The sequence below is a fragment of the Maniola hyperantus genome, chromosome 19, assembly GCF_902806685.2.
Source record: "Maniola hyperantus chromosome 19, iAphHyp1.2, whole genome shotgun sequence".
NCBI classification, from domain to species: Eukaryota; Metazoa; Arthropoda; class Insecta; order Lepidoptera; family Nymphalidae; genus Maniola; species Maniola hyperantus.
The window spans coordinates 597170-737218 of NC_048554.1; the positions used below are offsets into that span (position 1 = coordinate 597170).

Below are 140049 nucleotides of genomic sequence, written 5' to 3' on the forward strand. Positions count from 1 at the left end.
ATGAATTTTTAAAAATCCTTTCTTAGCGGATGCCTACGCCATAAAATAGCTATCTGCATGCCAAATTAAAGTGTATCTGTTTGTAACGGTGGGCCGTGAAAAGCTGGTAGAAAACCAGCTTTACACGGCCCACCGTTCAACTGATTTTAACGAAATTTGGTACAGATATAGTTTGCATCCCGGGGAAGGACATAGGCTACTTTTTATCCCAGAAAATCAAAGAATTCCCACGGGATTTTTAAAAACCTAAATCCACGCGGACAAAGTGGTGGGCATCATTTCTAGTTGTTAATAAAAAAAAATACGCAATTCAAAATCAAGTTTAGGCTAGCTAGCAGGTGTAATACCAGGATCGATATATAAAGGTGTACAAATGACACATGCTTTTCAAGGGAAAAAATTGGAAAACAAGTTGATTTTCAATTTATTTGATGGTGATACGTAGGCGGCGCTGGTGTTTTTCAAGGCTTTTAGGGTTCCGTTGCCAAAAAATATATAAGAAAATCATAGTTAAAATGTATTTATTTCACGTATGACAACCTAGTGTCTCTTATGCTACGTCTGTGACTCTACCACCGGTGCAGAATGCAAATTCAAGTGAGAAGAGCCGGCAAGAAACTCAACAGTTGCTCTTTTCAAAGCATAAAAAGTTACAATAATATGTAACAATCCACTACAGCCTCTTGTGCGCAACTTTGTCACGAAGGAAACGTCTTTTAGGGTCACTTTGTTGTCTGTCTGTCGTGTCAGTCAAGAAACCTGTAGGGTACTTCCCGTTGACCTAGAATCATGAAATTTGGCAGGTAGGTAGGTCTTATAGCAGGCATGAGGGGGAAAATCTGAAAACCATGAATTTAGGGTTAGATCACACAAAAAAAATTAAATTGTGGTCATGAACTAATAATTAGTATTTTCAACTTTCGAAGTGAGTGACTATATCAAGTGGGGTATCATATGAAAGGTCTTCACCTGTACATTCTAAAACAGATTTTTATTTATTTTTATGCATCATAGTTTTTGAATTATCGTGCAAAATGTCGAAAAAATACGACTGTAGTACGGAACCCTCATTGCGCGAGCCTGACTCGCACTTGGCCGGTTTTTTTATAGTTGGACTAATTACGGAAACGTTTTTTGTTTTCCATTTCCAATCATCTTTATTGGAAGCTAAGCACTGACGTCAATTAGCGAACGTTAAACGGGTTTGCGTATCAAATGTGAAAACCATTAAGCAGTAATTAAATGGGCCAAAACAAAGCTGTTATAAAGTCCCACAAATTGCTATTACGCTGGAACCATGTCTCATTAACATCGAAATGACGTCATTTTGACGTCATTTGACTATATTTAAGTAAAAATATACCATCAGCTCCAAACTTCAGTCTAGTGCTATTAGTATTTTCAATTTTCAAAGTTTGATAACTAAGTATACCATGTGGGGTATGATATGAAAGGGCTTTACCTGTATATTCTAAAACAGATTTTTATTTATTTTTATACATAACAGTTTTTGATTTATCGCGCAAAATGTCGGAAAAACAAAAAAAGTATCTTAAATATATATTTTTAAATATACATTATTATAATATTATATACTTCCAGGTAGTAAATTGTACACATTTAGAACTCAGAATGGGCACAGAAAGATATAAATTCAAAATATCATGATAATAAAAAAATGTTTATGTCGTCATTCTCTATTTTTGTGGCTCGTTAAAATATACAAGTTTGAAGAACTGGTCACTACAGACCAGTTACATTACAAATGTGTATCTTTAAAATAAATAACGGATTTATACTCAAAATACCTGTTTTTGAGGACCTAAAGCTCAGAAAAGGATGTTTTTAAAATGCCAACCTGTACATCATGGGGTTTTATATGCATTTTAAATACGTACCACCTATAAGTGGTACCACTTTAGAACGACAAACACGATCTGACGCAATAATAAGCATTTTTTAGTTCAACTAGTCTAGAAGTCTCACTGCCGTACTTAGAGTCGCTTAATCGTTACTTAAGTTTAGTTAAAACGAGACAGAGCTATATCTCTCACATAAATCTGTCACGCTTTAACTCAATCCTAAGTAACGATTAGCGACTCTGACTGCGGCTGTCAGATTTGTCATGTCAATATCACTACCCCTATTATAAATGCGAAAGTGTGTTTGTTTGTTGGTTTGTCCTTCAATCACGTCGCAACGGAGCAACGGATCGACATGATTTTTTGCATGGGTATAGTTAAAGACCTGGAGAGTGACATAGGCTACTTTTTATCCCGGGAAATCAAAGAGTTCCCACGGGATTTTAAAAAACCTAAATCCACGCGTTAGGACTAAAACCTAAGTCCTTACAATGAAACCCATTATACTAACATAGTTATTTAAGAATAAGAAACATAGTTTACTAACCTACTAATAATTCTTTTATTTTTATTTTTTGTTAATTATGCACTGTATTAGTAATAAGGAAAATATTGTAAGGAGAAAATAAAGCTATTTTTATTTATTTATTTAAATCCACGCGTACGAAGTCGCGGGCATCAGCTAGTTGGTTTATAATATTGACATCAGAGGCCCATATCTACATATACTATATATACTATATCTAATATCTATCATCATCAATAGCCTAACCAGTCCACTGCTGGACAAAAGGCCTCTCACCATGCTGGGCAGACGGGTTGGTGATCGCAGCAGATGGTAGTAGTGGCACAGAGGGCGCTGCTGCTCGTTCTCCATTCGATACAGTACCACTACCCCTGTGCGTGTCCGGTATTGAACCCACGACCACCCGATTTAGAGGCGGACGTCTTTAACCACTAGGCTACCACGGCTTTCTATAAACTCTCTCTATTTTCCAATGAAATGCTATTGAAATAAGTTTTAATGAATTCCCGGGAACTCATGAAATGGACTCATTTAGCGGAAGGGCTCGCCGTCGCAGTCCCGGCCCAAATAGATTAACTTGCCAAGTTCTAAGGGCGCGCGCCCTCCAAACTCAATTAGTCCCGATATTCCATTAACGTTTATTTTTATTGGGGTTACAGAAAAACCTCTCGAATAAATGTGGCAGACTTCACACACCTTTTTTTTTGCATGGGCAACATTTGAGCAGTAATGATATTTAATAGCTTTAAACGTTAGAGGTGCTTGCCTGGGATTGAAACCTTCGACCTCCTGATTAGAAAGCAGAGATCTCCACTAGGCTATCACGGCTTTCTATAAAGTCCAAATATTTTCCAATATAATATAGCACTGGAATACGTTTTAATGAATTCCCGGGAACTCATGTCGCAGTCCCGGCGCAAATCGATTAACTTGCCAAGTCTTAAGGGCGCGCGCCCTCCAAACTTAAATAGTCCCGATATTCTATTAACGTTCATTTTTATTGAGTTACAGAAAACCTCTCGAATTAATGTTGAAAAAATATGACCTTTCTAGCACATTTTGAGTACCCAATCACAAACTAACATCTGTTTCCCTACTACCAGAGAGAACTAGAGTGATGGAACTCTCTGTTTGATCCTGAATAGTAGTACTTTTAACTTCTTTGGGTACTACTCTATTAGAGAACCTTTGTTTTCAAAAAACACTCGAAATTCAATTTGAAATAGATTCGTTTGTGATTGGTTGATCACTCAAAATTGTTAACGCCCACTGAATTCTTCGTGTTTGTCATTTGTATGGGATTTCGTAACGTAACATTGGGGTCCCAAGGTACTGGAATGGCGACCTCGCACCAGAAGACGCAGCGTTGGAAGACCCCCTACTAAGTGGACGGACTACATCAGACGAGTCGCAAGCAGCAGCTGAATTCAGGCGGCGCATGACCGTGGCGTGTAGAAGTCCCTACAAGAGATCTATGTCCAGCAGTGGGCTTCTATCTGTTGATGATGATGACGTAACAGAGATCCCTATAGTAACTTGTTTCTGTGGATAGAGTATAATTGTAAGCATAGTTTAGTCATAGTCATCATCATCATCATGATCGACCCATCGCCGGCTCACTACAGAGCACGGGTCTCCTCTCAGAGTGAGAAGGGTTTTGGCCATAGTCTACCACGCTGGCCAAGTACGGATTGGCAGACTTCACACACCTTTGAGAACATTATGGAGAACTCTCAGGCATGCAGGTTTCCTCACGATGTTTTCCTTCACCGGATATTTTAATTACTTAAAAACGCACACAACTTTGAAAAGTTAGAGGTGCGTGCCCGGGATCGCACCCCCGACCTCCGATTGGAAGGCGGACGTCCTAACCACTAGGCTACCACAGCTTTTTGTAGTAAACAGACGTAATGGAGTCCATGGCGCCGGACTGCGCAGTCAATTATACAAATGGCCCATCCCACTTTACGAGCGTGCTCCGTCGCTTCATAAGCGACTCAGTAAGCGATAGGCGATATAAACACTACCATTCAGCATTATATAGTCAGTATGTATATCATAGTTTACTGTATAATCCACTTTTTTTATAGAGATAGCGAGCAAACGAGCAGGCGGGTCACCTGATGTTAAGTAGTTACCGCCGCCCATGAACATTTGCCGCACCAGAGGAACCGCCGATGCGCTGCCGGCCTTTTAGGAATTTGTTGGTCCGCCCCTTGAATAACCCCATGCTGTAATCTAGTGGGAACACCGCCGATGGGAGTTGGTTCCACAGTTGGCACGTGCGTGGAAAGAAGGATCTGGCACAGCGGACGGTCGAAGTGCACCAGACACCCAGGTGGACTTTTCCTTAACTTGTCGGGTCGTGACATTAGGGCTCTGCCTGAAAATCAGCGCTGCAGCAGTCAAATACTGCAGCATCATGCTGAGGCAGTAGCCTTTTCAGCTCAAACAAGACATCATTTTTCTTTTTAGTACTGTCGAGCTCGTAGTTTTAAGCTTACCTAGTTTTAATTTTTTTAATTTGTAACATTTGGTTTGTATGTTTTGCTTTTTTTTTTGTCTTTTCTTGTTTTGTGAGCTGAATAAACTTTTATTTATTTATTTATTTAACTGATTTATACAAGTAGTAACATCTCGCTAAGATAAGGTGAGAGGCGCATAGAGCTATAGTTACCGCGAGTCAACTGACTGAATGAAAATCATGATGAGTGAAAATCTAAGTCCAAAAAGTCTTACGCGCCCGACCACGTGTCGCTTACGCGTTTCTCCGAGAAGCTTTCTGCGATTTGTTTATCTTTTAAATCAGCTGAAGAAAACTAAAGTACGCATATTACGAGTACAAGAGGCTAAATAGGGATTTACTCGAGCGACGTGGGGACCTAGTGGATTGTGAAGATTAGGTGCTAAAAAGAAAAATGATGTAACCTCTTTCACTGGGGGGGAGAGCGCGCACAGGTTTTCAAAAATGTAAAAAAAAAATATTTACAAAGAAATATTCGAGTGCTAGGCTGCATTGGCACTTGCCACCAGGTCTAATTGCCAAACACAAGTCTATAAACTAAAAAAAAAATAGACCCAAAAATATTTATCGAGCTATTTACTGTTGTTTTAAAGATACCCGGATTACAATTATTGGTAGGAAATACTGATCTCGGAAGAGTATTCCAAACCATAGCCATGCGTATAAGGAATGATGACGCAAAGCGTTTCGTGCGCGTAGATGAAGATTTGACGACATAAGGAAGCGCATTATAAACTTTAGCTATTTGTTATGTTGCAAGGCTGCAAAATTGTTAATTTGTCGCGACAGTTTGTATTGAATTCCGAGCCAGCGAAGGATTCTAAGGTAAGGAGGAAACTCTCGCGACAAAATAACAACTTTACAGTCTTGCATAATAAACTATTTTTTTTTGTGGAAATAATAAAAATAAAATAATAAGGTATTTTAAAATTCTATCTGAATGCAACTCTACACCGTGAGCCCGTATCATACAAGTTAAAGATCGTTTAAGCTCATTTATATGATAATGGTTTTTTGGCGCCATTCGAACATGACTTTATAGCCAAGCGTCGATATAATAAACTAAGATACGTCATGTAGTAGGTAGTAAACTACTAAAAGTTTTCCATTTTCTTGAACAAACATTACCGACGGTAGTAAAAACCCCCATGTTATCCATATCCATACTTCTATACTAATATTATAAATGCGAAAGTGTGTCTGTCTGCTAGCTTTTCACGGCCCAACAGTTCAACCGATTTTAATGAAGTTTGGTACAGAGTTAGGTAACATCCCGGGGAAGGACATAGGCTACTTTTCATCCCGGAAAATTAAAGAGTACCCACGGGAATTTTAAAAAACCTAAATCCACGAGGACGAAGTCGCGGGCATCATCTAGTAAACTATACATTGTGTGGGTACTAGGTATATCAAAGAAAAAGCTGACTGACTGATCTTATAGCAACGCCTAGTTTAAACTACTGGACGGAAGGGGCTTTTGGCATGCAGATAGTTATTATAACGTAGACATACGCTAAGAAAGGATTTTATTGAAAATACAACCCCTAACAGGGTAAAATCGTGATGATGTTTTCCTGTACATCGACCTTTAGAAAGAGATAGCGGTTTTGTAGAGCGTTGTCTCTGTCGTTGAATGTCACATAGGTATGAGTAAGCCGAAAGGTCGATGTACATTATTTTCTGTTGCATACTATATCTTTGTAGTTTTTTGGTAGGTATATCAATGGTATGCAAGGTTTTGTTTCTATGGTCACACTCGATTTATATTCAGCCGTAAATGGTCTGTGGTTGTCGTTTGGTGGCTGATTGACGATGCTTTGGTGGCACAATAGATTCTTTAGTGCCGCGATGCGTGAAAACCAATTTATGACTAAATGAATACCTACCTTCATTTTATTAAAAATATGCATTAAATCTATTAAAAATATGCTCCTGAAAAAAGCATATTACACAATTGAAGATTATCTAAATGATAAAAGAGCGTGGATTTGACCTGCAGCTCGTTCCAGCAACGCACAACACTGCAAATACTATTTTATACATGGCATAATCTTGTACCTATATCAAATATTTGAAAAGAGCAACCGTCGAGTTTCTTGCTGGTTCTTCTCGGTAGGAAAGGCATTCCGAACCAGTGGTAGATGCATCCGACTATTCGTAAGTACTTGTAAAAGTTTATACGAATAAAAAAAGATTTTTATTTTATTTTATTTATTTATTTATTTATTGTTGTTGTGGTCCGATAGCTAAGTGGTTAGAGTGAGGATATTGGCCAAAGAGTCGTGGGTTAGAATCCTACGACCACTGGACATATGCAGAGTGAACTAGAGTGATGGAACCACGGAACTCTCGGTTTGATTCTGAATCGAGGATATCTCAAATATTATGTCAATTAGGCTATGGGGAAAATCAAAGAAAAAAATGGTGATTAAATGCTTGGTGAAATTGGGTCTTAGTCCTAAGTTTACGTAATTAATAATTATCACCACTAGGTACATCATTGTATTGTAAATTCAGCAACTGACCATCAGAAAGTGTATACAATAATACCCAATCTGAATAAATGATTTGAGTTTAATAGAGGGTTCCATTTGTACCCTTTGATTGCGGAACCCTAAAAAGTAGCTAATCACTAAGCAGCTCATTATAAAAGCTCCCATCTGGCGCCAAAGTAAAACTGCCTTCAAGTCAAGCGGCAACTTCTCAGAGCTTCCCTCTCGTACGAGTGGCGCGGAACTTATGATGATCTTGCTAAAGTTTCGTCTGTTATGACGTGCCGTAACTTACGGCAACTTTGCGTGTTTCAGGAAACTTTAAGTAAGTAAGCGATGTGTTTTAGTTCTGGTGTTATTCCTTTATTCGATGTGTTATTCTACTGCAGTTGGTTTTGGGTTGCTTCACGGAACCACTAAAAATACCCTCCTAACAGAAACTACGACGCCCTAATTAAAACTTCATCACTTCTAAGAGGAGTATAAAAGTGGTATAAACAAGCCGGCTGACAGCCGGTGGTCTTCCGGGCCGGAGCCGGCTCGTCTAGTGTGGAAATAGCAGAACATTTGTCGCGGTTACTTTATCGCCTATAAAACCCTGCCGACTGGTGTGGGCCAACATCTGTGACAAATATTAAATATAATGTTTTTGATTAGGTATGTGGATTTAGATTTGCAAAGAGCCTAGTGGTTAAGACGTCTGTCTCCTATTTAGAGGGTCGGGTGTTCGATCCTAGGCACACACCTCTAGGTTTTCGAAGTTACGTAAAGTTTAAGCCATTGAATATTACTTGCTTTAACTGTGAAGGAAAACATGCCTACGTCATATTAGCTATCTGCATGCCAAATTTCAGCCCGATCTGTCCAGTGGTTTGAGCTGTGTGTTGATAGATCAGTCAGTCAGTCACCTTTTCCTTTTATATATATTTTATATTTTATAGAGCACACGTCACTTGCAAAGTTGTAATATTATATCAAGACTCTACCAGTTCGGAAAATTATAATATTCAGTACCTATTATCCATTGTAAACTCTAATTTAATGTAATGATCATAGATTTATCATAATATTAAAATATCGGCTGATTTATCAAAATAATATAAAGCGTTGTGCGGAAATGAGGTAATAATTATTTATTATCTTCGGAAAAATATTTCAGCAGGTGTACAGAACACATTTTATCCTTGATGGCTGAACTGATAGATACCTGTTGATATGAAACATTATGGGCCGATAAGTGTTATTAATGAAAAAAAAACTTTGATTACAACATTCCGATATTATTAGTTAAAGGTGTTTAATTTTTGCGCAATCAAAAATATGTAGAAGCAGATGTATGTGCTTTTTAATTTTTATGTTTTTTAAATAAGTAGGTATTATGTTAATGATCAATAGGTAAAAAATAAGTGTAAGGATTTAGGTGCGTAAGTTTTGATGTCATACGAGTATTATGAAGTTAGAACCTGTGTCAGATTATTATTAACCTAGCGACCAACCCTGGCTTCGCACAGTTGTTTAGAGATGTAGTTTTATCATGAAAGAAATCAAATAAATATATATCTTTTACATCTGCACAAACTAGAGAAATTTCCCTAAAACCCGGGTAATTTTCCAAACACAGGAACACAGAAGCGTAGGCAAATATGCCCCGATAATCGAATTTCATAAAAATACATGTTCTTTATCGGTTCTTAATTAGAGCCTCAATAGCTCAACGGGTAAAGGAGTGGACTGAAAACCGAAAGGTCGACGGTTCAAACCCCGCCCGTTGCACTATTGTCGTACCTACTCCTAGCACAAGCCTGACGCTTAGTTGGAGAGGAAAGGGGAATATTAGTCATTTAACACGGCTAATATTCTTTAAAAAAACAAAAAAATTGTCTTTTTGGTTAAGTTTAAGCCTCTACGGCTTTAAGAGGAGTACTCACAATAGAATTTTAAAGCCCATAAAATGCAGAATAAAGAAGGGAGCAGACATTAGTATGCGATAGAACCTGATAGAACCGTCGTCGCAGCCCGCGTCGTTTTAAAAGTAATAAAATCACAAGAGATATACGCGACAGGCTGAGATGGCGATAGGGTTGGAAACGCCCCGTACACCCGCACAGCACCCGCGCTAACCCAGTGCGGGCGAGCGCGGGTGACATGCGGGTGTGCGGGGCGTCCTCCCGCCTCATACCCCGAGTGCCATCTCGACCTGTCGCGATCTATAGAACTTTAACGAGCCATAACGTTTCAGTGGAAAGCTCGCTCCTAAGAAATAAGAATACATTCCGAAAGTAGATATCGAAAAATTTGCATAAGTGTTACCTAATGAGTTAATTTTACTTATTTTTAAGCTTCCGTATCTCCAGATAAAAAAACCGGCCAAGTGCGAGTTAGACTCGCGCAACGATGGTTCTGTATTTCGAAATTTTTCGACATTTTACACGATGAATAAAAAACTGTTATGCATAAAAAATATTTTTTTAATGTATATGTAAAAGGCCTTTCATATTATAATACCCCGCTTGGTATAGTTATCTATCTAACTTTGAAAATTGAAAATACTAATATTTGTTCATGAACACATTTAAATTTTTTCTCTGTGATGTAACCACAAATTCATGGTTTTCGGATTTATTCCTTTACTAAACTTGTGCTATAAGACCTACCTACGCGTACCTACCAAATTTCATGATTCTAGGTCAACGGGAAGTACCCTATAGGTTTTCTTGACAGACACAACGGACAAACGTACAGACAGACAACAAAGTGATCCTATAAGGGTTCCTTTTTTCCTTTTGAGGTACAGAACCCTAAAAACAGGAGGATAGGAAGCTGTTCCTCATATGATAATGGCCTTGTAGTAACAAAGGCCAGAGGTTGGTACAACAACAAACATCGTAATATTTTCACACGCAGCATGTGAACCGTGCTTAGTACGAGATTTTATGTCTCACCAACCATCGATATAAATGACAAGATATGTCAAACGAACAAAATTTTTCACGGTTTTACCAAATAAATCAGCGCCACCTCAACGACCCGTTTGAAATCCAGACGTCACTGAGGTTGCATTGGTACATAAGCACCAATGAGGTGGTGCCATTATGTTAGTTCAACAACCCTGTCCATACGAAGTAATATACAAGTCAATGCTCACCAACATTGAAAGTATTCGAGTGTCGAAAACCTTCAGCATTATACTAAACTAGATCTTAACTGCCAATCCGCATCCAGCATCCAGGTCTGCCAATCCGCACTTGGCCAGCGTGGTAGACTATGACCAAAACCCTTCTCACTCTGAGAGGAGACCTGTGCTCTGTAGTGAGCCGGTGATGGGTTGATCATGACGATGATGGATCTTAACCGCCTTGTTTTTAAGCTCAAGTTTGTCTACACATCTACAGCCAGCGTTCCAAGCGGGGACGTTGCGAAATTAAAATCAGTGGCATTGAATTTTTTACTTCAATTCAAGGCTCTTTAGGTCCATTTTACTTTGACATTGTTGTGTTTCGATTCTCGAATTCTAGCAACGTCTGGTGAGACGTAAAATCTTATACTAAGCGTACAGGGCGCGAAGTTTGTTGATCGGATTGTGTTTACGTCTCACATCAACTTGTGAAGGATTTATAATGTGAAACATCGCCTTTATCCTGCCAGGGGAGGATATTAACACTCGCAGGCCACAGCTGCTTGCCGTTATTAAAAAGATTCCGACGAATTGAGAACCTCCTCCTTTTTTTGAAGTCGGTTAAAAAGAGTGAAGTCGGTAGGTATAAATCCCGCAAATTGCTATTGCGCTAGAACCATGTCTCATTAGCATGAAAATGACATCATTTTGAGGTCAACCGAAACAAAAATATACCATTAACTCGAAACTTCAGTCCAGTGCTGACGTCACTAAAATGGCGGCCACGCGTATTAGCAATTTATTTATTTACTAGCTGATGCCCGCGACTTTGTCTGCGTGGAATTAGGTTTTTAAAAATCCCGTGGGAACTTTTTGATTATCCGGGATAAAAGTAGTCTATGTCACTCTCCAGGTCTTTATCTATACTCATGCAAAAAATCAAATCAATCCGTTGCACCTTTGCGACGTGATTGAAGGACAAACCAACAAACCAACAAACAATCACACTTTCGCATTTATAATAAGGGTACTGATTTTTTTAAAAGAATATTAGCCAAGTTGCTACCTAATATTCCCCCTTTCCCCTCCAATTAAGCGTTAAGCTTGTGCTTGGAGTAGGTACGACAATAGTGCAACGGGTGGAATTGAACCGGCGACCTTTCGGTTTTTAGTCCGCTCCTTTAACCGTTGAGCTATCGAGGCTCAATTTGCGGGACTTATAATAACCAACTGGTTAATTAAGGCCCCAAGTTTGTCTTGTGGAACTAACTGACTGTCCACTGGAGGGGCGTGTCTGTATTAATTAATTCAAAGACTCGCGCAAAGTGGAAAGTTTAATAAACAAACTTATAATAAGGCAGCTTGCTGGTTACAAAAGATATAAAGCCACTCGAAGCGATGCTATCGGTTTGAAGTCTTCTGGATAGATATTTGAATTAGTAATAACTTTTACATGATGACGTAATAATATTTTAAGAAGGTGAAATGAGATGCTGGATTCAATTAATTTTGCACGCCATGTTTGGCAGGATATGTGATTACCATTGACTTATATATTACTTCGTAAGGACAGGGACATTGAACAAGCAAAATGGCACCGACTCATTGGTCCTAAAATGTTTATTTAGCACCAATGCAACCTCAGTGACGTCGTCTGGATTTTAAACGTGTCGTTCATTAGTGCTGTGGACAAAGTTTACCAAGCGCAGTTATAATGCACTTAGGGTACAATATAACAACGCCTTCCGCATCTTAATGAAGCACCCGCGTTTCTGCAGTGTTAATGCTATGTTTGCTGCTGCAAGAGTCCCTGACTTCTTCGCCATACTCCGAGCAAGGACGGCATCCTTCTGGAAAAGACTGACACACAGTACAAACGCTATCTTGCGTGCTGTTGTAGAGGATCTTAGTAATCCTTTTACAAAACATTGCTCCAACCGGCATCGGTGCGACAATAACACCTTTACTTAGGTTAGTTTTTTAAATTGTTAGCTAAATTTTTTTTTACATTTATATTCTTATTCTATTCAATTTTAATATTAATTTAATCCGCTTCATATTGTGTGTACTTATATTGTTATGGGTTGTATTTTCATTGCCTGAAATAAAAATAAATTATTTTATTTATTTATTAGTATCTAAGAGGTGGCGCTGATTTATTTGGTTGCTAAACCGTGAAAAATTTTGTTCGCTAGACCATATCTTGTCATTTATATCGATGGCTAGAATAATGAAAATATTATAGTTTTAAGTTTACCTAGTTTTAATTTTTTGTTGTTTAATATGTTTTGTTATTGTTTCTTGTTTTGTGAGCCGAATAAACTCTTATTTATTTATTTATAGCTACGCTGAAGCAGTGAACTGGTACCCTTTATCCTTGAAGAAGCAACGAGTTTAGAGGAAGCGACAGCGGTTAGAAAGGCTTTCCTTCATACAATCTTAAAATTTATTGTTCCATCCAAATAGTCTCGGCACCCCCCTTTAAAGGGGAGACGCTTTATGCAAAGTTTTCTCTGCCAATGTATCGTACCAAATGGTCAAACTTCTACCAATTTATATGGATGGACAAATGTCATGATTCAATAGATTAATAACAACTGTATTGACTTGTTTAGAAAATTTATATTTGACATTCTGTGTATGAATTGAATTTTAGTGAAAGATCTTTTTAAATAAGTAAGTAAAGAACAGTTCTCATTCCTGTAATGTAGACTAGGAATAAGGCCGGATTTTTATAATTTTAAATAGGAAATCAAGAGGAATCTACCCTGTCTTTAACCACACACGCCTTCCTAACTTGTTCTCCTTGAACAAGGTTTTTGAACAGCAAGCATCATCACCATCAAGCCATTGCCGACTTACTACTAAGCAAGGAGATCCCCTCTCAGACTGAGAAGAATTTAGCTATAGTCCACCACGCTCGTCAAGTGCGAATTGTCTGAAAAACAATCAGTATGTAATAATAATAATAAGAAAACTGCACCCATTCCAATTTCCGTATGCCCTCTCAAGCGTTGAGCTCTTGAGGTTCTTGTCTCGTATAAGTGCGAAGACTTCTTCTAGACGTGACGCTTGATGCCACATCGCCAAATTGCTTAACTTTCTTGAAAGCAGGATGGCTATAATTAAAAAGTTTGCGAAGCGCATAATTAAACATGAATTATAAATAAATTATGTTTCCAAACAATGTCAAAGTTTGTATTAAAATAGATCTATCATATTATTATTATTTTTCGTGGATAAATCTTAAATATATAAAAGGAAAAGGTGACTGACTGACTGATCTATCAACGCACAGCTCAAACTACTGGACGGCCCGGGCTGAAATTTGACATGCAGATAGCTATTATGACGTAGGCATCCGCTAAGAAAAGATTTTTGAAAATTTAACCCCTTAGGGGTGAAATAGGGGTTTGAAATTTGTGTAGTCCACGCGGACGAAGTCGCGAGCATAAGCTAGTACTAGCATAAGGTAGTACTTTTTATCCCGGAAAATCAAAGAGTTCCCACGGAATTTTTAAAAACCTAAATCCGCGCGGACGAAATCGCGGGCATCAGCTAGTCTATTATAATAATAATAAAATCCACAATTTAAATACAAAGTTAAGACAAATCTTAAAATACCACCACGTTCAAACACAAGACAAGAACAAATATAAAATAGTTATAATATCATACTGTCACAAAGTGGATCATCAGTTATTTACCACAGACAAACTTACATTCATACAATGTTTCATGTACCTAAATAATATAAATATACAATATCAGCTCGTGTCGGTCTGATCGCGGGTTGCGCAACTATACACGTGCGGCCTTGTAGGGACCGCGGTCTGTATATACAACTTTATGTGTATAATGTATAATGGCATCTACACGCGCGCCGACTTCCAAGTTCCAACCAAGAGGTCCAACTTAAACAGCATTAAGTACCTTTTTACGGGGTTTTTTTTTTGTACGGGGGGGGGGTGATCTATTTTAGGACTAATCAGGGTCATGGTCGACAGCATCGCCTACCGATTTCGGTCGGTTATCCCCAGGTATAAGTCCCGCAAATTGCTAATGCGCTGGAGCCATGTCTCATTAACATCGAAATAACGTCATTTTTACGTCAGCCGAAATAAAAATATACCATACGGATCAGATTCTTCTATGCGTTTCGCCCATTGTCACTTCAGCTTCACTACACGTTGAGCTATCTTTGGCTGCTCTACCGGATCTCCTGATTACTGGTTTGATCACGTAGAGGTACTCCAAGCATATCTCTCTCCATCCCCCGCTGAGTGACTCTGAGCTTTTATTATCAGGCACCTTGGTATTGATTCTGAGCACAACTAAATTTTAGAGCATTCGCATCCTCTTCTTACTAATATAATATGAAAAGGACAGACATAGTTTGACAGTTTTAAGTTTGATAATTAGAGCCGTCAAACCTCGTGACGCGAGTCGCGAGCGTATCGTTTAAATTTGTAGCGTGCACTAAAATTTAGCGTCTTTAAATGTAAAAATCATGTTCCGTCCTTTATTAGCTATATTAAAAAGAAGAGGATGCAGATACTCAGTTTTTCGATAAACTAAATTTATTTAGTTTAGCGAAAAACAACAGAATCAGTGCCATTTTCAGCCAACCCGCAGAAGGACTGTGCTTTCTTATTACATAGTTAACATATTATTATTATCTCAGAGATGTATGTCATCACTGGACTATTAGAATAGCAATTTTCAGTTGGAGTGTGCATGTCGACCCAACTTGTCATTATTTTTTTTATTAATTTATTTAACACCGACAACTTCCATACATAAAAGACCGCACATTTAAATATATACAATAAACAGTATGGTCGTCAATTACAGGTGAGACTTTACTTGTAAACTAACATGCACTAACTTAACAGATTAAGAGTATAGATTAACTTAATAACAGACAGACTTAATAACGTACAGAGTAACTTGACAGATTAACAGTAGGTAAAAAATAAAATAGTTAAATATGTACAGGAGTTTAAATTTAAAGAAAAATATAGATATACTTAACAAAATATAACTAACAAAAATATCCACGATTAATGGTCTCCAATTTGATCACAAATAATTTTTTTTTTAATTTGTGTTTTTTTTTAAAGTCATTCAACTAAGCTGACTAGTTGGTACGTTTATAAATGCTTTAATAAAGCGGTGCATCGTATTATGTATACAGTTTATCCATCACCGATAAATCCATGTACAATCAAGTTCGCAGCGAACTTTCGAGAAGGACATGGAAACATAATAATGCTATGAAGATGTCGGGATCCTATTGATGGGTTCACTCCACTGACCTGTACCACAGTTCACGTCGGTTAGGGTACTTCACAAAACGTTGACGCTTCGACGTCACTGGCAGGCGTCTAATGTTATAGTTAGTACATTTGACGCAAAGCTGTCATAGCCTTGTGGAAGCTGTGATAGCCTAGTGGTTAGGACGTCCGCCTTCTAATCGGAGGTCGGGGGTTCGATCCCGGGCACGCACCTCTAACTTTTCGGAGTTATGTGCGTTTTAATTAATTAAATATCACTTGCTTTAACGGGGAAGGAAAACATCGTGAGGAAACCTGCATGCCTGACAGTTCTCCATAATGTTCTCAAAGTATACAATATACATAATACCTACCATATCTGAGCAAAATAAATAAATGATTATGATTATGATTATGAAAGGTGTGTGAAGTCTACCAATCCGCACATGGCCAGCGTGGTAGACTATGGCCAAAACCCTTCTCACTCTGAGAGGAGACCCGTGCTCTATAGTGAGTCAGCGATGGGTTGCTCATGATGACATTTGACGCAGGTAGCCCTATTTTCTTTGATTTTACATCACCATCATGGCCGTAGCCATGGTGGAGCTTTGAAGGGGGGTTTTAAAAATCCCGTGGGAACTCTTTAATTTTTGGAAATAAAATGTCGTTTCCAAGTGCAAACTATCTCTGAATAGTACCAAATTTTGATTAGAATATGGAATGTGAAAAGATAACAGATCTGATCAAAACTTTTGCATTTATAGTACCACATACATAGATAAAGATTTCATCTCACTCTACTTTTTTCATTAAAAACATACAAAGTTATGGCCGAGCTCGTTTCCTTATATCGCTTTGAATTTTTTGTGTTAAAACAAAGATTGCACTTGCAGTCGTGGGCATCAGCTAGTCAGGTAGTAATAAAGTATCTAAATATATAAAAGGAAAAGGTGACTGACTGACTGACTGATCTATCAACGCACAGCTCAAATTACTGGACGGTTCGGGCTGAAATTCGGCATGCAGATAGCTATTATGACGCAGGCATCCGCTAAGAAAGTATTTTTAAAAATTTAACCCCTAAGGGAGTGAAATAGGGGTTTGAAATTTGTGTAGTCCACGCGGACGAAGTCGGGAGCATAAGCTAGTAATTTTATAATTAACAGCGCGTAAAATGAGCATCTACAGTTTCTACACGCTGTAATCGAATGAAACAAACAATCGCACCCATATAGCCCACAAAACAATAAAGCACACGTGTGACCTTCGCGGGGATGCCTGTATGTGTAATTACGTATCAACGATAAACTGTACATAACACCTCTGTATTTATTTATTTTTATTTTTATTTTATTTAACAGGAAAACTTACAGCTAATATGAAAAAATGAATAGGTAAAAACAAAAGAAGATTAAAGCTAATGACAAGTTTTCACAGATAGAATAAACATAAGAATAACAAAAAAGAAACTCGACTGGGGGAGAGAAAATTCAGGGAAAAGTAATAAAAAACGAGATCTGGCCAACGAATTATTTAACTGAAGTAGGTAGTATAAAACAGGAATATGATGGTAAGGTCAAACTAAACTGGCGCGCTTTCAACTTGCGTTAAAACCTAAAACGGCAACGCATCGGCGCGTCCTCTGGTGCTGCAAATGTTCATGGGCGGCGGTAATCACTTAACATCAGAAAGAAAGAAAGAAGAAAGAAAACTAGTTTATTCATCTTATGCCTAAGGTAGGTACAAACAAACTTAAAATTAATGGTTAGTAGGTAGTAGTTAGTAGATAATAAGAAGTATTTAATAATTAATTTAATCTAAAATTAGTTCTTGCACACTTGGCACAAGATGAAACACATCAGCACATCAGGTGACCCGCTTGCTCGTTTGCTCGCTATCTCTATTTAAAAAAAAACCATCGATGGTTTTAACAGACGAGTGTACTGAATAACGCCGGCATAAAACCCTGTGACGCATGCAATAACGCACTCTCTTGCAGCCTCTCCATCATATTTTGTGATGCGCTTAAGTACAACCTGCACATCTGTAAAGGAACTGGCGAACAAAACACGCCATAGTCTATATGTTACTCCTCGGTTAATCCTCTACTTGTCTGTGAAAGTCCCATCATAATAGGTTCAGCCATTCCGAAGATTAGCCCGTTGAAACAGATAGACAGACAGATGGGCAAAAATTTTAAAAACGGATACGGTACAGTGCAAATAACCACAATATGAGCTTCATATGAGGTAGTTCTTTCGAAATTACAGACAGACACGTAAGTTTTATTTATTAGTACGTATCTAAATATATAAAAGGAAAAGGTGACTGACCGATTTATCAACGCACAGCTCAAACTACTGGACGGATCGGGCTGAAATTTGGCATGAAGATAGCTATTATGGCGTAGGCATCCGCTAAGAAAGGATTTTTGAAAATTCAACCCCTAAGGTGGTAAAATAGGGGTTTGAAATTTGCGTAGTCCGCGCGGACGAAGTCGGTAGTCTATTACAGATTGGCAGATTCTGTTGTGTACCTACAACTACTGAACTAAACTAAATTTAATTTTACCAGTCCAAATGTAGAAAAATGCTTTTTCGCAACAAGCAATAATAATAATAATATTTATTTATTTAAACAACTCAGTACAGTACTCAACTCTCTGGAATCCTGTGTGCCAAACATAAGATATGAATAGTTATTCATTTACTAGGTGTAACTATTTAAAAACAATTTTACAATGAAAGATATAGCAATAATAAAGGTATAGACATGTCATTTTAGTTTAGTCTAGAGATTGTGCACAATAGAATTAGCCACAATGTCTAGGAGTTAGTGTATTTACTAGTCATTTAGCAGCTTCTGACACGTGGAACTGTTATTAGCATACTTGTTAGGTATTTGTTCACAGCTACTTGTAAACAATACCAACGATTACTTTGTATGCCATAAATAGTGTGTACAGGCAGCGATAATATATTATATTTGTTAATATATTATCTCTGGTATAGGTAAATACATACTAGTATGTGATCTATTCTATTGGCTGACAGTTGACACATCATACCTATTGTTTGATCGATGGTGTGATCGCGATCACATCGCACTTGATGGCAAGTGATTTGGATTCTAATCCATACTTCTATACTTACTTACCAATATTATAAATAATAATAATAATTGTAATAACCCCCCACCCCACCCACCCCACCACCTCCCATGGCCCCACCAACCTCGCGGTTATATGGGCCGAAACGCGGGAGGGCGCCCGTTCGGTACTTGCTCGGTGGCTCTTTCCCAGGGCGCCTTCTTGACTCCCTACAAATTCTACAAATTCCTACAAATTCCTGGAGGTCAGACGGACTTCATCATCATGATCAACCCATCGCCGGCCGGCTCACTACAGAGCGCGGGACTCCTCTCAGAGTGAGACGGGTTTTGGCCGTGGCCATAGTCTACCACGCTGGCCATGTGCGGATTGGCAGACTTCACACACCTTTGAGAACATTATGGAGAACTCTCAGGCATGCAGGTTTCCTCACGATGTTTTCCTTCACCGTTAAAGTAAGTGATATTTTATTACATAAAACGCACATAACTCGGGAAAGTTAGAGGTGCGTGCCCGGGATCGAACCCCCGACCTCCGATTAGAAGGCGGACGTCCTAACCACTAGGCTATCACAGCTTTTCCATACTTACTTACCGATATTATAAAGGCGAAACTATGTCTGTCTGTCTGTCTGTCTGCTCATCCGTTTAACAGCGCTTATACCTTTTTGCATCGTAAACTGTGAGCAGATAATTTCAAGGATATTACGGTTTTAAGTAGGTGAATTGTTAATTATGTCTGTCTGTCTGTCTGCTAGCTTTTTAGCACAGAAATAGATTGCAACCGCGGGAAATACATACGCTACTTTTATCCCGAAAATCAAAGAGTTTCCGCGAGGTTTTTGAAAACCTAAATCCACGCGGACGAAGTCGCGGAAATCAGCTAGCTAATAATATTAGCACAGAATTAGGATGTTACTAGCTGATGCACGCGACTTCGTACGCATTCATTTAGGTTTTTTAGAACCCCGTGGGAACTCATTGATTCCCGGGATAAAAAAGTAGCCTATGTCACACTCCAGATCTTTAACTATTCCCATGCAAAAAATCACGTCAATCTGTTGCCCCGTTGCGACGTGATTGAAGGGCAAACCAACAAACCAACAAACCAACAAACAAACACACTTTCGCATTTATAATATGGATAGTGATTAACTACTTATTAGTATGGATAACATAATAATTATTCTCGTGTTGATGAATCAGGATTTTTTTCTGTATCTATATTTAGATAATTATATAGGTCGTATACCTACTTGATTAGGTAATAACAATAATATGTTTATTTTGGCTAATAATAATATTATAGTGGTATTAAATTATATTTCCTTATCGCAATTCTGAATGACTAAACAACGCCACATCGAGTGTGATGAATTGTGCAGTTTATCGAGCACACACATTTACACGTGACTCCCTGTCTATTTATATTGACTAAACTAGGACCTAGGATCTAGGTACATCATTTGATGAGTTCGCAAAGTCAACCAACGGGTAAGCGCGGGGGCTGTGCGGGTGTGCGGGACGATCTCGACCTGTCGCGTACTAGGTATATCACTTTTATCTTGTAGCAGCTAAATGCTAAGCCGCTTGCTTCCATATAACTTTGTCATAATAATAAAATTAGTCCGAAAATAAAACATTTTGGATGTTTAGCTACAAACATGCAGCATGCATGCATCCTCGGCATGCATGCATGCGCGTGTGTAATTGTAGCCGTGGGCGGGCGCGGCGCGCGGCGTGTAGAATTATAGCGACACGTGGCGCGCCTACACGCGGTACTGTCAGCACATAAGGTGATAATATTATTCTCAAAAAACCGGTCGAATGCAAGTTAGACTCACATACGAAGCAGTTCCGTACCATCATACAAGAAATAACACTTTTATTTTTTTATTTTTTCCTTGCGATTATTTTGAAAGTTTTAGTATTTGTTGTTATAGTGGCAATAGAAATACACATTCTGTTCAATTTTCAACTCTCTACCTATTACGGTTCACGAGATACAGCCTGCTGACAGACAGACGGACAGACGGACGGACGGGGCCACAGCGGAGGCTTAATAATAGGGTCCTGTTGGCTCCCTTCGGGTACCGTTTCTGTTGCCGTTATAATAACAAATAATTAAAAAAATTAAAATGGCCGCCATGAAAATCAAAAAGTTTTATTTCTTGTACAATGGTACGGAACCCTTTGTGAGTTTGACAAATTTAAACGGAACGTGTTTATTTATGTATATTTGTGTATTTTATGTGTATTTTTGTTGCCGCTCGGCAATAGTTTGTGAAAATTTGAACTGTCTACCTAATACGGTTCATGAGATACAGCCCGCTGACAGACGGACGGACGGACAACGGAGGTTTAGTAATAGGGTCCCGATGGCACTCTTCGGGTACGGAAAAATAATATTTTATTTTATTTAACAGGAAAACTTACAGCTAATATGAAAAAATTAATAGGTAAAAACAAAAGAAGATTAAAGCTAATGACAAGTTTTCACAGATAGAATAAACATAAGAATAACAAAAAAAAACTCGACTGGGGGAGAGACAATTCAGGGAAAAGTAATAAAAAACGAGATACCCAACGAATTATTTAACTGAAGTATGAGCGTTAAAGAATTCATTGGCCAGAACTTTCCGAATAGTGGTACCAGTGATGCAGAATAGGTCCAAATTATTGTCATTTTTACAAATTTTATTAAACGATGAGGCAGATCTAAGCATAAACGAGTTTCTACGAAAATTGGTATGCGTATGCGGTGTGTGAAACATTGAACTACTAAAACAGTTTTTTGTAATTAATGTTTTTTGTAAGTAATGTACTACTAAAACAGTTTTTTATCTCTAAGCGCTTTCTTGCGCGACGCCACTCCGAGTTGGTCGGACGACGCGCCTATGAAAATCTTTTTATGGCGCACAAAATAAATAAAGCTTCATACGTGATTTGGAAGCGGCTCCGGTCACGGCGCGTTAACGGGCCGACTCCGGATCTACGCCGATTATCATCTTCCTTCTTCCACTAAATCTAAATTTACATAGCGAAAAACTAACTGACTGTCTGATCTGTCAACACACAGTTCAAACCACTGAACGGATCGGGCTATTTCACATGTTGGCTGCATGCCTAGCTCTTATGACCCATCCGCTAAGATAGGATTTTTGAAAATTCCATCCCTAGGTAAAAGGGTAAAACAGGGGGTTGAAATTTGTGTATTTGGTCGCGACTTCGACTGATACTTTGTTCTCATGACCGAATTTCGGCCCCGGCAGCCAAACATAACGGATACTAGCCAACTACACAGGAAATCAGCACTTCAGCCGTGATAGCCTAGTGGTTACGACGTGCGCATCCTATTCGGAAGATCGGGGTTCAATTCCGGGCACGTAAACGTACCTCTAATTTTAGTTATGTAAAATATATCACTTGCTTTAATTGTGAAGAAAAACGTCGTGTGGAAATCGGCTTGCCTGAGAATTCTCCATAATGTTCTCAAATGTGTGTAAAGTCTGCAAAACCGCACTTGGCCATCGTAGTGGTAGGCAAGTAGACTATGGCCAAACCCTTCTCATTCTAAGAGGAAATTTCTGCTCTGTAGGTATAGTAAGAATTACAACATGGGGTTCTTCAAGGGGCGGACCAACAAATTCCTGAAAGGCCGGCAACGCATTGGTGGTTCCTCTGGTACTGCAAATGTTTATGGGCGGCGGTAATCAATTAACATCAGGAGGCCTGCTCGTTTGCTCGCTATTTTTATAAAAAAAAGTAGGCCATGGGTTGATGGTGACGATTAGGCTCTAAGATCATGGGCTACACGAGCAAAACCGTGGGCTGAAGCAAACCCATGGGCTGAAGCAAACCCGTGGGCTGTAGCAAACAATAAAATAACCGCTGCTTTCGAATTCAATAAACACATCCGCTATAATCGTAAAAAATAACATCTTGATTATGACATCAAGAATTTATGTTCGGGTTCCAACAAGGCTCCAACCTCCATGTAGTAGAGTAGGTATAGGAACATATCGCTCATAATTTTCTGTTGTTTGTTACAAAAAACCGGCCAAGTGCGAGTCAGGCTCGCGCAACGAGAGTTCCGTACTACAGTCGTATTTTTTCGACACGTTGCACGATAATTAAAGAACTATGATGCATAAAAATCTGTTTTAGAATGCACAGGTGAAGGAAGCCCTTTCATATTATATCCCACTTGATATAGCTATCTTACTTAGAAAATTGAAAATACTAAGTAATTATTAGTTCATGAACACGATTTAATTTTTTGTGTGTGATGTAACCACAAATTCACGGTTTTCCGATTTTTCCCCTAATGTCTGCTATAAGACCTACCTACCTGCCAAATTTCATGATTCTAGGTCAACGGGAAGTAGGTACCCTGTAGATTTCTTGACAGACAGACATACAGACAGACCGACGTCAGACAGACAACAAAGTGATCATATAAGGATTCCGTTTTTCCTTTTGAGGTACGGAACCCTAAAAACGACACTCTATGATAATATACCATTATTTATGGTGTATTTACGCCCACTGCACCGGCGAGAATAAATACCTACTTAATGACAAACGAATGACATTCGACCCAATAACATATTTACGATCTAGTTATTTTGTCCATTTGATTTATAATCTAGACTAGCGGATACCCGGCCGGCGTCGTGTGCTAGCCTACGCTAAAAAACTACGCTAGACATCATCATCATCATCAGCATCAACCAATAGACGTCCACAGCTGGACATAGGTCTCTTGTAGGGACTTCCACACGCCACGGTCTTGCGCCGCCTGCGACTCGTCTGTCGGTGCGAGGTCGCCATTCTAGCACCTACCAACCATTCCAGCACGCTAGACCAGATTACGCTAAAAAAGTGTGCCTAATGCATTGTTCTAGTTCTCTAAAATCATCTTCGCATTATTGCCTTTCTAATGAAACCGTTTTGGGACACATCGGTTGCATTGTTTCTTATTGTCATTTCCCAGGTCTTTCACTATACCTACCCATGCAAAAATGCATGGTTTGTTGGTTTGTCCTTCAATTTTGCCTGGGTATAGTTAAAGACATAGGAGTAACATAGGCTACTTTTTATGCCGGAAAATCCCAAGAGTTCCCACGGGATTTTTATACAACTTAGATCGACGCGGACGTCGCGTGCGGATATCAGCTATTATGAAATAAGTAAATAAAATCAATTCATTTCATTTATTGCGAGAACGCCATCTTGAAAGAATGTGTTTGAAAATTCGAGTGGCGTTTGAAATTCAGCCTCAAACCCACTGACTTATATATTACTTCGTATGGACAGGGCCATATTATGACGACCGAAGAATGGCGGTATATCCACACCAAACAGTTAGGGTTTAAATAGCACAGATCGGGGACGGGCAGCAGCGTCTTTGATGCGAAAAGCCTAGCCCTGCGCTGACCAACCCGTGTGCCCAGCGTGGTCAGTATATGGGCAATACTCCCAATGAACAACGCCAACACACAAAGGCCCCCAGTTCCCAGTCGCCCTGCTATTCCCGATAGCGGGAAGTGGGTGGATGAGGAAGGCGGAGGATCGTGTGTGGTGGCGTGCTCTTGGGAAGGCCTATGTCCAGCAGTGGACGCAAACAGGCTGATTGATTGATTGATGCTGATTTATTTGGTTCCAAAACCGTGAAAAATATTATTCGCTTGACCATATCTTGTCATTTATATCGATGCTCAAACCGCAAATAATACGTAACCCATATAACAAACTGGGTTTTCCTTCACCTTCTTTTCTGTTACCATAATTTAAACAACGGATATGTTAGTTTATCTGTGCCCGTGTTCCCCGCGTCTCATAAACACTACACAAGATCAAAGAACGCATTTGCGTTAACTCATTCATAGTAACGGGTAACGTGTTATTTAGAACCCTTTCATGTTCCCACCTTGACATTAATGGGGCCCGAATGACGAATCTATTGTTAGGGTTCCGCGTGCCCGAAGGATAAAAACGGAGCTCTATTAATGTCACTCTTTTGTCTATCTGTCTGTCTGAGTGCCCGCGTGTCACAAGTCTCTAACTTGTAGACGAAATGTTGACTCAAAAGTTAAAACCGAATATTGAGTTAGAAATTCATTTTTCAGCGAGGCTTCCATACGCTACGATAAGAAAAATATATTTTTTCCATAAAAATACATTTTTCTTATCGTGGCGTAGGATCCATACCCGATCGATATCCAAGATATCTAATCCTGGTAAGGTATTATTTGTCTAGAGCCCATTGAGTAGAGTAGGTACAAATACTTATATTTTTATCTTAAAAATAAAGAAATGGGGGGCCGTCAATGTTTTCAGTTCTAGACTATTTTTGTGACGGGGTCTATCTCAAAAACTAAACTAGTTAGAAATATGAAATTTCGGTATATTATGTACCATATAGGAGTGTAAACAAGAATTCATAAAGTAGTTTGTAAGCTGTGACCAAAATAAATGATCATTTTTTGGGTTTTTATTTTAGTTTGTTGCGATGTCTAGTTCAGAAATGAAATATTTCACACCCAAAACTATGTACGGAACCCTAAAAGAGCGAGGCCGACTCGCACTTGGCTGGTTTTTTTTATTCACTACTAGCTAGCTAATACTCGATTCTTATTAAGTCCTGGATGTTCTATTTTTCAGGGAAAAGCAGTTCTGATGAAGATGAACATGTAATAACTTTAGGTATAAGTCCCGCAAATTGCTATTGCGCTGGAACCATGTCATTAACATTCAAATGACGTCATTTTGACGTCAGTCGAAATAAAAATATACCATCAGCTCGAAACTATAGTCTAGTGCTGACGTCACTAAAATGGCGGCCACGCGCATTAGCAATTTGCGGGGATCTGCGAATGGTGCAGACAGTGTAGGCACCACTGCAATTATTAAAGACAATGAAAATGAAACTCCATACTCCATACTAATATTATAAATGCGAAAGTGTGTTTGTCTGTCTGCTAGCCTTTCACGGCCCAACCGTTCAACCGATTTTGACGAAATTTGGTACAGAGATAGCTTGCATCCCGGGGAAGGACATAGGCTACTTTTTATCCCGAAAAATTAAAGAATTCCCATGGAATTTTTAAAATCCTAAATCCACGCGGACGAGATCGCGGGCATCATCTAGTCAAAAACAATTTTGTTAATTTTAACATTATCTAAGTAACAAGAGCTAGTACAGTACGCGGTAGAAAGTAATGTAGGTACATCGACATTTAGAAGGGGATAGCAGGTTTGTAGAGCGTTGTCCCTGTCATTGAGACCGACAAAATGTGATATAGGTATGAGTGACAAAGACACCGCTCTACAAAGCCGAAATGTCATTCTAAAGGCCGATTTACATTACTTTCTGCTGCGTACTGTACATTCGGATTAAATCATTTTCAGAGATTAGTAATTATTTTGTAAACATATTATTATTATAGGTAATTTTTGCTATTGACATACAGCGATGATTGACAGGTATAATGTATTTTAAAGCAAAAATGGCGAGTATTCTCTCACTATAGTCTATCTCTATATGGCTACACATACATGTGTATATCCAAGTACTAAAAATCCCTAAAATCATAACCCATCCTTTTGGTTGGCTTTACCGCAGTCGGGTAAAAACAATTCGATTACAAAACCTAATTTCATTGACTATAGTCGCGTGTCATTAATTTTAAAAAAAAAACAGAGGTTACAATATTCTAATCACTATACCAATCAAAAACTCACTAGAATTTTTGATCACAAAGGGCAGCCTCAGGGCGCGCGGAAACCTCAACTCAAAACTAAACTTTACAAAAGATCATACCCCGAATTTATGATTTTCAAGAGTGAAATCTATTAAGTATTAACTAGGGTTTGAAATCAAGTGCAGAGTAGTGGTGTTTACGGGTCTATTATGTGTGTAGTGCCTAACTGTAGCGTAAGAACCGGAGCCTAGAAAGGTCAGAGAAATAGAAGGTAACTTACTTAGTGTCAGTTTTATGTAAGACTAGCTGTTGCCCGCGGCTTCGTCCGCGTCTCACAATAACTGTCTTTTCTCGTAGATTTTCCAAAAAAAAAATTTTGTTTTCATACAAACCTTGTCTTGACAATTATTATAAATAGATTTAGGTGTATAAAAATCCCGTGGGAACTCTTTGATTTTCCGGGATAAAAAGTAGCCTATGTAACTCTTTAGGTCTTTAATTATACCTACTTTTTATCCCGGAAAATCAAGGTGTTCCCACGGGATTTTTAAAGACCTAAATCCACGCAGATGAAGTCATCTGCATGTCTGTGTGGGTCTGTCTGTGAGCATCAGCTAGTCTGGAAATAAAAATAAAATTACGTTTAGATCTAACGTCTACGCCCATGCAAAAAATCACGTCGATCTGTTGCTCCGTAGCGACGTGATTGAAGAACAAACTAACAAACCAATAAACCTACAAACAAACACACTTTCGCATTTATAATATGGGTACTAGGTAGTGACTAGTGATATAAACCACATTACGTTCTATGCCAGTCGCACTTTCTTCACGGCGCCACAGAATCATTAGAAAGGTTGTAGCGAGGCTGAGTTACGAGCACTGGCGCCGCCCCGCGGCGTTGCCTCCACTAAGTCAAAGTCAAAGTCAAATGATTTATTCAAAATAGGTAATTAATAACTCTTTTTGAAAGTCAGATGTTGGATTTCTAAGATATAGTGGTGATAATTATTTCGCAAACTTAAAACTAAAGCTACGAGGGTTCCAAACGCGCCCAGGTCTGAGAAGAGCCCACAACAAACTCAGCCAACTACCAGTACCTACCATACCAAGTTACAACTCCGTAATCAGTGACGTGAACAGCTTACCTTGACTTGAGATAGACGATAGTATGAGAAACATATTAGTTTTAAGTACGTATTAATTAACACCACTATATTATCATCTTACAAATAAAAAATTTGACAATCAGGAAACGTAAATTTTTACCTATTCTGAATAAATAATTAGAGTTTGTTGAGTTTGAGTTTGACATTCAAAACTCGATAGAGCGCGTTCAGAAATATCAATGCAGAATCGTATCACAAGGTACTTTGAAAAGAGCAACCGCCGAGTTTCTTGTTGGTTATTCTCGGTAGAAAAGGCACTCCTACCCAGTGGTAGATGCATTTGACAATTCAATAGTATCAACTTAGGTAACTACTTCTGAAGTTTATTTGAATTACCTAAAGATCTTTCTATTTCTCGTTGATAAAGAGCAGTCTAAGATAGAAGCGGGCTAACCTGGAAGGGGTATGGCATTTTTTATTAAAAACACACCCCTTTGGTTTCTACACGGCATCGTACCGGATTACATCGCTTGGCGGCGAAGTTTTGCCGATAGGGTGGTAACTAGCCACGGCCGAAGCGTCCCAACAGACCAGACCAGAAATTTAGAAATTATAAAATTCCGAACCCCTGTCGGAAATCGAACCCGGGACCTCCAACTAATCGTCGACCGTCGTAACGAAGTCATCGGCTTTCAAAACACCTGTCTCTTTTAATATCATCATCATCATGATCAACCCATCGCCGGCTCACTACAGAGCACGGGTCTCCTCTCAGCGGGAGAAGGGTTTTGGCCATAGTCTACCACGCTGGCCATGTGCTGATTGGTAGACTTCACACACCTTTGAGAACATTATGGAGAACTCTCAGACATGCAGGTTTCCTCACGATGTTTTCCTTCACCGTTAAAGCAAGTGTTGGCCTAATTAATTAAAACGCACATAACTCCGAAAAGTTAGAGGTGCGTGCCCAGGATCGAACCCCCGACCTCTGATTAGAAGGCGGACGTCCTAACCTCTAGGCTATCACAGCTTTTAATTAATTCTACAAAGACAAAATACCTATTAAAATAATATCCAAAATAATACAGGGCAAAATGACTTTCAATTCGCTAGCAAGTCTATAAATCATTCTGAACAAGCGCAGTGGCGTTATCGCTTGCATCGGCTAAATAGAAATCGGTCGCAAATCGGATCGCCACCTGTCTTACGCGCACACCTGCGTGGGGATTTGCATTTTATCGGCTCTGGGTGAACAACTGAACTAAACTAGCCTAGCTAAATAAAAGTGGAGCTTTTTAGTAGCAGTACTTATAGGTATAGTCCATACAAAATGACTCCTCACACGCCATTTTAAACTTTATGGGTCAACTGTCATATCAAAAGTACGGTTAATTAAAAAAAACTTCTGACATCCAATTTGACACGTAATGGCGCGTGAGGAGTTAAATTTTACGCGTAGTAATTAAATCAGTTCGCTTGTATGGTAATAAAATGGGTCTATCAATGCTACGTTTTCCGATGTAGTTTGGTAACATCAGAGTCTAGGGACCTCAAAATCCATAGCTATCCCGCCTATACCGAGCAGGTTGATCGGCTAGATAGAAATCGGTCGCAAATCAGACCGCCACCTGTCTTACGCGCACACCTGCGTGGGGATTTACATTTTATCGGCTCTGGGTGAACAACTGAACTAAATTAGCCTAGCTAAATGAAAATAGAGCTTTTCTAAATAAATATAAAGCTGCGTACGCACCTGAGCTGCACTGCGCGTCACTGCAGTCCGACTGCAGAAAGCGTCACTTGGCCGCTCACGGTACCCTACCGCACTACAACTGCAGTACGCGGCAGCTCGCGTCACTTGCGCGTCACTTCTATACCCGTTCGCGTACGAGCAACAACGTCGCAAGATGAGCGACAGTGAAGAGGGAAAGGGTGGAAGCCGACATCCTAGGGGTTGGGAATTTAGAGGATATACTTCTAAGAGCCCGTCATGTGCCAAAAATTAAAACTACGTTATTTATTTTAAGGTCTATCACGGCTGTACATTAAATACTTAACTCAATGCGCGTGAATCTTATCCGAGCGCTGTACGCTGAAACGACGCGACGCGCCGCTGGGTAGTCGCACTAGCGTCGCTGCACAGAGTGTTACTGCGCTGCGCTTAACAATATTCTCCCAGCCGCGACGCGCGGCAACGCGTGATGAAGCGCAGTGGCCCTACCGCGGTTGTTTGACAGCTAAAATGTCACGATCGCAATCATCTCTGATTGGTTAATGCTCGCTCACTATTGGCCACAATGCATTGTTGCAACAAGAATCGCACAAATTCAGGCAATCAGAACAATTGAGATTGTAATAATGATTGATGCAGGTTTTAGACAATCGCCCTGCTGTTCAGCGCCGCTCGAGTGCGATATGCGCCATACAAAATGATAGAAATAATATTTTGACACTCTGTGCCGCGCCCTGCAGTGACGCGCCGCGCAGCTCAGGTGCGTACAGACAGATGATGAGTTTAGGGACCTCAAAAACAAACAAAGTCCACTTTCGCATTTATAATAGTTAATGACTACAATCAATAATTGTTTCTGATTTGTATTTCGGTGCAACAGGCGTCCGATATAACATAGTTTATTATAATTTGTAGCAAAGTGTATGGAAATGAGCTAACCTCATTTGTTACCCACGCCTCTGGCTGATAGCTTTATCTGTGGCGCCTATCAGCTGTTACCCGACTTGTACAAATGACAGTGCTGTTTATGTGACGCAGCCTTCACAAAACATCCATTCATTATGTCAAGTAGGTCAATATTAATAGAAAAGTGGTTATTCAAAATAAGCTTCTAGCGTTGTAATATAATATCTTTTGAACCTTTGATAGAATACCATTGTCAAAAGTTTAAGAAGGTAGGGTCAACCGACCCTTTCACGACCAGTTGGTCGACTTGGCGTCTTTAAAGTTACCTACGTAGCTCTTCAAAATTACAAATTTTTAGATGCAAATTAATTGGATAAGACAAACATTAAAGAAATCAATTACTGGTACTGTCAGAGTGATAAGGGTTTTGGCCATAGTCTAACACGCTGGCCAAGTCCGGATCCGGAGTCCTAGACTTCACACGTCTTTTGAGAACATTATGGAGAACTCTCAGGCATGCAAGTTTTCTCACGATGTTTTCCTTTACCGTTAAAGCAAGTGATATTTTAATTACTTAAAACGCACATAATTCCGAAAAAATAGAGGTGCGTGCCCGGAATCGAACCGCCGACCTCCGATTAGGAGGTGGACGTCCTAACCACTAGGCTATCACAGTATCGATATAATATATTATATAGCATTCGATATTATTATTTAGCTAAGCCATCAGATTCAACTGAGAAAAGCTGTCAAAAGCCAAGAGATTGAAAAAGTAAGGACTTCATATATCTTAAACACAACGTGTTCACATTTTTCAGAAGTGGCTATTCACTAAGATTACTATTTAAAAAAAAAACACTATAACAAGGCACATTCATTAATGCAAATGAATTTAATTTCAAGATTGCTATTAGAATCATGTTAGGCCGTATTTGATTTACCATAATAATAATATTATGGTAGCCTAGCTGATCCGCGTCGGCTTCCCAAAAATCCTGGAATACAGTATCTTCATTTTTAACCGAAAACCCAAATAACAATTTTAGGTACCTACTTATTATCATGTAAAAAAAATGAAAAATGTCGGACTTGTATAAAAAGACTAGCTGACCCGCCCCGGCGTGGCTCGGGTGAAATTTAGAAAATCGAGTTTCCAAAAATCCTGGAACACGTATTTCTTTATTTGTGACCGAAAACCCAAATACCAATTTTTTTTTTTTTTTTTTTTTTTTTTTTTTTTTTTTTTTTTTTTTTTTTTTTTTTTTTTTTTTTTTTTTTTTTTTTTTTTTTTTTTTTTTTTTTTTTTTTTTTTTTTTTTTTGCAAATTTTGATGCAAATAACTTGAAAAATGACGGAATTTCATACACACTTTCATCACCTATTTAACCCACTTGGGGGTTGAATTTCGAAAAATCTATACCTGCCAAATTTCGTCAAAATTTGCAATGATAAGTAATTACAAGTAGGAATGTGGTCATTATATTTTAGGAACAATTGTTTTGATAACAGCGCTAGTGGGCGCGCCTCAGGATCTTTGGGAAGATTTGGATATGAATTATTTATGAAATTTTGTTTTGCTCCAAGCGGTACATTAAATATTTATGGGTAAATAATTAAAAAATACTACATAGCCTGGTTATTTAGATACTTCCCCAATTGTTACCTAACTATATAAAAGGAAAAGGTGACTGACTGACTGACTGATTGACTGATCTATCAACGCACAGCTCAAACTACTGGACGGATCAGGCTGAAATTTGACATGCAGGTAGCTATTATGACGTTGGCGTCCGCTAAGTAAGGATTTTTGAAAATTCAACCCCTAAGGCGGCGAAATAGGGGTTTGAACTTTGTGTAGTCCACGCGGACGAAGTCGCGAGTATAAGCTAGTAATAAATAAACCTTTTCAGGGTTTCTTACCCCAAGGGTGCCAACGGGACCCTAATCTACTCCGCTGTCCGTCCGTCCGTCTGTCTGTCAGCGGGCTGTATCTCGTGACCCGTAGTAGGTAGAGAGTTGAAATTTTCACGGGATGTGTATTTCTATATCTATATATATATATAATAACAGCAAATAATGAAAATTTCAAGAACAAATAACAAGAACTATATTTGAAAGAAAGAAAAGACGTTTATATTCCAAACTGTGCCATACATCACATCTTATTTAAAACTAAGATCTGGTTATTCTGGCGCTTCTTCCACCTGAGCATAAGCCCAACGCGCTTCAAGCTAATGAAGCGCCGGAACAAACTGTCATGTGAGGCACAACCCGAAAATGGGTCCCAGCTCAGCATTATGCTGTATGCCTTGACGCACAAAAACATAGTGCGGCAATCTCGAAATTCGTAAAAATGAATATGCACAATTTCACAGCCATGCGGGACACAAAGCAACTGCGTTCAATGAGAAATCCAGATAAACTAGTTTTTACAACACTACCAAAAACAACACTCTTCAACAAAAACTGTCACGCCATGGCAATAATTTTTTTTAATAAATTACCATCTGACATAAAAACACTCACAGCTAGACATTTTTCATTTAGCCTTAAAAAATGAAGCCTTAGAAGAATTCTTCCAACATGATATAAAGCGTTTTTGACATTCTATTGTTGGACATTATTTAAAAAAAAAAAGCTTATTACAGTGCCTATATTCGCTTGGTTTTGACATTTTAGTTTAAGTTTAATTTTATGATTTGCCTGTATTTTATAAACAAATATTTAGTCACACTCAATAATCACAACTGTTAACTATATTTGTACGCCGCCATGGCTAATGTGCTGGACTGTTTCTTAGATTTAACATCTTATGTACCACATTATGCAAATAAAGAATTATTCTATTCTATTCTAAGGCTCTCTTGGTACTTGAATGACAATGACAGGGGGGCGCTGTTGGAGAACAAAGGCTTAGAATATTCAAACAAGAACAAAGGGTACACTTGACGGCAACGTTAGTTCTGATTTTCGCCACGGGCCAAGGTAGCCTTGTCCGCGCAGATTTTCAGCTAGTACCCTGAACCGGGCGACGCCACGAAGTCATAGACTATCAACTACTAACAATAATACTACCAACATAATAACTTATCGCCAAGTTAGTTTTAAATAGTTTGCCATTTCCAATCGTTGGAGGCACATAGCCGGCAGCAAGGCGCGGCCCGTGAAATTGTCTTGACGTTTTCCTATAATAACATTTTTCTTACATTTTTATATTTTTTCATCCCTCAAAAGCATAATAAAGTGTGTGATGGGATGGGACGGGTAAAGGCTGAAGGGATGCTTGTGTCTTAATGCATAAAAGATTAAACATGGTGTGAGTCGAGGGGAATGGGGTGTTTGCGTCATCAAATATACCAGAAAATATCCTGTAACGTTTCATCACCATCATCATCATCATGATCAACCCATCGCCGGCTCACTACAGAGCACGGGTCTCCTCTCAGAGTGAGAACAGTTTTGGCCATAGTCTACCACGCTGGCCATGTGCGGATTGATGATGATTTTATTTTTTATTTTATTTTATTTGTTAAATTAACTAACGGCTACTTACACTAATACATTTTAAAAAAAACTTAATTCTGAAAATATTACTTACTAAGTGCAGTCGCCAATTATAAGTTAATACAACATTTACAAACATATGTGACAAAATAAAAAACAAACATCAATAAAATTAAAGATAATACTTCCTACTCAAGACGTCCAATATGCAAAGATCTTTTCCCGAAACTTATATAAAGAGTCAGAATTAATGTCAATGACAGAGCTGTGGTGGTTAAGAGTTTTACATAATCTAGAGACAGGAGAATTGGCGCCAAGGACAGTTCTACACAACGGTGGACAAAGTGGTGTAATGGGTTTACGTGGATAATGGACAGGAACCTTAAATTTGAACCTGCTCAATAGTTGAGGACAGTCGATCTTAGCATTAAAAATTTTATACAAGAATTGCAGATCTAAAAGTTCCCTACGTTTTTCTAACGAATACATTTGGAAATAAGACAATCTTTCTTTATATGCAAAATTTCTACTACCTTTTCCAACACTAGTAGCTAGGTGCCAAAGGAATCTTTTTTGGATGCGTTCAAGTCTCAAAATATGTGTTGCATAGTGAGGTCTCCAGACCACTGAACCATATTCCACGATACTCCTGACTAAGTTATTGTAGAGAAGCTTTTTTGTGCGAATATTTTTAAATACTTTAGCATTTCTAATAACAAAACCAAGCATCCTCGACGCTCGTTTAGTAATATATTCAATATGTGGGACAAATGTCAACTTTTGGTCATATACTACTCCCAAATCTCTTATAGTCTCCAATTCGTCTAATTTATGCCCGTCTATGTGGTAGTCAAAGTTAACAGATTTTAATTTCCTTGTATATTTGATATAAAAGCATTTCTTTTTATTTAACATCATTTTATTGTCACAGCACCACATAATCAACGCATCAAGGTCTTTTTGTAAAAGCATGCAGTCATCAGCAGCATTAATCTTTCTGGTAAATTTCAAATCATCAGCATACAGAAATGGAGATGAATATTGAAAGCAATTAGAGATGTCATTGATAAACACATTGAATAATATAGGACCAATGTGTGAACCCTGGGGTACACCGGAAGAAATCTTACAAACTTTGGATTGGTATCCATTAACGACTACGAAGAATGTGCGATCTTGTAAATAAGATTTTAGCCAATCAAGGAAATTTCCAGTAAAACCATATGCCTTTAATTTTGAAACAAGAATCTCATGTGGGACACTGTCAAACGCCTTACTGAAATCCGTGTATATAACGTCAATTTGACTATTGTTGTCAATTGCATTGACGAGAGTTTCAGTAAAAGTTACTAGGTTTGTGCTAGTGGATCTGGAACTAATAAATCCATGCTGGTTGATAGTAAGAAAATGTTTGAGGTGGTTTTGTATGAGAGGGCAAACCATGCATTCAAATATTTTAGCAAAAGTGGAAAGAATTGAAATAGGCCTATAATTTTGGACTAGGGTATCTTTTTCTGATTTATAAATGGGGACGACCTTTGCTGACTTCCATGCTTTTGGAAATATACCAGTGGTTAACGATTTGTTAAAAATAGTACACAGTGGCGTAGCCAAAGCTGAAGCACACGATGCTATGAACATAGGCGGTATGCCATCAGGACCAGCACCTTTTCCACGATCTACGCTTTTTAGGGATTTTAACACGTTTTCGAATGATATTGTAGGTATTGTTATTGAAAGGCCATAATTGTGTATATGTTGTAAGCCTATGGTGGATTCATTTCCTATTGAGTTTATACAGTTAGCGTTAAACGATTGCAAAAATTGTTCGGCAAATAAGTTGCATATAGTAGTGCCATCAGCTGTTTCAGTTTCCCCATTACTCATATTAGCCGGATATTTTCCTTTGCCACCCTTCTTACCTTTTATAAATGTCCAGAATAGTTTAGGATTATTAATGATACCATGTTCAATGTCTTTAACATATTGATTATACTTAATTGTCGCAAGACGAGAAGCCCTATCACTAACTAATTTAAGAGAAATTTCGTCCATAGGATTTTTGTAAAGTTTATAACGCCATCTCAAAGCATTCTTCTCATTTAGAGTTCTTCTTAGATTACGGTCAAACCAAGGAGGAATTTTTTTTTGTTTACCCTTAGTAGTAAGTGGGACAAGCTTTTGAATAGCTTCATGTAAAATATCATAAAACACGTCTAGCATAGAATCAACGTCATTAGATCCATGAAATATATTTTCCCAATCCTGACCTTGCAAGTATTTACAAATAGCATCATAATCAGCTTTATAAAAATTTGGCATAAGGATATTTATATTATAGGGGAGTTTAATATTTTCTGTAATAAACAAGACAACTTCCAAAGGTGGATGCAAAAGGTCAATGACACTAAGAGGATTACATGGTGTGAGAACTTCACAGGCAATGTTTGTAAGCACTAAATCCAATATTCGGTTCGATTTATTAGGAATATTGTTAGCTTGGCGAAGTTTATATAGGTTTAAAAAGTCAACTAAATGTGTTCCTATTCCAGATATTACATAGCTATCATTATTATCATTAAGTAAAGCCCAATTTATATAACTCATATTAAAATCTCCGATTATACAAGTACGAAAGTTTTGCTCGAACACAGAGTTGCATTTATCTAAGTATTGATCAAGCATGCTCTGACTTACTGGAGGAGGTAGGTAGATGGCGCATAGAGCTATTTGCTTTGGATATTTATGATTTTTACTAGCACAATCATCGACAATTACCCACACATCTTCGCAATCACTTTCCCAGTTATACATACGTTTAGACACATATTTATTTTTAATAGCTATCAAAACTCCTCCACCATCTTTCTTGTTGTGATAATTTGTAATCTTACGGTCTCTTCTATACACTACATACCTGTTATCAAATAATTCATGTGTAGAGATGTTATCGTTCAGCCAAGTTTCTACAAGTATTACAATATCATAGTTATTACAACAAATTTGAGTATAAAAATTGTGAGTTTTAGTACGCAAGCCACGGACATTTTGGTAGTAAACTTTTAACTTCGCGTATTTTATAAAATTAACAACCATTACATGCAATGTTATAGATATTAAATTCTTTACAATTAAATAATTTTGTCTAAAGAGCAAGTATCCTTAATCCAAATATATGCTGATTCCTCATCCTTGCGTACAAATATGCGGCCGCCTCTAACCCAAGCGAATTTGTATTTCATCTGTTTAGCCTTAATTCTCACAGCAGCGTGTAGAGCTTTATTAGCAGGGGAGAGGTGCTCAGTGACATATATTTGCGATTTAAATCCATGAATTCCAATCAGGTTGCTGTTTAATTTGTCATTCGGGTTGGCCTTATTGTATTTTATAACGGCAGCTAACATTTCATCACGCAACCTTGGAGTGACCAATTCCACTATAATCGAACGTGGGCGATTTGTATCACGTTGTAATTTGGCAACTCTGGTGCAGGTCAGTATTTGCTCCTTACTGACGTTACAATTTATGACCTTTCCGATCTCGGTGACGACATTAACTAAATTCTCGTGCTTCTTTTCTGGTACACATTGTATTTCTATGTTTTTGGCTCGAGAATGTTGTTCTAATTGGATAAGTCTAATATTAAGCTCAGAAACTGTTGATTTTAAATTGTCATTTTCAATTTTGAGTGCGTGCATAGTTTCTTGGGTAGTTTTATGTTCCATGAGTACTTCCTCGAATTGTTCATTCATGTGTTCCATTGACTTTATTATCTCTACCATTTCGTTCTGCATTGGTTTAAATTTGTCATTCAATGCATTAACGAGAGTGTTATTCAGCTTTGACAACATATCATCAAACTTAGCTTGCATAGTGCTCCGGACGATGTCACTAATATCTTCCCTTGTAAGAGGCACGCTGCGCTGAATCTCCGCGGGTGACTTTGTCGCTTGTCTCTTATTGCCTCTGGGCGTGGATACGTTGCAAATAGGTGTATTATCATCTATGCCTTTCCATGGTAAAGATGATGATGATGATGATGATGAAATCTAATCTAATCTAACCTAACTAAGAGACTGCGTTGAGGTTTGACGAGTGACGACAGAATGCACCTCTTCACATCTGTTACTTGGTTTAAATTCCTTAATATTAAAATGTAGCTAAATCCTAAAAGCTAAAATAATTGTGATAGTTCTAATAAGTTTCAATAATTTTGTAAAGTGGTGATAATAAAAAGAATACCCGGCTGAGTTTGTTGTGGGCTCTTCTTAGACCTGGGCGCGTTTGGAACCCTCGTAGCTTTAGTTTTAAGTTTGCGTTATAATTATCACCACTATATCTTACAAATCTAACGCCATACCAGACCATCAATAAGCGTAATTTATTACCTATTTTGAATAAATCATTTGACTTTGACTTTGACTTTGACTTCCCAATTAGTTGGAGTCACGTATGGCAACGAGGTAATATCTTGCTGACAGTGCGCTGGACTCATGACCTAGTGCGTGAGGTAGTAGAAGGGATTTGACCTAGGTTATCTGGACACATAACAAGGTAGGAAACACTTACAGTTGACGCGTTATGAAAATTGAGACAAGATTGAGACAGATTTGGAGTGACGGATTACAGAAAGCAGATAACAAAACAAAGAACCAAACTTGGGATTTTTAAGTTTCGAGGCTGAAATTCACGCCGTTGCGCCATAGAGCTCTTTGAATTTTCCTGAAAATAAGATACATTCACGTAAAGGGTGAATTTAGGAGATACGTCACGTAGAATATTGCTTAGAAACGTGTGTGAATAAATACATGAAGGATTGGCGTTACAACAAGATGCGATAACGGCCGTAGATACCTACCAAAAATAGTCGTCTTTAGAGTTTAGCCAGAGTAAACTAGAGTGAGGGAAATCTGTGGAACTCTGGGTTTGCTCCCCTATCGACACAATGTCAAATATTAGGCTATGGATGACGTGAAATCGAAGAAAAATAGGCTTAAATAGACGATTCATAGGCTACGTAGTAGTATATGGAAGTTCTTTGAGCATAAATGTAGGTAAAATTTGACATCTGCCAGTGACGTCGCAGTCTCGACGTTTTGTTACAAGTTCCCTGTTTAGCTTATTAGGTTTTTAAAAATCCCGTGGGATCTCTTTGATTTTCCGAGATAAAAAGTAGCCTATGTCCCTCTCCAGTTCTCAAACTATACCCATGCCAAAAAATCACGTCGATCCGTTGCTCCGTTGCGACGTGATTGAAGGACAAACCAACAAACAAACACACTTTCACAATTTATTATAGGGGTAGTGATTTTTTGAAACGCACCCTAATCACAGTTCACGAACTTAGGGAACTTCTAACAAAACGCGACGTCAGTCAGGCGTCAAAATTTCAGTACATTTAACACTAGGTTGCCCTATTTTTCCTTGATTTCACGTCACCATATATTTTGATATATCGTCGATTCAGGATCAAACCGAGAGTTCCCTGACTCTAGCTCACTCTGCTAATGCTATGGCTACTTCGCGTCCATGATAACATAATAGACGTAGTACCTAACACTAGCGTTACCATAAATATGACAAAATACACCTCTCTCGTAGTTAAAAAGGTGAAAAGGTATAATAAAAGAGTATTAAAACATTTGCATGGTTACTTTACCGGGCCAGGACGGGGTGGCGTCGCGTGATGGGGCACAGTTTCCCAGTTTTACTGTTCCGAGTAAATTAACTCCACACAATGGGTTAATGCACGCAAGTTCAAATGTTAACGGCCTTATATTTAACTTAACTTTGACTACGATTATATAAAAGTCTTCGCACATTACATAGACTCAATGCCGACTCCACCTTTTTAAATTCCATTACTAGTTTAGCCCTTGAGTGCGATCTTATCTGGTGATATGATGCCGCCTAAGGTAGAAGCGGGCTAACTTGGAAGGGCTTCTTATTCTTCTTCTCAATCGTTCACTCTTGACAGGGTGGTCGTGGCTATGAACTCTTCACTGCTGCTCGTGCGATCTCCCTCCAGCGACTTCTGTTGATGGCATTATGTGCACACACGGAGACGGCGTGTTTGTTACGTCCGTCCACCTAGTTGGGGAACGCCCACGTGGACGTGTGCCCTCCACTCGAGCTTGTACCACGAGGTGTTCGATGGTACCACTCCACCAGGGATATGGAAGACTCACTGTAAACCATGAAAATGTGAGCTTTATAAGTTCTGAGCCGTCTCCAGGGTGTAAGCTACATATCTGTATCAAATTGCCTGCAACTTCCATGTGGATTTAGATTTTTGGGTTTTTAAGAACGAATGTCCTTCCCCAAGATTCAGGCTATCTCTGTACCGTCCGTTAAAATCGTAAAAATCGTTGTATAAACGGCTGGGGTGTAAAAAGCTAGCAGACAGACAGACACACTTTCGCATAGGTAGTATGGATAAAGAATACTGCCTATCATTTTCTAAATGTCCCTTTGGAATAAAAAAGTTGCCCTAAGCTTCTCTATGATCGTAAAAATATCTAAAAAAAAATCTAAAAAAGAATATGATCCAGAACTCCAGAAGCCATTTTGGATATCGCTGAAGCCACACGCTATTACTTCCTATGACGTCGTTTTACAGCGAACCCCTTTTACGCTCAAAAATAACCATAAAACTATATCACGTCTAACAGAGAATGCGCAATTACTGCCGGCCCACTAGCGAACTGAAATATAGGAATAATATTAGGATTTTATCGTCCCCCATATTGCGGGGCTACGTAGCTGTGCTGCCAGCTAGCATGTTTCTACTTCCCCACAAAAGACAACCGCAAAAATGTTCTGAAGAATAAAGCAGACTACGCAATAGTACCAACATGACAAGTAAAGGCAGGGGATAACAGTTGACACCTGACACTGACGTGATAACATTGCATAGAGATATAATAAAGAGTTGCCCTAATGTCCTATAGAAAATAGCGGATCGGAAACTAGCTTAAGCTTATCGAAGTTTTCATAAGTGTGTAAGAGACAACACTACATTTCAACTATAAAAACAGGGTTTCGGCACAATCCGCCATTTGCTGTGCCAGAGTAAGTACTTGTTTTTCTTGTAAAAAAATAAGCTAATCTTTTGTTATGACAGCTGATTAGCTGATACTATGAACAAGCGCCGCCATTTTCTGTGTTAAAAAATACACGGTAAACGGATATTTTCTCTCTATTAGTAGTAGTAAATACCTAAGCAGTTGTCACATGAAGACTAAACAGTGACAATTCAACTCGAACAGAATAAATATGGTCGTCGAAAGTCAAAAATATACAATTTTCATGGTTATTTAAAAATTAATATCTCGAGAACCCCATATTTTTTGGAATCAAAATTATACTAAAAATTAAAGAAAAAAATATGTTCCAATAGGCCATATTTCGTTGCTTGACGTTCTAATTTATTTCAGGTACCAACCCTCTCTAGAAAGCTGCGGTTGTCTTTTATTTTTACACGACTGCCCAAAAAAGGAGTATATATTTTTTCAGATACAAGGAAGCCCTTGACTGCGATCTCCACCGTGGGGTGATTCGCTAACGTAGTGTCTAACACTGAACGATAGCCACCGAGCTCATTTGACATGTTTGGTCCTACATTGCTGCTTCGCTGAGTGATAATAAAATATTTTTTCGTAGAAAACCTTCAATGTATTAATAGTAAAAGTCGAATGAGCTTGATGGGTATCATTCAGCGTTAGACATTGAATTAGCGAATCATTAGCATGGTGGTAAGTGATGACGCAGTCTAAAAGGGAAGCGGGCTAATTTGCGCTCGGGCGGCCCAGACTTTCCATATATTTCGCATTTGTGATCCCATTTCGCATTAAATATTTATCTTTTTCATCTGCACAAACTAGGGTAATTTTGCCTAAAAACCGGGTAATTTACCAAACACGGGAACACAGAAGCGTAGGCAAATATGCCCCGAAAACGTTAACTATGAAAGGAATATGCTCCCTCTGTGAGGCGGTGTTGTTTTACGATGTATAAATGTACATTGTAAGTATTGTCGCTTCTGTGTTTACGGCGAATATTGTTGATTTACGGCATACTTTGCTGAGGTGTTAAGGAACGATATCTAATGCTTCAATGTAGGGTACCTACCACAGATAACGTACCTTCCTATTACCACAGAATACTTAATAGTACTTACAGGTACAGATGGGTCACTCCGCAACGACATTTAAATAAATAGTGACTCGTGTTACAATGTGAAAGAGCAATAATTGAGCTCGTACACCGTCCCCTCTTTCCCTATAACTGCAGGAAAAACAAGCAATACACACACACACACAATACCACACTAATCTTCGTCAACCACAAATTCACGGTTTTCAAATTATCCCTTTAGGTACTTGTGCTATAAGACATTGCTACCTGCCAAATTTCATGATTTAACTAAGGATTTTAAGCTTATTTCGTGGTTTAACGACATAGTATTGTATAAAACGGGTATATTCATACCACGATTAATTAGGCGATTTTTAAATGCCGATTCATGATTTAAGGTCAACGGGATCCTAAAGGTATTGATTCCCTTGATGGGTCTTGACAGACATGACAGACAATGAAGAGGTCCTATAAGGGTTCCCCTTTTTCTCTGGATAGATACGAAACCCTAAAAACATGTTTTTGTACAAGAAATTTCTTCATTTCCATAGCTTAGAGCCCTTTTCAATCAGATTCCCCACGCCCTAGCTCCGTTCTGCTTGTGCACGATCTTCAATCATCATCAAGATCATGAAGAATGATAGAATCGCTGCAACTTTAGATTGGGTGTGACTAGAGACGGCCAATTATTGCTACTTTGGAATCATTTCATTTGGTGAGTTTTTTTTCACAGTGATTTTTCACTTATCACGCTTACATGATTTTCTACTAGGAATTATGATCAAGATCAATAACACTACTAATTCACATGAGTATTTCACGGAAAGTGATTTTTCAATTTTCTCACTTACAATCTACATATCGATTTTACTATACATATATTGTAGATAACGGGTACCTACATACCACGACTAATTTGGTATTTTTTAGGGTTCCGTAGCCAAATAGCAAAAGACGGAGCCCTTATAGATTCGTCATATCTGTCTGTCTGTCCGTCCGTATGTCACAACTCACAGCCACTTTTTTCTGAAACTATAAGAGCTGTACTGTTGAAATTTGGTAAGTAGATGTAAGTAGGTATTTTGTGAACCGCATTAAGATTTTCACACAAAAATAGAAAAACCAGTAAATTTTGGGTAACCCCATACTGAAACTCAAAAAATTTTTTTTCATTAAACCCATACGTATGGATATCCATATTTATGGATCGGTCTTCAAAAATAATATTGCGATTTCTAATATCACTTTTTTCTAAACTGAATAGTTTGCGCGAGAGACACTTCCAAAGTGGTAAAATATGTGTCTGATAGACATGTGAATGATAAAACTAAAACTAAAAAAAATATAATATGATGTACATTACCATTTAAACTTTCACCGAAAATTAGTTTGAACGAGATCTAGTAAGTAGTTTTTGATTAATCGTGCAAAATGTCGATAAAATACGATAACCCTCAGTGCGCGAGTCCGACTCGCACTTGGCCGGTTTTATTTATATCTGCCGAATGCCGATATTTCGACTCACTTGTAAGAGACTAATGTCCATAGCAAGAGTAACATACATAATGTGATAAAAGTTATTTTCACATGATTTTACCCATGCTACTTGTGAAATGGTTCGTCTCTAGGTGTTGCCGTGTCCTAATTGAAGCGTGACTAAAAACCGTACTAGGTACCTAACGCAAACAAGGGATTATCAGCGCGTTTGGTATCGCATCGCTTTATTTGTTTTTCAGCCTTGAACGAAGAACGCCGAAGGAATTTCATTAGAATATCTTTATTAGGCTATCCAATTCGAGACGTCGGAGACGATTTTATCACTTGGGTAACTAGAGAGCTTACATACAATCTACCTATATATCTACCCAAAGGTAAACCGATTTGACTATAAAAAACCGGCCAAGTGCGAGTCAGGCTCGCGCAACGAGGATTCCATACTACAGTCGTATTTTTTCGACATTTTCAAGATAGTTCAAAAACTATGATGCATAAAAATTAAAAATAGATTTTAGAATCCACAGGTGAAGACCTTTCATATTATGATACCCCCACTTGATATAGTTATCTTACTTCGAAAATTTAAATTTTTTTGTGTGATGTACCTACTTAAGCACAAATTCACGGTTTTGAGATTTTACCGCGAATGTCTGCTATAAGACCTACCTACCTGCCAAATTTCATGATTCTAGGTCAACGGGAAGTACCCTATAGGTTTCATGACAGAAAGTCGTGGGGCTCAGCTAGTCAGTTCAAAGCTAAAACCCGACTATTCCTCTTCGTAAACGCTGAAATATATTATACCACTTAGTAAAATTGTTTTTCTGCCTCTTGATATATTTTAATAATGTACTTATCTAGTTATATTTATGGAATCCTAAAAAATGGAATCAGAATGTCTTTCATTAGACATCCCATTCGGATGACACGTCTAGAAGATGTCTGTTCACTCCATAATATTGATATACCTAAAGCCGTAGGAGTCCGTGGAATTTCGAATATGTAGGGGTGCAGACCAATGTGACATAGATATAGTTAACCAAAAGTCGATTCCCATGGCATCGCATCACACAGTACCCCCATTCCGACATCAATTATTCAATAAAGCTGAAAGGGTTTGAGTCCACCGCGCAAATTAATCGACGACCCGAGCCCGCACCCGCCCTCCCGCCCGCCCGCCCGGACATCTATCATGGGCACTTTTGTTGAGGAATGTTTCTCTTTACATTTAAGTACTTAGTTAATTCGTTCTGAATGCTTGTAATGTCATTAGTGCTGTAATGGTTGTAATAAATACTTGTAATTGTATCCTTTTTAGGGTTCCGTACCTCGAAAGGAAAAACGGAACCCCTATAGGATCAAAAAAAATTAAATTGTGGTCACGAACTAATAATATTAATATTTTCAACAAGTTTTTTTCAATTATCAAGTGGGGTGTCATATGAAAGGGCTTCACCTGTACATTCTAAAACAGATTTTTATTTATTTTTATGCATCATAGTTTTTGAATTATCGTGCAAAATGTCGAAAAAATACGACTGTAGTACGGAACCCTCAGTGCGCGAGCCTGACTCGCACTTGGCTGGTTTTTAAATGTCCTGACTCCTGATAGATTATCAAGATAAATGAAATAGGACAGGCATAACTTTGTAGATGTCTATCGCCCGCTGCCTACGAAAACAAAAAAGCGGTGTTAGCCTAGTGATTGATAAATAGAATAGAATAGAATAGAATAGATTGTTATTCAAATAAACTTTTAAAAGTGCTTTTGAATCGTCAACTAGTTTAATTTACCACTGTTTCGGAATGCCGTTCCTACCGAGAAGAACCAGCAAGAAACTCGGCGGTTGCTCTTTATTATTATACTCTTTATTAGAGGGCCTCTAATTTTTCGGAGCTATATGCGTTTTAAGCAATAAAGCATCACTTCACTTGCTTTAACGATGAAGGAACACATCGTAAGTAAACCTGCATGCCTGAGAATTCTCCATAATGTTGACAAAGGTGTGTGAAGTTTGCCGATCTGCACTTGACCAGCGTGGTAGACTACACCCAAACCCTTCTTATTCTTAGAGGAGATTGCAAAATTTCAGTTTTCTAGGTCCAAGGGCTTAGCTACGACGTTGATGAGTCAGGAATTTCTTTTTGTATACCTAGGTACTTATCTAGAACTAGCAGATAGCAGGATAAGCAGATATGAGATGGATCATGTTGAAATTAAATAAGCAACGGTCGCTCACACAAGTGGAAGCAATCTCGCGTGATATGTAATTTATTTGGGGGCCGAAACGCAATTCTGCTTAATGCTAGGGCCCCCCGAGGCCCCTCTGCCCGCTTCATCTCTCGCGTAATGTGACCTTTCAAACTGCAAACTAATTACCATTGTGCTGAGCTGCGTACGTTAAAGCTCGGATATGATTATGTAAAAGTTTAAATTGACCAAATATTTTGAGTAGGTATTTTCCATAACTCTGAACACCTTTAGGTACCTATCTACCTAAATTTCTACAAAGAAAAGAAACTATAAAATTGCGAAATTCAAAATGTCTTTAGTTCAGCTGTGATACTGATAGCATAGTGGTTAGGAGCTCTGCCTCCTTTTTTTTTTTTTAATTCAGATACAAGTTAGCCCTTGACTGCAATCTCACCTGATGGTAAGTGATGATGCAGTCTAAGATGATAGCGGGCTAACCTGGAAGGGATATGGCAGTTTTTATTAAACCCGTACCCCTTTGGTTTCTACACGGCATCGTACCGGAACGCTAAATCGCTTGGCGGCACGGCTTTGCCGGTAGGGTGGTAACTAGCCACGGCCGAACCGTCCCACCAGACCAGACCAGAAATTTAGAAATTATAAAATTCCAAACCCCTGCCAGGAATCGAACCCGGGACCTCCCACTAATAAGACCACAGCGCTCACGACTGCGCCAGGGAGGTCGTCAAGTCAATATACCATTGTCCTAATCGGAGTTCGGGGGTTCGATCCCGGGCACGCACCTCTAACTTTTCGGAGTTATGTGCGTTTTAAGTAATTAATTAAATATCACTTGCTTTAACGGTGAAGGAAAACATCGACAGGACATGCCTGAGAGTTCTCCATAATGTTCTTCGTGAAGAACGAGTGAAGTCTGCCAATCCGCACTCGACCAGCGTGGTAGACTATGGCCAAAACCCTTCGCACTCTGAGAGGAGAGCCGTGGTCTGTAGTGAACTGGCGATGAGTTGATGATGTTGATCTTTAGTTTGTTAAAAACGTTAATTATTTAAAAAAAAAATAGTTTTTCACACATCACACATCGCGTGCTCTCTTGAGTATGTCCCGATCGTAAATTTTGATTGCAATAGCATGCTTCCAGGCTCGACTTGAAGTGACCATGAAGAGGACTCTTAACAGAGGCTTGCATTCACTTCTATTTTTTAATAAAGCTGATTCCGTGTTCATTATAAACAACATCATGTTTACCTTGAGTTCAAAACAATTCTCATTTATAATCTCAAAATATTCGACAACTCGACATAACTCAATGAGGAAGTGAATTTATCGAAAGAATCTTCTTATCAAATAGATTCCTTTTCCCGGGCAGGTTGCCCCGGGCTATTTCCGAGCTGGCCCTTTTCCCCGGCCTTTTTGAAGCCCTTTATCAATCTCCAAAACGGTCCCTTTTTCCCTTAACGAGGAACACTCGTCGCGTTCTTGCGATTTTTCGTTAAAATTATCGCCATTTTTTACGGACGCTTGCGTTTATTTGTAAATGATAAATAAATGCTATCTATAAAAATATGAGAACGTTTTTCATTTAGGCAGCTGTCCGACCTTCAACCAAGTTTTGCGCCGCTGCCATCCAGCGGCTCCCTGGACTCGTTTGATGTCGGCTAATACAATAGTATGATCCACCCAATCCAAAACAAAGTCTGGACTAAAAGCTGTTTTACCCTGGAATTCATAGTCAAGAGAGAGGCTTCTTTATGGGACCATTCAGATGTACAACCTTAATACATTGTATGATAAAGGTTGAATACAGTTGAATATGACACATGGCGTCATCTGAATGGTCCCCTAAAGAAGCCCCTATCTTGGCTATGAATTGCAGTGTTATTATGACATCAAATTCTAAGGCATACAGCATAATGCTGAGGTGGGACCCTTTTTCGGGTTGTGCCAGTTGCCACACATGACAGTTTGTTCCGGCGCTTCTTTTGCTTGAAGCGCGTTGGGCTTATGCTCAGGTAGTAGCGCCGGAATAACCAGCTCTTAGTTATAAGATGTGATCTGTGGCACAGTTTGTAAAATAAACGTCTTTTCTTTCTTTCTTTCTTTCTAAGCAAAAACGAGTTACAGTCCGCAATTTTTTCGTTTAAAATGTCGCTTCCTGTTCTGTGCTAGAATAGAACTATATAATAGGTCGTTGGTAACCATAGAATGTGCTTTCTACATAAAATTTTACGAAATAAAGTTAAATGTAGTAACCTTCTCAATCGAATATCCTTATCTGTTCCACATAGACACTCCCGCAGTTTTATCTCCCCAAAAATCTTCCATATACCTTTCACCAAATCTCATCTAGGAAATCAAGCTCCAATTATGCGTATATGTGCAAAATTTAACGAAATATCAAAAAAGATACCTGGCATCGACACATTTCATGATTCAGCTACTACATTCGAAAAAAAGCTCTTATCATTTTACGGTGGGTTCATCTCCTAAGTAACTTAATTATTAATTGTTTAGTTAAGTAGTTAGTTAAGTTCTTTTTATTTGTCTAGATATTTTGCAAATGCTGTGTACACATTTTATAGATACATTTATCAGCCTGTGTTTGTCTATAAGTGTCGTAGTTTGTGTTAAATTAATGTATTGTGTGTGTTCCTAATAAATAAAATAAAATAAATAAAAAAATAGAATTGCATGGAAAGTGGAAACGCGACATGGTTCTATAAGCTTCCATTATCCCGTACCTATCCACTTTAAAATGTGAGCGTACGTTGCTTAGTGAAGCGATGGCCTCATCGTGATATTGTATGATCCCCACTGTATGGCGCTCTGAATGCACATAATCATGCAGATCGCCGCTTCAATAATATATAATGCATAGATCGTGGATGGTGGATTGTTCGCCTTTCATCATACTTACAGTTAGCTTTTATGTAACTTGTACCTCATCATGAGCAACCCATCGCCGGCTCACTACAGAGCACGGGTCTCCTCTCAGCTCAACTCTTTTCTGTTCGTGAGCTACAACTCTTTTAGATTGCATCTAAATTGTGTGGTGTTTTTGTGAAGAAAGAAAATCATTCACTTTGCGTCTAAAAATAATCTGAAATCTATTGATACGTGTGCTGAATTTAATGCCTTTCTCAAACCTAGCCTTCATAAAAATTCTCCTCAGACGGAAGAAATAATTAGCGCCTGTATACATTATTCCAGTGGCATTCCAGTTAATGATACTCGTAGAGACAAACATCACAAACATGTTTTCAAAAAACATCCGAAATTCAATTCGAAAATGTTTTCAAAAACATTTGAAATCTTAATATATAAAAGGAAAAGGTGACTGACTGACTGACTGACTGACTGATCTATCAACGCACAACTCAAACTACTCGGATCGGGCTGAAATTTAGCATGCAGATAGCTATTACGACGTAGGCATCCGCTAAGAAAGGATGTTTGAAAATTCAACCCCTAAGGGGGTGAAATAGGGGGTTGAAATTTGTGTAGTCCACGCGGACGAAGGTGCGAGCATAAGCTAGTTTTCAATAAAAATCTTTTAATAGGAATAAAACTAACGTCACTCTCCTGGTCTTAAACTTTACCCTTGCAAAAAATTACGTCGATCCGTTGCTCCGTTGCAACGTGATTGGAGGACAAACCAACAAACAAACACAATTTCGCATTTATAATAAGGGTACTGATAATAAGGGTAGTGATAGTTTTGTTCGTGGTTGGACTCAAGTTATGGTTAGCCCCCACTGAGATTTTAGTCTCTATCATTTGTATGGGATTACGTAACAGAGAGATAGAGCGCTATACAAACATCTTTCCGCGGATAGAGTATATACTTTTTGGAAAATATACACGCTGAAAGTGTGTTTGTCTTCCCGCGGCAGAACGATTTGCCCTCAGCAGTACTATTAAAATTAAGAGTTAAACTTAAAAAGTAAAAATGTTTTTGTTTGAAATAATTTAACAAAAAATCATCAACTCGAAAGTGTGAGAAACAATAGTAACGTGACTTGTAGGTAGGTACATCTACTTGAACCACGCTGCCAATAAAGTAAAAAGGATTAGAGCTAAACAAGCTCTCGCGCGTAGTGATACGGCATAAACTAGCCTGTAGCACGCGGTATTACTATTGGTTCGAGCTCTTATTCGACTTTTGATTTCTCGATTGTAAAGGAGATCGCCCGTGAACGGGCCCTCTTTTGTAGCGTCGTGTCAAAACTTAATTTTTTTTTTTTAATGTTATTTTTTTACGATTATGTTTTATAACGACTTTTTTTCACTCTATTATTGAAAATATCCACAATTACAGTTAGAATCGTAAACATGCATTTATTTTGAAGAAGTATTAATTAAATATAACCTCAATATCAGCAATATAAAAAATAAGATTTCTTTATAACCAGGGTGAATAAATAGAAATCGTTTGCAGAATATAAAGAGAGATTATTTGTCTACAAAATAAAATTAAAACCATGGTGACACAACAATTATATTAGGGGGGCCCCAAAGCTCCTAAGAAAATGGGCAATCTCTTTTGACATTTTTGACTCTAGTATTTTTTTATTTACAAATTAATTGTAACACCACGACAAAATCATTTCGCTTCGGGATAACAACCGTTAAAATTTTAGCGTGTACAGACTGGAGTAATATGAACCGGCCTGTATGAAACGGTATGAAATAAAGGCAACGTGTGCAAATAGTCGGCGCTCGGGTGTTATTTGAGCGGCATGGAGGAATATGCGAGGCTGGGAGCTACGTGTCCAGGTATCTTGGTATTTTGCCGGGATCGCTGTACGGTGACCAGGAATTTGTGGACATTTGTCCTGCTACTGGACCTCTAAAGTGAGACTCATGCATCAAAACTGTAACAGAGCAAGTTCAGTAAATCATATTTAACTAGCTGACCCGCCCCGGCTTCGCTCGGGTGGAATTTAGTAAATCGGCGTGGTGGTAGAATTTTCAAAAATCCTCAAATTGGTACCTACCTACGTATTTTTTATTTTGTAACCGAAAACCCAAATATCAATTTTCACGGAAATGATTTGAAAAATGACGGACTTTCGAACAAACTTTCATCCCCTATTTACACCCCTTAGGGGTGGATTTTCGAAAAATCTTTTCTTAGTGGATACCTACACACTTTTTTTTAATAGAGATAGCGAGGAAACGAGCAGGTGGGTCACTTGATGTTAAGTGATTACCGCCCATGAACATTTGCAGCACCAGAGGAACCGCCGCCGATGCGTTGCCGACCTTTCAGGAATTTGTTGGTCCGCCCCTTGAATAACCCCATGTTGTAATCTAGTGGGAACACCGCCGATGGGAGTTGATTCCACAGTTTGCGTGTGCGTGGCAAGAAGGATCTGGCACAACGGACGATCGAAATGCACCAGGTGGTGAGGGTAAAATTGCTTACGGTGGCGCGCGGTGCGGATGTAGAAAAAGGAAGGTGGAATGAGGTCAAAAAGCTCTTCAGAGCACTCCACACACTTAATGTCGTGGCAACCCCCTGTCCCTTAAAGTAAAGTTTAAGGGTGTCTGGCAGGGTGCATTTGGCTCCCAGGCTTTGTGAAGTCTGTAATACCAATCTCTTAATCCTTTTCTAACAGGGTGCGCACCCTACCGCACCCACCGGGCGGCGGCGTGATGACGTCATGTAACGCCATCAACTGCACGTGAGCTCGTGCACTATCATTTCATATCTCATTCCTCCTGCCTACCGATTTGTATAGTACCTACCTACGCGACACGTCGAGATGGCACACACGCACGTCACCTGCGCTATCCCGCACAGGGTTAGCGCGGGGGCTGTGCGGGTGTGCGCCCGACTGCGATCTCACCTGGTGGTAAGTGATGATGCAGTCTTTAAGATGGAAGCAAACTTTGAAGGGTTTTTATTCAAATGGGCAGTTTTATTAAACCCATATCCCTTATCGGTATCTACTCGGCATCGATCGGTGTTTCTTTGGTAGGTCTAGCATAGCCTTAGGTCTACCATGACATGTTACGAGCATGCTTCCAATAGAGCAAGATCCCGGTAGAGCCAGACGTGTCTTATATTTTGAGTAATGTGTGGGATAGAGTATGTAGGTACTTAAATATGTTGTATTTTATTTTAAATTAAACTAGAATAAAAAAATTACATTAAGTATATTCGCATAACTATTAATTCTATGATATCTTCCGAATTATTTTTCAGTTCCCACGATATTCCGTACTCTATGGTAGAGAAGCGTCAATATAGCCTACTATTATTACTAGTGTCATCATTAGTAGTGTTTGCACATTTTGTTACTCAGAAAATATGGCACGTCTAGCTCTAGCGGGATCTTGGACCATAAATATGGTGGCCATAAGTCGTTGGTGCCTACATTAGTGTTTCGTTGATGCAGACTTTAGACACGAAATAGCTATCAGTATACCGCTTTATGAAGCCATTGTCTTTTATCCGACCGAATATAAAAGCTGGAAAAATCGTAAAAACTTATAACATGATGAAAGCCGCGCAATTTGCATGATTATGCGCATCCGAAGCACCATCAACTGCGATATTATACTGTTATGGTGGCCATCGCTTACCCGCCTACTGAGGCAGCTAAAGATGACGACCTCCCTGGCGCAGTGGCAAGCGCTGTGGTCTTACTAGTGGGAGGTCCCGGGTAGGGGTTTGAATTTTATAATAAAAGAGATTGCCCATTTTCTTAGGAGCTTTGGGCCCCCCCTAATATAATTGTTATGTCACCATGGTTTTAATTTTATTTTGTAGACAAATAATTCACTCTTTATATTCTGCAAACGATTTCTATTTATTCACCCTGGTTATTAAGAAATCTTATTTTTTATATTGCTGATATTGAGGTTATATTTAATTAATACTTCTTCAAAATAAATGCATGTTTACGATTCTAACTGTAATTGAGGATATTTTCAATAATAGAGTGAAAAAAAGTCGTTATAAAACATAATCGTAAAAAAATAACACATTTAAAAAAAAATTAATTTAAGTTATGACACGACGCCACAAAAGAGGGCCCGTTCACGGGCGATCTCCTTTCTGGCCTGGTCTGGTGGGAGGCTTCAGCCGTGGCTAGTTACCACTCTACCGGCAAAGCCGTGCCGCCAAGCGATTTCGGTACGATGCCGTGTCGAAACCAAAGTGGCAAGGGCTTATTAAAAACAGCCATACCGCTTCCAGGTTAGCTCGCTTCCATCTTAGACTACATCGTCACTTACCAAAGTTAAAGTTAAAGTTATTTGTATTACTAGATTACTAGATGATTCCCGCGACTTCGTACGCGTGAATTTAGATTTTTTTTAAATCCCGTGTGAACTGTTTGATTTTCCGGGATAAAAAGTAGCCCATGTCGCTCTCCAGGTCTTTATCTATACCCATGCAAAAAATCACGTCAATCCGTTGCACTGTTACGACGTGATTGAAGGACAAACCAACAAACCAACAAATCAATAAACCAACAAACAAACACACTTTCGCATTTATAATACTGATGATGATGATGATGATAAAAACAAAGAAAAAATTCAAGTTTGCTGCTGTCCAACGAGTCAAAACTTTTATTTTTAGATTAGGTTGATATAAAGTGTAACAGCAGGTAGGTATAAATACGCGACTGGTCGAGATGTCGCACAGCCCCGCGCCAACCCGCTGCGGGCGCTGTGCGAGTGTGCGGGGCGTCTCCCCGCCTCATACCCCGATAGCCATCTCCACCTGTCGCGTATTATAGGTATCTTCATTTCCGTTTGAGCGCCCCGCCGCAGGGCGGTGTATCGATTTTCTCCGAAGTTATCTCGTACTGCGTGTCCAATCTGTGAACAACGTTGTAATTTATCACTTATCGATAAGATAATCGATGTTTTGGTAGTGCATCTAATTGAGGACTTGGGCTTCAATTATCATAAATGAGCAATTTGTGTTTATGGTTCAATAAAATGGCAAAAAAAGATGAGCCCTTTTGTTTATAAAAGCTTGCGAGTTCGTCCGAGTAAATTTATGTTTTTGTAAATCCCCTGGGAACTCTTTTATTTTTCGGTATAAATAGTAACCTATGTTATTCGGGATGAGTCAAGGTCAAAGTCAAATGATTTATTCAAAATCCATAGGTAATAAATTAGTCTTATTGATAGAAAAAATGTAAGCTATCTGTGCACTAAATAACATCACAATCGGTTAAACAGATGGAGTGTGAAAAGCTAGCAGAACGGACGGTTAGACACACTTTCGCATTTATAATAGGTATTAGTATGGATCTGAGAGGTCACTGCCAGAGTGAACTAGTGAGGCAACTCTCGGTTTGATCCTGAATCGACGATATGTCAAATATTAGGTTATGGTGACGTGAAATCATGGAAAAATAGGGGTATCTGGCTCAGATGCGCCAAATGTACTATAGTCGACGCATTTTAAACTGAGTCGTCGAGTTATCTATCTGTTTCACTCGCACTTATGAATAAATTTATTATTTATTTATTTATATTTTTATTTACAGGTGCGAGCGAAACAGACAGATAACTCGACGACTCAGTTTAAAATGCGTTGACTATAACATGCCTCGGTGTTTCATTAAAAGTTTCCTAACTGCCGTGAACTGTGGCACTGCTCATACCAAGAAAATCCACTTTATTCCCTACCAATCCTGTGGGAATTTCAAAAAATTGGGCCTTTTCCTTGTCTACATTATAAGGGGAACCTCTACAAAAATTAAATTAATAAGCAGTTAAAGACCAGAAAATTAAAGAGTTCCCACGGGTTTTTAAAACTCTAAATCCACGACTTTGTCCTCGTAGATATAATCTGCCTGGTCTGCTATATACAGCTCCAGCCATCTCCGGTATGGTGGACACCGGACTGGGACCACCTTGGATTTTCCTGTCAACAACATATTTAAGTAGCAAGATGGTATTTTTTCAGCATCTAAATTCCAAATCGCTATGGGCATAAGGTGGTAATGTAAGCATCGAATTAGTTTGTCGATCGTTGACACACCGACAGAGCCTTGGCGCTATTACAATTGCTAACATCGCGCATGTACATGGCGACTGCCCAGCGGTGGACGTTTCATATCATCTGGACCAGCAGGCTTATGCCGTACCACGCTCAATAAGCGTGCCAGACTTTTGATTCTTAAGATCCTTTATCTGATGAGTTCCTACTGGTTTAAAAAAAACTTAAATCCACGAGGATGAAGTCCTGAGCATCATCATCATTTATTTATTTTATATCTAGTGGGAACGGCAGTGCCACTTACACTAACTAGAATGATAATTTTAAATACAAATAAAGGTACAAAAAAGACACAAAATAAAAAATGATATAATATTGAAGGATTTTGAATGTAGGTACGCTGAGAACATTGAATGAAATATTCATGCAATGCTCTCCGGACTCCGCGTACTTCAGTAACTCCCGAATCAAAATTATACACTCGTCATTGAAGGGGTCCCATTGAGCATTATTATCCAAAAGCGCGTTGAACGATGCCAATGAACGCGGTATAGGTGACATAGCTCTAGCAACAGTGCTCTAGCAAACTCTCTAGCAACTCTAACAAATGTGGGACCACGAAAAGTTTATTCTTTCGTGGACGAAGATGACTGTCAGATTTAGGGAGACGTATATACGACACAGTTGGTCATGAAGGTCTGAAGCATTGACACCTCGTCGCAAAATTCGACACATAATTTTTAGTCGATCGCAAGTCCGTCTAACCTCCAGGGATTAAACGCTAAGCAACCTAAGAGAATTTATGATAAACCCATCGCCGGCCCACTACTGAGCACGGCTCTCTTCTCACAATAGCCCGTAGACTTCACACATCTTTGAGAACATTATTGAAAACTGTCAGGGCCCCACGACATTTTCCTTCATCTAAAGTTGCTGATTTGACTAGTAGGCACCATCCCTATGCTCGTATTTTTCCGTTTAATGGGAAGCCTGCCCAGAGGCGCGGTTGGTGACCGGGAAATTCGAAGGTGACTTGTAGATGGCAGGCATGCATAATGCGCGCTCGAGCCACTCATTGATAGGCAATAGGCTCATTTCCCGCGCAAGCTGAATCGATTGTCCACACAATGTTTCTAGGGACGTCTTGGAAGGTAACTCTATATGTCTACCTACGGAAAATAGAAACGTTTCGTCGTCGTCGTCAACCGATAGACGTCTACTGTTGGACTTAGGTCTAGAGACTTCCACGGTCTTACACTGTCTGTATCCAGCGGCCTTTTAACAGGTTTCCACGCCTACACCAGCTAATATACAATACGTGACAGAAAGTAATGTACATTGACCTTTAGAAGGAGATAACAGATTTGTAGAGCATTGTCTCGGTCGTTGAGACCGACAAAACGTATAAATACCGACAAAAGGTATATAGATATGAGTGACAGAGACTAAACGCTCTACAAAGCCGAAATGTCATTCTAAAGGCCAATGTACATTACTTTCTGAAGCTCACAGTACTTAGCTACCTATTATGAGAAAGATGGAAAACGTAAGACGTAATTCGCATGAACATTGCAGCACCAGAGGAACCGCCAATGCATTGCCGGCCTTTAGGAATTTGTTGATCCCCCCCATGAATAACCCCATGTTGGAATCTAGTGGGAACAGCCGAGACTCAAAAGTCGTAATTTAAATAGATTAAAACAGAACTACCTGCTAAAAAATGAAATAACGCATTTAGTAGTAATGGTGGAACAAACACACATACGTCATCTTCGTCACAATCTTAGGTACACCGCACCTTTTTAAGGTTCCGTACCTCAAAAGGAAAAACGGAACTCTTATATAGGATCCCTTTGATGTCTGTCTGTTTGTCGGTCTGTCAAGAAACCTACAGGGTACTTCCCGTTGACCTAGAATCATGAAATTTGGCAGGTAGGTAGATCTTATAGCTGACATTTGGGGAAAAATCTGAAAACCGTGAATTTAGGGTTTAGATCACACAAAAAAAAAATTAAATTGTGGTCATGTACTAATAATTAGTATTTTCAACTTTCGAAGTGACTGACTATATCAAGTGGGGTATCATATGAAAGGTCTTCACCTGTACATTCTAAAACAGATTTTTATTTATTTTTATGCATCATAGTTTTTGAATTATCGTTCAAAATGTCGAAAAAATACGACTTAGTACGGAACCCTCATTAAGCGAGCCTGACTCGCACTTGGCCGGTTTTTTTTGGGCAGTAGCACTCGTGTAAAAATTGAAATTTAGTCACCACCCAAAATGTATTAGGAATTCCGAGGTCCTGCTTAATTTTACCTCTCTTGCCCACGTTTGTATAATGGGTGTGAAATTATACAGTTCACGTCGGGAATCGAACCCACGAGGGTGAGGTGAGAGGACGTTCACCTGGTGGCATTGACTGGGAGCTGGACTCGGCCGTGTCATGCTGACGTCACAGAATGATGCTGGAAGTAGTACCGTCGTAAGATGTATGTATGCACAGTACGCGCAGAAAGTAATGTACATCGGCCTTTAGAATAACATTTCGGCTTTGTAGAGCATTCTCTCTGTCACTCATACCTATATGACGTTTTGTCGGTCTCAGTATTTATGCACAGCACGCGCAGAAAGTAATGTACATCGGCCTTTAGAATAACATTTCGGCTTTGTAGAGCATTCTCTCTGTCACTCATACCTATATGACGTTTTGTCGGTCTCAGTATTTATGCACAGCACGCGCAGAAAGTAATGTACATCGGCCTTTAGAATAACATTTCGGCTTTGTAGAGCATTCTTTCTGTCACTCATACCTATATGACGTTTTGTCGGTCTCAACGACAGAGACAATGCTCTACAAATCCGCTATCTCCTTCTAAAGGTCGATGTACATAATTAACGCGTCCCCAACCCGATCACCATCTCGATCTGTCACGTACTATATACATAGTTAACTTATTTTTAGGGTTCCGTACCTCAAAAGGAAAAACGGAACCCTTACAGGATCACTTTGTTGTCTGTCTGTCGGTCTGTCAAGAAACCTACAGGGTACTTCCCGTTGACCTAGAACCATGAAATTTGGCAGGTAGGTAGGTCTTAGAGCAATCATTCGGGGAAAAATCTGAAAACCGTGAATTTGTGGTTACATCACACAAAAAAAATTAAATTGTGGTCATGAACTAAAGATAACTATATCAAGTGGGGTATCATATGAAAGGTCTTGACCTGTACATTCTAAAACAGTTTGTTTTTATTTTTATGCATTATAGTTTTTGAATTATCGTGCAAAATGTCAAAAAAATACGACTATAGTACGGAACCCTCGTTGCGCGAACCTTACTCGCACTTGGCCGGTTTTTAACAACAAGTTAAGTAATTCTCTTCATAGAAACAAACCTCCGAATTCGATAGAATCGCAACTCGCAACAAACAAGAGTTGACGATTCAAATTCAAAACAACTTGTAAGGGGCCTCCTTTAACAAAGAAATTTTTGAGTTTCAATTAGAGTTAAATGTTACCCAGATCTGAGAAACGATCTTCCAAGTTACCCTTACATCAAACAAGAACTTTCATCAATTAAATTAAATTAATGTGATATATTACTGAATACCCCATTCAGCGTGCGTTCCCAACTTTCTCAAATATATGAACTTTACATATACGAACTCCTTCTGAATAACCTCAATTATAATGTTACCTACTATATAATATATACAGTGTGTTCTTTTTAACTGGGATAGTATGGGGAAATCCAAAACCATAGAAATTACCAGGATGTCTTAGGAAACCTTTAGTTCTATTCCTACTTAATTATAAAATAAATAATAAGGTCCGATTTTTTCTTTCTATAAAATAAAATGATCCTTACATGAGTCAATGGACATTAAAAAAAATTAGTCGATTTATTTTTATGGACAACTCACGTTTGACCAAAAAAAACCGGCCAAGTGCGAGTCGGGCTCGGGCACCGAGGGTTCCGTACTACAGTCGTATTTTTGACATTTTGCATGATAATTCAAAAACTATGATGCATAAAAATAAAAAAATGCACAGGTGAAGCCCTTTCATACCCCACTTGATATAGTTATCTTACTTCGAAAATGGGAAATATTATTAATTATTAGTTCATGACCACAATTTAATTTTTTGTGTGTGATGTAACCACAAATTCACAGTTTTCAGATTTTTCCCCTTATGTCTGCTATACTATAAGACCTACCTACCTGCCAAATTTCATGATTCTAGATCAACGGAAAGTACCCTGTAGGTTTCTTGACAGACCGACAGACAACAAAGTGATCCTATAAGGGTTCCGGTTTTACTTTTGAGGTACGGAACCCTAAAAAGACTATGCCAAAATTGTTTTCACAAAAAAGTCCTGAAGGTGTCCCCTGTATCTCCTGTGGTTTTTAATTTCCCAATACTATCACAGTTAAAAAAATATACACTGTAATCTCTTTGTTAGAACATCTACATATTATGTACAAATGTATGTACCTAACTACCTACTAACAAAGAGGCTTTCAAACTAAACGATCACATTGCCTACGCACGTAATTGCTGAAAATAACTTAAATTTACAGTTCAAAAACGTAATTTTAACCCGTAAAACTGTGGCCATAGAGCTTAAAGCGCGTGCAAGTAGATGTAGGTAGTTAGAAATTAGGGCAGTGTGAATACTCTGTCAGGGGGACTCTTTGTCCCACCCATAGTTCCTTTTTGATTACGACGCATTTGTAGTCCGTGAGGCGATTGAATTGAGGGTTATCGTATTGAACAAGCATCTAATTTAGTGGTCTCTCGTACCCCAACGTCCAGAGCCGTCTTTAACCTATTGGGCACATTAGAATAACGGGGCCCCTATGATCTTGACAGAGTAGGTAAAACAAGAAAGCTCGGTTATAAGTCAGTCTTGACTGGTTAACAATATCTATTGGCCTATGTTTGAAAGGGCCTTTTTGACCTTTGATTTTATAGAAATAAATATTAAATAGGTTTTTCGATAATAAAATATCGGTCGGTCGTTTATAGTTTGGCGATTTGGTGGTAGCGATTAGTGGCCCCCTATCGATCGTGGGCCCTGGGCACGTGCCCAGAGTGCCCAGTGGGAAAGAGGCGCGTCGTATGCATGCGTAGCTCGTTCAATTCAACCCTCCATGTCCACAACGTATTGACCATTGCGAAGTGCGTACGGTGCGCTCTTCTTACCGTAAATTTTCGGTAACAGGGGAAACCTTTCAAGATCTAACATCAAAGAGGAAAATTTAATGAAAATGCTTTTCATTTTCCTCGGAGTTTTTCATACGAAAAACGATATGAAATTCTAATGAAAACTATCAATTTACTAATGTATTTTCTGGCATCTAAGAGGTTTGAAATATTGACTCTATTATGTTTTTGCTATTTCTAGGGTTCCGTACCTTAAAAGGAAAAACAGAACCCTTATAGGATCACTTTGTTGTCTGTCTGTCTGTCTGTCGATCTGTCAAGAAACCTACAGGGTACTTCCCGTTGACCTAGAATCATGAAATTTGGCAGGTAGGTAGGTCTTATAGCAGACACTCGGGAAAAAATCTGGAAACCGTGAATTTGTTGTTACATCATACAAAAACAGTTAAAGTGTGGTCATAAACTAATAATTAGTATTTTCAATTTTTGAAGTAAGATAACTATATCAAGTGGGGTATCATTTGAAAGGTCTTCACCTGTACATTCTAACAGATTTTTATTTATTTTTATACATCATAGTTTTTGAATTATCATGCAAAATGTCGAAAAAATACGACTGAAGTACGGAACCCTCGTTGCGCGAGCCTGACTCGCACTTCAATTAATTGGGATTTATTTATATTTTAGTATTAAGGTATTTAAACCAAATGAGAGATGTGAAGAGGGGCATTCTGTCGTCACACCTCGACGCAGTCTCTATAGTTAGGTTAGATTAGACTAGATTTAGGTCGTCACAATGTGAAACTCTGCATCTAACCTTGGTGCAGAGTGCGGACGTTGGATTAGGTTAAAATGTAACGATTTAATAATAAATTTAGTAAAAGTCTAAGTACCTATCTTCGTTTCCTTCAAAAATCCTTCTGGTTGCCGCTTACGTAACTAGCTAGACGAAAAACATCAAAACAAATAAGGCCACGATTCCCCGCCGGCCGCCGCTAATGTCACCATTTCCTGCCATCTATTATATCTAATGCCAATAACATGGCACCTTGAGGTTGTACAAACACTTTTGTAAATGAAAACGTGGCCCGTAATTCGCGAGCCATTCATCAAGATATGAACAAAAGCTTTTAGCGGTACAACAAAGGGCCGCGCGACGATCTCGCGCCTTCGGGTGGGCGTCGGCAAACAAGGGTTGATATTTCTATACCTACTCTATAGTGGTGTATGGAAAGAATCGAAAAATGTGCTAAGTATAGTCCACGACAGGTTTTTTTAATAGAGATAGCGAGCAAACGAGCAGGCGGGTCACCTGATGTTAAGTGATTACCGCCGCCCATGAACATTTGCAGCACCAGAGGAACTGCCGATGCGTTGCCGGCCTTTTAGGAATTTGTTGGTCCTCCCCTTGAATAACCCCATGTTGTAATCAGGTTGAGATGGCAAACGGGGTATGAGGCGAGGGGACACCCCACACACCCGCACGTCACCCGCGCTCGCCCGCACGGGGTCAGCGCAGGGGCTGATTGCCATTTCAATTTCATTCAATTCCGAACTCGGCTGGCGTCTCTTCCTTTCAAAATAACTTGAGAAGTCCTCGGCTTCGCGTCGACCTTCTAATAATACTCTAATGATTCGCTAACTCAGTGTCTATAAACACTGAATGATAGCTGCCGAGGTTGGTTGGTTCTACATTGCTGCTTCACTGGGTGATATTAAAATATTTTTTCATATAAAACCTTCAATGGATTAAAAAATGAGCTCGGTGGCTATCATTCAGTGTTAGACACTGAGTTAGCGAATCACCCCGCTGGGCCCTATTAGCAAGCCTCCGCTGTCCGTCTGGCTGTTTATTTAAATATAATATTAAAATAAAAATCTTTTTAATTCGACAAGTACTTTCGAATAGTCGGATGCATCTACCATCTGTTTGTAAGCAGGCTATATCTCATGAACCATAATAAATAGAGAGTTGAAATTTCATTGTGTATTTCATTTTCTAGTGTCGCTCTAACACCAAATAATAATAAAAAACAAAATGGCCGCATTGCAAAAAAATTAAAAGTACAAGCCTACATAACATGGTGTTAGGTATCTTATCACTTGTATCCGCTCAGATTCTAATTTTTAAGATGCAGTTCAGTATTCAGGGGTCAATGGTACATTATGTGCATTCATGTAAGTAACTTGTTATCCCTGGAACGTTCCAGGGGAAACGTTTGTCATCTGGTTCCCTAGTAGCCGACGCTGTGGACTGCGGACTGTCCCCGGGCATCGAACTCGCGCACCTGGGGTACACAACCTAGGGGTGTCAACATCACCTTACATCTCTTTTTACACGAAACGTTTTGCGTCATTATTCCTCATACGCATGGCTAAGGTTTGGAATACTCTTCCACGACATTATGTGTTTCCTACCAATTACAACCCGGGTATCTTAAAAACAAGAGTGAATAGGCATCTTCTAGGTAAACGCGGCCCATGTTAGGCCGCATCATCACTTTCCATCAGGTGTGATTGTGGTCAAGCGTTTGCCTATGATGAATTAAAAAAAAACCTACTAGCACAAGCTCGATGCTTAGTTGTAGAGGAAAGGGGAATATTAGTCATTTAACTTGGTTAATATACTTTTTTAAGAAATCAAAAAAAATGTTATAAGATATGTTCATAGTGGCAGCCCTAACCAATAATTCCCAAGTGTCCACATCAAATGCATCCAAGGGATAATACAATACAGCGTATTGATAAAATACGAGTTTTTTACCTCCCCCCGATTACCTTTTCATATGATTACTGCATAGGTGAGGTGAGGTCGTCGCACTCGTGAACCTAACAAGTCGTTTCTTTGGACGGAACTTTTCTTTTGTCGGTTGTGTTACGCACGTGCGCTATTTCAATATGCCCGTTTCCCACAGAGTTTTTTATAAGTTTCATGTTCCATTCAGTAAATCCTCCTGAACCTCTGTAAATCCTTTGTTGAATTTTACGTAGGTACTTACCTACTAGCTTAACCTCGCGGCTTCATCTACGTCAATTTACGTTCCGTTTGGGATTTCTCTCTTCTTTAAAAGTTATTTTAGTGTAATAAAACGCGTCTATCTTGGTACCTATATAAGATGGCACTACCCATTATTAATATTGTGCTTGTTTAAGTGGGTTTGTTCGTTGGTTTGTCCTTCACTCACGCTGCACCGGAGCAACGGATTAATGTGATTTTTTTCATGGTTATAACTAGTAAGTAAATACCCTTTAGACCTGGGACACTTGACACATGCCACTTTTTAGCTCGGCATCAAATCAAAGAGTTTCCATTCCTTCAAAAACCTTACTCCGCTGGAACGAAGTCGTAGGCATAATCTTGTTTTGATAATAGGTAGGTATGCGGCTAAATTAACTTCATTTTTAACCGACTTCAAAAAAAGGAGGAGGTTCTCAATTCGTCGGAACCTTTTTTTTTAATGTAGATATGTTACCGGATTACTCGAAGACGCCTGGACCGATTTTGAAAATTCTTTTTTATAATTTTTATTGTGTTTTTACCTACACTTCAAAAATTAAAATTTAAAAATTTAAAATTATTTACTAAGATTATATAACTTCCTCTTCATGACAATAGCCAGTAGTAATATTTTGTCACCCAAGTACAAATCAAAATAAAAACCTACTTTATGGTTTTGAATTAAGCGTTGTTGCGGATGCGGATTATTAGAGGTTCACATCTGCGGATGCGAATGTCTAAATTAATGCGAATGTTCCGCACTTGCGGATGCGGTTAGTTTAAGTTTTGATTGGTTAGTTAGCGAACGAAGATGTGAACTAGCAAACACGCGCGAGGCACGCGCCACTCTGGTCCCGCCCTCTTTCTTTGCAGGTCGCTTGTTGTTGCAAATATGAATCCGCATCCGTAAAAGCTCCGCATTAATTGATGCGAATGTTCCGCATTTGCGGATGCGGATGCGAATATTCTGTCTTGATAACTGCGATGAAATATCAAAATGAAATTTTCGGGCGAATGTTTGAAAAATAAATTGAAACGATGTGAGTACCTCAGGTTCCGGAGTCGGCAGTCGGAGATGGTGCTGATCCTTGACCTGGAGTCACCGTCCAGCGGCGGCAGGCGCCCCTTCGATCTGCCGCCCACGCTGAAAGATCACAAAATTCACAAGAATGCCTAGCTTTCTTTCTTTCACAAGAAAGACGTCAACATCATCATCATCAACCAATAGACGTCAGCTGCTGGACATAGGTCTTTTGTAGAGACTTCCACACGCCACGGTCTTACGCCGCCGCCATCCAGCGGCTCCCTGCGACTCGTCGATGTCGTCCGTCCACCTAGTGGGAGGTTTTCCAACGCTGCGTCTTCTGGAGCGAGGTCGCCATTCCAGCACCTTGGGATCCCAACGTCTATCGGTTGTACGAACTATGTGCCCTGCCCATTGCCACTTCAGCGTCGCAACCCGTTGAGCTATGTCAGTTACTCTAGTTCTCCTACGGATCTCCTCATTTCTGTTTTGATCACGTAGAGAAACTCCAAGCATAGCTCTCTCCAGCGCCCGCAACGTCAACATATTATGGCGGAAATTCATTCATGTTCTCAGAATAGACGCATATACCTAGGTTTGCTGCTAAACAGCTTGCTCTTCTCGCTCCTTTGTCTGGTCTTGAAGCGCCCGCCGCCGCCGGCCGAGTCGCCCGCGCCCTGCAGCGAGCTGGGCACGGGGGTTGTGTTCTTCACAACGCTGATTGTGGACTCCTACAGTATACCACCACAAACTATATCGTCGACGTCAACCAGAGGCGGATTAAATGTCGAGAGCGCCCTAGGCAAGCACCTCAAAGGCGCCCCTCTAACAGCCATATTAAAAAATTTACTAAATTCTAAAGAACAAGGAATCGTCTCATTGCATAGCTGGTAGTTGGTGATTATAATATTTATATGAACGAGCAAAGAACATCGCGTCATGACACTTTGCTATATTAAAGAAGAGGCAATTTCGGTCACTCCAAGATATAATATTAGTAGGGATAATTAGGTAGGCCGTAATTTAACTCTAGGTACATGATCGCGCGCGCCTCTTCGTAACCTCGCGCACGTGGCACGTGCCTAGTTTGCCTTAGGGATAATCCGCCTCTGCAGTCTGCATCAACCGATAGACGTCCACAACTGGACATAGGTCTCTTGTTTGTTGGTTTGTCCTTCAATCACGTCGCAACGGAGCAACGGATTGACGTGATTTTTGCATGGATATAATCAAAGACCTGGAGAGTGACAAAGGCTTCTTTTTATCCCGGAAAGTCTAAGATTTCCCACGGGATTTTTAAAAACCTAAATCCACGCGTACGAAGTCACGGTCATCAACTAGTAATAAATATGGATAAATAATATTTTAAGTAAGTATTAAGACAAACTGAAATCCATCAAAGTCTTATTATCCCTTAGAAATAGAAAGATGATTTGTTTTATTCAAGTAAGCGTTTACTTGAGTTATTGAATGTTCAAGTGAATCTAGGAATCTACCAATGGTTCGGAATGCCCGCCCCTTCCTATCGCAAAGAACCATCAAGAAACTCAGCACTGGTAGGTAAATAAATATTCTATTTTTTTTTATCTGGGTTTACGGCTCTGGGTTCTAGCCGTTTTGAGCCTATAAAAACTCTATTAAGTGACCGACCTTAGTAGAAACGTCTTCCGAGGTGCTATAGTCCGTGATATGCTGCAGCATTTCACTTTCAGCACAAAGGTTGTCAGATACAGACTCCTCCTGCAAGAACACATTACAGTAAAAGTCTATTCTAATCCAAGGGCTAAATTAAGATATTTAAATATATAAAAGGAAAAGGTGGGTGACTGACTGACTGATTGACTTACTAACTAATCTATCAACGCACAGCTCAAACTACTGGACGGATCGGGCTGGGCATGCAGATAGCTATTGTGACGTAGGCATCCGCTAAGAAACGATTTTTGAAAATTCAACCCCTAAGGGGGTGAGATAGGGGTTTGAAATTTGTGTAGTCCACGCGGACAAAGGCGCGAGCATAAGCTAGTTTTCAATAAAAATCTTTTAATAGGAATAAAACTAACGTATGAGATCGTATTAGCCGTACCCTCCAAAGATTCAGTGCTGTATTCTTTAGGCAGGTTTACTTTGCCGGGGAACCTAAAAACACTTCAGTACTGAGTGAACATACAAATACTTTTAACAAATTTCGTTACTGGCAGCAAGCGTACCTTAGCTTAGTGGTCAGAGCGTCGGGCGCGATCCCAGGAGACGCAGGTTCGATTCCTGCCAGTCCGCAATTTTTGATATGACTTAGGTATTTAAAATTATTTAGAAACCCATCAACACGCTGACCATGTGCGGATTGGTAGACTGCACATACGTTTGAGAACATTATGGAGAACTCTCAGGCATGCAGGTTTCCTCACGATGTTTTCCTTCACCGTTAAAGCAAGTGATATTTAATTAATTAAAACGCACATAACTCCCAAAAGTTAGAGGTTCGTGCCCGAGATCGAACCCCCGACCTCCGATTAGAAGGCGGACGTCCTAACCACTAGGCTACCACTGCTCATAGTCGAGTAAAAAGTAATAATCACCAGTATTCTTCAGGTATACTTTCAACGACGGGCATGTCAACAGAGGAACTGCTAGGCCACTTTCTCAACCCTTCCTCCGGACACTCTTCCAGCACGCTGAGCTCCTGGTGGCACCACGAGTCCTTGGGCGACGGGTCCGGCAGCTCGTCCGGTACCCACGACTCCACACGCTTAGGGATGTAACACGGGGGGTAGGCGCTTGGATCATCGCCTGGGTCATGGCGGAAGAAGTACCTAGTTGAAGAGGTTTCTTTTGAAATATAGTTACAGTGCGATCGTTTAGAGTTGAAATTAAATATTTTGGAACTAAAATATTTTAAAGAGCAATCTTAAAATTAATGTCAGTTCTGTTAAAGATAAAACATTTTGTTGATTTAGATGGGTTAAAAATTCACTAGTTTATTTGTGGGATAACTACCAAATTACAAAAACAATAGTACGATTCTCAAAATGCTTGTGAAGTGAATTACAAAGTTTTAATACGCTTTTTGGCCGAATATCAAGCTCACCAAGTATTTAACGTATTTGAGAACATAAAGCGTGTATTTCCGGTGTGTAACCTCTTTATTGACATTATATCTTTATATTTAGCCTTTGGGATCCAAACGTCTTACATTTTTTTAAACTACGTGTATTGACTTGGTCACGAGCATAAGCTAGTTATCATCATTATCATCATCAACCGATAGACGTCCACTGCTGGACATAGGTCTCTTGACATGCTACGGTCTTGCGCCGCCTGAATCCAGCGACTCCCTGCGACTCGTCTGATGTCGTCCGTCCACTTAGTGAGGGGTCTTCCAACGCTGCGTTTTCCGGTTCGAGGTCGCCATTCCAACACCTTGAGACCCCAACGTCTATCGGTTTTACGAACTATGTGCCCTGCCCATTGTCACTTCAGCTTCGCAACCCGTTGAGCTATTCGGTTACTCTAGTTGTCCTACGGATCTTCTCATTCCATTTCTTACGAGGCCCATAGTTAGCGACCATGTCTCGGATGACGGATCCATATGTTATCACTGGCAAGTGGCAACACACACTGTTCGAAGACTTTGGTCTTCAAGCACTGAGGAATTTTGGACAAGAAGACATCTCGAAGCTTCCTGAACGCTGCCCAACCGAGTTGGATTCGGCTGTTTATACCTATTTATATTAAGCTATTATACCAGTTCACAAGCTTGAGCCACGCTTCAGAAGCACAGTACACCGTAAACAATGTACTTTGCTTGGTCATGTACTTCCGGTAGCAAATTTTGAACGCCTCGTCCAATATGTCCTCACGAATGTCGAAGATAAACAGGTCGCTGTCTTCCTTCTGTAGAATCTCTGCCCTAGGAAATATTATGACGTCATTGCCTCGTTAATCTAGTGCCTAGTTTATTCAGGTAATCATGATGTAAGATTCCGAGTTCGATTCCCGGGTCAGTACAAAAATTATAGTTTTTTAATCAAGAAATTGGCATGAAGCCTATGTCAAAAATGAATTATTTCTAAAAAGGTTTCGAGATGGTCAAGCACGTAGATTTTGCTTGCACCACGTCCAGGTCCACGTCCACTTACGTTTATGCAACGTTTTGCACTTACCACGTGCGTTCAGGAACGTCCTTTGGCAATGCTATCAATGTTCTTTGGTCGTCAGACAACTGCAGTTTCTTTCCTCGTCGCGACAATCTAAATTTCCCCAGAGATTCTCGTAAACTAGTCATGATATTAATTAATTATTCATTTAATTGTTAAAAATTCAAAAAAATTTAGAAAATTTTCAGTAGCTTTCAGCAATTTGTACTTTTTTTTTTCAAAAATGTCATTGTTTACAAACTGCACACAAACTGTCTTTGAAAATGTACAAGAAAAGAAACCAATAAGGTTTTTTTAGTTTTCGAGAAACACCACCTTCATCCCATTACAGTCAAAGTGGGTAACATTAGACTCACTAACATTGGACATATTGCGTTTATGTAATAGGTACATTTTTAGCTTGGAAACAATAGAGGTAGGCAGTCAAATTATCCCAATTCAAAAAGTGATAACCTGTGGAAGAGATTTTAATTAATAACTTCGATATAAGTTTATCATCCGTTTATCAGCGACCACGCTAGCAAGTTAATAAGTTTATGGATTAATCACCTAGGCGATGACTACGTCATTATTGCGTAATGTGAAAAGTTAGCAGCAACCAGTAGTCCAAAGCAAATTAAATTAGACAAAATTGATTCAAATGGAAAACTTTTCTGCTGCAACTTACAACAGCTTGCAAGTTGTTTAAAACTGTAATTGAAAACAAAAGTGGCCAGATAGAACTTTGTCTATGGGCCAGCTATTTGACAGTTATTTGAAAAATAAAAGTGACAAAAACGGAACGAAATTTAAAGGAAAATATAGCCGATCTTAATTTCTTAAAATATTCACAGTGCAACATGAGGAAAATATAATATTGTTTAGAAAAGTGTATACTTTATAATAGACGCTAAATGATGAGTGTAAATTTTTTGAACTCAGTGTTTGTTGTTATCAGTTAAAATGTATACTTTGAAGGGTATATTTCCTGAACCAAGTAAGTGAGCTTTTGCGTTACATTTAAAAATGTAATTAGAAGCACATAATAATTATGTTATTGAGGACAGTAAACAATAAAACTGCAGCAAGCAGAATTTATGTAGGTTTGTTGCCATTTCAGAAATCTTCATTGGCCAGTTTTACCGATTAGCTCAATGACTTATATGTATACACAGAAGTCATTGGATTAGCTAGACAATTAATGCAGAGTACCTAAATAGTGTTGAGTGATACCTAAACATATATACTATTTACTTTTTGCTTTCAGAAAAGGAGCAAAAAAAGAATTTTATAAGAGAAAACATGAAGCAACTCAAATTAATTCAGGGGAAATCGCCCAAAGAGTCTAAATTTACTTTGAAATCAGCGAATCCACCGAGATTTGGCGCCCAGATCGACGCTACCACCAACTTAGATCAGGTGAAGTCTGCACCATCGAATAAGAGCGGCAAAGCTGCTTTAAACACTGGCAAATCGAACTCGACAAATTTACGGAAAAAATACACTGATGTACGAATAAAAAAGGGTGATATGGCAGAATTTTTGAAGAGGAAAGAGTTGCGATCACAACAGCAGGAAGAACTAGTGTATGACGATGCTGAATCATCCCATTCTTCTGGACGGTTAAGAGATATAGGTTGTCAAACTGTAGAGTCCAATTTATCTCAGAAACTGACTGAAAACACAAAGTTGACAGTACTGTACCCCTCAAGGGAGAGTGACCATGAGAAGCTGAAGGCCAGTGGGGACTCCGTGGGGCATAGCTCTTCACGGTCTAGACAACACTCTCCGAGACGAATGGCAGATGATATTATGGAGGAGAAGAACCGTAGTCGGCTAAATGCTATCTTAGAAAGGAAGGATAAGGATCCATACGTACCTTCTGGTGAGGATTATATTGATTATGATAATGATGACTAAAGCTGAAAAATACCTTTTTAGGGTTCCGTACCTCAAAAGGAAAAACGGAACCCTTATAGGATCACTTTGTTGTCTGTCTGTCAAGAAACCTACAGGGTACTTCCCCTCAATCTAGAATCATGAAATTTGGCAGGTCTTATAGCACATGTAAGGGGTAAAATCTAAAAACCTCTGTGGATTTTTTTGAGGTGTGGAACCTAATGATATCGCATTTTTTACCCAGGATATCAAAAAGGGGTGTTACCAAAGTACCTGCGCGAGCGGAAGGAAATAGCCAAAGACAAGGTAGGAGAGGATGCAAGTGAGGTGCATGCAGACTGTCCTGAGGGACACGTCCCCCTGCCTGATGTGGAGAGGAAGGAGACACTGCGCATGCTTAGGAATAGTGAGTATTAGTTGTGTACAGTTGTTGTTAGAACTTGCGGGAAAATTTCTGACAAATTGTAATCAACATACAATAGGTGGCACGCAAGTCACATTGACACTTGCCAGCCTGGTCTATACTATATTATTATAAATGCGAACATAATATGTCTGTTCTTTCAGAGCCCATTCTGATACAGAAATAGCTTGCATCCCAGAGATGGATATAGTCTTCTTCTTGTGATTTTCCAGGATAAAAAGTAACCTATGTTTATCTAAGAAATGCAAAATCTGTCAAACAGATAAGCTGTGAAAAGCTAGAGAGAAACTTTCTGGGGGTTATTGTATTTAATAAAAAATTTGAATGCTTCCAGGTTTTGCCGAGTTAGTAAGTGAATTAAACAAAATGCCAGTTAAAACTGACACGCTTAGAATGAGGAACCGAAAAATGGAGCTAGAAAAGCAGTTAGCCAAACTAGAAGAGGGCATTAAAGTGTTTTCTAGACCCAAAGTGTTTGTTAAGATAGGAGAATGACTGGAGTTTTATATCTGAAATACTTGGGAGATTGAAAATTGCTAGTGTTAAGTATGTTTCCTATGAATAATATCAAAATTATATTATTTATAAGTCCCGTAAATTGCTAATGCGCGTGGCCGCCATTTTAGTGATGTCAGCACTAGGCTGAAGTTTCGAGATAGTATATTTTTATTTCGGCTGATGTCAAAATGTCATCATTTCGATGTTAATGTGACATGGTTGGTACAATAGCAATTTGCGGGATATAGATATTAGTGAAGTATGTAACTATGTACCTACTTAATTTTTGTAAATAAGCCAGTATTAATTTTGTTTCAATGTATGAAATATAACATTATTTCAATGTTTTTCTTAAACTGTGAAATTACTTGAGTTTTCATTTAAAAAGTGTTTCTTAGTGTTTGTTTTCGTCATGTATCTAAAATTTAATTTCTAGTTACTATGACAATAATATCATTGTGATAGGTACCTACCATAATTCAATGGTGAGTTAATTATTATTGTAATTTAGTACATATTGTAATATTATTGTATGGTCCTTGTAATAATATATGTATTTGTATGATTTACAGTGATTGTATTTATTACTTACTTTTGGATTTAAATACATGTGCTATTAATTTGATTTTCTCATTAATTTGATTTTTAGAATATTGCAATCACAAAATCGTAGATAGATTTACTGGACATTCAAATAGTTATGGGCAACTAATAGGTACATAACATAAGCAGTGTACTGGTAACTAATAATAGCATAATCAGCTGCCAAGACGAGCAAAACTAAACATCTCGAAGCGTTTCGTCGTATTTTCGAGCAGTCGACGGTCTGGAACATGCTAGAAAGCTGAATTATTATTTACTGTAATATGAACTAATGAGAAAAAATAGGGGGCCTTAACACAAGGCCCTAAGGTAAGGCCCCTTTGTCATTTTGTGATTTGAATAAATTTTTGAATGAAATAGAAATCCTAAATTACCAAAATAAATATGAGTTAGGATGTTTAGGTTCTAACAATTTTTTTTAATCATAATAAAATGCACTAAAATAATTTAATATTCATTTATTCCGTAAATCTTAATAAAATTGTAACTACTATCTATAATAATAATAACCATAACAAAAGGTAACGATACGAGTCGATGGGTAAAACGTCCTTTTTAGGGTTCTGTACACGAAGGGTGCCAATCCGACCCTATTACTAAGCCTCTGCTGTCTGACTGTCTGCCAATCCGTCTGTTAGCGGGCTGTATCTCACGAACCGTACTAGAAACCATAAATTAGTGAACATTACAATAATTTAAAGTTAAGGAGCTACTTAGATTTAATAAGCATTGCCAAGTACAGTACTCGGCAGGAAATATTGTACATCAACTTTTAAAAAGAAATAGTGGTTTGGTAGATCATTGTCTCTGTCATTCAGACAGACAAAACGTTACATAAGTATGAGTGACAGGGACAACAGTCTACAAAGCCGAAATCTCTTTCTAAAGGTCAATGTACAATATTTCCTAACGGCTACTATATTCAAGCTTGGAAGGTACATAGGTGACTACAATTTTCTGACGTGTTGGAACAGATGATTGTTGAATACAATGGGGCCTTTTCTATATCGGACCTCATCGTTGGTGTGCCAGTTATAGAAGGAAAACTCTGGAAAAAAGAACTTTATCTCTCTTTCTGCTGATGATTCAGAATCTGTAACAGAAATAATGATATGTAAGCAGTGATAGCCCAGTGGTTAAGACATCTGCCTTCTATTCGGGGAGTGGGTAAGGGGGGTCTGGGGTTTGATCCTGGGAACACCAACTTTCTGGAGTTATGTGTGTTTTAAGCATATAAATAGCTTCCCATAGCACAGAGAATCCTAGTTTGGCGGTTAATCCAGGGTATAATCTGTCTCCATTCCAAATTTCCGCCAAATCCGTCCAGTAGTTTTGCGTGATTGAGTAACAAACATCCAAACATCCACACTTTCACATTTATAATATTATTAGGATTAAATAACATTTGCTTTAATGTGAAGGAAAACATCGTGAGGAAACCTCATGCAGGTTTACCCTTTCATTCTGAGAGGAAACCTGTGAACTGTGCTCAGTAAAGTAGTGGGCCAGTGATGGGTTGATCATGATGACAATATCATTGGATATAAAGAAAAATGTTTTACCTGAGCCATGAGCAACATTCCTTGTATCAGAAATTCCAAACAAGCCTCTCAGACAGTAGGGCTCTTGGAATTGTGCCCTGTACACTTTAGTTGGTCCTAGCATCCGTCGCCACACCTCCACTGCCTGTGTGTGCCCCATTACATGCAGATCTATGCTGCCACTGGAATTATAAAAAAACTAGCTTATGCCCGCGACTTCATCCGCATGGATTATACAAATTTTAAACCCCTATTTCACCCCCTTACGGGTTGAATTTTCAAAAATTCTTTCTTAGCTGATGCCTACGTCATAATAGCTATCTGCATACCAAATTTCAGCCCGATCCGTCCAGAAGTTTGAGCTGTGCGTTGATAGATCAGTCAGTCAGTCACCTTTTCCTTTTATATATTTAGAAGATTGTTTACAGGTTGTATTTAAGAGTTTTTATATGATTAGGTACTTATTTTAAATAAATCGAGCGGTGGTCAGTAGCTACTGCTGGGGATTCGTATTGGCGATTTTTGGCTACAGAGTTATGTAATTTTAACACTGCTAAGCTGTTATTATGCTTGAGGTATGAGGTCCAAGATATAACCAAAAATATACTAACCTTGCCATAAATGTAACTAAACGGTTGTAAAAGAACTTCTCAACGTGTTCCTTGTAAAAGTTCCCCGCTGCCTCAGTGTCTAAAATCATTCTTTTAGTTTTAATAACGATAAAGTTATCCTTAATAACATTTCTTATGTATGAGAGAGCGACCGGGTTCTTGACTGCGTGTGGCTTTATGATAGCCAGTGTTAGTTGGAGTTTTGGCATTTTTAGATTATTGAAATGTAAGGCATTAAGCTATTAATTATTGAACTCATATTTTTAAAGTTTTTAATGGAAATTCACATTTGAAATATTTTCATTTTGTTGACATTTAAATTTTGAATTTTAGACCATAGACGAACAATCGCTGAGTGACGTTTGAAACCAATTTTTAGTGTTGCACCATGGTTGATTATTCGGACTATTATCTTTTTCTCTATGATTTTTAAATTCCTAGAATCCATGTCCAATCTGCTGTTTTCAGTCCTGTATGTTATTGGTCTGTGTTCAGTCTTTTAAAAAGTAAAAAGTCAAAACAATTTGTTTTGTAAATTATTTGCTGATGCTGAAGTGACTTACAAGTGGTGGAATTTTTAGATAAAATAAAAGCTGATAATGCCCGAAATGGAAATCAAAAGAAGAGGAGATGAATATTCGGTCGTGCCCGCGAAGAAAACCCGACATGAAATATCGGTTATCGGAACGAGAGAAAAAGCTGTGGTAACCTCTTCGGTAAGTGTAAACAAATACTTATTTTAACAATTTCACTTAATTTAAATTCCATACACAAACTCGGTTTTATATGCTGTTGCATAGTTTTTAATAATGACCAGCTTTGTTGTTTCGGCTGAAAATCCTGTGCTAGTTTTTAATGACAACTGTAGGTACTTATATAAATGCTACATCATCATCAGCCTGTGGACGTCCACTGTAGGACATAGGCCTTCTCTAAAGAGCGCCACCACTGACCACACCCGACGCCTTCCTCATCCAGCCACTTTCCGCCAGTCTCTGTATAACTTCGGTCCATCGTGCTGGAGGGCGCCCTACACTAGACTTGCTTAAATAAATGATTTGGTTACCTACCCACACATAAATGCTTAGTCAAGTTTTTTTATTTAAGAAAAAATATTTCAGGTGCCAAGAACATCGAGTCTCTATGCTCCTATAATGTTACTAGAAGGGCATCAGGGTGAGATCTTCACAGCCAAGTTCCACCCTGAAGGGAAACATTTAGCCTCGGCTGGCTTTGACAGGCAGATACGTGAGTTTAAGTTACTCAAATATTCATAACATACCATCGCTGTACATGCAAAATCAGCTAAGTAATTTTTTTGGATATTCGTTTTTGATGTCATTTTGTTTAGTTTTAAAAGGTGCATGTGAAGAAACCCATTCTTTAACATGTGTGTTAGTTTACAAAAACATTTTCCAGGATAAAAAGTAGCCTAGACCCATGTCCAGGTCCAGGATGCAAGCTATCTCTGTACCAAAAAGATGATGCTTGCCATTTCACCAATGTGTTTATAAGAACTCTGTGAAAAGTCTGATTTTCTAGGACAAAAAGACTCCTTCCCCGGGATGCACGTTAATTGATGGATAATGATGATGAATGATGTGTTATGTCATGTGGACATCCAGCAGTGGACATCCACATAAAAACCTACCTGGCCCAGTGTCAATCACTGTGGTCTTGTTAGTGGGAGGTCGCGGGTTCGATTCCCGGCAGTGGTTTGGAATTTTATAATTTCTAAAATTCTGGTCTGGTGGGAGGCTTGGTAAGGTCGTGGTAAGTTACCATCCTACTGGCAAAGCCATGCCGCCAAGCGATTTAGCATTCCGGTACGATGCCATGTAGTAACCAAAGGGGTATGGGTTTAATAAATACTTTGGTTTTTAAAAATCCTGTGGGAACTCTTTGATTTTCCGGGATAAAAAGTAGCCTACATTATTCTCCAGGTATTTATTTATAGTCTATACCCATGCAAAATTCACGTCAATCCGTTGCAACGTTGCGACGTGATTGAAGGACAAACCAACAAACAAACACACTTTCGCATTTATAATAAGGGTACTGATTAAGCTTTTGGTTCATTGTAGATGATATTTTTTCCAGTTCTCTGGACAGTGTACGGGCAATGTGAAAACATAATGGTAATGAAGGGCCACACTGGCGCCATCATGGAGCTCTGTTTCTCCCCGGACGGCGCCCACATGTACACGGGCGCGACGGACCACACGGTGGCGGTGTGGGACGTGCCCACCGGACTGAGGATCAAGAAACTGAAGGGGCACGCCAATTTCGTTAATTCTGTTTCAGGTAACTTAAAAACTTTCATTAACTAACTATAAGTCCCGCAAATTGCTAATGCGCGTGGCCGCCATTTTAGTGACGTCAGCACTAGACTGAAGTTTCGAGCTGATGGTATATTTTTATTTCGGCTGACGCCAAAATGACGTCATTTCGATGTTAATGAGGTTTCAGCACAATAGCAATTTGCGGGACTTACTTACTTACTTAATATACAAAATTTCAAAATAATTTAGTGAAAATTTACGAAGTTATAAGATCGTTGACTAAAAGTATTTTGTAGTCAAAATATAATCCATACTAAAAATGATTGCAATCGATTCTGTTACTGATTCTGAACAAACTACTTTCAGGTTTTGCGTATACTATTGCGTATTGCGAACCTAACGTTGTATACACATATAACATTTCAGGTGCAAGAAGAGGCCCAGAACTAATAGTATCAGCATCAGACGACAACACCATCAAATTATGGGACGCTAGAAAGAGAAACCCCGTAGCCTCCTTCGACAGCGGCTACCCAGTCACATCTGTGCTGTTCAATGATACCGCAGAGAAGATCATATCCGGAGGCATTGACAACATCATCAAAGTGTGGGACATTAGGAATAATCAAATATCTTATAAGATTAAAGGACACACAGACACTATCACTGGTGAGGAAAATCTTTTGAATGGAGTTTGAACAATCGAATTAATCAAACAATCGATTGTCGATTTTTATTCGATTGTTTTAGTTTTTCAATCGTTAATAAAAAGTTTGAAAAAACTTATTGGTTGTTCCCTACGCGCCACTTGTACGCGTGAATTATGAGCGAGATAGCACGAGTCTCTTTTGTTCTTGTCTTTAAAATCCTAACGTCAAGCAATGCCAATAAGGTCAGTACGCTTAGTATAAGATTTTACGTCTCATCAAACGTTGCTAGAATTCGAGAGTCGAAACACAATACCGTCAACGTAAAATGGACCTAAAGAGCCTTGAGTTGAAGTCAAGATTTTAATTTCGCAATGTTTCCGCTTGGAGCGCTCGCTGTAGATGTGTAGATAAACTTGAGCTTTAAAATAAGGCAATTTAAATCCAGTTTACTATAATATTTCGACACTCGAATACAAAGTATCAACGTTAGTGAGATATAAAATCTCGTACTAAGCGTACTGTATTGCATTGGTATACATTCGGTATTTTGCCGATGAGACTTATGCGAAAGTGGTAGTACTGTGCATTAATGGACTGCTTAGTGACATGTAAAAGTCCCGCAAATGGCTATTGCGCTGGAACCATGTCTCATTAACATCGAAATGACGTCATTTTGACGTGTATTTAAGTAAAAATATACCATCAGCTCGAAACTTCAGTCTAGTGCTGACGTCACTAAAATGGCGGCCACGCCATTAGCAATTTGCGGTACTTATATCATTATGTACGAATTCCAGGCATGTCTCTCTCGTACGACGGCTCGTACCTACTATCTAACTCAATGGACAACACATTAAGGATATGGGACGTCAGACCCTTCGCTCCATCAGAGAGATGTGTTAAACTAATGTCTGGGCACCAACACAATTTCGAAAAGAACCTGCTACGCTGCGCCTGGTCACCAGATGGCTCTAAGGTAATATTTTTTTAAATTCCATTACAAGTTGGTTCTTGACTGCAATCTCACGCTGTGGTAAGTGATGATACAGTCTAATATAGAAATGGACTAACTTGGAAAATGGTAGTTTCTTTACGACAATATTCCTATCCCGCCTGTGATGTTTCAGTGATGAAACATTGTTGTGGGCTTCTTCTCATACCAAGCGCTCTATAGATCTCACCCTCATTAACATCGAAATGACGTCATTTTGACGTCAGCCGAAATAAAAATATACCATCATCTCGAAACTTCAGTCTAGTGCTAACGTATTTTTTTTTAGTTTTAGTTTTTTTTGTAATAGTTATGTAAATTTTTTTGTGTGCAATAAAGTATTTCTATCTATCTATCTATCTATCTATCTAACGTCACTGAAATTGCGGCCACGCGCATTAGCAATTTGCGGGACTTCTATAATATTATGTTTTCCAGGTCGCCGCCGGTTCTTCGGACCGTTTCCTCTACATCTGGGACACGACGTCGCGGCGCGTGCTGTACAAGCTGCCCGGCCACAACGGCTCCGTCAACGACGTGCACTTCCACCGCGCGGAGCCCGTCGTGCTCTCCGCGTCCAGCGACAAGCAGATATACTTGGGCGAAATTGATAATTAAACTTTTTACTACTAAATATGGCACAATTTTATTATGAACCCCATCATTTAAAAAAATAACAAAACCCTCCAGTTGGAAGACGTACTATGAACATAACCGGATTTGACGTTTTTAATTTCAAATGCCGAAAGAGATGGCGTTAGAAGTATATTAAATCTCACTCCATTAATTATATTATTATACACCCCATAGTAAATAAATACCCAAAACCTACCAGTTGAAGGACGCGAATTTTCAAATGGAAATCTGATACGACTTTTTAAATTTCAAATGCCACAGCAGATGGCGTTAGTATATTGAAACGCACTTCATTATACTGTGCGGATTTGCACTTTACAGACCTTTGAACACATTATGGTGAAGTTTCAGGCGTACAGTAGATTTCCTTACGATGTTTTCCACCACCGTAAAAGTGATATTTAATTGCTTAAAACGCACATAACTCCGAAAAGTTAGAGGTGAGGAGGATCACACCTTTATTATATACATTTGTTTATAGAAACACCCACATTGGGAGAAATGTATAAATAACACTTCTTAATTAATATTTAAAACATAATTTATTATAATACAATCATTTACAACTTAAAATTGCTAGTTACAGGTTGTCCCAAACAAAAAGATCACTTGAGAGCTTTTACTTGTTTTTAAATGTACAGAAATTAGTTGTGCAAAAACAAACTAAACTTATGCTTAAATGTTGGTATTGTATCCTTTTTTGCAAACAAATTATTTGTTTCATTAGTTTAGTTTGCTTTCTAAACAACCAGTAGTTTTAACAGCCAGACTCAGAGTCGCTTAATCGTTACTTAAGTTTAGTTGAAACGAGACAGAGCTATATCTCACATAAATCTATCTCGTTTTAACTCAATCTTAAGTAACGATTAGCGACTCTGGGTACGGCGGTAAGTGTACTAGAAGTTTCGGACAACCTACAATGCTGTCCAATTATAACTAAGGTATGTTCAAAGAACACCCATTATGTGGACAAACCACATCAAACCTGGCAGTACAAAACCTTGGCAAGTGTGACTCCTACGAGAGACCTATGTCCAGCAGTAGACGTCTTTCGGTTGATGATGATGATGTTCAAATAGAAATACTCAACTATGCTGTCATGGTAATTGAGATGTTGGGAAGTCAGAAAAGCAGTTTCAATAAAACAGCCAATATTTTGTGTTGGTGAAAAAACTAAACTCGATTTTTATGATACATAGAGGCATAAACGCCACATAGAAAGCAAAATCGTGTGACAAACATTCTATATAATTATAACCTACCCAGCTATTGATATTTATGATTTAAAAAAAAACCGAAAAATCGACTTATTGCCCTTTCGATTACCACAGCAGTATGGGTCAGGAAGACCAAAAGGCACATTCTAAAGCAAATTATATTTCTAAGTGAACAGACTACATAACACAAAGAGCTCTAGGTGGTGGTAACTCTGGTATAAAGCCTAATATAAAGTCTTCACTCTCAAACGCTTCAATATCACTTTTAGACAACTCCTCTATTTTACTATAAATATCATCATCATTAAATTGACTTACTTGAACCACATTTACACCAAATACATTGGATGTGGGTTTATTTGATATTTGAAATACATCTCTGTTGTTTGTGTTTGTATTACTAGCTAATAATCTATTCTGTTCATTAACAAAACCTGAATTAGTTGGTTGGTTTTCGCCAAACATGCTTTGGGTGGCTTGTGCAAATAGGGATTTAGCACTTGATTGGTTTTGTGTTTGGAATACGTTTGGAGTTTGGTTTTGTGTTTGGAATACATTTGGATCTTGGTTTTGTGTTTGGAACACATTTGAAGTATGGTTTTGTGTATGGAACACATTTGGAGGTTGTATTTGAGTTTGGAACACACTGGGTGTTTGGTTATGTGATTGGAAAACATTAGGAGTTGAATGTGTTTGCCCAAACACACTTTGATTTGCTTGAGCAAAAATTGACCTTGCCTGGTTGGCTTGGTTATTTTGGTTGCTAAATACATCGCCTGGCTGTGGGCCTAATCTGTCAAAGACTGACGGTCTGGTGGGTTGAGCCTGTGCAAATGTATGTGATGATGAATTGTCAAAATATGTAGAGGTATTTTGTACTGCGCTCCGAAATAATGATGATGCTGAACTGGCTTGTCGAGATGTGTTGGTATTGTAGACGTGCTGGCTACTTCTAGTTGACTCCACTTGAGGTGCTGAAATTAAATAGCAAAGATAAGTTTTTTTTAATAACTTATGGCTGTTAAAATAAAAAACCATTTCAATGTTTTTAATTACTGGTTAGACATTACAATTGACACTATGTTCTCAGTTCTCACTGATAAGTTATGACTTATCAGTAAGAACATAGTGTTTTTGACTTAAGGTAGGTTTTACAACTTTGGAAAGGAAATGAAAAAGTTCTCACTATGGAATAATAGGAACCATATTCTAAGAGATAGGTACGAAGTTATTAGGTATATTATTTACATCTATTTAAGTACCCATAACGAGACCAATAACTAATCTAGGCAGGTATAATAAAACTTAAAGCTCTTATCTAACTACCTACTATACAAATCATGCCCGCGTGGAATGGTGCCAAGAATGCTTGCTGTATTTCCGCGCTGGACATCCAGATTCCAGGCTGATCCATTGCGCGAAAAATGAGCCAACCCTTCTGTCACCAACACTTTAATCATGGAGCGAGACTAATAATAATTATTAATCTATGACTTTAATGTAAAATGTTAAAATCCGTTTAAATCCTTACCTCGATAGGAATATTTTGTACCATAAATATGTTCAAATCTGCAACCATGCCCATAACGGCAATTGCCTTGTTGGAAAAATTTACAAACTGCCATTTTCACATACCTAGTCTAGACTGTCTAGATTAAAAGTTAAAACACAAAAATAGGCGTTTAAAAACAAATCAGCGTTTCATTTCCCAAAATATTAGCTAAACTGCGTTAATTACTGTAGGTTAAAAACGATTGTTTTTATTAAAATCACAAATCTTTTTTTTTTTTTTTTTTTTAATTTATTTTACGGCCCTGGATAACAGTCCTTTAAGGCCTTTCAAAAATTTACAAATTCTAAAAATACAAAATTGCTTATAACTAAATATTATTCTAAAAATAAAATCACAAATCACTGACAGAAAACCAAAGAGTATAATATAATCACCAGAAAATAAAATCCACGACAAAAAATTATTAATTGGTTTTACGGCTCTAGCCCTTTTGAGCCTAATCCATGACAAATGTCTATTATGTCTTTGACCCACAGCACAATCATAATAATATGCTATAATCAAAGAATTTTTATAATCAACAGAGACACTTTGGCTTTGGAATGCAAAGCTAGTTAGAACTCAGCACAGTACAGTACATTGAATATACGCACAGATATGTCAGATTTGCAACTAGCGGCGTGGCCCCCCTCAGTCCCTCTCGCTCAAGCAGATTTTCTTACTTGTGAAATGTCATTCCTTCTACACTTCACGTTGTTTGTCAAATACTCACGTACAAATACATTTTGACAAACAAAAAAAAGTGGCCACGGTGATAAGGACAAAACATAATCATTTTGTCACGTTCTAACAAGAGCTTAAATGCATTTAACTATCTCGCTCTACCAGTAAGTGTCACAATAGGGCTACTTCTAACAGTCCCAGAATATACGGGAAACTCAGCGAAGCAGCCTTAAAAAAATCTTCTTCTTCCTTACCCGTAGATAGAGTAATAAAGGTAGATACAGGAACGTTTGCTTTCTCATTCACAAAAAAGAGAGCACAGATAAAGTTACTAATGTGATAAACAGAGACGCAGCTAACCTTTTTTTTGTCCCTTATCGTGTAACTGGTTTTTTTCAAGAATACATACAAAGAATGCAACTTTAGTTGCAAAACAAACTTTGAGAATTCGTGGCGTAATTGTATTTCTCATTAGTTATTTACTTGTTTTCACATAAAAAACGTTTAATACAAATATTGTTGATCGGTTAATACAAATATTGACTACTAAACAATGGTAATAAATTGTCGTGTTATTCATCGTTACGTCGTGATATCGCTATCTCATACGCGGTTACACAGTACTTCAATTTACCTTTATTACTCTGTCTACGTCCTTACCTTATCCCATTGTACGTGGGGTCGGCACAACAGACTTCTTCCACTCACTTAACTTAAAAACATGACTATGATAAATAGTGAGAACTCTGAGAACAACCAAGAGAACAGATGCAAAATCTGTAGTTGATCTGTGGTCAACAGAAAAAATTCACAACAAAACAAATATCCTATATGTTATTGGTCTGTGAAAACAAAAGCAAAAAAGTTTAGCAAAAATAAACAACCTAAATTAAGAGTTCTATTTCCCCTTTTTAAATGATACCTTTAAGTTAAATCGCAAGTTGTGAAGAAATAAAACTGAAAACAATAAATTAGGAAAATAATAATTGCACAGAAAAGTATGTATAATCATTTTCTTGAATTTTTTCCCTAAGTAGTACATCGATGTCTAAGTAGGTACCTACCTTTAGTTTCCAATTTTATAAAAATTTGCTAATGGTTGCTACTCACAATATAATACACAAATGTTAAACGTTAAAGAATAATTAGTAAACTATTTATAATTATTAATTATTATGATTAGTTCTAGCAGGCCACGCCGTGCTATACACTTCGATAAAATAAAAAGCGGCAAAAGACGAATTTATTTATTTTTAATGACCCGGCCGGTCGGATCGTGAGGCGATCTTTTAAAGGCCTTATTTTATAAACTAGCTGATGCGCGACTTCGTCCGTGTAGATTTACGTTTTTCAATATCTATCTCCGTTCCAAATTTCAGCCAAATCCGTCCAGTAGTTTTTGCGTGATTGGGTAACAAACATCCAAACATTCACACTTTCACATTTATAATATTAAGTAAGATTAGGATTAGGATTACCTAGCTGATGCCCGTGACGTCATTCCCGTAGATTGAGGTTATTGAAATCCCGTAGCATTTTTTTTTATTTTTCAGGATAAGTAGGTACCTAGCCTATGCCACTATCCACTGAGTACATTGACTACCTATATCCATGCAAAAAATCACTCCGATCCGTTGCTACGTTGCGACGTGATTGAAGGACAAACCAACATGGATGGCATGGAACCTTTTAAGAGCTACTCAAACTCACGATTTTTTTGGTATTTTACTATCAATCAGCCACAGCCTGTTATCTACTTTGTGCAATCAGCATATTGTTATAATTTAATACCTATTTGTTTCAGAATGGTAAAAAATAATAATAAAATATTTATCTATGGCATAGAAATTCTTTTTGCGATTGGAATATCTTTGGGTAAGTTAGAAAATCGTAATTCTGTCTTATGATATAAGTGATCAACAATCAGGGTTGTTGCAGATGCCAATTTTTTGACAAGTGCGGATGTCTGATTTAATGCGAATGGTCCGCATTTGCGGATGCGGATGTGAATATTCCTAACACCTCTTTTGGGTACCATTGTACACCTTTTTGATTGGTCGGTTGGATGGTTGGTGGTTGGTTTGATGGTCGGTGGTTGGTTGGATTTTAGCGAAGGAAGATATCAACTAGCAAACACGCGCGAGGCACGCGATGCGGATGTCTGAATTAATGCGAAGCGAATATTCGTAACACCCCTGATCACAATTCACAAAACAAGTAAATTAAGTTAAGGGGTCTTCTAACGCTGCGCTTTTGAGTGCCAGGTCGCCATTACTAGCACCTGAGACCCCAACATCTATCGCTTTTTCGAACTATGCCCATTACCACTTCAGCTTCGCAACCCATATCTTCTTCTGTATATATAAAAGGTCGTCCTCCCACGACCTGCCAAAGGGTTGGCGCGGATTGGCGTTAGACAGGAAAAAATGGAGAAGTCTAGAGGAGGCCTATGTCCAAAGAGGACAACCTGATCTGTAAATTGCTGGTGTTACCAATTTTTAGAATAAATTATATAGGATAGGATAATTAAATATTAGGAAATAAGAAATTAGTAATACGGTTAGTTAGTAATATAACTTCTATACTAAGGGCGGTTACGCACTCATCCGATCCGAGTCCGTGAAAATACGTTCCGAAGTAGTCATAGAACTACATATTTGTATGGTAGCCTATGACATATGACGTAGATATTTTTAGGGTACCTTAAAAGGAAAAAAGGAACCCTTATAGGATCACTTTGTTGTCTGTCTGTCCGTCTGTCCGTCGTGTCTGTCGAGAAAACTTATAGGGTATAACTTCCTGTTGACATAGAATCATGAAATTTGGTAGGTACTAGGTAGGTAGGTCTTATAGCAGACGTTTGGGGAAAAATCTGAAAACCGTGAATTTGTGGTCAAATCACACAAAAAAAAAATTGTGGTTTACTAATAATTAGTATTTTCAATTGTCAAAGTAAGATAACTATATCAAGTGGGGTATCATATGAAAGGGTACTTGTTCATTCTAAAACAGATTTTTATATAAAATATATTTTATGCATAATAGTTTTTGATTTATCGTGCAAAATGTTGAAAAACCACGATTGTAAAACGGAGTTTTTAATACTGACTGGACATGTACTGACAGCGTACACCTAAAACTATTGGATCTAGAACATAGTCTAGAAACGAAATTTTGCTTGTAGGCTTTCTGTATTATGTGGATCCCCCAATAAAAGTAAGGATTTTCAGAATTAATATCCAAACAAAAGCCAGGAGCCGATTTGGACAAGATTTGGTCAGGCGAACAAAATTTTTCACGGTTTCGGGAACCAAATAAATTAGCGCCACCTCTTAGATACTAATGAACGACCCGTTTGAAATCCAGACGTTACTGAGGTTGCATTGGTGCTAAAGCACCACTGAGTCGGTGCCATTTTGTTTGTTCAATAGCCCTGTCCATACGAAATAATATATAAGGCAATGCCTAAAATAAATTTTGAAGTTTGGCCGTTGGTTTAAAATAGCAATGGTCTTTGTTAAGGAATGCCACGTCGTGCTAATTTTTTATCGCGTTGTATATTAAAATTAGCTGTTCCTAGCTATTAAGCACCATGTTAAGGAGAAGACATACATATACCACTTTCGTCAAATTGCTTACAAATAGTCAAACAAAATGAAACTAACGGGTTCTCAAACAGAACTATCCTTTCCACAATGTTTCTTGAGGAAGACAATACCACTACTTTTAAACCTATCAATTAATTAGTTCAACTAAGATAATTAAGCACCCAACGATCTTTATGTACTACGCAGTAGACGGGTCATTCCGACCCAAAAAAAAAAACCGGCCAAGTGCGAGTCAGGCTCGCGCAGTGAGGGTTCCGTACTACAGTCGTATTTTTTCGACATTTTGCAGGATAATTCAAAAACTATGATCAATAATAATAACTAAAAATCTGTTTTAGAATGCACAGTTAAAGGCCTTTCATAATATGATACCCCACTTGATATAGTTATCTTATTTAGAAAATTGAAAATGCTTATTATTAGTTCATGACCACAATGTAATTTTTTTTGTGTGATGTAACCACAAATTCACTGTTTTCAGATTTTTCCCCAAATGTCAGCTATAAGATCTACCTACCTGCCAAATTTCATGATTCTGGTCAACGGGAAGTACCCTGTAGGTTTCTTGACGGACAGACAGACAGACAACAAAGTGATCCTATAAGGGTTCCATTTTTCCTTTTGAGGTACGGAACCCTAAAAAAAGACTTATTTTTATATATTTATGGTTGAAATCTATCTTTAATCAGTCGATAAATTAATGTTACTTGTCCAAAAAGACCATACAATTTGTGACAAATAACAACGTTGGCAAGTAACTTATCGACGGTTTACAGATAGGATCGATTACTTATTATTATTAATTTTTGCCGTTAGAAAGCCGTTCGTAATCGTATAGTTACATTTGAATCAATACTAGCAATATATTCCTAGGTAAACCAAACACTGTATTTTTATTTGGACCCAGTGGTCCAGTACATTGACAGACAGGAAGTTGTCTTACACCTCCCCCTTCGAGGTTAAGGTCTGCATTGCTTTTTGGTTTCCTCCCGTTGTTGGTATAAACAAAGATGTCATTGTTATAATTTATAATGAACGTCACCCAGCTATAATAGTTAGTTAGTTATTAGTTACAGTAGTTTAGTTGGCGAGTATGGAAGGTTTCGATTCTGAGCGGTTTGGTTGGGGGTTGGAGTGCGTGATGGTGACGCGAGTGGTATGATTTTTGATTCTAGGGTCGCAGAGCTTGCATTTGGAGAATATGGAATGGGCCGTGGTTGTTGGTAAGTGACTTTATTGTATTTTTTAGGGTCCCGTACCCAACCCTATTATAAGTTTTCAAATTGCTATTGCGCTGGAACCATGTCTCATTAACATCGAAATGACGTCATTTTGACGTCAGCCGAAATAAAAGTATATCATCAGCTCGAAACTTCATTCTAGTGCTGACATCAGTAAAATGGCGGCCACGCGCATTAGCAATTTCCGGGACTTATATTAAGTGTAAGATCTAAACAGCGCACTTTGACTTTGCTCAGACACTGTTAAAATGAGACAGCGTTATATCGCCGATATAAATCTGTCTCGTTTTAACTGAAGGTTAAGTCTAAGCAAAGGCTAAGGGCGTTCTATAGATTTCACCCTAGTCTGTCTGTCAGTGGGCTGTATCTCGTGAACTATAACATAGTACGCGACAGTTCGAGATGGCAATCGGGATACGAGGCGAGGGACACCCGCACCTGCACGCTGGGTTAGTGCAGGGGATGTGCGGCTGTGCGGGGCGTCCCCACCCCGATTGCCATCTTGACCTGTCGCGTACTTATAGGTAGAGAGTTGAAATTTTCACAGAATGTGTATTTCTATTGCCGCTATAACAGCAAATAATAAAAATTTTAAAATGATCCCCGTAAAAATTAAAAAAAATTAAAAACGTGTTATTTCTTGTACGATGGTACGGAACCCTTCGTGTACGAGTCCGACTCGCACTTGACCGATTTTTATTGTACCGTACCTCAAAAGGAAAAACGGAACCCTTATAGGATCACTTTGTTGTCTGTCTGTCTGTCTGTCAAGAAACCTACAGGGTACTTCCCGTTGACCTAGAATCATGAAATTTAGCAGGTAGGTAGGTCTTATAACAGACATGAAGGGAAAAATCTGATAACCGTGAATTTGTGGTTACATCACACGAAAAAAATTTAATTGTGGTCATGAACTAATAATTAGTATTTTCAATTTTTGAAGTAAGATAACTATATCAAGTGGGGTATCATATGAAAGGTCTCTAAAAATAAATAAAAATCTGTTTTAGAATGTACAGCATTCTTAAACAGATTTTTATTTATTTTTATGCATCATAGTTTTTGTATTATCGTGCAATATGACTGCAGTATGGAACCCTCGTTGCGCGAGCTTGACTCGCACTTGACCGATTTTTCATTCCAGCTCGCTACACAGCTTACATCCTACTCATAAAAGGCTTCCACGCGGGATGCTCGCTAAGCGTCAGCATCGTCCAAACGAAGGAGAAGCCCAGCCTCAGCACGTTATGGCGGCGCTGCAAGTCGTACGTGCTGCTGCTGGCGGCCGCGCTCGCGTGTCTGCTGCACTTCAGGCAGAGAGTGCTGCGCGAGGACTTCCTGTTTATGTTCATTGCGCACCTGCTCACTAAATACCCAGAATTGGTACGTATACTTATGGTTCAGCCGTTATGAACGTGCGAACTAAGTCATAAATCATACTCAGTACGCTTAGTACGAGATTTTATGTCTCACCAACGTTGATAGTATTCGAGTGTTGAAACACTTTCGCGTTATAGTAAACTGGATCTTAACTGCCTTGTTTTAAAGCTCATGTTTGTGTTCACATCTACAGCCAGCGCTCCAAGCGGAAACGTTGTCAACGTCAAAGTAAAAGACAAATGATTTATTCAAAATAGGTAATAAATTGTTCTTTTTGATAGCCAGATGTTGGATTTGTAAGATACTCAGTGGTGATAATTATTACGCAAACTTAAAACTTAAGCTACAAGGGTTCCAAACGCGCCCAGGTCTGAGAAGAGCACACAACAAACTCAACCGTGTATTCTTTTTACTATTACCACTTTACAAGATCACTTATTAGAACTATCACAAAGTCGTTAAGCAACTCATTCCCAAGCTTGCTTATCATTTAAATAATCGTTTACATTGTAATAGGATTTTTCAATTTGTTTACGTTTTATGAAAACTTTGAACTTGTTGAGAGTCATCTCCATGTTTCAGGAGCAAACGTACCCCACCATCAACTACGGCATGGGGATGGCGTACAGCTTCTACGAGGGCTACTTAGCGCACATCATGCCCAGCGATGGGACTGAGAAATTCGTGGGCTTCCAGGTGAGAAGGGCTAGGTTGTGTTCAAATTAAAATGGCAAAGACAATTGTGTTTTCAGTCATGATAATGTAATTACCAGTTGTATTTTTGCAGTATAATATTGTAACTTTTTACAATTTGAAAAGCCTACCTAACTGCTGAGTTTCTTGCCGGCTCTACTCTGTAGAATCTTCATTCCGAACCAGTAGTGTCACAGACGTAGTTTTCTTACATGATTTTTGGGGTTCCGTACCTCAAAAGGAAAAACGGAACCCAGGATCACTTTGTTGTCTGTCTGTCTGTCTGTCAAGAAACCTACAGGGTACTTCCCGTTGAAACTGAATTTAGGGTTAGGTCACACCAAAAAAATTAAATTGTGGTCATGAACTAATAATTAGTATTTTCAATATTCGAAGTAAGATAACTATATCAAGTGGGGTATCATATGAAAGGTCTTTACCTGTACATTCTAAAACAGATTTTTATATATTTTTATGCATGATAGTTTTTGAAGTATCGTGCAAAATGTCGAAAAAATACGACTGTAGTACGGAACCCTCAGTGTGCGAGCCTGACTCGCACTTAGACGGTTTTTTTGGTTATAGGAGAACATCAATATCTTCGAGGCTAACCAGGGCGTCGTGTTCCCGGTGAAGAGACTGTTCCTGGTCATCACCAAGTCGCTGTACTGTCCCCCGGACTTGAAGCACTTCAACAAGACCAACCCCGACCTGCCGTACTTAGAGGCGTGCCAGGTTAGTGAGCAGGTCAGTTGTAGTTTCTTTCAGGAATATTCTTAAGGCGATCGTCAGAATTCTTAATACTTCCTTCCATGGTAAAGTTTTTTTAAAATTTATACACCAGTGCTTGGCTGCAATCTGCAGGGCGATTGTCTAAAACCTGCATCAATCATTATTACAATCTCAATTGTTCTGATTGGCTGAATTTGTGCGATTCTTGTTGCAACAATGCATTGTGGCCAATAGTGAGCGAGCATTAACCAATCAGAGATGATTGCGATCGTGACATTGTAGCTGTCAAACAACCGCGGTAGGGCCACAGACCTGCTGGCAAGAAATGATGCAGCCTAAGATGGAGCATACTCTCCTAGAAGATGCCTATTCACTCTTGACTTGAAGGTACCCATATTATAATTGGAGGGGAAAACTGATGCCGGGATGGCGTTCCGTATTCTAGCGGTTCGAATACGATATTTGACAACTAGTCAAATCAGTAACTTTTTATTAAACGTCAAAACGCGCACAGTATGCGTATTCTATGAAATAATAGAATGTGACGTCACATCATAATGACGTATTTTTTTTAGTTTAATCGATAATTTAAAATGTTTATTACACTTAAAATTAACAAAGGACGTGGATTTTACGTATTTTGGAAGACCCTCTATTTAATAATCACTGAGAAATAATTTATTTTTGATATAGGTAGTCAAATACCCAATTAGGTAGAAACGAGAAAATTTTTTGTTTGAAAGAGTATAGTTCAAAGTTGGTCCCATTTCAATTTGGTGAAGATCTGATGAACATCTTCGAAGATAGATACTGGAACTCCTCAACGGATAAGAGTAAATTGCTCGCGATCAGTGTAATAGCTTAGTAAACAGTAGATTTTTAACCAGTCATAGCATAATTCCATGGGGCCACTAAAAATTGTGAAATAAAAAATTTGTACAAAAAAAATAAAAACCGACTTCGATACACAAACACTAAAAATTGAAAAATAATTTAATTTATTACCGAATATATTATGTATACAAGAGTTAATATAGTTCCATAATAATATTTTTTGGGGTCGGTGCCAATGAGGTGCCATTGTGGAGTCTCATAAAAATATGAAGTCTAGACGATTCGCGCAGCTAAAGCTAATTGGCACCGGCACCAAAAAGTATTATTATGGAACTATATTAACTCTTGTATACATTATATATTCGGTAATAAATTAAATTATTTTTCAATTTTTAGTGTTTGTGTATCGAAGTCAGTTTTTATTTTTTAATTTTAATTTTGATTTAGTCGCTAAAGGAGGTGGAAAAGGACGTGGCAGGTGTCAAAAACCGCACCTACCGCAACTCGGCATACGTCATCTACCGCAAACACAAGCGCCCTGTATACCTCGCGGCCGAGTGTGCGACGCCTCTTCACACGCTATACAGGGTGCTTCAGAAGAAGACTGTTTACGAAGGTCAGTTATAACCCCCCTTTCAGGCCCAAGACGCGGGTCTGCCCGCGAAATTCAAATTTAATTAGAGCCTCAATAGCTCAACGGGTAAAGGAGTGGACTGAAAACCGAAAGGTCGACGGTTCAAACCCCGCCCGTTGCACTATTGTCGTACCTACTCCTAGCACAAGCTTGATGCTTAGTTGGAGAGGAAAGGGGAATATTAGTCATTTAACATGGCTAATATGTAAAAAAAAATTGGTTTATCACCATTTGCAAACTAATGCGACAAAGTAGACTTATGGCATTCAAATTTCGCCCCTAGCAATATCATCTTCACAGGTTTATATAAAAATGTTTACTTGAAAGTGTCCAGTTTAAGAAAGTAGTCAAAATAATAACTAATTTGTGAGTAGCTCACGTCAAACTCATTCATCATCATCATCATCATCATCATCATCATCATGATCAACCCATCACCGGCTCACTACAGAGCACGGGTCTCCTCTCAGAGTGAGAAGGGCTAATTTGTGAGTAGCTCACGTCAAACTCATTCATCATCATCATCATCATCATCACCATCATCATGATCAACCCATCACCGGCTCACTACAGAGCACGGGTCTCCTCTCAGAGTGAGAAGGGTTTTGGCCTTAGTCTACCACGCTGGCCATGTGCGGATTGGTAGACTTCACACAACTTTGAGAACATTATGGAGAACTCTCAGGCATGCAGGTTTCCTCACGATGTTTTCCTTCACCGTTAAAGCAAGTGATATTTAATGAATTAAAACACACATAACTCCGAAAAGTTAGAAGTGCGTGCCCGGGATCGAACCCCCGACATCCGTTTAGAAGGTGGACGTCCTAACCACTAGGCTATCACAGCCTTCAAACTCATTATTTTGACTAATTTCTGGACACTTTCAAGTAAAGATTTTTACAAAGCAAAATTTAATAATAATAGAAAATGTTCGCCATGAATATTTAAAAAGTGCTATTTCTTGTACGTCGGTACGGAACACTTGGTGTGCGAGCCCGACTTGCACTTGACCGGTGTTATTCATTGACAGAGCTGGTGGACGTGGAGCCGACGGCGTTGGTGCGCGACTTCTGCAGCACGCTGCGCTCCATCGTCCACAAGAACCCCGAGAGTCGCGACAAGTGCGAACTCGTGTTTTACGATGGTAACTATTCCATTTACTGACTCAACTCACTAGAAATTGCTTTCCGAACCGGTGCTAGTGCTAAGTATTCGATGCAGATAGCTATTATGACGTAGGCATCTGCTAAGAAAGGATTTTCGAAAATTCAACCCCTAAGGGGGTGAAAAAAAAAAAAAAAAAAAAAAAAAAAAAAAAAAAAAAAAAAAAAAAAAAAAAAAAAAAAAAAAAATTTGGAGCTATAAGGAGATAATGAAAAACAGGGAAATAAAAGTCCATATAAAAAAGAAACTATTTGAGGTCGCGATATTACCATGTTTGACATATGGATGTCAAACGTGGGCTCTAAGGAAGGAAGAGGAAGAGAAACTAGCAATATGTCAAAGGAAAATGGAGAGAAGTATGTTGGGACTAAAGATTAAAGATAGAGTAAGAAATAAAATGATTCGGAGGATGACCAAACTGACAGATGTAAGGAAAATTATTATAAAATTAAAATGGAAATGGGCTGGACATATTTGTAGGTTGGATAAGATGAGATGGACAAAAAAGGTGACTGAGTGGGTTCCGAGAAACAGAAAAAGGAAAAGAGGACGACAAAGAAAGAGATGGCGGGATATTTTTGCCCAAATTGTAGGACCGGACTGGATGAGGAAAGCTCGAGATAGGGAGCTTTGGAGAGATTTGGGGGAGGCCTACGCCATTGAGGCGACTAATGCGTGACTGAATATATTACTATATATAAGGGACTTAAATATAACATATAAACATAAATTTTGACATTAGAAACTAATTTTATTATGACGATGAATGAACTGATATATTTTTATGAATTGATATGGTTTCGAATACGATGAATTTATGATCAAAATGATGTAAAAATAAATAAATTATTGTAATAGGAGATATAATTGGAATTAACGTATTAGACAATAAAGGCTTTTTTATTTTTTTTATTTTATTTATTTTATTTAAGGGGGTGAGGGGTGAGGGGTTTGAAATTTGTGTAGTCCACGCGGACGAAGTCGGGAGCATAAGTTTGTATATATTAAAACTAGCAGTTGCCCGCGACTTCGTCCGCGTAAAATTTCTGGTTTCTCATGAGATCTGAAAATTTACCGCTGCAATAGGCCTCACTTACCTACTCAATCAAGCTCACCTTAAGGCACGGTACCCAGAATACCTAAATGCCAGTTTTCATATCTCTAACTTAAAAAACACAGGATTTTCATATAACATTTCAACCCCCATTTCACCCCCTTAGGGGGAGAATTTAGTTGGACCCTTTCTTATCTGATACCTAGAAAGAACCTTCGTTTCAAACAAGTAAAAATAACAATAGTTAAAACTTTCTATAAAATCTTCCCCCCCCCCCCCCCCCCCCCCCTATTTTACCACCCTTAATGGGGGAATTTCCCAAATTGAACTTGAATTGAAAAACAAAATTAATTTTATATTATAAAATTAATTAATATTGACTTGAACTATTTTGTTTCCAGATCTTGACAAAAATCAAAATTTGGCCGACATACTGTTAGACAAGATCCGAGAGTTGGAGCCCGATTTTGAAAATATGATCATGAAGAGGGAATGACAAGTTTTACTTTTATTAGTTTTTAGTTCAAGTCAAATTTTTAGTCAAAAATAGTTCAAGCGAACTATTTTTATAGTTATTTTATGTTTTGATTTCTTTTGATATTATTCTGTTTTATTTTGATTGTTTGACATTTTTACATTTGTTTGACATTTTACTGTGTTGTACACTGAAACTTAACTAAACTGTATTAAAACCAAAGGGGGATGGATGGGTTTAATAAAAACTGCCATACCCCTTACAGGTTAGCCAACTTCCATCTTAAGACTGCATCATCACTTACCGCCAGGTGAGATTGCAGTCAAGGGCTCTATTTAATTAAAAAAAATAGGACTTAAATTGGTGCTTTCCTTCTCATAACGTAACTTACAGAAAAAGATGGCGTGGTATTTAGTTCTTTTAATTTAGTTATGTCATGGTTTTAGTACAATTTTTTGTTCATTAATAAAGCTAAGAATGACAATTTTTTATTTTTAACCGACATCATAAAAGGAGAAAATTACTAATGCGCGTGGCCGCCATTATAGTGACGTCAGCACGAGACTGAAGTTTCGAGCTGATGGTATATTTTTACTTAAATTGACGTCATTTCGATGTTAATGAGACATGGTTCCAGCAGAAAAAACAATTTGCGGGACTTATAATCAATTAATTATTTTTAAATTTTTAACCACAAACTTGTGGTCATTGTAGTCGGTTTTTATTTTATTTTTTGAATTTTTAGTTTAGTTTTTCTAGTTTTCTTTTTATACTTTTTGAAGTGAAGCTTTTACGGACGTTGGGCTCCGCATTCGGGCAGTAAAATGTCACTGTATCTTTTTTTATAGCGACTTACTATATTTGAGTTGACTGGACTGGACTAGACCGAACCGGATTAGACCATATTGGACCGATCTGGTTACTTTCAAAATTTAAAATTACTTTCGCCGACAAATCCGTAGAAGCTTCGCTTCTGTCAGGCGTCCCTCGACGCCTAATTTTTTTTAAAATATGACAATTTTGAATTGTGATATTATGCAACGTCATAAAATGACGTTTATAATTAATTGATTTTATCGTATCTTATCAACATTGTGTTGTTATAGTTTTATCAAACCCATTCCATTTTTTTTGTTGTAAAAAATGTTTAAAGTCAAAAATTTACCTACCTGTAATACTGATAGCAGCTGAAGTTGCGTGCGGTTCGTTTTTATTGTGTGTGTGTGTGTGTGTGTGTATACATATTTTATTATAGCTTTAAAGCTAAGAGTATTTAAACTAATAGAGAGAAAATACCTACGGTTTTACCGTGTATTTTTTGGCACAGAAAATGGCGGCGCTTGTTCATAGTATCAGCTAATCAGCTGTCATAACAAAAGATTAGGTTATTTATTTACAAGAAAAACAAGTACTTACTCTGGCACAGCAAATGGCGGATTGTGCCGAAACACTGTTTTTATAGTTATGTTGAAATGTAGTGTTGTCTCTTACACACTTATGAAAATATCGATAAGCTTGAGCTAGTTTCCGATCCGCTATTTTCTATAGGACATTAGGGCAACTCTTTATATCTCTATGCTTTGAAGACACATAATGTGACAGACAGTTCTATTTTAAAATATGCTCAAAATATATGACTAAAAAAAGGGGTTTATTAAACTCAGTCTGATTTAGGTGTGATTGCAGTTAAGCAAATGCCTATATTTAAATTTGTATCTTTGTTTGTTTGTTTTACTTCCTGATATAAGATAAATATTAATTTACATACTTAATTAAAAAATATGTATACTTAGAGTTTGACTGAGACAACTCATGGGGTGTGATTTGCGGGAGGATTATAGCACTGATAGCGATGTGGAGACTGATTATAATTTTTTATATATAATTAGCTGTTGGATTTTAGATGTTTATTACGACTGTCTATTGCATTTTTAACTATGTATAAGAAATTTAAAAAAATTCACATTTTATTTTATCATATATTTGTAATCAAAATTATTGTGTCATTTCATTTTAAGTTTCTCAAAATAGTTTAGAGTAATAATATTCTATTGTACACAATTTCTAAACTAAACTAAATTAACAAGTCTAAATCTAGTGCTATCCTTTTCCGCGAGCAACATTATGAAAGGAATAGCAATATATTTAGACATGCCATTTTAGTTTAGTTTAGAGATTGTGTACAACGGAATTAGCCACAATATTATTTATAATCAAAGCGAAACTTACAGGAAAAGAGATAAATGTTAGCGTTAAGTATAATTTAAGTAGGTATTTTATACTAAATTATACCAAATATAAATTACGAAATAAGTAAATTATGAGGACCAAACGCCTTAATTTTAAAATAAGTAGATATGCTTACATTTTGATTTGTCTGTTGTAAAACAATCTAAAATAATAGTCTAAAATTATATAGGCATAAAGTGCCCCGTAAACGGTCAAACATGTTTGTCAAATTATTTGAACGTCTGCGGTCGTGTTTAATGCGTTTGTCAAGCAAACTACGTGTTTTTCAAATTTGTTTGTCAAACATGCTTGAAGGTGTACAGCTGTGTTTGTCAAACAGACTACGTGTTTTGCAAATTTGATAGACGACGTGTTTGAAAAACATGTTTGACCTTTTACGGGGCACTTAACGCTTAGTGAGTAGGTTCCTGCGGTAGTGGAGCAGTGCGGGAGGGGTGTGATGACGTCACGCGAGAACTCATGATTCGCCAACTTGTGACAACCGTCACCCCTCCCGCGCCGCCCCACTACTGCAGGAGCCTACTCAGTTATGAGCTATGCCTATAGTGCTATCTTTCTAAAACTTTCTTAACCTTTCTGAAGAGAATATTTTGACAAGTATAGCATTCTTTTAGATACATTATGTCAATTTTAGATTGTATTAAATAGGAGCTACTATATTTTATGTTTATAAAAAAAACAATTTGTATGCGAAAATTTTATTAAATTTGTATTTTTGTAAAGGCATATACCTACGGAATAGTTGTTAATATAAAAATAAAGTGATTGAACTTTAAAATAATTGTTTTTTTTAATGCACTGAAGTGCAAAATGATGTTATGCTTGCCTTTTTTGTTGTTAGTAATTTTTAGTCTGACTGTAGCTCTAGTTGTGCCAAAAAGTGCATGTTAAGGGTCACAACTCACAAGTCACTGGGGCCGATTCTCTTGTACACAATCTCTGAACTAAACTATTAGGTAACTATTATTTTTTATCTTTAGTGGTGGCAGTATTCAGCGCCATCTATGAAAATTTTCTCGAACGTAGCCTGGAAACATCATTGGTTTTAAATCGGCCTTTCATCTATAGGTAGGCCCTATGGGTAGGCCTATATAGATTCGTGAGGTAGGTATGAGCATTGGGCAGCCTTGGCGCTGGTTCCATCGGAAGGCCGGAGGAGGAATCATAGACAAAAGTAGACAGGATACTATAACTTCCTATGTAAAGAATTCACCAATGTTACCCGTATCTAGTGTAGAGTACATAGTTTTTGAATAGTCCATTCTTCACTGTAGGGAATTTGTTTGAGGTGGAATTAAAATATCTTACATCTATGATTAAAAAAAAATTAAAATGTCACTTGTCTAAACAAAAATTAAACGAAATTAAATGTCAATTGCACCCACAGAGTACTTTTTACATATGGAAACCACCGTGCACGTGCGATCTAGTGCAGAGATCTAGTGTTTGTTGCAGTTTCTGGTCGGTGGTTGCAGTTTTTAACGTTTTATAATGCTAGTTTAAAGGAATATAATAAAAATGGGTAAAAGAAAGTACGATGGCGAGTCGAAAGACAGTTCTAAAAGAAACAGAAGTGAAAGCATTACAAAACATTCTGAAAATTACGAAGCGGTTGCAGAACAACCCCAAAATGATGAAACTGCTAAAATTAAAGCACCAAAACCCACCTTATTTGATATAAAACATTTTCGAAAGGAGCTAGCGGGGAAACAGGGACAAACGATGGGTGAGTTAAGAAATTTATCTAGTGCTTATTAACCACTAGCTGATGCCCGCGACTTCGTCTGCGTGGAATTAGGTTGTTTAAAAATCCCGTGGGAACTCTTTGATTTTCCGGGATAAAAAGTAGCTTATGTCACTCTCCAGGTCTTTATCTATAGGCAAAAAATCACGTCAATGTGGTGCACCGTTGCGACGTGATTGAATTACAAACCAACAAACAAACACACTTTCGCATGGATAATAAGGGTACTGATTACCACCTTATCAACTGTAATTACAACCTTGAAAGTAGAGTAAAATTTCATTTATTCAACCCGTCGCCGGTCAACTACTGAGCTCGGGTCCCCTCTCCAAATGAGAAGGCCTTAGGCCATTCCCCATGGTGACCAAGTGCAGATTGGCAGCCTTCACACATCTTTAGTAACATTGTGGAGCATTCTTAGGTACCTATGCGGGCTTCCTCACGATGCTTTCCTTCATCGTTAAAGCAAATGATATTTTATATTAGAGCACAAACATTGTGCTCTAATATGCTTTTTGGTTACTATTTTACAGATCATTAAAACAAATTCCATAGTGTATAATTTTTTCATTTCAGCATTAACTCAGTTTCTGCAAGTGTGCCTGAACCCAGATAGCGACGTGGACTATATGTTAGAGTATTTGAAGGTCGGAGGCAACTCTCACGAGATCTTGCGACAGATCTCTCCCGACAATAAGAAGAATCTTTCGTTAGCCACACCAGCTTTCCACTTGTTCCACTTGATTATACTTAAGGTGCAATCCTCACTTCCCCACATGATAGTCATAACGGAAGAAGCTTGTCGTTATTTCCTTAACACTTTCATACCGACGGTTGAAATAATGATAAGTGAAAATTCTGGACCAAGGCATAGAAAAATTATCCTAAGCCTCCTCATGTCGATGGTGACGTTAAGTCCAGATTTAGGAGTAGAAGTCCTCAACCAAGTGCCGTTAACGCCTAAAAGCTTACAACATATCGTTGAGAAGCCAAATTATAAAGAGAAAGACAACGTTCGGACTTCATTTGTCCATTTCATGACATCTTTTCTTGTTGATGGACACTTACCTCTGATAAAAGCTTTACTTGAAAAGCAAGGTTTACTATCATTAGTCATCCCTGGTTTAGTTCATGATGAGGCCTTTGCGGTATTGATGTTTCTAAACACATTAAAAAAGAATGTTATTGATAACACTCTGATATCAAAAACATTGAAGTTAAAGACCTTCAGCCACCAAGTGCTGCATAATATGTTTAAATTATTTACATGGAAGGGACCACCCGAGTCAAATAATGAGCAGACACCTGAAGCTCGTGAAGAAATAATGACATTACTGTCAGATATCATCCTTACTTTGTTTACCTCTCACAAGCTTGGACTGTATTTTCTGGATCATTCCTTAGGCACTACTGATGCTAATAAAAACCAGAATCTATACAAAGCCTTGCAGACATTAAAAAGACCCTGGGAGAATAAACATCAAGGGGAAATTGTCCTTGAAATTGTTTATAGATGCCCGGATCTCCACAGAGCGATAATAAATGTTATCGAGCAAAGTTTTCAACCACAACATTCACCTATGTGGGAAAAGACGATAGAATTTGTCATAAGCTTATTAGAAAAATTAAAACCTGAAAATATGGTGACCAAATTGACAAACCTCAATCCTGCTCAAACTGCAAACTTCATAAGATTTATAACCATGCCTGTGCCGCTGTTAAAACTTATCAATACAGGAATAGGAATAGATCAAACGATTTCACTGTATTGCATGAAAGTTCTAGTGAAAATGTTGCAAAGTCTAAAGCGGTATATGCAACTGCTAGAACAGGAAGATTCACCTGCTAAAATTTTGGAACTAAAAAATAAATTGGAAAATTTTCTACCTAAACATATGCCTGCTCAGGATACTATAGTCTCATTGATGACAGACATTATTAAAAAACAAGAAGAAATGGAAGTAACAAATGATTATAGACTACCAAAAATAACAAATGCTGATTCTTTACTTTCACTTTTAGAAGTTTTGCTCTTAAATTATTATATAAATCCAGCATCCTGTGAAGCTCTGGAAGAGTCTGCTGAAATGAAATTGATTGTTGATTCCTGTATGTCCACTGGTAGTACAATTTTGAAATACAAGGCGATCTGTCTGTGTCAAATACTATGCAGTCTATCGTCTGATAATCCAATGTTTAAGTACTTATTTTTTATGATTCTCGAAGTCTATACCAGTGATGAAGATGACACATGGATAGAAGCTAAAGATACGATGCAGCTGTTCTTCAAAAGCACTGATCTGTATGAAAGTGATGAAGATGAAGTATATTTAATGTTGTATGCCTTGAGGAACACCAAAATAGACCCTATATCTATAATAGCAGAAGTGGTGGATCATGTTTCAGAAAGCAAAATGGATTTTGGATTACAGGATTCAGAAGAAGGCACTCAGTCGAATCTAGATGCGTTGTTTGATGATTTAATGCGCAACAAAAATAATGTAGGTAGTGTATTTTTAGCTACAAAAATACCTTCGCAATTTATCATGAGATGCATACATTTTATCGATTCTGACAAGGGTGCAAAGAAGACTTTAAAAGGGTTTTTAAATCTGTATGTAGCCAACTTGCTACACCACAATTACTCACCCGATCTCACTGAAGTCATGATCGGTGACTGTAAACTAGATGTGAGAAGCTACCTCGCCGATTGGACAACAAAACCCACTGCTATACCCGACGCTATCGGCATTGATGAGACTCTAAAAAATATTTCCAAATCTATTATCGAAAATGAGGACATACCTTTAACAACAATTTTCCCTTTAATAGAATCATCAGAAAAAACTGATTTGAAACTATTGGATGTTCCTTATGAAATAGATATGACTAAACCTATAAATAGCACAGATTTATTTATTTGGGCAAAATATCTAATGTTTTGTGTAGTGAGATTAACACAACTAGGGCTGTATACAGTTGATCAACAGAAGAAAATCCTCACTTACTTTGAAATCATTATTGCTTTAGCAAAAGAGAATCACATGGTAAATATCTGCAGAGACATAATTCTGAATTTGTTTAGAAATTCGCACTTTCTGGGAGTATATCAACCTGTCGATTTCGGTAAAAGTCCATCAAACATACTGGCAACAGAGTTTATGTTGCAAATCATAGAACAGAATAAAGACATCGTTAATTATCTTAACAAGAAGTATTCAGTTCTGAGGTCGTATCAACAGAAGACTTCTAAAGAAATTACTAAAGCATTTATTAAAGTTAATAAAAAGAAGCATGTAAGCAGTGATCTTATACTTAAAGTTCTGAATACGATAGGGCTATCCAATGAAGAAGATCTTATAGTATTTGAGGCTTTATTGGGTATTGATATTGAAGTTTTATGTTCTAAAGACAGAGAACCCTCTCTAGTTTTTGATTTGTTAAGAGTACTATTAGAAAAGTATGCTAAATCTGTTACACGGGAAATACCTAATGATACACTGAAAAAATGCTTGACTTTGTATTTTACTTTACTCACCTACCAAGACATAACTCCAAATTTGACGAACATAGAAGAGTCATTGATAAAGTATTTTGAAAATAAACCTCATCAAGCAATACAAATAAGCGAAGCAGATTTTAAGAAGTTCTTTTATGCTAACACTGTGAGAAAGACAACATCCCAACTTGCACTGGTCTTGCTGAAGTATAACATCAAATTTTGTAATATATTCAAAGAAGAAATCAATAGACCTGAAGTTCTCAGTCAAAGGGAAGTAACATTGCCGTTAGGTAACGCTTTAATCAACCACAACCAATTCCTTGTAGATGACAAAGATATTCTAAAAACAATATACGAAGAATACAAATCCAATATTAAAAAGTTCTTAGAGAAGCCTCACAAAGCTGGTCAAGTATACATCAATTCTTCTAGATTCCTTACAAAGCTAGTCATAGAATGTATGGACGTTCAAGACTGCGAAAAGATATTTTCTAAAAACAATAAATTTGAAACAGCCGAATTAAGTCACATAGAACTTTTGCAAGTTGTATTTTTGAAGTTTTGCCTCTCTGAAGAGTATCAGAAAAAAGAATATTTGATAAACTACTTTTTATCCATGCTGAATATGGCCGTGATAGCTATGAAATCTGAAAATGAAAGTAAAACACACATTTTGGACGCGTTATCCAAAAATATGATCATTGTACTCCAAATATCTAAAGCGATAAATGTTTTTCAAGTGAATGAAAAGCAGGATTTCAAAAAAGTAACAGAGAGTGGTATTTGGCAGAACTTTTGTAAATGTGTCCTGAAAGATTCTTTAAAAGTACGAACTCTTCATAATGAGAATGTAACTGAACCAAAACTTCTATGTCTACTATCGTGTTTAGTAAAGATGTTTTACCCATACGATCACGAAGATATCGTCAATCTTTTCGACATGGTAACATCTCATTCGGAGTTTTTAAACGTAATGCTCAGCCATCACAGTCAGGATATCAAATTGCGTCTTTTAGAATTTCTTTTTACCCTCATTTCGACAAACAAATCTGTGATGAAAACACAGCATATACCAGTATACCTGAGCGGTTATCATGCCACGAGAAGTCGTTGCGATCGATTAATTTTATCGATACTCCAGTTTTACGAAGCCAATGATTTGCCAGTAAACGAATACAAACCTTACATATGGGGCGATTCGGCAGCCAACCATTACGCAGTTCGTAAATCCCGAACATCGACACTATGGGGCCATCCGACACCAAACCAAGTCATGAGTCTATTCGACAAGGAAACAATTGAGAAAACTATAAAATACTTTCCTGTTAATCAAAAATTAGATTACAATTTTCAAGTATCTAACGCTTGTTTTAATGAAACATCAGTGAAGAATTTTTTGGATAGAATAGTGCATGATCGTAAAGCAAAAAATTCCAAGGATGTGGAAGAAGCGATAAACAATTTAGTTTCAAGGGATGAAGTTGGTCACGTTTTGGCTTTGATGCGAGAAAAAGATGTAGTAGCGGAGGCTCACGTTGAAGAAGATAACGATATTTATGATCCAGCGTTTATTTTTCCGCTCTTGAGCCATCTTTTGGCTCCAGGGTCAGTGGCTTCTTCGTTCAAGCTGCTGCGATGTGGTCTGCTGTCTGTCCCGGTGATGGGTCTCAGTTCGCAGTGTGGGATGATGCGCGCAGCCGCCTATCATGTACTGCATAGATTTCACTTGCTGCTGGAGACTGAAACGTGAGTAATAATATATCATTTAGGCAGAGATCTATAGAATGTACTTTGACTTGCCTCAGATTTACAACGAGACAGATTTATGACGTCAAATTGTGCATGGTGATCTTACATAAATCTGTCTCGTTTTAACTCTAAAGGCTGATATTTGCAAAGCGTGGTTTAACTGCTCAGACTTTTTAAAAGATTTGTCTCAACAGATTTATTTCAAACACTATAACTCAGTCTCGTTTTAACTCAAAGCAAAGTCAAGCCTTACTTTTTGACTTTCAAACTTCGCGACTTCGTTCACGAGGATTTTGGTTTTGTAAAAATCCTGTGGGAACTCTTTGATTTTCTGAGATAAAATATAATCTATGTCAATCTCCAGGATGAAAGCTCTCTCTGTACCAAGTAGATGATGTTCGCAATTTCGTATGGAATAAGATTTTATAAATTCCTGTAGGAAGTTTTTGATTTTCCGGGATCAAAAGTGCATGCTTATGTCCTTCCCCGGGATGCAAGCTACCTCTGTACCAAATTTCATCAAAATCGGTTAAACAGATGGGTCGTGAAAAGCTAGCAGAAAGACAGAAAGACACCCTCGCATTTTAAAATATTAGTATGGATTAATCTGTAGTATTTGTGTACAACACAAATACAAATACAAACATACTCTATTTTCTTAACAATTTGTAAAAAAAAATGTTACTAAAATAAACATTTTGTTTTTGTTTCAGGAGACACAAGAACGACAAACTCTTGCTCACGGACTTCATAACAACGCTGCGCCAAAGTCTATCCTCCGCCATGAACAGCCCAGCAGAAGGCGAACTAAACGAATTAAAAAATCCAAAACTACCCGCAATCGGAGCTTTATACTTAGCTAGAGCCCTTATGGTCTCAACATCCCCCACCGAACCTCTTTATAAACCCGTCAATAACTTTTTAATAGCAAAACAGTTCGTGGATTTAACAGTAGTCCCAGATTTCCTAAGTCTCTTCCACGATAGTGACGTCGAATCGTTAGAAAGGAGACTCTGGATCCTGGATATAATAAAAGACGGTACCAAAACTATGACAGACGTAAACGTAGTCTTTAAAACTATGTGCATAAAGATGATAATGGATTTCTATAACACGACTATCGCTGACAAAAAAACTAAATTAAAAATTCTAGGAGCGTTAAATTCAATGGTCGCCATACCGAGAGCTTTTGAAATCCTAGTCGAAGGATACGGGATAATGCCGTGGTTACATTTCGTTGTACGTAATATAGAGAAAGGTAACACGGCTATTTTAAAGGGTACATTCGTTTTCATAGAAAACATGATATATAGTATGGCTCTACATTTGTTCGCGCGACATTGCGGGAAATTTTATTCTGAAAGTAATTTAAAAATTGATGGTTTGACTGACTTTAAAGTAAAGAGCGATATCGAATATGAGATATTGAGTACAGTTTACGAATTGTTACCCCATATTGAATTATTAAATGTTGAAGACGTAGTTTCATACGTGAAATTATATAATTTAATAACGAAAAGATGGATTAAGTTTTTAAGTAAGAAACAAATTTTGAATGTAGTGGCCAAATGTAGTGAACGATTAAAAAGTTGGGAAAGTGTTAAATTTATTCATCAAGCGGTACTGTTAAATAATTCTGTAATGTTAAACAGTCAAGTACTTTCTAAAGACATTGTCACAGGTGAAGATAGGTTAATAAGTGAACTTAAAAATTTGGTACGGACATATACTAGTTAACATACTCTGTATTCTAAAAAAAATGTAAAAATAAGTTACCTAGGTATATTTTACATTAATATAATAAATGTTTCTTTTATATTAATTTTGCTGTTTGATTACTACTCCATACTGTATGGGATATGGCTAATATTAAAATTATGTATAAGGAATACAGTTAAAGGGGATAAGAGTGACATATAGGGTACTTTACTTTAGGTACGTAGCTTTAGTTTTAAGTTTGCGTTATAATTATCACCACTATATTATCTTACAAATCTAACACTATACCAGACAATCAATAAGAGTAATTTATTACCTATTTTGAATAAATCATTTGACTTGACTTTGACTTTTATCCCGGAAAATCAAAGAGTTCCCACGGGATTTTTGAAACCTAAATCCACGCGGACGAAGTCGCGAGCTTCAACTAATCATATTATTTAGTCCTATCGGTCAAAACAATAAAAATCCTATCCTATCATGTTTGAAATTGGCAGTCACTACAGTGCGACAAGACTATCATGGCGCGTGGCGAAAATCGGAACTAACGTTGCCGTCAAGTGTCCCCTTTGTTCTTGTTTGAATATTCCTGAATATTCTAAGCCGTTGTTCTCCAACAGCGCCCCACTGTCAATGTCATTCAAGTGCCAAGAGAGCCTTGTCGCACTGTACCTGTGACCAATGACGGAAGCCATGTTGAATTGATTATGACGTCACTATGGTTGTCCATGCAATCTATTGTACCTACTCCCTATTCAGTTTACCCAACCCTTGACCTTTAGGTACTGAATTGGCTTTGAAATCGTAATTCTTTGTTAACCCATAAAAGATCTTTTAATGTAAGGTTGCGTGCATTGTGATGATAAATTCGAAACCGATAGAATGGTTAATTCACGTAACAAAATGGTCAATCGTGGGATATTATATATCCCACGAAGTGCCCACGAATCAAAGTAGCGTTATTTTGTGGTACGAGTTCCATGATGCGTAATAATTGTCTTATAACTAAGAATTTATAAGGCAAAATATTCTTAGTGATCTACCTACATTCATAGAAATCTTTGATTAAATTGATTGTCTACAGGAATAGACAAACTAGAAATCCTAACCTAACCTACGAGTAGGTAGGCTTGCGACTCCTGCGCTCTGCCTCAAGAAAGTCAGGAAATCGTTTGGGAATTGAGTGTAAAATTCCGCAATCACTTCCATTTACACAAGTTTAAAAAATCTATTTATTAAAAGTATTCTCCCGAAAAAAGCATATTCAGAATAATAATTAATTGAAGATAAAGAATAGGTACTTAATGTGTAAATGATACTTATTAGAAGAGCGTGGATTTGACTCTCAGCTCGCTCCAACAAATGCGTTTCTTTGATTTTGATGCTTGGGCTTGGGCTTCCATCGAGATGCTCGGGAGAAGCTCAGGGGTCTAAAGTACCTCAACCTAGCTGTTATGTTGAGGCTGTTTCATACGTTGATGGTAGGTATATATGTCATAACCCTCCCGAAAGCTCCGACAACAACTGTATAACTCAGCTCATTAGATAAACGATGCGCGATCGCATAGGTAACGAACGAAACGCACGAACATTAAAGTTGGTAATTTTTTATAATAATTTATGTTTGAATTTCCTAAAAGTTGTACTTTTAATTATGAGTATCTCATTTATTCGTCAGTAGGTTATCGTAAAAGCAATTAAAGTCGTTAGAAACGTTTGAACTCGAATGCTCACAATGTTAGATGTAGATAACCGCTTAGTTAACTCTGCTAGTTAGTGCCTCGGTAGGCAGTTATCTTAAACGAAAGTTAATTTAATGTGTTTTAGAGTGAACTTCGACTGTGATTTATTCGTCAACGATGTTTCTTATGCCGCGGGCACATTTGTATTTTAATTTTTAACTGCTTCCTTGTAAACGGGTCACCTGATGTTAAGTGAAGTGATTACCGCCGTACCATTTGCAGGACCAGAGGAACCGCCAATGCGTTGCCGGATTTTAAGGTTGTTGATCCGTCCCTTGAAGAATGGGGGGAGTGTTTAAATCTAGTGGGAACATCGCCGAAGGGAGTTGGTTTTACAGTTTGCATGTGCGTGGAAAAGAAAAGCGGTCGAAGTGAATTTCGAGTGCAGAGCAGCTGCTCGATTGCGGTAGAATGACAGCTACAATGCCAATCGCAATCACCTCTAATTGGTTGACGCTCGCTCACTATTGGCTACAATGCAATTGCAACAATAATCGCACAAATTCAGCCAATCACAACAATTGAGATTGTAATAATGATTAATGCAGGTTTTACGAAGTCGACCTACTGAATACCTCATCATTATCATCATCATGATAAACCCATCGCGGGCTCACTGCAGAGACTGTCCTCTCAGAGTATAAGTAGACACACACCTTTGAGAACATTATGGAGAACTCAGGCATGCAGGTTTCCTCACAAAGCAAGCAAGTGCTTACTAACTCCGAAAAGTTAGAGGTGCGTGCCTGGGGTCGAACCCCCGACCTCCGATTAGGAGGCGGACGTCTCAACCACTAGGCTATCACAGCTGACTACCTACTGAGCCTGAATAGTTACACATAAGTTGCATTGACTTACATGTTACTTCGTATAGACAGGGTTATTGAACATACAAAATGGCACCGACTCATTGGTGCTTATGCACCAATGCAACCTCAGTGACGACTGAATTTCAAACGGGTCGTTCATCAGTATCTAAGAGGTGGCGCAGATTTATTTGGTTTGTAAACCGTGAAAATTTTTGTTCGCTTGACCATATCTTGTCATTTATATCGATGCATAAGTTGTCGTATCGCTACAATGTGGTGGCAGCGTGCATCGTTATCAGTAATCTGGGACGCTTTATGCCCTAACCTGCCTAGGCTTTTAGCACAATCTCTTCGCTCTATCTATTTCGAGATAAGAAAAGCAAAAACCTCTCGGTAACAAATATTTACAAAGAACAAAGGAAGTAGATGTCACAGACCATAATATTACTTTAACCAGACCGGCACGTTTGGAACCTCGTCGCTTGTTTGCGTGCTGTTTCGCTCCGAGGCCGTGGCGTGAGCCCTACCTCCGGGTGACGTTAGAAATCGGGGACCTCGTCTTCGGCGGCGAAGACGCTGTAATTGTGTAGCCATCCGAGAGAGGGAGCATTATCGGTCATGATTTCATCGTCGGGATCTTTAAGGACGTGCTTAGGGCGCCTTTCATCTGGGGGGGGGGGGGGGGGGGGGGAGTTTACTCATATACCCTATCCGCGGCAAGAAGTTAGTCGTAGAATCTTCAGATATACCTATACCTAGGTATTCGTTTCTGTTGGTTCAACAACTTGGTTGCATCAGATATCTAGCTACCTATCAGCATAACACAGGGTAACACAGCATAACAACAAAGAGTTCGTGACAAAAGCCAGCGGGTCGGATTGGATCGTGACGATAACGTTGTATCTATCCGAGACCCCGCCGCAAAGCGCCTGCGGGCGTGCACACTGCACACATCATCGCGGCGAGCCTGCTACATGCATCAATTTGCCTGAGTTATTTAGATAACTCCCAAACATAACCGGCTCGTTGGAAAGCCTGGAACACCGCAGAGACGTATAAGCTCTCTTTGCGTGTTCTATCGCCTCTATAATGGAGAGTGTTCCTAAGAGTTGTATGATCTCATTCCACCCTCCTTTTTCTACAACCGCACCGCACGCCACCGCAATCAATTCCACCCTCACCACCTGGGTTTCTGGAGTACTTCGACCACCCGCTGTGCCAGATCCTTTTTTCCACGCACATGCAAAGTGTGGAATCAACTTCGGCGGTGTTCCCACTAGATTACAACATGGGGTTATTCAAGGGGCGGACCAACAAATTCCTGAAAGGCCGGCAACGAATCGATGGTTCCTCTGGTGCTGCAAATGTTCATCGGCGGCGGTAATCACTTAACATTAGGTGACCCGCCTGCTTGTTTGCTCGCTATCTCTATCAAAAAAAAACTGTTATTGCCTTACAGGGTTACTACATATTATGTAGATCTCGCTATTAGATCTACGACACAAACACAACAGACATCATCCTCTCATCACCATCATCATAATTAACCCACCGCCGACCCATTAAATGAGCACTCCTCTCAGATTCCCTTTACAATCTATACATTCGATATTTCATTAAATAGGTATCTACATAATAGAATAATAAGTAAGTCAACAGCAATCAAGTGAACGCTCCTGAGCTGCTATAATCCCGATATGATACACATAATCGTATTGGCTGTATCGAGTTGCTTTCGCGCGGTCGCTATCGATACTTTGCGAACCTGATTTCATTTATACCACCTGCATTCTTAATACCTGCTGGTTTTTTTTGCAACTGAGAGAAAGATCAAGTTTTATCGCAATCCATTTTAAACTGCATCATCATTTACCAATGAATGAGACAAATTTTCTACCAAGTAAAGGACGTATTCTCTTAAAAACTTTGGTGGCAGGCTTCGGTCTATGTCATGTATCTACCACCCTACCAGCATCGAAGACGTGATGCCAAGCGATTTAGTATTCCAGTAAGAAGTCGCGTACATGAGGAGTGGGTACCTGTGGCCTGTATCCATACTAATATTATAAATGCGAAAGTGTGTCCTGTCTATCTGTCTGTCTGTCTGTCTCCTAACCTTTCACAGTCCATCCGTTCAACCGATTTTGACAAAGTTCGGTCCATCCGTTCAACCGATTTTAAATAAATAAATAAACTTTTATTTCAGGCATAAGTGCACCCATAATTTTGACGACGAGAAGGGGATGGCGGGGTCTTACAGACCGCGCCATCCCCTTCTAACCTAACCCATCCGAGTCCGAGTGCCCTAAGTCCTGAGCTCGCTTCGCTCGCTCTCGATAGTGGAAACGGGGGGAAGAAAGAGTACCCCACTATGCAATGGAGCGATGCATTTCTTAAAACCCGAAAAGGACACAATAGGTCTAAGAACATAAACTTTGTCCAACCTAACATTATCCAGCCAGGGTTGGGTAGACCTAGGTGAATGGGTAAATTCCGAATTAAAATTTATTTTACTTATCATTCGAACTTTACCCAAAACGTTTGGGTAATACTAAGTTAACCTAGGTTTACTACATCTTCTAGCATTACCCGTGACATATACACTTATCTAAGGCCCGAATTTGGCCTAAGTATATTTTAATTTTTAACATCTGAAGGATTAGAGAGCCAACCATAATATTATTTTCAAAAACCTTCCATCAATATGTGATTAATGGAAGGATACTGACTCTCAGAAATGAGGAATATAGTACAAGAGAGATCAAGATGCAAGTCATAGGATGTGTAGTGTTGTGTGTACAAACAAATAGAGCTGTAATGTGTGTCGGTCACGCCACGCTGCGACGTCCCCTCGCGTGTGACAATTTATTGGAGCTTTGCACGTGATGCCTCGGGTCTTCGGTAAATTACCTACTTACCTGGTTTTGATTACGAAATCAAATAAGCTCGTAATAGAAGCCGGTGTTATATGGGAGGTTGGAACCATCCCACTACATGTAGTTACTTTTGTTAAATTTTCTGATTAGCCTATTTATTATTTTTATTTATGACTGCACCATATTAAGACGTATAGTACGCGACAGGTCGAGATGGCAATCAGGGTATGAGGTGGGGGGACCCTCGAACACCCGCACGTCACCCGCACCGGGTTAGCGCGGGGACCCCGATTGCCATCTCGACCTGCTGTGGCGTTCTATAAGTATAGTATGTACTTAACTATAATTTTGGAATTGTCAGTGAAACCAATCCATTTCATCATTTTTATTCAGCGCCGGTCCACTACTGAGAACGGGTCTCAACTTGGCCAAAGTGGTGAACTATGATTTCTGAGAGGAAATACATGCTAAAAAGTAGGCTAGCTATATATATTGATGATGATGATGATGATGATCTGATGGAGGACTTCACGACGGGCACTAAGTATGTCTAGCGTTTGAGTTATGTGCGTTTTAAGTTATTATTTCTCTAACGATGAAGGAAAATATCGTGAAGAAACCTGCATGCTTGTGAGTTCTCCACAATGTTCTTAAAGATGTGTGAAGCCTGCTAATTCACACTTGTCAGTGTAGCGTGGTGGACTATGACCCTTCTCATTGTGAAAGGCATTTAGGCATTTAGGCACTAGGCAGTACGGTCTATTGTTTACTTTAATCGTTTTCGCAAAGAAAGTTAATAACTCTAGTAGTATTGTCCAATAACTCAGCGAGATAAATGTGATATCGATAAATAAATATCGATTTACGGCTAATCGGCGAACCGATCGATCGCTCGTGATGCGCCTTTTACGGCAACGTGATCTGCGCGGGTGTTGAACCCGTACCCCGAGGTTTTACTATGTAACAATTAAAAGTGGCACATTAGATGTACTATTCTTCTTTTGATTTTCTCAAAAATTTTCGTACAGCAGCAATGCAGAACAATGCTGCTTCACTGAGTGAGATTAAAATATTTTTTTGGTAGAAATTTGAGCCTCAATAGCTCAACCGGTATAGGAGTGGACTGAAAACCGTAAGGTCGACGGTTCAAACCCCGCCCGTTGCACTATTGTCGTACCTACTCCTAGCACAAGCCTGACGCTTAATTGGAGAGGAAAGGGGAATATTAGTCATTTAATATGGCTAATATTCTTATTAAAAAAAAAAAAAAAAAAATAGAAAACCTTCAATGGATTAAAAATTAATATCAAATGAGCTCGGTGGATATCAGTCAGTGTTAGACACTGAGTTAGCGAATCACCCCGCAGGTGTTTGAATGATATAGCCACCGATCTCATCTGATATTTATTTTTAATCCATTGAAGGTTTTCTACCAAAAAATATTTTAATGTCACTCAGTGAAGCAGCAATGTATAACCAACCAATGTCAAATATGAGCTCGGTCTGCTAGATTGAACACAAGAATGTCACTGTCTTCTCATCAATAAATTCTTGTTATTACTAGCTTATGCTCGCGTCTACGTCCGCGTAGACCAACACCAAACCCCTATTTAACACCCCTTCGGGAGTTAAATTTTCAAAAATCCTTTCTCAGCGGATATCTACGTCATAATTGTTATCTGCATTCAGCCCAATCCGTCCAGCAGTTTAAGCTGTGCGTTGAAAGATCAGTCAGTCAGTCATGCTTTTCCTTTTATATATTTGAGCCTCAATAGCTCAACGATTGAAGGTACGGACTGAAATCTGAAAGATTGCCGGTTCAAACCCCACCCGTTGCACTATTGTCGTACCTACTCCTAGCACAAGCTTCACGCTTAATTGGAGGGGAAAGAGGAATGTTAGTCAAGGGCCATGGCTAATATTTATTAAAATAAAAAAAGACTGGACTCTCCCAGTTGCGCCTAAGTAGGCACTTGCTATGAAGCCATAGTCTGAATATGATATCAGTTGAAGAGGGTTGTAATCCTAACTTGGCTCTAGCTTGGAGTTGGCGCGACTCTATTGTATGGATTTGATGGATTTGGGCGTTTTAAGGCTTCAAGGGTCTCGTTACAACTATAACAAGCGGCTGAGGGGAAAGTTAAAAAGCAAATAGTAATAGAACTACGTGTTAAGTTAGTTAGCAAGTAGTTATTTTAAGTTGTTCTTGACGCTGGTTCCCTGGGAACGGGGACGGGCGCTAATGTGGGACGCAACTTGCGTTGACACATTGGCCCCGTGTCATATCGGGGAGACAGCATCAACAACATCAGAAACAGCTGAAAACGGCAAGCGGCGCAAGTATGCCGCTTACCGAGAGTTACATTTTTGTTCCGTTTGCCGTGGAGGCCCAGGGAGCCATGGAGTCTTAGTGCTAAAAATTTTTTACGAGACATTTCACCGTGATTACCACCCTTCTGTCACCAAATGAGGTAATACTAGCCTCATCTGGTAACAGAAGGGCTTGCTCATTTTATGCGGAACGGATCAGCCTGGCTGTCCAGCGCGGAAATGCAGTCAGTATTCTTTGCACCATTCCACGCGGGCATGATTTGTGTAGTAACTAGATAAGGCTAGCTTTAAGTTTTATTGTAATACTAGCTGATGCCCGCGACTTCGTTAGGTTTTTTAAAAATCCCGTAGGAACTCTTTGCTTTTCCGGGATAAAAAGTAGCCTATGTCACTCTCCAGGTCTTTATCTATACCCATGCAAAAAATCACGTCAATCCGTTGCACCGTTGCGACGTGATTGAAGGACAAACACACAAACAAACACACTTTCGCATTTATAATAAGGGTAGCTACTGATGTAATATTTTCAAAAAAGTATAAGTTTCAAAAAAGTTGTTCTTTAGAATGAAGGTCCTTGGTAAAATAAAACACATTGCTATAAGAATCCTTTTTTTTTAACCTTTATCTTCTAAAAGGCTTAGTTTATTGAAAAATCTAATCAATTCTTCTATAGAATTAAAGAAGAATACTTAACTTATACGGCGTGAAAGTAATGACTATAATGTGAAGATACATATTAAACTACGTGCTAACGAAACACAGTCCTCGACAGGTTGAGATCCTCCCCGATTGCCATCTCGACCTGTCGCGTACTATACCTAAGTATAATATGTTGTCCTACGAAGCGCAATCTAAACGAAAGGTACAAATGAACTAATTAACAACTCGACTCGACGATTAAGCAATTAATCGAGTGAGATATTCCCATCGCCTTAATCAATTTGCTGTTTCAAGTGCGAGTAATTATTATTAAATCTTATCATTTAATTAATTTATTGAGGAAAGGGAAACTCCTTGTAAGGGAACTTGGATGCAAGTAATTTGTCAGCCGTGTATAAAACACAGTCTCCTTTACCATGGCTTATCGCCTAGTCTAATTTGCTTCAACGAATAGTAAACTAAGAATATAGAATAGAATAGAATATATTTTTATTCAAGTAGACTTCTTACAACTTACAAGTGCTTTTGAATCGTTAACTAGTTTAATTAACCACTGGTTCAGAATGCCGTTCCTACCGAGAAGAACCAGCCAGAAACTCGGCGCCCGGCGGTTGCTCTTTTCAAGAGATCTATTTACAATATTATTATACCATACTGTACAAGCAATTGCAGCCCCGTGCATTGCTGGAGCGAGTCAATTCCAAGCTTTCTTATCATTTATATAGTCATTTACTTACGAGTATGTCATCGATGACCTCCCTGGCGCAGTGGTAAGCACTGTGGTCTTATTAAAGGGAGTTCCCGGGTTCGATTCCTGGCAGGGGTTTGGAATTTTTTAATTGCTAAATTTCTGGTATAGTCTGGTATGGTAGACTTCGGCCGTGGCTAGTTACCACCCTACCGGCTAAAGTCGTGCCGCCGTCTAATTGGTCCTCTACAGAAGCCCCTGTCTTGCCTATGCATTTCAGTGTTAGACCTCTATTCGAATTTCCAAGTTTGATCCTCCTGCTTAACTTATTTCTTACTAGATGATGCCCGCGACTTCGTTAGCGTTGCCTTAGGTTGTTAGAAATCCCGTGTCAAAAGTATCCTAATATGTCCTTCCCCGGGATGCAAGCTATCTCTGTACCTTTCATTGAAATCGGTTAAACGGCTGGGCCGTGAAAAGCTAACAGATGGACAGACAGACACACTTTCACATTTATATATATAATATATTTCATATTAGTATAGTATGGATTTTCTGAGATTTTATTGGGATAAAACTACACCAATCAAACCGGCAAGTGATAGTTTTCCATTTCTCCAAAAGTACAGTTCCACACCATACACACCCATGCCGAAACCATAATTATTATGTCTATAGCAAGGTACCTAGTTGCATCGGCGACGAATCGCAGGTCGTCGCCCCGGGCCCCGAGCCCATTGAAATGTTTCTTGCCTCGCATAGTTGGCATGCCGTGTGCCATTCTGTATGGCCACTTAATTATGGCGTCATGCCACAAGATGCGACCTGCTTTGACATATCTAACAGTAACAATCTCTGGACTCGAGGACTTCATTAAATAGTAGGTAGGAATTAGGATACCTATTATAATATTCGAGACACAGTGCAACAAGGCTCTCTGAGTCTCTTGCCACTTGAATGACATTGACAGGGGGGCAAGGCCCTCCCATGGCCCCACCAACCTCTCGGTTATATGGGCCGAATCGCGGGAGGGCGCCCGTTCGGTACTTGCTCTTGGCATTTTCCCGGGGCGCTTTCTTCACTCCTTACAAATTATTTTATCTCTTCCTTGTCCCTTATGCTCACTCTCCCCCCTTGGGGGCTAGACCCCGCTATTGACAGGGGGGCGCTGTTGGTGAACAAAGGCTTAGAATATTCAAACAAGAACAAAGGGGACACTTGACGACAACGTTAGTTCCGATTTTCGCCACGCGCCAAGGTAGCCTTGTCGCACTGTAGGCTGTAGGTACCTACAGATCTACTTAAATGTCTTTGAGGTAGGCTGACATCAAAGACATTTAAGTACTTAATCATTATCATCGTATCAATCCATCATCGCCGATCCACTACTGAGCACGGGTCTCCTCTCAGAATGAAAAGCATATTGGCCATAGGAGGTACCTACACCACGCTGGCCAAGTGCAGTGGCAGACTTCACACACCTTTGAGAAAATTATGGATAACTCTCAGGCATGCAGGGAACTTAATTGGGTATTTGAGTACATCAAAAATAAACTATTTCTCAGTAAATATTAAAAAGAGGGTCTTCCAAATTACGTAAAATCCACGTCATTCGTTAGTTTTAAGTGTAACAACCATTTTAATTTATCGATTAAACTAAAAAAGTACGTCATTATGATGTGACGTCACATTCCAGTATTTCATATAATATCGCATACTAAATGCATACTAAGTGCGAATCTTGACGTTTGATAAAAAGTTACTGATTTGACTAGTTGTCAAATACCGTATTCAATTAACGTACCCGAGATAACAATATTTTACTTTTCTCAACAAACTTATTTGTTAACAAAAAGGAAATAAAATTATTTTAACAGCTCAGCGTCTTTTCATTACAAAGTACCTAAGTACCTAAGTAGTTTTCAAGTGTAATTACAATGTTGAAAAACTCGAAGCCATATTTCATGGAAGCAATAAGTAAAATGAACGTGTCGTCCAGGCCTCAATGCTGCACTACCAGACAGGCTTTAAACTTAATGGTTATGCAATAGGTAGTACATAATAAAAGATAAACATACTATATCGTAGACAGAGGCGGATTAAATGTTAAGACTTAAGAGCGCCCTAGGCAAGCAGCTTATAGGCCCCCCTCTAACAGCCACATTAAAAAAATTACCAACCAATTTCGAAAGAACGGGGAATCGTCTCATTGCATAGCTGATAGTTGGTGATTATATTTATTTATGTGAGCGAGTGAAGAACATCATGTCATGACACTTTGTTATGTTAAAGAAGAGTTTCGGTCACTCTAAGATAATATTACATAGTAGGGATAATTAGGTAGGTCAGGTAATGGAAATCTACATGATCACCTGCGCCCCTTCGTAACCTCGCGCCCCTAGGCACGTGCCTAGTTTGCCAGGATAATCCGCCTTTGATCGTAGATCCACTACAGAAAGCATTTTCTGAAATTCCACCAGAAGTAAGCGAGCCTGAACGGGTCAGGCATCAGCTGATACACAATGCATATCTACCACAGAATAATAGTTTTGCTGATCCGAAAACTTTGATAGTTTTCGTGAAATTATATAATAAATTGCTTTGCAGAGACTTCTGTTTTACAGTAACACGTATTGTAATGATGTTTTACTACACATCATCTAGGCAAATACTAGGAATTTCAAATAATTCTGTGACTGCAGTCACTTCTTTCTGAAAAAAAATATGTTTTTAAATCGTAATATTAATACGATGATCTCGTATATTTACGAGTGCGTGAGCTTTGTAGAGCAGACAAAGTGTTTAAATGTGGCCCTCAGCGGATGCTGTGTGATCGTCTCAAGTGATACACATTTTAATTTAACGGGAAAAGTTAAATAAAAAAGTAAATTATAGAGGCATGTACTCTACTTATTGAACCGGTTAAAGGGGGGTTAATTCGTAGTGCGCTCCAAACAAACGTACCTTATAGCTTGACTCTTAAATATTTGAATATTAACCAATCAAACTCAGTGAAATTTTCTATATTAGTTCTTCTAAGAACTAATATCTAGCTGTAGTTTTCCAGATTTCAATTAAAATCTAAATAATAAAAGGAAAAGGTGACTGAGTGACTGACTGACTGATCTATCCACGCACAGCTCAAACTTCTGGGCGAATCGGGCTTAGATCTGGCATGGCTATTATGACGTAGGCATCCGCTAAAAAATAATTTTTGCAAATTCAACCCCCAAGGGGGTGAAATTGGGGTTTATGTGTAGTCCACGCGGACGAAGTCGCGAGCATAATCTATTAATTTATAAGTAGGTGCGCGGTCTCAAGAATTTACCAAACGAAAGCCAAACGACGTTTGTATAAGGAGCGAACAACGGATAGTCCCCTGTTAAAGCAAGCTGTCTCGCATTCAGAGATAGAAACATCAATTGCCAGATGAATAAAACCGATTTGTCACTGCAAAGTGCAAACACATAGTACCGATGTAATTCGAGTTACAACGATAACAGGTAATTGGAAGTTGGAACTTAAAGTTAAAAATAAGTAAGGAATGAAGTGGTGTAAGGCAGCCTGCGGCGAGCTTTCTTGGCTTCAGCCGGCGAACAGAATGCAGACGGCACATGTAATAAGCTTTCAGCGGTGTAGGTAGGTATGCGACAGGTTGAGATGGCAACCACTCGAACTGTCGCGTACTTTACTTTATCTACTCGTTACTAACCGATAGACATCCTCTCTAGTCTATTAAAAGTCTTGCGCCGCCTGAATCCAGCAGCTTCGTGCTTTTCATTTGACGTCGTCACTCGTCCAACTAGTGGGAGGGGTTGGACATAGCTATATCTAGCAACGCACACTATTCGAAAACTGTAGGGCGATTGTCTAAAACCTGCATCAATCATTATTACAATCTCAATTGTTCTGATTGGCTGAATTTGTGCGATTCTTGTTGCAACAATGCATTGTGGCCAATAGTGAGCGAGCATTAACCAATCAGAGATGATTGCGATCGTGACATTGTAGCTGTCAAACAACCGCGGTAGGGCCACTGCTGCTCGATTGCTTGTAGAATGACAGCTACAATGTCACAATCGCAATTACCTCTGATTGGTTGACGCTTGCTCACTATTGGCCACAGTGGTCTTCAGTATCTACACATGTGCTTCAGGCACTGACAAATAGGAGGTAAGATTGATGAATGACGATATAGGTAAGTCGCAATTTTACCTATTACTAAACTAGCGGCACGCTATGATGGCCGGTTTGACGTTTGTCCGCTCATGAAGTTCCGTATTAATTGATAACGACTTTGAAGGAAATAATTGTATTACTTTATTGACGATAGTGATGTGCAGAGATTCATAAATTTTATCGAATGTAGTTTTAGGTTTAGGACTCAAAATTTATTTATTAAATTGATTTCTTAAATGTATACAAGTGTAGAAAAATCAGTTTGCACCATTTAAGGGGTGAATGTACTTGTGAATATGAACAATTTTCACTATGTGGACAAACCTCTGAAATCGCAAAAAAATATCAATAAATTTTTAAAAATGGAATCTAATACGATCGTCACATAGGATCGCTGGCTAGCACAACTACTACCTCCGGCAAACTCGCGTCAATGCTCAATGCAAAACAAAGCAGTTTCGAATTGACGTTGCTTCGAAAAGTATAAACTGTCAGTGCAATGCGATTGTGATATAGTTTTGACCTGGCTTTGGATTTCAAATATTGATACTGCATTACTGTTGACCCTTGCTCGTTAATTTGGACTCTGTTCAAGCCCTTTGTTGTGGATTTCGTCGATATGACCGAACGTACGCAGAGAACTGTTCTAAATAGTCAGACACGTGAGTTCCTAATACGCCTTCGTAACTATTTCGATCGTGAAGCTCAAAATGGAGGGCCAATTTTACCTATAACGTCAGTGGTTGAACGCGTAGCTGATGCGCTTAATATTGGACAACGAACTGTTAGACGGATAACTAAAAAAAAATATGGCGAGACTGGCACAGAAGAAAATAAACTTCACACACCAAAAAAGAGAAAACGAGCAAAACCAGTCGTAGGCATCGATAGCTTTGATGCCGATGCTATCCGAAGACATGTTTACGGCTACTATTTACAGAAGGAGTATCCAACAAGAAAAAAGTTGGTGCATTCACTGAAGGAAGCTGGATTATTCTTCGGTGGGGAAAGTTCTTTAACGAAGATTTTGAAGACCATTGGATTTCGATACAAAAAATGTAACAAACGCAAAATATTGATGGAAAGATTTGATATAGCGATGGCAAGGTATACTTTTTTACGGCAAGTGAAAGAAATCAAAAATTGGCAAAATGTTGTGTTCTTGGATGAAACATGGCTTAATGCTAACCATACTGTAGGCCGTTCTTGGAACGATGACACAGCAGCATCTACTTCCAAAGTTCCTGTAGGAAAAGGATCGCGACTTATAATTTGTCACGCCGGAACCATCAACGGGTTTGTCGAAGGTTCTCTCATGGCTTTTGCGTCAAAAACCACTGGAGACTATCATGAAGACATGAATGGAGAAAAGTTTACTGAATGGTTTACCTCAATGTTGTGTAGCCTCCCTGAACCATCTATTATAATTATGGACAACGCCCCATACCACTCGATGCAAATTGACAAGCCACCTGCCCAATCCCAAAAGAAAGCTGATATCGTCGCATGGCTTCGTAAAAATGGCGTAGATGCAAACATGAATATGTTAAAAGCGGAATTAGTACGTCTTTTAAAAGAAAACAAACCAACCAAGATCCGATACGTCATTGACGAAATAGCATTAGAACATGGGCACAGAGTTATACGGTTACCGCCTTACCATTGTGAGTATAATGCGATTGAGTTGGTGTGGGCTCAAATTAAGGGATATGCTGCAAGACACAATACAGAACCCCCATTTACCACAAAAAAAATGCTAAAATTATTAGAAGAAGCTTGTGAACATGTGACTAAAGGAGACTGGGAAAAGGTTGTGAATAGAACTGTTAAATTAATAAGGGAAGATTATGAAAGAGATGTGAAAATAGATAATATTATAGAAAACGAACATATAATTATTAATGTATGTGATGATAGCAGTGACGACAGTGAAAATAGTAGTATGGACGAATCTGATTAATTATGGCCTTTTGTGGCACCTTTTTCGGTATCTTTTGTATTCATATGTTTCTTGTGTGCATATAAAGTATGTATATTCATTTTCGTTCAAATATTCAGTTCGTTCAAATAAATTAAATAAACATATACATTTTTGTTTTATTAAACCTATTTAATCAGGTACAAAAACAAAACTTAATTGTTTTTTGTTCGAGAATAAATTGACATTCCACATCACTATTGTAATGTGTCAAACCGGCCATCATAGCGTGCCGCTAGTGTAATTATTATTACTAATTTTTCACCAAAGATCATTGCCCTTCAATTAAAAACTGCATCATAATCACGAGATAAGATGGAGATAAAAATAACGATTTCCTATAACTTGGAGCTATCAATAATAGCCCATTAGGTCCGTTCCAAAGATATTTGCCGATGGACACGGGCGGGAGGTGGAGGGGGACGGGGTGGGAGAGGAGGAGGAATGTGATTATTGTGTACCCCTTCCTTAGCCGTCAGTTGGCGACCACTCGTTGTTTTATTTATATCTCCATTCTAATAGAGATGAGATATTACAACGTGTAAGCTTAAAGGCAACGTTAAAGCTTTTTGATGAGGAAAAACCTACTTTTCTGGGTTCCGTACCCGAAGGGCCTCACTAGAGCCTATTATTATAAGCCTCCGCCCTGTCCGTCCGTCTGTCCGTCCTTCTTTCGGTCTGTCAGCGTCCAGCGAGCTGAAGCGTAATGGGTAGAGGGTAGAAATTTTCACAGAAACCTATTGCCGCTGCAACTTGCAACAAATAATAAATTTCAAAATGGCTGCCACGAAAATTAAAAAAAATTAAGTGTTATTTCTTGTAAAATGGTACGGATCCCTTTGTGTGCAAGTCCGACTCACACTAGACAGATTTTTAATTTTCATTGCGGCAATTTTGAAATTTTTATTATTTATTTTTGTTCTTGGAAGCTGTGGTAGCCTAGTGGTTAGGACGTCCGCCTTCCAATCGGAGGTCGGGGGTTCGATCCCGGGCACGCACCTCTAACTTTTCAGAGTTATGTGCGTTTTTAAGTAATTAAAATATCACTTGCTTTAACGGTGAAGGAAAACATCGTGAGGAAACCTGCATGCCTGAGAGTTCTCCAAAATGTTCTCAAAGGTGTGTTAAGTCTGCCAATCCGCACTTGGCCAGCGTGATAGACTATGGCCAAAACCCTTCTTACACTGAGAGGAGACCCGTGCTCTGTAGTGAGCCGGCGATGGGTTGATCACGATTTTTGTTCTTAGATGAGGTACAGCCCGCTGACTGACTTACATGACGGACGCAGAGACGGATGGACAACGGAGACCCAGACAGACGGACAGACAGCGGAGTCTTAGCAATAGGATCCCGTTTTACCCTTTGGGTACGGAATCCTAAAAAACTAGATTCATAATAACACCATTGGCTAATAATGCCGTACAGCACCGTTACTCGGGTCGCAATCACGCGCGGAGCACGTAGCGTGGATACTCTGGCAACTGTCCCAACACTGGGAAAGGGATAATAATATTACTCCACTTTTTCTTAGAACAAGTTATACTTATATAGTCACGGAGATGACCGTTCTTTTGAAAATCGTTCAAAACCAATCCTAGCGGAGTGGTTTTGAACGAAGTTTTGAACAGAGTGTTGAGATCTATTGATTTGGATAAAAAAAGTTTATAATTTATCTATAATACAACATACGTCGGGTTAACTAGGCAGTAATGAGTAATCGGAACACAAACGTCTAGCGACGTTGATGGAGTCTGTGCGCATTATGACACAATCTGGGTTACCAAGGAGACGAAGAAAAACAATATGGTTTGAATATGGTAACAAGGGCTGAGAAAAGATTTGCGTAGAATCGTATTCCGCGTTCCAACTCAGTTAGCCAATATAATTGCCCTACAGATAAACGCCCAATAGAAGGAAACAAGACGATCCTAGAGCTCTGCCGTTATATTTATATATAAAAGGAAAAGGTGACTAACTGACTGACTGACTGACTGATCTATCAATTCACGCTGTTCCGTGTATTATGGTCGTGTGTATATTTTGCTAGAAAATATTGTTTTCATAATACAAAATGATTTTGATGGGTTTTGTGTTTTTTTGGATAGATTAATTGCCTATCTATCTACATAAAGAAACTAAGTACCTACTTACTTAGGCACCGTCTCTTACTCTATAATTAGTACTAGATATTTGGAACAGGTTTCTAGATCAGTCAGAGGCGTGGCTGACGTCGACACATGTTAGACATCATACCGGTAACTTAGTGAGACAGCACCTCTCGTTGTATAATGATCCTCCCGCTACAAATAAAATCGTATATCTTATCTAAACTAGTTTTAGTAACGCTTAGACTATAGCAAGAAAGTTCCTGTATGGTGATATGCAGGAACCAACAAAAGGTATGCCTAGATGCTGCTGCTACCCGGCTGAGTTTGTTGTGGGCTCTTCTCGGACCTGGGCGCGTTTGGAACCCTCGTAGCTTTAGTTTTAAGTTCGCGTAAAAATCATCACCACTATATCATCTTACAAATGCGACAACCGACTATCAAAAAGTGTAATTTATTACCTATTCTGAATAAACTTTTTTGACTTTTGCCTAATAAATACCTCGTTCAGGATCTAAAGCTTCTAGGCAAGCGCGCTCCATCTTAGGCTTGCCGCCAGGTGCTGGCCTATAAAAGAAACCGGCCAAATGCGAGTCAGGCACTGAAGGTTCCGTACAACAGTCGTATTATTTCGACATTTTGCACGATAAATCAAAAACTATGATGCATAAAAATAAATAAAAATCTCTCTTAGAATGCACAGTCTAAGCGCTTTCATATGATACCCCACTCGATATAGTTTGAAATTTACTTACTTTGAAAATTGAAAACACTAATTATTAGTTCATGACCACATTTTTTTATGTGATGTAACCACAAATTCATAGTTTTCAGTTTTTTTCCCTTATGTCTGCTATAAAACCTATCTACCTGCCAAATTTCGTTATTCTAGGTCAACGGTAAGTACCCTGTAGGTTTCTTGACAGACAGACAACAAAGTGATCCGTTTTTCCTTTTGAGGTACGGAACCCTAAAAACCATTAGTGCATCCTATAATATTAGACTAATCAAAACCTGGAGTTGAACTTTTTGTGTACCCTATCTTTTTTACTTTCGAAGATTTTATTGTTATTCCATAGGTCTCTTTATCCTGATTCATCATCATCATCATCATCAATAGCATATAACAGTCCACTGCTAGACATATAAGGTCTCTCCCAACGGGTAATACTGTTTTGCTGGAATATCAACGCAAGCAAAGCTTTATACTTACTTCTACTACTAAGTACTTCCTCCTTTTCATGGTTTTGCGGGTTTTGCATTTATCATAAATTTATCTACAGTTAAATCAATTTATGGGAACACGATGGGATGGTACTTATCTGGTCCAATCAATGTACAAGATGTAGTTTCTAGGCGCCCATAGCCATATTAGTTGCATTTCACGTCGCGACTACATCGTTATTATTCTGTTAAGGCGAATCATTTGCGGGAGTATCCAGGGAATCTTCTAATTAATGAGGAGAAAATTATTCGCACGAAAACTTTGCCTTGGTACGTGAGAAACATGGGTTATATAATGTAGATATTCGCGGATTAACTTGTTCTGTAAGCCTAAGGTATAGAAAACGTGGATTCTTATTTAAACGAAAGGGTTCCCAGGTCCCACAGCATTTTTTAAATTCAGATACAAGTTGTCTGCAATCTCACCTGGTGGTAAGTGATGATGGAGTCTAAGATGGGAGCGGGCAAACTTGGAAGGGGCATGGCAGATTTTATTAAGCCCATGCCCCTTTGCGGCATCGTACCGGAACGCCAAATCGCGTGGTAACTAGCCACGGCTGAAGCATCCCACCGGATAAAATTAAAACCAAACCAAATTTAAAAACCTAAATCCACGCGGACGAATTCCAACTCCTAAATCCTGATGCTGCAGGGGACCTGATTACCTAAACTGATGGGATTTAGAAACTGTTGGTTATTTTGGTTTGGAGGTACCTATCAAGTAAAGACTATCGTTGAACTTGAGGAGCCACTCCTCAACCCTGATGCTGTAAGGAATTGCATTCCTAAATCGAGATGATTTAATTACTGGCCTACTAAGTCGGTTAGAAAAAGGAACGACAAAACCAACGCGATGCTGCTTGCTTCCAAATCCTACTAAACATTCCTATTTGCATTGGGGTTTGAAATGGGTATGTTATTTTACAGCAGGACAGGAGTGGAGAAGGCGGATAGAGATTAGAGAGAGAGGCGCAAAGGGTGCAACGGATCGACGTGAATATTTTGCATGGATATAGTTAAAGACCGGAGACTGGAGAGTGACATAGGCTACTTTTATCCCAGACAAGCAGAGTTTCCACGGGATTTTTAAAAACTTAAATCCACGCGGACGAAGTCGCGAGCTTCAGCTGGTATCTAATAAAAAGCTCAAATAAACATTGCCAAGAAGGCTTTAAAATGCGTTGGTTTCACTTTCGTTGAATATTTAACAAGGCTATATCGAGAAACGGCTGAATTAAAGTGTAGAGCTATAACAACTCCATGCGCCGTCGGACCCCTAATCATGGGCCCCCTAATGTCTACTTTGAGATAGCAATGTTAAAGGTTTAGTTGAACCAAGAGCGGATTTAATTTTTCATTCATTTCTTTGAGGAAAATTTAAGTTGTAGGTATGAAGTCGGGCGAGCATAAAATAAACTAGAAATCAAAGCGTGAAGCTCGCCCGATTTCGACATACATCACATATATAACAAAAGTTATTTTTTACTTTGTAGTGGTTTTGGAAGTCCGAAAGATTACCGAAAATATGATAAGTAATTCTAAAAAGTTTGGAAGAAATTATTATCTTTGGAATATTCAAAACATACTTAGTTGTTGTTAGTCATTTGAGAACATTATGGAGAACTCTCAGGCATGCAGGTTTCCTCACGATGTTTTCCTTCAACGTTCACCGAAATGAGATTACTTATCTAAAATATATAAAAGGAAAAGGTGACTGACAGACTGACTGAACTATCAACGAACAGCTCAAACTAATGGATGGATCGGGTTGAAAGGCATGCAGATAGCTGTTATGACGTTGGCATGCGCTAAGAAAGGATTTTTGAAAATTCAACCCCTAAGGGGGTGAAAAAGGAGTTTGAAATTTGTGTAGTGTACGCGAATGAAGTCGCGAGCATAAGCTAGTTGAAGATAAATATTGAAATTGCATTTAATTGGAGATTAGATTATGGGGGTATAGTATACCTAATGCAAATGTAATGGTATAAAATAACCCCCGCTTTAATCCCCGCTCATTGTTCGCACGTAGCTTTAATAATGAACGGCTTAAAATTCGGTTTCATAACATCTGCTAATAAAGGCTAAAATAAATCCAAACTTTAATATTTAATGTTAAGTCATGCGCTTTAATATGGGAATTATTTGCTTTGGTAGTTGGTTCTCGCAACAACGGAAACTGGGGTAACGTTTGATTGAACATTCTTTATGAATTGTTGTAATTAATAAAACAGTAAGTATGTATTTATGTCTTGAATTTACAAAACAGAATCTCCACTGAATAGATAGATACAATAACAGTATAATAACTACCTGTAAGGTGCTGGCCAGTTGGCCATAACCGATCAAGTTGGCAGCGGACTTGAACGGCGCGCGTCCAGTAAATATGACGGTGTATGGCTTTCAGTGTGCACGACATCATGACCATACACCGCTTCAAGTCCGCTTCAAACTTGACGGTAAACTTAATCGTTACTTTGGTTCTCTTACGGATCTCCTCTTAGAGAAACTACAAACTTAGTTCTCTTCATCACCATGCAAAATCCCCAAATCTATAGTACGCACGTCACCCACGCTATCCCGCACCGGGTTAGCGCGGGGGCTGTGTGGGTGTGTGAGGCGTCCCCACCCCGATTGCCATATTGACCTGTCGCGTATTTATAGCTAGTCTGAAGGATCAAAATAAGCTAGCTTAAAGACCTAACGCCCACATCAAGTACACTCTATGTTATCTCAGCCCGAGGCTTCAAGCCTATGATATTGCGCACGCACCGCTCTCTCAACGCAGCGCGATGCTAATCTACTAATGGAGATTTTGGGATAAAGCTAAATGCTATTTTGTAGATATGACGTTTTTGTATTGTGTTGTTATTGCATATAAAAGTGTTGCTCTTAGAAAAGGATAATGATCTTTTTTTTATTCATTATTAATTTATTGACTACAATTACACCCGATGGAGAGAGATGACGTGGCCTAAGACGGGCGGGAAGACTGGGGCGGGACTGGATCTATTATTACAGTAATGATCTACCTACTTGGGAGGAATCTACCACTACCTACGAGGAACCTACCACTATCTCCGTATAGGTAACTAGCTGATCCCCGCGGCTTCGCCCGCTTGATTTAGGTTCGCAACGCATTTTCCCAACGTTTAAAAAAAGGGTAGCTGTTTAACAAAAATAAATACCTAGCCGTTTCAAGATACTACTTATGTGATTTTAGATCTACCCATGTGATTTTAGCGTTTCAAAATCTAACAAGTCAAAGGCTTGTGAAACTCATTTTTTATATTATCCACATTAGATGAATGAAGGTACAATAATGGGATTGGATCCACGAGGGCAGCAGTAAACAGAGCAAGTGATAATTCACACACAGATAACATCGGTGCGAGTCGTCTAATCGCTAGCGTGAAACTGTGATTGGTGTGTGTACAAATGACTTTCTCTGTGCTGCAGGGCAGCTGTTATGTTATGTTAAATAGCATAACGGTTATCTGAAGTGTTTTCTTTTCATTTTTGTACCCTAAAATCCTCTGTAGTAGCCGTGTAATCGGGAGCTGCTAGGGTTATTATAAGCTTGTTGAGTAGCATTTTCTTGACCTTTGGACAGTGCGTACTGTGACAGTGCGACAGTGCTCTCTAGGCAGCGCGTTACGGACTTAGTATCCTCGAAACTATTGATCTGCTACGAATATCCATATAAATGACAAGATATGGTCAAGCGAACAAAATTTTTCACGGTTTAGAAACCAAATAAATCAGCGCCACTTCTTAGATACTAATGAACGACCCGTTATTGAAATCCAGACGTCACTGAGGCTGCATTGGTGCATAAGCACCAATAAGTCGATGCCATTTTGTTTGTACAATAACCCTGTCCATACGAAGTAATATATAACTCAATGACTACGAAAGTTACTTGTACCTACTTACATCAACATTATAAATCTAACATTTTTTTATACATAAATGTCATAAACTCGAGTTTATCTGATCTTTATTATTTAACTGATCAGTTATCGCTTTTGTCATACACATTCACCTGCGTTTATTTGTAAGTATTCCATCCTAATTCCATCAATAAAATATGATTTGTATAGTAATTACCGTAGTGGCACCAATAATCGACACTTTAAGGAGGTTGTGTATTTTCATCACAATTTAAAAATAAATGTTTACACTTAGAGCAATAACTAGGAGTGCAAATAATGAAATATATCTTTAAGAAAATATATATTAGCTTTTTATTAACTGAAAAGCTATAGATTAAAAGAAAAAGCCAAATAATCAAACATATTAAAAATCTCCAGTTATCGACATCGAAGTTCCAGTAGTCGACACCCAGTAATCGACAGTCACCAGTAAACGACACCTAATAATCGACATCCGCTTCTTCCATCGGATCATTGGATTAATGTTAGGTACTTCGATTAACTACTTACTTTTTAATTTATTTATTTTATAATTTTACGTATCCCGAAGTTATCGTGAAAAAAATTAAAATATATTTGGGTAGGTAAGTGTATTTATTAATTATAATATTTTAAAGATCGTATTATGTATACATATCGGGCAAATATAATTTTATCCATTCTGTAAAAACCTCTTTTGTTGAGACATACAGGCTTACTATTTCAATGATCTCTTCACGACTGTACAATATTTTATTTGGGGTGTTAATTAGGCCATCGAAATGTATTTCCTTTTGTCAGAATTATTGTACTTACTTCATATTTATCTTTTTGCACATCTTCCACTTTCCCTGGAAAATATTCACCTTCGTACTTTACTATTACGAACTCTTTCCTGGAAGTAAATTCTTTCTTTTCTTCAATCCCCTGGTTTGCAAAGAAAACTGTTTGTTTTTAGGTAAATTATCCGTTTTATAGTCAAATAGCGGTGATTGTGGTTTGTAGCTGGATTTTTCTAGACGTATTTCTTTTGTTAAATTCTCTATTTCTGATCCTTCATCATCTGCCAAATTAGTGACTTCAGATGTCAATTCTTCTCGAGTTCTTTTTTTCCTTGGGATTTATATTTATATTTGTTTTTCTTATCTTCAATAATTTAGTCTTATATTTTCCTTTTTAGCAATTCTCTGCTTAGATCTCTCTTTTTTCCTCCTGGATTTTCTTTTTATCCATTCTTTCTCTTCTTTTTTTCATAATATTGTTTCCACGCTTTGCTTTCTGCACACTGTCCAATTAATTGTCTTTTGTCATTGGAATGTCTTTCAGATAATGCTGTTAACCAAGTCATTAATATATCCTCTTCTGTTTTTTATAGGTATGTGCCTCAATCGCCTTTTCTATCAGCAGGTGTAATCTTTTCTCGAGGCCATCTGTGAAACCAATTATCGACACATTTATATCCAGTCATCGACACTTTGTCGATTACTGGTAGTTAAACACTAATCAATTGCTTTCAAATATGAAATCAACAAGGAAAGAAAAAAGAGCTAGATTGCATTAACAATTAAATATACCTCAAAAATAATTATTATCGACATATGTCGATTATTGGAGAAAGGTAGTTTACAGGAACTAGTGTTCGACACCGGCTGTTTTGACAAAATTATTATGACCTCAAATAGTTTATCTACACAATCATTAAAAGGATATCTATAGAAATCCATAAAATAAAGTTTCATTCAACTAACTTTCATAGTATTAAAACAATTGTCAAAAGTTTGGACTCACCCTCTTAACGATTTCTTTAACAAATCTTGATTTTTGTACAGACGATCGGTCTCCACTTAGTTTTTAATTCGACATTTTTAAATAAAATGGCGGATTTCCGTGACATTTTACTGGATGACAGTAGGAAGTACATTGCCTATGATTCAGTGTTGCCAAATTAAAAAACTCGTTGTCTGTCCTTATTTTCGACGGTTAAAGAAAAAAAGTGTCGATTATGGGTCCTTGTCGATTATTGGTGCCACTACGGTAGATAAGGCTAGCTTTAAGTTTTATTGTAATTTTTTCATTAAAAAAAAATCCATCGCACTTTTTACATAATGTTATTAATAACTAAATATCGTGGAACCATCCAATAAAAAAATATTAATAACTTTATAAAATAACATTTATAAAAGCATAACGAGAATTATCGTTCTATTACCACCATGTATCATAATAAATTTTAATTTACCGGATAATTGGACTCGACAGAAAGATGGATAACTATACTATATTAGAAAATCAATGATTAGAACACAGACTAAAGAAAAAGATGGATGGAGAGCTCGCGAACAAACATAATTTAAGCATTTTCGTAAAATGTGAACGTTGTTGCGCACAATAGCGTTGCATTGAGCACGCGTTTAAAACTAGGAACAAATCTGACGGATTTCCTTACACGAATTCCGCTACAGTATGAATGTGGATTGACATGGGATTGACCAAGCGGGCGAATGCTTACTAATTTTCCACTCTGTCAAATTTCCTTTGGACAAACAGACAGAGCAATACTCGGTCTCTGTTTATGTTCTGTAATAATTAGACGGGAAAAAAATTCACACGCGCTTTTTCGTTTACGTGTACTTTGTACACAAAAACATACAATGTAGGTATGAGCTTTTTTCATATTTTCAAGCGGGGAGATCAAACATACACACACACAGGAAATAAACACATCGCCAGGTCAGCGTAATATTTACCGATATTTGCCGTGGGTCCAGCATCGAGTGGCTTCCTTTTTAAACAACACAGACCAAAAACACTCACCAGAACACAGACCACCACACCACACCAACCAACCTGTGATTTTTTTAAATTTTGATATAAGTTAGCTCTTGACTGCGACCTCACCTGACGGTAAGAGATGATACAGTCTAAGATGGAAGCGGGCTAAATTCTGTCTACCTATTGTCCTTTGTTCTATGGCTGGTAAACCTGTTCCAGGGCATAGCCACCGCAAGTGAAACTAAAGACATACATCTGGATTTGAACTGTCACTTTATACATCAGAATTTGTTGTGCGGATTATGGTGAAGCAGGGCGGCCATTGTATAATCTTATTATAGGCTTAAGTATACTAGCTGATGCCCACAACTTCGTCCGCGTGGATTTAGGTTTTTTTTTAATCCCGTGGAAACTCTGCTTTTCCGGGATAAAAAGTGCCTATGCCATTTTCCGGGACGCAAGCTACTTTTGCACCATGCATTGGTTAAACGTATGGGCCTTTTTAAAAAAACAGACTTCCAAGCAAGCTGGACCCTTTGATTTCTAGTTTCTTTTATGCTCGCCCGACTTCAACATATATACCTACACGTGTAGAAACTAGAAACAAAAGTTAATTTTTACTTTGTAGTGGTTTTGGAAGTCGTTTTTTAATAAATTTTTTTATGAAAATAACAAAATGTAAAGATCGCCGTATCCGCGCTATTTTTTGAAAATAATTAAATACCTACTTAAGTACCTAAATTAATTTACAAAATGGTACAACACGGCACACCTATTATGATAAGCGGCGATTACTGAGAATATACCATCATGTTTCTGGTTAAATGGCCAATTAAAGATAACATCAGAATTTATTACCTAACACAAGTTTTGATGTAGCTAAATGCTTTAAAAGATTTTGTTATTAGGTACTTAGTTTATTTAGTTATTCGGACCTTCTAAATAAAAATCTTAATTAAATAAGTTCTTCATTAAATTGTCATAAAATCTAATCTAAGCTATACAAACATAATAATATTTTTTTCTTTTTAACTTTAGCGAATGATTTACATGAATGGCGAAGTCAATGCCCCTGGAACTAACAAACTAACATCAGTACCCGTAAAACAAGATTTTACGTCTCACCAAACCAAACCAAATTCGAGAGTCGAAATACTTCCGCGTTACAGTAAAATGGACCTAAACAGCCTTGAATTGAAGTCAAATATTCAATGCTACTAATTTTAATTTCGCAATGTTTCCGCTTGGAGCGCTGGCTGTAGAAGTGTAGACAAACTTGAGCTTTAAAACAAGGCATTTAAGATCCAGTTTACTGTAACGCGGAAGTATTTCGACTCTCGAATTTGGTTTGGTTTGGTGAGACGTAAAATCTTGTACTACGGGTACTGATTCAAATCATAATCCTCGATTGGTCTTAATCGAGTAAATTGATCGGTGATTCTAAAGCTAATTCATTAGCAAGGAGGCAAGCTGCAAAGGCACCGCCTGCGCTTTGAAATCACCGCCCTTAGGTCTCCGAGGCCTTTGTTTGGTGAGTGAGTGAACGAATCCACAATGAGCCCATTACAGCTGTGAGCGGCTTTGTGAGTTGTTTAGTGCTTCCCAAGGGGAATCAGGGCCGTGGTCGTTAGAAGGCTAAAGCTAAGTTTGACTTTAGAATTAAGACTCCAGAATTCTTGGGCGGGCTGATTCTAACTATATCTATTCGGGGTCTAACACAGAATGATAGCCATCGAGCTCATTCGACAGTTATTTTTAAACAATTGAAGGTCTTCTACGAAAAATTCTTTTAATGTCACTCAGTGAAGCAGCAATGTATACCAATTACCAATGTCAAATGAGCTCGGTGGCTATCATTTAATGTTAGACACCGGGTTAGCGAATCACCCCGCCTGGTTCTAAATCTGGGAATCACTTTCACGCAACAGTGTGTAATTGTTTTTTTTTTAAATAGAGATAGCAAGCAAAGGAGTTAATGATGATGATGATGTCTGCCGATTGCCATCTCGACCTGTCACGTTCTAAAGATATAGTTCCCGGCAGTTAAATAGTCGCATCTGACCTATGATACAAGTGCGAGCTCGCGCAGGTATTGTTCCACGCGCTCGTGTACACCTACCTACTGTGTACGAATGTAGCACTCACACTAATGCAGATGGTGAACGCGGGGTGCGGTGCGGCGCGCGAGCTGGTGTGTTGCTCTGCTTCACGTCGCGCGCCCCACTGTCAATGCTGTTGCGACACGTCTTGCGGTTGACTTCAAGAACGATTATTTAATTGACACTGACTATACTTGCCTATGTCTGCTGAAAATCTGTTGTATAATTTTGCTGGAATGTGATTAGAATCGCAGAGCATTGTACAACTAAATCTAAACTTGCGAAACATTTTTGTCGTGAGCGAAAATAACATCGAGCGGGTATCGAAACAGAATCTATGGAAAACATTCAAAGAAAACCATAAAGCGCTATAATACCATATAGCCTATAGAGTTGTCAAGGCGAGGGATTTAAATATCGCTTAGGTAAAGTGACTTACGATATTCAACCTTATAACGAATAAAATAAAATTCTTTTTGAATTACTTGGTATTCAAATGAAATTGAACTTTCGTGACTCCTGCGGCTCTGAAGTGGGAACAATATGGGGGTTTTGTTGGGATTATATGCATTGTTATGGTTTGTTTGTTTTGGAAGTGAAAGGATCTTTGTGCTTTTTAGGGTTCCGTATCTCCAAGAAAAAGGAACCCTTATAGAATCACATAGTTGTCTACCTATCTGTCAGGAGTCAGGACCCGTCAAGGAAATCAAAACCTATAGGGTAGGTACCTACTTTCCGTTGACCTAGAGAACCATTGACTTATATATTACTTCGTATGGACAGGGCTATTGAACAAACAAAATGGCACCGATTCAGTGGTGCTTTAGGACCAATTCAACCAAAACGTCTGGATTTCAAATGGGTCGTTCATTAGTATCTAAGAGGTGGCGCTGATTTATTTGATTCCAAAACCGTGAAAAATTTTGTTCACTTGCCTAGAACCATGAATTTCATGGTAGCAATGTCTCATAGCAGAAGTATAGGACGCGACAGGTTGAGATGGTAATCGGGGAGGGAACGCCCCGCACACCCGCACAGCCACCGCGCTAACCATGTGCGAGCGAGCGCATGTGGCGTGCGGGTGTGCAATGTGTCTGCGTCCCCCCGCCCCATACGATTGCCATCTCAAACTGGCGCGGACTATACCTACACGAGAGTCTTGAATCTTGATAAACAGACAGCGAAGCGATCTTATAACGGTCCCTTTTTTCACTGGAGTCACGGAACCTACAAAATGAAAGATTTAGGTAATTTAAAAATATTTAAAAATGTAATTTAGCCAAATTGGCAATTTGTGTGCTCAATTACAAGCACAAAGTGCTGGCGCGTCAATTAAATAACGCTATTCCACGCCCGATTAAATACGTTCCTACCTTCAAGTTGTTTACTAAAGACTGATGAACTGTGGTGAACACCGCTATGTTAAGCATCATCCAAACCTGCGCCATCAAAGCGACTACGAAGCGGGAACGGCTGACGCGCGGCGCAGCGGTCGTCGTTTTGTAGAGCCCGCTTCACCGAAGCGTCAGCTGGTTGGCGGGTGTAGCCTAAAATAGTGCTGTTTCCACAGATGATGGAAAGTTCAACGTCATCTGTACGTGTCATCCGTTCCATCTAACCGCACCTCACCGCGAGAGAGGCTGGGTAATGAATTTTGCTTGAGATGCAAGGTTTTTAGTCAAAAATGGCAAAGTGAAAATTTGCAAATTGACGTTTGTAATTACACCTATTTTTGGCAAGAGTTGCTTGGTTATAGATCTAAAAACGAAGAATAGTATAATACGTTTGTATGGAGAAGCGCGTAAGAAGTTCCACCTCAGGCGCCATGAACATCTACGCGACTATTTGACGAGATTTGACCTTGTCAGTGTGGAACGCACCGTCTAGTGATCAGCAACAATGCACTACAAAATATGAGATTCACGATTCTCATTGTAGTGTGTAGATGTGCGTATTCGCGTTGGTCGTCGTGGACGCCCCCGCATCCCGCGTTCAGGACGCGCAGGTGTGGCCGCAGCTTTACTCGTTTAACCAATTTGATGGATTTGGTCATTTTGACGGATCGGAAAGCGTTACCAATTCACAAATTATTATCTCCAATTTGGAAGAATTCTTAGTACGTTTAGTACAAGTGGTCTTACTACAGGCTTGAAAAAGTTACAGTCCGAACCGCAGTCAGGGTTTTTTGAAAAGTTTTTAAATTATTTACTTGTTTTTTAAAGAACTAGATGAATGCCCGCGACTTTGTCCGCGTGGGAACTCTTTGATTTTCAGAGACAAAAAGTAGCCTATATGTTCTTTCCCTAGATGCAAGCTATCGCTGTACCAAATTTCGTTAAAGTTTGTTGAACGGATGGGCCGTGAAAGGCTAGCAGACAGACAGACGGACAGACAGACACACTTTCGCATCTCTATATATAAAAATGAATCGCTGAATGTGTTGCTGATAGCAAATCACGAGAACAGCTGAACCGATTTCGCTAATTCTTTTTTTATAATATTCCTTGAAGTACGAGGATGGTTCTTATGCAGAGAAAAATTTAAAAAAATTGCCTGAAATAGAATCGACTGTTAGACGGTACGAAGTTCGCCGGGGCAGCTAGTTTATAATATTAATATGGATATGTATTTAGAAAGGGCGCTCTCCAGTGATCCGCGCGACCACACGGAAGCCAAATGAAGCAGCTGACAGTTGTATGAGCTCCTGTCACCAGCGCGGCGCTCAGGGCGATCGCTATGATGCGGGGCCGAAAATGTTGCACCCAGTAGCGTGCAGGTCATAGAGGCATAAATGCACTGCTTACCCCAGTTTTTTTTTTTTTTTTTTCAATAATACATTTTAAAATAAACAGTTCGCCATCCTCTAGAAACTGTTAAAGTTTATGTGAGGATGGCGAGTTCGCGTTATACAAATTTAATAAAATCTAGGTAAAAAACTGTTATAAAAATTAAAAGCTGTTAAGTAGTGCATATTTGTACATATAAAATATCGTTCCATGAAACACTTCCTAGACCTAGACTAGGCATCCAAAGAGGCACCTAGATCCAGGAAGTGCCTCTTACAATTTCTTATAAAAATCACTCTTTTACTGTCGGTATTTTGCAGAGTTAAAGGTAAGTTATTCATTGTATTTGCTAAGATATATGAACATGTTCTAGTTCCATACTTATTATTATTCTTAGGTAATTTAAACTTCTTGTAGTTTGGTAAGATGCGCAGCTTTCTGTTTCTCTCTTTACATGTTAGGTGCTTTATGTTATGATATTCTTCTTTCAGGATCGCCAGGCTAACCTTACTTAGCACTTAGTTGTAAGCTCAATGCATATTTTTCATTAAGACCTGCCATTAAACAGGTTCCTACCTAACTAATGCCTACCCTGACTTCAAACCCTGTACACGCCACTGGTTGCACCATATTATTTTCACCACAGATTACAGAATTACTTCTTTTATCTATGACTAGCTGATGCCCGCGACTTCGTCCGCGTGGAATTAGGTTTTTCAAAAATCCCGTGGGAACTCTTTGATTTTCCCGCATAAAAAGTAGCCTATGTCACTCTCCAGGTTTTTATCTATACCCATGCAAAAAATCACGTCAATCCGTTGCACTGTTGCGACGTGATTGAAGGACAAACCAACAAACAAATACACTCACTATAATAGGGGTAGTGATTGGGATAAATTATACTGATAAGGGTAGGTACTGATACACTATAGACTATAGTCACTTGATCATCAGTTTAGTGGTCCCAATACCCCATAACGCACAATTTCGCACAATAAAGATGTTTTCACACGCTCATTACTCCCATCGCGCTAGAGATAACTAGTGTACGTGTTTAAAGGCATAACGCTCTCGCCCTGGGCGCACGATAGGTCAAGCTGCGATCCCAGAGGTCCCAGGTTCGACGACCGTGCTCTCAGCCACTTTGCTTACAATGGCCGGAATGCACATTTGCACAGCTATCTATAGTTGCACATAATGCATGTGGGATTTATACAGTTAGGTATAAATTGCTGGAATTTGACACTCGAGTAATTATATTGAGGAGCTGTCGAACAACACTTTCTGATCAAAATGCTTTTTTCTTTGATCTCCATTTTTTAGACTGGATTGAAATCTGAACACATTTACAAGCGAAACGGCCTAAATCTGTTCAAAAATTTAAAATTGAATAGTAGAAATATTTTTTATACAAATAAACTTTTACAAGTAGGTACCTTGTAAAGGTACCTCTGCAGTGGTTCGGAAATCGGAATGTCTCTCCTACCAAGAAATGAGTCAAAATTCATGATTTCGATCACTGAATACAAACTTAAACGCATTTTAAAGCCAATAGGCCTAAAACTACGCTAAAATCGGGTTCAAATTTCGTGATTTTTATTAAAACATACGTAAGTAGGTTATAAGTACAATTGAAGTACAGTTTCAACATCTTTCATTCGGTTTTTTGTTCCTCCTATAAAATTTTATTTAGTGCGATATCCGCCATTCCCCACTTGGCTAGCGTGGTGGACTATACTTCTCTTTCTGAGATGAGACTCGTGCTCAGTAGTGGACCGAGTTTGTTAAGGAATATCCTCCAATGAAACACTTGCCTTTATTTATAAACTAGCTCATGCTCGCGACTTCATCCGCGTGAACTACACAAATTTCAAACCCCTATTTCACCCCCTTATAGGTTGAATTTTTAAAAAATCCTTTCTTAGCGGATACCTACGACATAACAGCCAACATGCCAAATTTCAGCCCGATCCATCCAGTAGTTTGAGCTGTGCGTTGATAGATCAGTCAGTCAGTCACCTTTTCCTTTTATGTATTTAGACTACTTAATTAAGTATTTATTTAGATCTGTTATCAGTATAATAAGCGATTTAGGAATACCTATCTTATTCGACGTCCTAAAGCATTCATACAAAAACAAAAGAGACTTTGACTTGAAGATATTTTATCTCATGCCACGCGAGAGATCGCGTCTTACGATCGCTTACAGCTTAGTACGAGTTCTCACGTCTCGATAACGATTATAGATTTCGAATATCAAAGCTATATAATATGTAGTAGCTTTCAGCCTTTTAGCACGAAAGCTATGATTACCACATTGCTAAAAACTAGTCGTCATTGTTATGATTGGTTTAACTTTATGGTATCCATTGTTGCAACTGTGAATTCATGCCAATGCAATAGTAAAAGAGTACGGTTAGTTTTGTTATTCACTGTCATTAAACTAAAATGAAAAAATCTCATACTAACCTTGTGTTTTTGTATTTTTAACCCACTTAAAAAAGGAGGAGGCTCTCAATTCGTTGGAATCTTTGTTTTAAAAACAAGATGATTAACAAGCCTTAAAAACAATGGGTTCTAAGCCCATCTTTTTTATTGTAACAGTGAAAAGAAAAAGATGAGAAGTGGACAGGGAAGCAAATATATCTCTAAGAAATCTCTACCATAGACTATTTTGTTCTAGTCATTAGTGTTTCGCTAGGTAGGTAGATATAGTGCGCGCAATACAAGTAGTCAAATCTGAAGTTAAAATGTGGCGGTTTATGGGTAGGTCTACGACATACACAATACACATGCCAGGCTGAGATTTTGCCGGTGGTTTTGCACAATGCACAATTTTACGCCTCGTGTTCAGATTGGACTAGTTGTATTGCGCGCACAATCCTTGAACTCTATCAACGTTATCGAGATGTTTAAACTTGTACTAAAGAATACGGAATAAAAGTAAATAAAATAAAGTTAGGTGCTTTATTTTGAATGAATGATGGGATCTAATTAACTTCTGCTAATTGGATGAGATTAAAAATTCTAATAAACGAAAAACAAATTAGTTATGTGCTTTTTATTTTATAACTTTTAAAAAGATGCTCTGGATTTAAAAGGGTATGATTTTTGTACAAGATCTACCGCGTCTTTCACAAGAGTAGATATAGCTGAATGCATCAAAGTAGGTAAGTATACATATAAGCAAAAGCTAGTTTCAGCCGTTTGTCAGTCCACGTTTCAGCACTATAGGTCAAGACGGGAAGAACACACTGGTTAAAGGTTTTCGTTTTCAGGTACTGAGGAATTGACGATGAGAAGACTTGGCTCAATTTCCTCGTCGAAATTGCTTCTACCTAATTGAATTATTTGGCCAAGGTAATTAATTGTATTGTGAAACAATTTCGATGCTAACATTTTTGACGCTTATCGGTGACGGGACAACAAAGTAAAACAGGTCAGGTCGTGCATGGAGTACTGCAGTCACCTCTTCGATGGCTCCGCCAAGTACCAACTAGCGGCTCTGGATGCTGTTGATCGTCGAGCTAGGAGACTGATAGGCGAAGACTCCCCTTTACTGGCGAAACTACAAAGTCTCGATCACCGCCGCAAGGTCGCCGGCTTATCAGTGTTTTATAGGATATATTTCGGTGAGTGTGCTCAGGAACTTTTCAATCTTGTCCCCCCTTCACCATTTTACCACCGAACCTCAAGACGTCGGGCGAGTTTCCATCCTTATGTCGTCGACATTCCATCTACACGCACGAAACGTTTTGCGTCATCATTCCTCATACGTATGGCTAAGGTTTGGAATACTCTTCCGCGATATGTGTTTCCTAACAATTACAACCCGGGTATCTTTAAAACAAGAGTGAATAGGCATCTTCTAGGTAAACGCGTCCCATCTTAGGCCACATCATCACTTCCCATCAGGTGTGACTGTGGTCAAGCGTACACCTATAATGAATTAAAAAAAAAAAACAATTACTAAAAACTATAACAAAATAATGCATCATTGGGCAGTAAATGATCGGAAAGATTACAACGCACGGTACCTCGGACCTCGGCTGCTGTCGGTTTTGTGATACGGAAGCATCCGAATTTGGTAACTTGAGAACATCTTGCATTTGTGACGATTCAGACCACCCGAGTAGAGAATCGCGATACAAATATTAAAAACTACTTTAAAAATAGTTTTTACATCTACATTCATACACCCCAAGAGAGTTTTAGGGTTCCGTGCCTCAAAAGGTAAAAAGGAATCCTTATAGGATCACTTTGTTGTCTCTCTGTCTGTCCGTCTGGCCGTCGTGTGTCAAGAAAATACTTTCCGTTGACCTAGAATCATGAAATTTGGTATCGTATCGCAATCACCTCTGATTGGTTGACGCTCGCTCACTATTGGCTACAATGCATTAATGCAACAAGAATCCCACAAATTCAGCCAATCACAACAATTGAGATTGTAATAATGATTGATGGAGGTATTACGAAATCGAGCTACTGGTGTGTTCTGTGTATGTGTGTGTTATCTCGACGGTGGGCCGCGCGCTGAGACGGATGTAAAGACTACAGCTTTAATGAGGGTGTACGTGACACTGCTAATTGCTTTATTTTATTTTATTTATTAGCTTTGTTTACTCTGCAGTAAGTTAAAGCTACTACTATAGGTACACATACGAATATATAAGATAGGCAAAGCGTGAAAACAGTGAAAGACAGACAGACATCCATCCAGGACAGGCGCGCTCCATCTTAGGCTGCATCATCACTTGCCACCAGAAGGGCGATTGTCAAAAACCTGATTGGCTGAATTTGTGCGATTCTTGTTGCAATTGTATTGTAGCCAATAGTGAGCGAGCGTTAACCAATCAGAGATGATTGCGATCGTGACATTGTAGCTGTCAATCTCCCGCAATCGCGCAGCAAGTCTGATTGCAGCCAAGCGCTACCAAAGGAGTCGCAGGAAACCGCTGGATTCAGGCGGCGTAAGACCATGACGTGTCATAAGGAAGTCAATACAAGAGACCTCAACAGTTGACTCTATCGATTAATTTCAAAAATTCTACACGAGCGAAGCCCGGGTGGGTCAGCTAGTCCATAATTATAAACATATCGTTTTGTGAGCAATAAACATATTGCCTCAACACTCGACAAAGCCCATTCAGTCAAGATGTTAACTCCCCCATTCCCCAAGCAGCCTCTCGATCACGTTCCAGACGCGCGGTGAATGACTGAACGAGTGAACGATGACTGAATGGGTTTGAAGCATTGATTTACGTTTGAAATTTTGAACCTTTGAGCGCTCAAAAGGATATCCTTTCGCATTTTATAATAACGTCCTTTGATTCCATTGCGGCTTTTGTTGTTATGTTAATTACAAAGGGAAGTTGATATTTTAACACGTTTTTAGCGTTCGGTGCTCGAAGCCTCCTAGCGCAGTTAATTAGTCTAACAGTTCAACTGCATAGCGATGCGTCGTCAGCCATCTATTTGAAAGGTCTGGGGTTCGATCCCGGTCACGCATATCAC

General features: G+C 38.5%; 8 protein-coding genes across 12 annotated transcripts; 4 read left to right on the forward strand and 4 right to left on the reverse strand.

The window, feature by feature from the left end:
* Positions 1-34167: 34167 nt before the first annotated feature.
* LOC117991431 (uncharacterized) lies at positions 34168-37732 on the reverse strand. The gene has a single exon (XM_034979030.2). The coding sequence runs from the start codon at positions 37730-37732 to the stop codon at positions 36992-36994; it is 741 nt and encodes a 246-aa protein (XP_034834921.1). The 3' UTR covers positions 34168-36991.
* Positions 37733-53312: 15580 nt separating this feature from the next.
* On the reverse strand, positions 53313-68705 carry LOC117991293 (uncharacterized). Of its 2 annotated transcripts, XM_034978861.2 has the most exons (8): positions 68036-68586; positions 67618-67782; positions 66452-66685; positions 65936-66011; positions 65523-65612; positions 64464-64603; positions 63897-63992; positions 53313-53544 (listed from the first exon to the last, which is right to left on the reverse strand). In XM_034978861.2, exons 1-8 carry the CDS (start codon positions 68155-68157, stop codon positions 53469-53471), a joined length of 999 nt encoding a protein of 332 aa, XP_034834752.1. In that variant the 5' UTR covers positions 68158-68586; the 3' UTR covers positions 53313-53468. The 2 variants fall into 2 exon arrangements, with proteins under 2 accessions (XP_034834752.1, XP_069361076.1); XM_069504975.1 differs by lacking the exon at positions 67618-67782 and having other exon boundaries at positions 68036-68705.
* A 96-nt stretch (positions 68706-68801) lies between these two features.
* On the forward strand, positions 68802-71571 carry LOC117991532 (enkurin domain-containing protein 1-like). Its single transcript, XM_069504976.1, has 4 exons — positions 68802-69005; positions 69276-69893; positions 70152-70313; positions 70666-71571. Exons 1-4 carry the CDS (start codon positions 68972-68974, stop codon positions 70824-70826), a joined length of 975 nt encoding a protein of 324 aa, XP_069361077.1. The 5' UTR covers positions 68802-68971; the 3' UTR covers positions 70827-71571.
* A 146-nt stretch (positions 71572-71717) lies between these two features.
* LOC117991530 (U5 small nuclear ribonucleoprotein 40 kDa protein) lies at positions 71718-78141 on the forward strand. The gene is made up of 7 exons (XM_034979130.2): positions 71718-71741; positions 74166-74300; positions 74706-74832; positions 75685-75888; positions 76293-76535; positions 77314-77492; positions 77946-78141. The coding sequence occupies exons 2-7, from the start codon at positions 74184-74186 to the stop codon at positions 78123-78125; spliced, it is 1050 nt and encodes a 349-aa protein (XP_034835021.1). The 5' UTR covers positions 71718-71741; positions 74166-74183; the 3' UTR covers positions 78126-78141.
* Positions 71874-73944, reverse strand: LOC117991534 (nucleoside diphosphate kinase 6-like). 2 transcript variants are annotated; one of them, XM_069504988.1, is made up of 4 exons: positions 73585-73944; positions 72995-73155; positions 72384-72525; positions 71874-72093 (listed from the first exon to the last, which is right to left on the reverse strand). In XM_069504988.1, exons 1-4 carry the CDS (start codon positions 73791-73793, stop codon positions 71988-71990), a joined length of 618 nt encoding a protein of 205 aa, XP_069361089.1. In that variant the 5' UTR covers positions 73794-73944; the 3' UTR covers positions 71874-71987. The 2 variants fall into 2 exon arrangements, with proteins under 2 accessions (XP_069361089.1, XP_069361090.1); XM_069504989.1 differs by having other exon boundaries at positions 71874-72525; positions 73585-73941.
* A 518-nt stretch (positions 78142-78659) lies between the features above and the next one.
* Positions 78660-81134, reverse strand: LOC117991533 (uncharacterized). Its single transcript, XM_034979133.2, has 2 exons — positions 80892-81134; positions 78660-80334 (listed from the first exon to the last, which is right to left on the reverse strand). Exons 1-2 carry the CDS (start codon positions 80983-80985, stop codon positions 79538-79540), a joined length of 891 nt encoding a protein of 296 aa, XP_034835024.1. The 5' UTR covers positions 80986-81134; the 3' UTR covers positions 78660-79537.
* Positions 81135-82449: 1315 nt separating this feature from the next.
* On the forward strand, positions 82450-94623 carry Sting (sting). Of its 3 annotated transcripts, none has more exons than XM_069504972.1 (9): positions 82450-82594; positions 83401-83471; positions 86380-86427; positions 87590-87828; positions 88408-88521; positions 89104-89265; positions 90532-90700; positions 91749-91862; positions 93338-94623. In XM_069504972.1, the coding sequence occupies exons 2-9, from the start codon at positions 83402-83404 to the stop codon at positions 93430-93432; spliced, it is 1011 nt and encodes a 336-aa protein (XP_069361073.1). In that variant the 5' UTR covers positions 82450-82594; position 83401; the 3' UTR covers positions 93433-94623. The 3 variants fall into 3 exon arrangements, with proteins under 3 accessions (XP_069361073.1, XP_034835022.1, XP_069361074.1); XM_034979131.2 differs by having other exon boundaries at positions 89104-89253; XM_069504973.1 differs by lacking the exon at positions 86380-86427.
* Positions 94624-97090: 2467 nt separating this feature from the next.
* On the forward strand, positions 97091-104478 carry LOC117991529 (nucleolar pre-ribosomal-associated protein 1). Its single transcript, XM_034979128.2, has 3 exons — positions 97091-97387; positions 97982-102653; positions 103370-104478. Exons 1-3 carry the CDS (start codon positions 97180-97182, stop codon positions 104391-104393), a joined length of 5904 nt encoding a protein of 1967 aa, XP_034835019.1. The 5' UTR covers positions 97091-97179; the 3' UTR covers positions 104394-104478.
* The last annotated feature ends 35571 nt before the right edge of the window (positions 104479-140049 follow it).

Bases quoted from the DNA above. Each gene is read 5' to 3' on its own strand.
- LOC117991534 (XM_069504988.1), bottom strand. From the start codon at position 73,793: ATGCCAAAACTCCAACTAACACTGGCTATCATAAAGCCACACGCAGTC. The intron at 72,526-72,994 runs GTAAAACATTTT...TTTCTGTTACAG, and splicing joins GAATGTTGCTCATGGCTCAG to ATTCTGAATCATCAGCAGAA. The intron at 72,094-72,383 runs GTAGTCACCTAT...TATGGTTTCTAG, and splicing joins TTCCAACACGTCAGAAAATT to TACGGTTCGTGAGATACAGC.
- LOC117991532 (XM_069504976.1), top strand. From the start codon at position 68,972: ATGTATACTTTGAAGGGTATATTTCCTGAACCAA. The intron at 69,894-70,151 runs GTGAGGATTATA...TTTTTTACCCAG, and splicing joins GGATCCATACGTACCTTCTG to GATATCAAAAAGGGGTGTTA. The intron at 70,314-70,665 runs GTGAGTATTAGT...GAATGCTTCCAG, and splicing joins ACTGCGCATGCTTAGGAATA to GTTTTGCCGAGTTAGTAAGT.
- LOC117991293 (XM_034978861.2), bottom strand. From the start codon at position 68,157: ATGACTAGTTTACGAGAATCTCTGGGGAAATTTAGATTGTCGCGACGA. The intron at 65,613-65,935 runs GTTAGTTTTATT...GTGTTCTTGCAG, and splicing joins CGGCTAATACGATCTCATAC to GAGGAGTCTGTATCTGACAA. The intron at 63,993-64,463 runs GTATATGCGTCT...GTGATCTTTCAG, and splicing joins CTGTTTAGCAGCAAACCTAG to CGTGGGCGGCAGATCGAAGG.
- LOC117991530 (XM_034979130.2), top strand. From the start codon at position 74,184: ATGCCCGAAATGGAAATCAAAAGAAGAGGAGATGAATATTCGGTCGTG. The intron at 74,301-74,705 runs GTAAGTGTAAAC...AAAATATTTCAG, and splicing joins AAGCTGTGGTAACCTCTTCG to GTGCCAAGAACATCGAGTCT. The intron at 76,536-77,313 runs GTGAGGAAAATC...TACGAATTCCAG, and splicing joins ACACACAGACACTATCACTG to GCATGTCTCTCTCGTACGAC.
- LOC117991529 (XM_034979128.2), top strand. From the start codon at position 97,180: ATGGGTAAAAGAAAGTACGATGGCGAGTCGAAAGACAGTTCTAAAAGA. The intron at 97,388-97,981 runs GTGAGTTAAGAA...TTTTCATTTCAG, and splicing joins GAAACAGGGACAAACGATGG to CATTAACTCAGTTTCTGCAA. The intron at 102,654-103,369 runs GTGAGTAATAAT...TTTTTGTTTCAG, and splicing joins TTGCTGCTGGAGACTGAAAC to GAGACACAAGAACGACAAAC.
- LOC117991431 (XM_034979030.2), bottom strand. From the start codon at position 37,732: ATGCAAGCTAAGTTTGATGATATGTTGTCAAAGCTGAATAACACTCTC.
- LOC117991533 (XM_034979133.2), bottom strand. From the start codon at position 80,985: ATGGCAGTTTGTAAATTTTTCCAACAAGGCAATTGCCGTTATGGGCAT. The intron at 80,335-80,891 runs GTAAGGATTTAA...ATTTAATTTCAG, and splicing joins TACAAAATATTCCTATCGAG to CACCTCAAGTGGAGTCAACT.
- Sting (XM_069504972.1), top strand. From the start codon at position 83,402: ATGGTAAAAAATAATAATAAAATATTTATCTATGGCATAGAAATTCTT. The intron at 83,472-86,379 runs GTAAGTTAGAAA...TTTTGATTCTAG, and splicing joins TGCGATTGGAATATCTTTGG to GGTCGCAGAGCTTGCATTTG. The intron at 89,266-90,531 runs GTCAGTTGTAGT...ATTTTGATTTAG, and splicing joins CGTGCCAGGTTAGTGAGCAG to TCGCTAAAGGAGGTGGAAAA.